This window comes from Natrix helvetica, assembly GCF_964273705.1.
Source record: "Natrix helvetica genome assembly, chromosome: 1".
In the NCBI taxonomy this organism is placed as follows: domain Eukaryota; kingdom Metazoa; phylum Chordata; class Lepidosauria; order Squamata; family Natricidae; genus Natrix; species Natrix helvetica.
The window spans coordinates 342,979,773-343,122,221 of NC_138548.1; the positions used below are offsets into that span (position 1 = coordinate 342,979,773).

The 142,449-nt window shown below is 44.6% G+C and overlaps 6 protein-coding genes across 8 annotated transcripts; 1 reads left to right on the forward strand and 5 right to left on the reverse strand.

The window, feature by feature from the left end:
- Window positions 1-11,666: 11,666 nt before the first annotated feature.
- On the reverse strand, window positions 11,667-20,343 carry RPS5 (ribosomal protein S5). Of its 2 annotated transcripts, none has more exons than XM_081939877.1 (6): window positions 20,206-20,343; window positions 18,688-18,793; window positions 18,346-18,555; window positions 13,142-13,270; window positions 12,961-13,059; window positions 11,667-11,788 (listed from the first exon to the last, which is right to left on the reverse strand). In XM_081939877.1, the coding sequence occupies exons 2-6, from the start codon at window positions 18,790-18,792 to the stop codon at window positions 11,720-11,722; spliced, it is 612 nt and encodes a 203-aa protein (XP_081796003.1). In that variant the 5' UTR covers window position 18,793; window positions 20,206-20,343; the 3' UTR covers window positions 11,667-11,719. The 2 variants fall into 2 exon arrangements, with proteins under 2 accessions (XP_081796003.1, XP_081796004.1); XM_081939878.1 differs by having other exon boundaries at window positions 20,187-20,211.
- Window positions 20,344-23,663: 3,320 nt separating this feature from the next.
- TEKTL1 (tektin like 1) lies at window positions 23,664-39,962 on the reverse strand. Its single transcript, XM_081947767.1, has 8 exons — window positions 39,830-39,962; window positions 35,480-36,047; window positions 33,403-33,507; window positions 31,504-31,702; window positions 29,382-29,548; window positions 25,595-25,690; window positions 25,225-25,338; window positions 23,664-24,205 (listed from the first exon to the last, which is right to left on the reverse strand). The coding sequence occupies exons 2-8, from the start codon at window positions 36,032-36,034 to the stop codon at window positions 24,005-24,007; spliced, it is 1,437 nt and encodes a 478-aa protein (XP_081803893.1). The 5' UTR covers window positions 36,035-36,047; window positions 39,830-39,962; the 3' UTR covers window positions 23,664-24,004.
- LOC309389389 (1-acyl-sn-glycerol-3-phosphate acyltransferase alpha-like) lies at window positions 39,445-53,356 on the reverse strand. The gene is made up of 6 exons (XM_081947684.1): window positions 53,110-53,356; window positions 49,792-49,925; window positions 48,015-48,190; window positions 46,021-46,116; window positions 41,818-41,890; window positions 39,445-40,626 (listed from the first exon to the last, which is right to left on the reverse strand). The coding sequence occupies exons 1-6, from the start codon at window positions 53,292-53,294 to the stop codon at window positions 40,430-40,432; spliced, it is 861 nt and encodes a 286-aa protein (XP_081803810.1). The 5' UTR covers window positions 53,295-53,356; the 3' UTR covers window positions 39,445-40,429.
- A 479-nt stretch (window positions 53,357-53,835) lies between these two features.
- LOC309400557 (uncharacterized protein) lies at window positions 53,836-70,565 on the reverse strand. Its single transcript, XM_081969127.1, has 7 exons — window positions 69,957-70,565; window positions 66,290-66,363; window positions 65,178-65,252; window positions 62,491-62,718; window positions 58,669-60,919; window positions 57,949-58,106; window positions 53,836-56,383 (listed from the first exon to the last, which is right to left on the reverse strand). Exons 2-5 carry the CDS (start codon window positions 66,321-66,323, stop codon window positions 59,058-59,060), a joined length of 2,199 nt encoding a protein of 732 aa, XP_081825253.1. The 5' UTR covers window positions 66,324-66,363; window positions 69,957-70,565; the 3' UTR covers window positions 53,836-56,383; window positions 57,949-58,106; window positions 58,669-59,057.
- A 32,117-nt stretch (window positions 70,566-102,682) lies between these two features.
- SH3BP5L (SH3 binding domain protein 5 like) lies at window positions 102,683-127,509 on the reverse strand. 2 transcript variants are annotated; one of them, XM_081947633.1, is made up of 7 exons: window positions 127,399-127,509; window positions 116,686-117,335; window positions 115,247-115,309; window positions 112,841-112,969; window positions 110,178-110,339; window positions 108,994-109,167; window positions 102,683-104,455 (listed from the first exon to the last, which is right to left on the reverse strand). In XM_081947633.1, the coding sequence occupies exons 2-7, from the start codon at window positions 116,884-116,886 to the stop codon at window positions 104,054-104,056; spliced, it is 1,131 nt and encodes a 376-aa protein (XP_081803759.1). In that variant the 5' UTR covers window positions 116,887-117,335; window positions 127,399-127,509; the 3' UTR covers window positions 102,683-104,053. The 2 variants fall into 2 exon arrangements, with proteins under 2 accessions (XP_081803759.1, XP_081803760.1); XM_081947634.1 differs by lacking the exon at window positions 127,399-127,509 and adding an exon at window positions 127,265-127,383.
- Window positions 127,510-136,367: 8,858 nt separating this feature from the next.
- On the forward strand, window positions 136,368-142,162 carry LOC309383400 (uncharacterized protein). Its single transcript, XM_081935896.1, has 3 exons — window positions 136,368-136,387; window positions 138,923-139,981; window positions 141,143-142,162. Exon 2 carries the CDS (start codon window positions 138,963-138,965, stop codon window positions 139,935-139,937), a length of 975 nt encoding a protein of 324 aa, XP_081792022.1. The 5' UTR covers window positions 136,368-136,387; window positions 138,923-138,962; the 3' UTR covers window positions 139,938-139,981; window positions 141,143-142,162.
- The last annotated feature ends 287 nt before the right edge of the window (window positions 142,163-142,449 follow it).

Consider the following 142,449-nt stretch of genomic DNA (forward strand, 5'->3'; position numbering starts at 1 on the left):
CTTGAGATCTTGAGCCTGTCTTCTAAATTGTTGACTATTCCCCCGTTTGGTGTTGTCTGCAAATTTGATGAGTTCCACTTCTATCCCCTCCTCCAAATAATGTATGGAAGATCTAGAAGAGATAGAACCTTGGGATACCCCAGTGCATGCTTCCCTCTATGTTGGTACAGCTCCATTAAGGACTATACGTTGAATGCAGTTGGTCGGCCAGTTATGAATCCATCCGGTGGTGATGCTTTCTGTCCCAACATTTTTCTATCTTACCAAGAGGTAGGCTGTATAAGATGCACCTTTCCCCACCTCTAAAAAAAGAGCTTGGAAATGTTGGTGCATCTTATACACCAAATAAAGCCATTTTTGGCCTCCCGAAGCCCCACCCCCACATCCAATTTTTCCAAAAAACTGAGGCGTTTTTGCCTTCCCCCAGCCCCCAGCAGCACTCTGCAGGCTTCAGCAGGGCTGGGAGAAGGTAAAAATCCCTCTGTTTCTGCACAAACGGGCGAAAAATGGGCCTTTTTTACAAAAACGCCTCTGTTTTGGGGAAAAACGGCCTGTTGTTTGCCCGCTTTTTGCAAAAATTGGGGTGTTTTTGCCTTCCCGCAGCCCTGTTAAAGCCTGCAGAATCCTTCTGGGCGCCAGGGAGGACAAAAACATTTTTTTCTTATTTACTTCTTCCAAATCTAGGTGCGTCTTATACACCGATGCGTCTTGTAGTCCAAAAATACAGTTCTTTGTCCAGAGCAGTGTTTCTCAACCTTGGCAACTTGAAGATGTCCGGACTTCAACTCCCAGAATTCCCCAGCCAGCTGGCTGGGGAATTCTGGGAGTTGAAGTCCGGACATCTTCAAGTTGCCAAGGTTGAGAAACACTGGTTTAGAGCAAGGGTGTCAAGGACAAGGGTGTCAAACCCTAAATGTGGTAGAATCCGGCCCATCCTGGAAAATGTGAGGGGCCGACCCGTGTCACTTCGGCCTGGTCTACCCAATGCAAAGAGGAAACATCGGGCCAGCGTGGCTTCGGCCTGGTGGCTTCAGCCCAGTCTACCCAGTGGGAAGAGGAAACATGCCAGCAGTTTGGGAAGTGATGTCAAGCTGGCCACGCCCACAAAGTCAGCCATGCCCAGTGAGTGGTGTCAAGCTGGCCATGCCCACCCAATCTGCCACACCCATCCAATCGGCCACGGCCGCCCGCCCGCCCGCCCCGAGGTCAATCACAACCCTGATGTGGCCCTTAATGAAATTGAGTTTGACACCCCTGTTCTAGAGCTTAACGTGGGAGTCATTCTGCATTGTCTTTATTCCCAAATTATTTTTAGTACACAATAGGCCTCATACACTTGCTTAGAAAACAAAGAAATAAAAAAGAGGGTTAGGTGAAAAGCTCATTGCTGTTTGGAACTATGCCCATTTGCCCAGACAAGAAACAAAAGCAAAGAGATAATATTCTTACGGTTTAGGTTTTATCCCACCTTCCTTCCAAGTGTTCAAAGAAGCTGGATAAACGTCCCTCGTTTGATTTTATGGGAGAATGCAAGGCAGGCCAGGATGGCAGAGAGCATTCTGGGAAATCGTGACTTTGCTAATGGTTATATTCCCCATGGAAGCTGTCGGAGAGTGACAGCCCGTTCTCAATATTCCAGGTATGCCCCCACTAAGCCTCCCAAGTTGGGAACCCCTCCAGGTGAGTGACTCTAAGAATGGCCACACACAAGGGTTGGCACAATGAGAGCCAGGCAGAAAATTACTCCAATTCTGAAGGACATTTGGATCAACAGGAAGCTACAGGGGCCTAGAGGTAAACCAACTTCCATATGATATGCAGTCATAACTTGTGCTGGAACCAAGCAAATAGCAAAACCAGAATGACCTGCAGAGCAAGGTATTGGCAGGATCCCCTGCAGCAAAGAGACTGCCGTCATAAGGACAAATATTTTTCAGACAGAGGCATCCGTCAGTTACAAGGAGGATCGCCTTACAGATTATGATACATCCTATCTCTTTAAAAGAGCGTGGGCTGACATGTATTATGATAATATAACTTATGTAAAAGCGTGCAAGTGTAGATGTACCCTACAGAAAACCATTCTCCTGGTGCATTTTAGCAAGAAAATGTGCTTGCTGGAGATCATACCGATTTTTAAGCCCTTGCAATTTAACATTGAGTACCCCCGTAAAGCTAATTAGTGGCTAACTTTCACTAAGGTAGGTCAGTGGTGGGTTTCAAAAATTTTTAGAACCTCTTCTATAGGTGTGCCTGCTTTGTGGGAGTGGCTTGCCAGCCATGTGACCGAGTGGGAGTGGCTTGCCAGCCATGTGACTGGGTGGGCATGGCCAACTTGTAAAATGTGGTGAAACTCACTTAACAACGCTCTTGCTGAGCAACCAAAATGCTGGCTCAGAAACTCTGGCATTTGAAGCACGCAAGTCTTAAAGCTGTCAAGTTACAAGACCCTTGCACCCCTAACCCTTTAGAAAGAAAAACCTCAGGGGTGTTCAAACTTGACAGCTTTAAGACTTGTGGATTTCAACTCTCAGAATTCCTCCTCCAGTCATGTTGGCTCAGAAACTCTAGCATTTGAAGCACGCAAGTCTTAAAGCAGTCAAGTTACAAGACCCTTGAACCCCTAACCCTTTAGAAAAAAAAACCTCAGGGGTGTTCAAACTTGACAGCTTTAAGACTTGTGGACTTCAACTCTCAGAATTCCTCCTCCAGTCATGTTGGCTCAGAAAATCTGGCATTTGAAGCACGTAAGTCTTAAAGCAGTCAAGTTACAAGACCCTTGAACCCCTAACCCTTTAGGAAAAAACCCCCAGGGGTGTTCAAACTTGACAGCATTAAGACTTTTAGATAGGACTCTTAGAGGCGGGTGGGGCAATTGGTGAGCCAGCCAATCAGTGAGCGGTGGGCACGGCAAATGTGGTGCGGACGGGCGGGGGGGAGGGAGCTGGAACCGGTTCTAAAGGGCACAGTAGATTTGTGGAACCTCTTCTAAAGAAGATGTTAGAACTGGCAGGAACCCACCCCTGAGGTAGGTATTCTAAAGTGCTGCTCTTCTCTTGTCTCCCCTCCCCTTCCCCTTGGAGAGGGCAGGAACAGATTTTAGAGATAAAAACTTTTGTTTGGAAGCAATTTGAAGTCCATAATTTCTGTGTATATGCATGACTGAAGATTGAAATGTCTTTGATTTGTACACACAATGAACGTAGAGTATCTGAGTATACAATCTCTAGTAACACTGGATTTGGGGCGGGGGGGGGATGTCCACGGACTCAATGACTTGCAAGCAAGGATGGCAATCCAAGCTTATCCTTGCAAGTGCCAAATTTTACAACTTCTCCCCAATTGAAGTTAAATCATCTCTTTCCCTGATACCGCAGATCAATGGATAACAATCGAAGGCTTTGGAGAGAGAGTTAGTTTCCTGGTCTGAATGTACAGAGATTACAATCCTATTTTGAAAATGAACTTCCTGTCTGTCCTGTGTAAATTGTTCTCCAGGTCATGACGTGATGGAGCTGCCCTGCTGGAACTAAGCATATCCAGATCAGGGTGGAAAACTCTGGCAGTTCCTTGACGCTCAAAGAATACAAGCCTATAAACACTGCAACATCAGATGCATTTTGCAAAAGAACGTTGTCCATTGACACTCTTCACTGCATTAATTCACGGTTTGACTCTTATACAGTGTGACAGAAACTTCCAAAAACAGCCCTTCTCTAAAAACATCCATTTCAGTACTGTTACAACCAGGGGTGGGCTGGGTTTGGGACAGTGGTGGGTTACAGATGGTACGCCCCGATATGAGCGTACCGGAGTCTGCCTGCAGCACCGGATACCGTTCTGGTACGGTGCTCCGGAGGGCCCACCCACCCACCCACCCGCGCTCCTTACCTGTCTTTTAAAGCCTTCAGCTTCCGCGCATGCTCATGGCGCATACAGCACCTGTGTGACACTCCACCGAGCAGCTGGAGCGTTGCGGAGGCCTGCGGAGGCATCGCTGGAAGGTAAGATACATGCGCGCGCTACATGAGATGTGGCGAGATCCGGAACCCACCATTGGTTCAAGAGAACCCGTAGCTAACGTTATGGCCAGTTCGGAGAACCTCCAAATCCCACCCCTGGCTGGCCCCTCCCACACCTCCCCTCCCAGGAGTCTCTACGCTGCCTGTTTTGGGTGGGAGGTAAGTGCAGGGTCCGCACAGATGCTCAGGGAGTGGGGGAAAGGAGCCTCCCGGAGCCTGGGGGGAGGAGGTTTTTCACCCTCCCAGAGGCTCAAGGAAAGCCTCCGGAGCCTGGGGAAGGCGAAAACAGGACCCCTGCCGTGGTGCAGGAGGCTGACTAGGCTACACCCACCATGGCTACGCCCACCCAGCAACTGGGCAGAGAACCCACTGCTGACATTTTTGAAGCCCACCCCTGATTACAACACAGCTGTGACTGGGGCTAAACTGGTGGAAGGGTGTCTTCTCCCTCATGCCCAAATTGTCCACAGAGACTCTGATTCCAAACTGGTCATTAAGGATTTGATTTTTGACCCTGTCAAAACAAATGACATCCAACCACCCATCTCAGATATAATATGGGCCATTTTGGATACTGCTGATCACTTGCCCCTGTTTTTACCAGGTAAAATAGTTATCCAGGAATTGTGATCAAGTAGGTGTCAGGGCCTGGATAACTCGAGATTGTATAATAAATTACTTGCGGCAGATACTTTGGGGACCAGAGAAATGCCCATGAATATGACCACAATTGAGCCCAAAATTTATGTCGCCAAGCCAGACAGTTAAGTGAGTGACAGTTAAGTGAGCTGCCAAAAAAGCCAACACAGTTCTAGGCTGCATCAACAGAGGGATAGAATCAAGATCACATGAAGTGTTCATACCACTTTATAATGCCTTGGTAAGGCCACACTTGGAATACTGCATTCAGTTCTGGTCGCCACGATGTAAAAAAGATGTGGAGACTCTAGAAAGAGTGCAGAGAAGAGCAACAAAGATGATTAGGGGACTGGAGGCTAAAACATATGAAGAACGGTTGCAGGAACTGGGTATATCTAGTTTAATGAAAAGAAGGACTAGGGGAGACATGATAGCAGTCTTCCAATATCTCAGGGGTTGCCACAAAGAAGTACTCAAGCTATTCTCCAAAGCACCTGAGGGTAGAACAAGAAGCAATAGGTGGAAACTAATCAAGGAGAGAAGCAACTTAGAACTGAGGAGGAATTTCCTGACAGTTAGAACAATTAATCAGTGGAACAGCTTGCCTCCAGAAGTTGTGAATGCCCCAAGACTGGAAGTCTTTAAGAAGATGTTGGATAGCTATTTGTCTGAAATGGTATAGGGTTTCCTGCCTAGGCAGGGGGTTGGACTAGAAGACCTCCAAGGTCCCTTCCAACTCTACTATTGTATTGTATTGTATTGTATTGTATTGTATTGAGTTTTGCCCCATTTTATGACTGTTCTTGCCACAGCTATTAAATAAATCGCTGCAATTGTTAAGTTAGTAACATAATTGTAAAGTAAATCTGGCTTCCCCATTGACTTTGCTTGTCCGAAGGTCACAAAAGAGGATCACCGGATCCTGGAACACAGCAACGGTCGTAAGTATGAACCAGTTGCCAAGCATCTAAATTTTGATCACATGACCATGGGGATGTGATAACAGTCATAAGTGAAAAATGGTCATAAGTCACTTTTTTCAATGTTGTAACTTCAAATGGTCACCAAACAAAATAATTACATGCAATGAGCTAAGCAGGATTTCAGTTGTGGCTCAAAAGTTCTCTGAGTTGAAAGTCATTTTATAGTTGTACTTATCTGATATATACAAAATGTGTTCCCTGCTTATATAAAACGTATACGTAACAAACTTGGCAGATACTCAGCAACAATATTCTTTGGCTTGAATGTTTATGGTTCTCTACATCTCCCATTAACATTTTCTTCCAGGAAATGTAGATATCATCCCCATGCGTTCTTTCAAAATGTTTCACCTCTGAAAAGATGAAAAAGCACCACTCAACGATTCGATCTTCACAAATACAAATCCAGAAAAAATAACTTCAAAAGAAAACTGACTGTTGGCATATTTTCATTGGTGCAATCTGTGATGCTTTGGGGGTGGGGGTGTTGGCTCAAGTTCCAGATAAGTCTTGGTCTTGTTGACGCAGGCCCAAAATACAGGTAGTTTACGATTTATTTTCATAATTTGAGCCGGGCAATTATGGTCATAAATCACGATGTCCATCAAATGGGTCACCATGAAACTGCCCCAATTTTATGACCTTTCTTGCTGTGATCACTAAGCGAAGCCATTCTTCCCTACAGACCAGTTTTTGCCAAAAAGAAAAAGTGAACGCAGGCTTCTAGCAAAAATGGCATAAATTGTAATGTAAATTGACCGTGCCGGGCGGGGGGGGGGGGGGCGCAGCCATTGGAACTTTGGAACTGGGTTTTAAGAAACTTTTGGGGAAGTCCATTGTAACAGTCACTAAGTTGTAAGTTGTAAGTTGTAAGTCAAGAACTACCTATAGAGAGGCATAAATTTCTCTCTCTCTCTAAACCAGGGATGTCAGACTCAAGGCCTGGGGTGCTTAGATTTGGCCTGCAAGGCTACCCTGCAAACAGTGAAGGAACAGCCCGTGGTGCCTCTGCCAGTGAAAACGGAGCTCGGGAGGGCTGCAGGCGGCCCTCCTGAACTCCATTTTCACTGGCAGAGGGTTGCAGAAGGCCGTTGCAGCGGAAAACAAAGCTCGGGAGCCCAATTTGGCTGGCAGAGCGCTAGGGCCAGCACAGGCCCCGGCATGAGTGATATCGAGCTGGCCACACCCACCCCGGTCATGCCCACCTCAGTCAAACACAACCCTGATGTGGCCCTCAATGAAATTGACTTTGACACCCCTGCTCTAAATGATTTAAAACATGCTGCTTATGTCTTAACATGTGTTTAAAATTGTTTAGGGCAGCGCTGTCAAACTGGAGGCCCATGGGCTGGATGCGTCACATGCAGGCCACGCCCACCCCACCTCCACCAAGGGAAAAAACATCGTGATATGTCACTTGATGACAACGTTGACGCTGTGAGTTTGACACACACAGTTTGGGGATTTCTCTCTTTTTGGGGACATAGGGAGACCGATATTTTTAAAAATGTATGAAGTCTGCTACCTTTCAGAAGATGGTTTGCAGGAATGATCTCACGAGTTTTCTTTAATGGCCTTTGCTAAGTTCTTATTAAGCAGAATGCTTTTAATTTAGCATCTGTAAATTTTATATATGAAAAGAAACTTGAAAGGATTTTTCCATCCAAAGTTGTTCAGTGGCTACATGCTAAACCTAATTACCGTACTTTAAAAATGTTGCAACTTCTGCAAATGAGGGATTAGCGTTCAATTGTGGTCAGAGAAAAAGCAACTCCTTCCTGCAACTCAGCTTTCATATAAAACGTAATTTGGACCACAGCCTTCAAGTTTTATCATCTCCTGTTGCACAATGCCAGGGAGAACAATCATAGCTTTTGTATTTAATTTTATTTTCTCCTATGAAATACAAGGGACGAACTTAGCTCAAGATCAAAACACTACCAGGTACATGGTACATTGAACACTTCATCTTCTTGCTTCTGCATGAGCCCTGTTCATCTACGGAAAGAATAAATCCTGAAGTTGCAGGCATCCCAAGTAGGAAAGCTACTTGGCTCTTGACACTGGAGAGCCCATTTGTGGTTTAACAACTCAGGGGCTGCACTAGAAACCAGCAGACAGAGAATTAAGCATGAACACTGCATGGATGACTTTGGGCCAGTCCTTCTCTCTCAGCTAAAGGGTTCCTGTTGTGGGGAAAATAGGAAGCTATACCTTGGCTCATACAAAATAAAGCCAGGATATAAATCTAATAATAAATAAAGCCATCAGCTTGTGGATATGTTGCATCCCATCCTAAGATGATTTCATATCACAATTTTAAAAAATTTGATTCAGAAGTAGATTGGGTAGGAGGAATTCTATAGTTAGTACCCCATGCAACGTGTTTGTAAATGACCAGTCTGAGCCCAAGAGAGGGGTCAAATGTGTCATCAATCTCGAATCTCTTCACACTCATGAGAGATCTAAGTCCAATTCACCTTCAGTTCTACTGATTTTTATCTAATGCCAATTTGCTTTGACCATTAATAGTTCAGATTCTTGTAATGTCAGCATGCATTAAACCTATTTATCTGAACCACCTTAGCTCCTGATTTCCTGTGTTTGAGAGTGTATGAAACAATGACAATGAATAGAAGAATGTTTAGATGGATTAAAGGCCCATGGTCTGTTTTCCGAACAAGTAACAAGGGGTCTGTACAAAGGCTGACTAAAACACCTTTTCTTACTCTTAGTAGCAATCAATGATAGTAGTAGTCTTTTAATACTATTCAAGTAGGCAGCGTGCCAACATTTTTAGTCAGGTTTCAAGCTTCAAAAGACCTCTTTACAGTGGAGTCTGCTGACCTCTTCAGTGCAATAAATGTGTTGCACTTTTATTGAAATCTGTTTGGCTAAAAGTAAGAAAGTATATTTGCATAATCACAAGAGTAAATGTGATTGGGAAAGATAAAAAAGGTTAGCATATTAGAGAAGGAGTTGGACTGTTGAATAGGATAGTAGACGCTGCATCTAGTCTACTTCAACTACAGAAGCTCCTGGGTGATTTTGAGCCACTCTGAAGACCCACCTGTTCCGACTAGCAGGCCTGGCATAATTCAACTGTCCCTCCTGGCAAATGTATTATATCTGGTTATTTTAGGGTTTTTTAATTTACTGTATTTGTTTTTAGGGGTTTGAATTTATTTTATATCTGCTTTGTACAGTTCTTTTAACTACATTTTAACCTCCTCCATGTCAATTGTCAACTGTACATATTTAATTTAATTTTATTGTATCCTGTTATATTTTGTATGAACTGTACACCGCCCCGAGTCCCTTGCGGGAGAGGGGGCGGTCTAGAAGCATTAAATATTATTATTATTATTATTATTATTATTATTATTATTATTATTATTATTATTATTATTATTATTATTATTATTATTATTATTATTATTATTATTATTATTACTCTCTCTCAAGCCTAAGAGGGTTGTTTTGGGGAGGAAAAATAGATGAAGGGATACCATTTACACCACCTTGAATTCCTAAACAAAAAATGGGATACAAATCTAAATTTTAAGGAAGATCTTAAAAGATGATCGATAGACTATAGCTGTGATGGCAAACCTATGGCATGTGTGCCACAGGTGGGACACAGATCTATATTTGCTGGCACACCAGCCATCAGCTATGGTGTGCAGCCACGCACTGGCCAGTTGATTTTCGGCCTTCTGAAAGGCTGGTGGAGGTCATTTTCACCCTCCCCAGGCTTCAGGAAAAACTCCGGAGGCTGGGGAGGGTGATAAACAAGCCAACCAGAAGTTTGGAAACAATCTGTTTCCGGCTTCTGGAGGGTCTCCGGAGGCCTGGGGGAGGACGTTTTTGCCCTCCCCAGGCTTCAGGAAAGCCTCCGAAGCCTGGGGGAGGAATCATGCGTGTGGGGGGGAAGGGTGTCGCATGTGCACTTGCAGGTGGGCGGGTAGGACTGAATTGGTGTGGGCACGCAAGCAAATTTTGGCACGCCATAAGAAAAAGGTTGCCATCACTGGACTATAGGAAAAGCAGCCCCTATATCAGAGGGGTCAACCTGGCCGACCATGGGTCCGATGCATCACACACAGGCCATGCCCAGCCCAGCTTGGTGAAGGGAAAAGTGACACCACAAGTTTGACACCCCTACTCTCTACATCAATGGTAGGGTGCTTTTAGAACTGCTTCTAGTTCACTGCTCTATTGGCTTGTCACATTGAACTGCTCCAGTCCACATTCTGGATTATTTGTCCAAATCACAGTTCATCTTCCAAAAGGAAGCCCCAGATAGGAGTTCCTGTGGGCATCAGAGTGAGCTGACATATTCCGGCTTTTGCTGACTATCAAGACAGCTCTTGTGAAGGGAATCATGGCTAGATCCAAGCTGGTGTAATTTCTCTGGAACAAAGATCAATGAGATCATCCAGTGATTCCAGGCAGTCATTCCTCGTGAATAGAAACTTCCATTTTGTACGATCAGCTTATGGGGTGGTTGAGAGTCAGGATTACATCAAGCTCATATTCACATTAAGTTTGAACAACTTTTATATCTTAATCACTTGTTTGGACTCTTTGTGGAGAGATTAAGACCCTTTGGACCAGTAAGGTTTTAGTGGATTCAGGTGAGTTTCTACCTCTTTTAGAAGATGGTATAAAAAAACATGTTGGATTGTTGGACAATGGATGGCCCAAGTGGGAAAAGGGGAAATTAACTATGCTGTTTTTCATGTGAAAACCTCAGCTAGCTTCGCTTCTTCTGTGCCTGTATGGATCTATGGCAGGGGTGTCAAACTCACATTGTCATGCCATGTATCACAATTCCCCCCCCCCCTTCACTAAACGGAAGGTAGGCGTGGCCAATGCATGATGCATCGGGCCCACAGGCTGCAAGTTTGACACCCCTGATCTATGATATCAGTAAAGTTATACTCTTGGTAAAGTTATACTCTTGCTGTATATGCCAACGGGATGGTTGATAACCTTTTGGGAGTATGCAGCAAAAGTATACTCCATATACATAGTATATGGATTTTGGAAAATTAACAACAGATTAAGTGGCCAAAGGAATTTGGAATTATAAATTTTGAATTATAGAAGGTATTTTAACATGGAAAAATGGAGAATGCTTTGGTATTTTTAAAAGAACTTCAAGAGTGGACAGTAAGCCACAGTGTAGAAATCCTTATTGACAACTTTTGAATACTTCTCAGCCAAATTTTTGAGAAAATGGATTAAATGATTTGATAAAATTGTATATTTAAATGAAGTTGTTAAACAAAATGAGCTGCAATGGATGTTTATGAAATTAAATGGAATGGACATTTAAATGTAATGCAAATGGATCTAATGTTTCTTATTCCCCAATGGAGGTGTACAGATATTAAAAAGGAAACTGGTTGGATTATTTTTTTTCTTCTGGGTATACAAAAGAGCCTTGCTGAGATTTGGAAAGATGTTTTTAGTGATGACAAACAAAAGGATAAATTTTACTTATTGATACAAAAGGAATCTCTTAAGAGTTCTGAAGAATTTTCACTTTGATACACACATAATCAGCAAACTACCTCTCGGCTTTTTTTTTTTAGGGGATTAAAGAATAATTTTAAAAACTCGGGGGAAGTCTATAGCATTGGCTTGTTCGACCAGGGTTAAAAGAAGAAAATAGTTGTATCTGGTTGTCCTTACTGAACTTTTGCTGACAAAGATTGATTGATGTAGCATATGGACTTCTTTTAAATTTAAGAGGTGAGCTAATCAGAGATGGTGCTAAGCTACTAAAATTGTTTTTACCTGATGGCATGAAGGGGATCCCTTCATGCCATCAGAACTGTATTTTTGTAGTTTATATATTGACTTTTATTCATTTATATCTCTTAACAAAATTATTTGAAAAGAAAAAAAAAGAATCTCCAGATAACATGTCTATTATAATCCGACCAGGCCACTCCCTTAAATCAAAGAAAAAATCCCATCTGCTTCAACAAGTGAACTGCAACACAAAGAAGTGTAACAGTATGAAAATGAGGATTTATTTGTTTTGGTTTCCAGGAACAACTCTTTTTAACGGTTGGACTTGGCCACACGTTCCAGCTCATCCTTCTTCTTGATGGCATAGGAGTTGGAGGAACCCTAGGAACAAGTACAGTTACAGTTTAAGTAACCACACATCCCATCTGACATTATCACTGAAAACATCTATGTAAGTCGCTCCTTCTCTCCCATCCTCCAAACAACTCAAGATAAATGGGAGGTATAGCAGCAGAGCGGTTTTTCATGTACATACATGGCTGAAAAAGCCAGTCAGCTATCACGCCAGAAACTTTTTTGGTACAATTAACTGATTACATGCCAGACTGTCATCAGTTATGTTAACATAGTAGCCATTCAAGAGATACTTGCCTTAACAATGTGGCTTTGTTCCCACCTTTGGGGGGTCACAAGGTTCAGAGGATCTGTGAGATGGAGGCTACCATATCACTTGCTATTGGCCTCGGTGTCATAAATTTTTGGTTACTAATTTGTGTTTAATTTTGCTACTAGTATTAGTTTATTTCTATTGAATTTTTAATTCAGCCCAAATCATTTTATAAGACGGATAACTATATATACACCAAAGAAACCGAGCAACAAAATAAATAGAATTGTATTGACTTGTATTCTTTGTTTACTGCTAATTCTTGCAGGCTACTTGCAATGATAGCTATTTTTGCCAAATGAACAATGAGGACTAGAATAAAGGCAGGAAATAATTGCTCTGCACTTTAAAAGCTAATATTTAATCCAACAAAGATAACTTTAGGAGCATCATTGTATACAACAACACAGGCAATCACAAAAACACTGGTGTCTTCTTAAATAGCTTTAAAGGTCACTAATAATTTTGGTGTTTTTGTTTGAAATGCCACTTAAGATTGTTATTCTTGTTATTTAAATCTCATAACACTTGAGGATACTATAAAAAGATTCCAGGAAATTATTTCATCTAAAGGGTCATTTTGCCACCTCTATATTATTGAATGTATTATTAATATATTATATATTATTAATAATATTAATAATAATAATACTCAGGTCAAACCCCAAGTACACAAAATGTGCACTGCTGCTGTGAGATACAACTTAGCACCACTGCACTTGGGCTCCTGCTGGGTTTTTCAGAAGACTTTGTTGAAATGTCTCAGATGGGCTAATGTAAATACTCTTTTAAGATTTATATATTTGATTCCCAGGTCTGTGGTCTCTTAAACCAAAGAGCCATCTTCTCCACAGCTCAGCTCAGCTCTCGATTCTTCCGTTCTTACCTTTGCTGCATTTATCAGCTCATCTGCTAGGCACTCAGCTATGGTCTTTATGTTTCGGAAGGCAGCTTCCCGTGCCCCGGTGCAAAGTAACCAAATAGCCTATATGAAGACATAGGAGATATATTCACAAAATAGCCGGCCGAGACTACATCGATCTACCCCTTTTGATAAATACCCCTACCTGATTGACACGACGCAGTGGTGACACATCAACAGCCTGCCTCCTCACTGTGCCAGCACGACCAATACGGGTAGAGTCTTCACGAGGGCCACTGTTGATGATGGCATTCACCAGAACTTGGAGGGGATTCTGGAACAAAGATCAAGCAAGGCTTAAGGTTTAAACTACATCCAAGCCAAGTCTGGGAAAGGATTAAAGAGCCAACATTACTCAAAAAATAGCCCAAAATGTTAAATATTTTACAGCCGGTTTCCACTAGAGCACATTGCATATAATGATTAACACTTAAGTAATCTGCATGTTTAAATTTTAATCTTTACCTTTTAATTGTTTTAATTGAAATGAGATTTTAACAAAAAGTAAACAAAATTCAAAGATATAATCTTGACTGTAACTAATTTTATTCTATTATTGAAATTTCTCTAAAACTCCAAGGGCAAAAAAAAGTGAGGTGACAGACAATATTTATGTATGGGGAATTCCCGAATTGTATCTTTAGTTTTACATGTAGTCCTCAACTTATGATCATAATTGAGCTGAAAATTTGTTGCTAAGTGAAACATTTAATAAGCTAGTTTTGCCCCATTTTACGACCTTTCTTGCAACAGTTGTTAAGTGAATCATGGAATTGTTAAGTTAGTAACCTGGTTGTCACCAACTTCAGCTCTATTCTCCAATATTATGGTTTCCTCCTTGTATTAAGGGACACACAAGTGTAACCTTTAGTTTCCAGAACGCAGGGATACTTAAAAAAACAGCCTGAGTTGCAAATATTATTTCACCAATATAATAACAGTAATACTAGAATGATTTTTTGTCTGTATAGTTTCTAGAATCTCCCTCAATTGAGTATGAATAAATATTTATCCTAAAACTAACCAAGTAGAAATAACTATGCCATCCAACTGTCTCTGCCCACTCACAGTCTTCAACCCAGAAAAACTGGGCACTGGTTATAAAATAGTTCTGTAACAATCACTTTGCAGCAACTGCTCTGAAGAAAGCAAAGGGAATAGTTTACTTGGACTTCAGTAAGGCATTTGATAAGGTAGACCATAACCTACTACTAGATAAAGTAAAAGAATGTGGGTTAGACAGCATCACCACCAGATGGATTCATAACTGGCCAACCAACTGCACTCAACGTGTAGTCCTCAATGGAACTGCATCTACATGGAGGGAGGTATGCAGTGGAGTACCCCAAGACTCTGTTTTAGGCCCAGTACTCTTCAACATCTTCATCAATGATTTGGATGAGGGAATAAATGGGAAACTCATCAAATTTGCAGATGACGCCAAGCTGGCAGGAATAGCCAACACTCCAGAAGATGGGCTTAAGATACAGAAGGATCTTGACAAACTTGAACATTGGGCATTATCTAATAAAATGAAATTCAGTGGTAAAGAGTAAGGTTCTACATTTAAGCAAGAAAAACAAAATGCACAGGTACAGTATAGGTGGTACCGTGCTCAATAGTAGTAACTGTGAGAAGGATCTTGGAGTCCTAGTGGACAACCATTTAAATATGAGCCAGCAGTGTGCAGCAGCTGCCAAAAAAGCCAACAGAGTTCTAGGCTGCATAAACAGAGGGATAGAATCAAGATCACGTGAAGTGTTAATACTACTTTATAATGCCTTGGTAAGGCCACACTTGGAATATTGCATTCAGTTTTGGTCGCCACGATATAGAAAAGATGTGGAGACTCTAGAAAGAGTGCAGAGAAGAGCAACAAGGATGATTAGGGGACTGGAGGCTAAAACATATGAAGAACGGTTGCAGGAACTGGGTATGTCTAGTTTAATGAAAAGAAGGACTAGGGGAGACATGATAGCAGTGTTCCAATATCTCAGGGGTTGCCACAAAGAAGAGGGAGTCAAACTATTCTCCAAGGCACCTGAGGGCAGAACAAGAAGCAATGGGTGGAAACTAATTGAGAGAAGCAACTTAGAACTGAGGAGAAATTTCCTGACAGTTAGAACAATTAATCAGTGGAACAGTTTGCCTCCAGAAGTTGTGAATGCCCCAACACTGGAAGTCTTTAAGAAGACGTTGGATAGCCATTTGTATACCAAAGGGTATAAGGTTTCCTGCCTAGGCAGGGGGTTGGACTAGAAGACCTCCAAGGTCCCTTCCAACTCTGCTATTGTATTGTATTGTAATCAAATTGACTTTCCTACAACACACCCTATAAGGACCCAGAGATGGCTTAGTTGGATTACAATTTGTGAACAGCATCATGGAGATGGAACTATTGCCAAAATAAGTCTATAAATACCTGGTAGCTTTCCTAAAGCCCATTTCTTTAGACCCGAACAAGTGCAAAAAGAGCCTTTTATTTCTGACATTGTTCAATGACTGGAGATCAATAATGTTTTTTGTAATAAGGCTTTTTTAATCTCCTCAGAAAGGCTATGCAATTAATTTTGAAACATTCAAAATCTTGGTTTAAAACACTTCTAAAGTCAAAATACTGATAGTAATCTAGCATATTATAGATATTGCCTTTGATTAACTGCTCTGCACAAGATAGTTTGATAAAATAATTGCAGAGTAAGTGGTTTCAATTTCTCTGCAGCAAAAATAGCAATGGTGAACTAGTTCTCTATTATTATTATTATAAATTATTATAATTATTATAATTATTATAATTATTATTATTATTATTATTATTATTATTATTATATTATTGTTGTTGTTGTTGTTATTAAAGACTGATCAATATTATTACATAGGGTTGAGATTTAATGATGTGTGCCTGAAATGATTCCCTATATGTAACTGCTTTGCTTTTATTGTTTCCTTCTCCCTGTCTTGGAGGTTTCCACTTTTAAATTTTCTGTAGATGTTTAAACATATAAAAAGAGAAAGTCAAAACTTAACATGTGAATACCAATTTTGTTTTGTGAGTTTTTAGTTCATCCCTCCCAGGAGCTTTAACAGTGGAGATCTCTCCGCAAATTTGATCTTTTGGCCTTCAAAAAGTGTTAAGATTTGGTTCTGCCAATTAGCACAGGGGCTGAAGCGTTAGGCAATCCTGGGGATGGTCGCTGTTTTGAAGGTGTTGTTTCCAGTTTTTTAAACTTTTTAATACTGTAATCCTATCATTTAATTCTGTTCTTAACTTTTAACTTTATTCTTTCTTATGCTTTTTTATTTTGTGATGTTTTTATTGTAAGCTGCCGTGAATCCCTTAGATAAAATAGGCAGCATTGAAATGTGATAACTAAAATGTTCAAAAGCTAAGTATTCATAACCGCCTTTCTAAATGCTAGCCCAATCAAGATACTGGGGGAACTTCAGAAACCTCCAATTATCAGTGGCCACCAAATCAGAGGAGCACTAAGCAAGCAATATCCTTTGATGCTGATCTGTGTCTAACTTTTTAGAAATGCTTTTATTTACTTTATGGCATAACAGAAGTCTGAGGATGCTTGCCACCAAATATTCACGAGGCTCAACCAGCAAACGCTTGCCTTGACCTTCTCTTCTATTTCTCATGAGGCAGTTTCCCAGCACCAACTTTTTGCAGGGCTTAACAACAAAGCCACTGTCAGCCCTATGAGGCAGACTAGACCAAGGAATAAACTCCACAGAAGACAAAAGACTACTTTTACTGGTAGTAATCTTTTAATTACCTGATATAAGTGACCTGTCGTAGTTGTGACAATGATGAAAAAATAACTTTGGGACTGACACATTTACAATAATTGCAAGTTTGTAAAGCGAAGGAAAGCTGAAATAAGATCATAAGCAGACATGTTTTACTTAGCAACTGTTTTGCTTAGCAACAGTTGCCAGTCCCACTGCAGTTACTAAGCAAGGACCACCTACATGTATATTGATAACATAATCTCCAAGTATGACTGTGTTTCCCCTTCTTTTTTATACCTGTATGAATTAAGGACATCTCAGATATTTCCATACTTTTTCCAGATGCCCTAAACTTAAATCTATTTTCTTATTCTCATCTCTTTGGAGTAGATCTTCCCAGTCTCTCTTTTATGGTCATCCTCTTTGGTCTTTACAGCAATGGACTGCATTATATTAAGGTAGCCGCCATTTTATTTGTCTGCATCTTGTAATGTTAATGTTCGTTTGTCTACAATTTGTGGGAAGTGAAGTCAGTCAACAATTTGACTTACTTACTCCCATGTAACCCAATACTCAGCACATATGAATTATTCATTTGGTATTTTTCTCTGAGTGAAATGATTGAAGCAATGAATATCATACTAGGTTTTTTAAAAAAATAAGAAAAGGATTTTGGGTGAAACAGATTAAGATTAGACACCTTTTCCAACAGCAATACATTCTAAGTATGGAGTTTCTTAGCATTATACAAGGACCTCTAGCCTGGGCAACTACTCTTTACACCAGGCAGGTAGGAACTACAACTTACATATTTAATAGTAAACATTTCCTATAGGATTTAAGAGCAAACATCACCTGAACTCTAAAACAAACCTGCTATGTCAACAGAGCACTAAATATTGTGAGAAAAGCAATGTTTAATAGCTTATTAACAAAGCAGGATTTGTTTAAAATTCAAATGATGTATTTGTATTGAGGTCAAATCTATTTCTATTTAAAGATGTAGCACAAGTAGATATTAAATTATGTGTTGCTCAGGAACGAAGCAGTCCTTGAAAATTCTGTGGGTATATTGATTTTTACAATTTACTTCTCTTAAATCAGGATTGTTTAACCTATTTTGGGCTGAAGATCAACCTGTTCTTTGAATGATATGTCAATGAGGAGATAGTTTAACATCTAGTTAGGGACAAATGCAAAACTAGTCATTTCCCCCCTTTGGCTACATTAAACATTTAATTTAGTGACAACTTTCAGAAAGGCGTCGATATTTGCAAGCAATTGGGCACCCTACTATTCAAGACTGATAAACTGTTTACTGCATCTCTGTTCCATAAATTAAAAATTCAAGTGGAATGTTACTCTTTAATGGGAAATACTAATGGGCTTCAAAAGTAGACCTAAGAAAATGAGCAAACACCAATAGCTGTCCATCAAATGTACTATACCAGGCCTGTAATTCCAAATACATGGCTTATGCCTCATTCATACTATAGCTATTTATTTCTAATAAGTATAACTTCATCTCTCCTTCTCTTGGGCCCTTCAAGTAATTCATTTCAGAGTTATCCTGCTCCATGCCTTAACATAGTCTTTCCTCCCCATGCTTACCTCTCCTGTGAGCAGATGGATGATCTCAAAAGCATGCTTAATGATGCGCACAGTCATGAGCTTCTTGCCATTGTTGCGCCCATGCATCATCATGGAGTTGGTGAGGCGCTCCACAATTGGGCACTGGGCCTTACGGAAGCGCTTAGCAGCATAGCGCCCAGCACTGTGGGGCAAATACTTAGCATATTTTTCCTTCACAGCAATGTAATCCTACAAAAATGCAAGTAAAGAGTCACGCATTAGGATAAATATCAGAATAAAATTCTTCTTCCAGCCAGAAGACAAAACCACTCTGCAGTTTTTGTCTTCCAAAATTCCATCTGTCAACTTCTCTTTTCATACCTGCAGGGAGATATCGCTGATTTGAACATCATCTGTGCTCCACTTTCCAAACAGCTTGATATCAGGGGTCTCTGCCACAGCAGGGGCTGTCTCCCAGTCAGTCATTCTAGAGACAAAATAAAAAGCAATTAGGTCCTGAATCGGCCTCCTTCAATAGCTTGCTCCTTGCTCCCAATATTGACTTTCTGGATAGACACTGTCAGAAAAAGCTCTATTCATGCTATGCAAATTAGTTCTCATAATATGGAAGTATTCAGTTGTGAAGAAACTGAATTGCACAGCTCTAATTCATAACCAATACTAAGGATGTAGACTAGCCATCAGAAAGAATCCAAATGGCCTGTAATTCCCATGTACCTGGAAAAACATGGTGCATTACATGCTCATTCATTTAACAGGGTTAGGGGCCAGACTGCAAGTCCCATTACACCCATATTTCAAGTTGTAAGCTATATTTGCAAATATATTATTATTGCACTCCCTCCTTCCAAATTCAGGCTTATCAGATAAACTAAATCTTGATAATAATGTGGCGGGTTATCACCCAAAGAGCATATATTTTATAAATTTTGGAGGCTGTTGTTGACTCTGTAAAACATAAATTAGCTGGAGGGACAAGTGAGCAGAAATGTGAAAAAGCTGGGGGCGGGGGGATGTAAAATGGCCTACTGTACATGTATATGATGGCATGCATAAGCACACCAGTGTGCCTATTGTCCCTGTCCTAATATTCTCTTGTATTCGTATTCATTTCACGTATTCATAATCATGTCTACACTTATATCTGTTATCTAATTCATACTTGATGAAATAAATATGTAAAAATAAATTAAGGGACAGGAGGTTGGGTCATAAAATAGCAATACAACCATAAGTAAAAAGAAGAGCAGTGTAGAATCACACAAGCTGATAAAAAAACAGTGGGGGAAAAACACCTCATCAGGTACAACCTGCTTCGCTCTGAAAAGTCTCTTTCTCTCTCTCTCAAAACGGCTGTACTTGGAGCATCTTAACTTAAAAAGCAGATCTTTTCAGGAAAGTTCATTTCAGAAATTAGGAGGCGCCAAAAATTAAACCCCCCCCCAAAAGAGGTTTACTGGTCAAGTAAAGATGTGAAGCCTCTCCTATTGTACTCTATACTGGATCAGGACTACAACTCTTATTTCAGTCAGCATGACCACGTTGGAGCCACGAAGTCCCAGCATATTGGAAGAGTTACACAGAGGGCTGACCGGCCTACAAAAGCCGCCTCAGAATAATTGCTGTTGCTTTATTATGGTACATTTTATTTTATTGAATAAATTAAATATTATGCCGCCGTGTCTTTCTCCGCTTTGCCGGATCACGTGCTCTGAAGGGATCCCCGGCCTCATTTCTCAACGGATTCTGTCCACACTCCACCCGAAGGCCTTTCCCTCAGAGCCTCTCCTTACTCCCAGCCCTCGGACCAAAGAGGATCCCGCCGCCGCTCCCACAGACTCGCGGAGGTAAAAGCTCACTTAGAGACGCTCCCCTCACCTCCCCGTGTGCCGCTCGCTGGCTCAGGCGGAAAAGGGCCACGCACGGGGTTTCTCGGAGACTTATCCACGGGCTACCGGCTTCCGGCGCATTTGCGCATGCGCCCATCCTCACTCCGGGGCGCCGTTAGGGTCGGAAGAAGTCGTCGCATGATTTGGATGTTCTTTAGCGCATGCGGAGTTGGGCCTTTCCAATTCCCAGTAGTTGCCGAGATAGAGAGGGGTTTGCGAGCGAAAGTGGACTTGATAACTTTATCAAAAACAGTGATGTTATTATTGAGGCGGTTTGCTTTTCGCCTTTCCCCGGTATCAGTTTTATTTATCTGTAATTGAACTGCTAGTTAGATCGTTCCAAACGTGCTTTTTTAGGAGGCAACTGGACTTTCTTGTTTTCTTTTGAGGACGTTTCGCTTCTCATCCAAGGAGCTTCTTCAGCTCTGAAAAAGGTGCCAGATTCAGCCAGAGCTGAAAAAGCTTATTTAGTAATGGGTGATAATGAAAAGCATGTATAAATAATATGAAATAATGGAAATGAAATGTAATATTGAGGAGTAATAAGATTGTGTATATACTGGAATGTATGATATCCAGAAAACACACCATTCATGCATTGATATGTATAAAGATGATAACAAATTGATTTGATAAAAAGAAGCACCGCCTAGATGAAACAAGAGACAGTGCACAAGACATGAAGGGGGGAGGAGCCATGGCTCAGCCAACAGACAGGGGAGAAGAGACAGCAATGAGACTTAGGTCACAGAAATGATTTAAAAACACATTGCAATTGTTAATACAATGAAATGGTTAGAAGTGATATAAAGTATGGTTGAAGATGTTAAAGAATTTGAAGTTAAACTGCTAATATGTATGTAATAATGATATTTTGATATATATATAAAATAAGAGAGAGATGTAAGACTCCGGGGAAGTACCACCTTCCGTATGATGTAGCTATCAAAATTTTTCTCCACATTTATGTATCCTTTTCCCCAAAATACTTGAAAAAACCAATAAAACTTAAAAAAAAAAGAAGCAGCTTATTGGATGAGAAGCGAAACGTCTTCAAAGAAAAACCAGAAAGTTCAGTTGCCTCTTGAAAAAAAAAGCACCTTTGGGGCAACCATGTCCTGGATGACTGAGAAGCTCCATAGACTTGCTTTTTAGGTCGGCTACCCAATCTGGGTTACAAAACCAGCAGGTGAAATCAAGAGAAACAGAATACTAAAGGTGGGTTGCATCTTGCCCGGATTTTTGAACCCGGATCGGGGGACCCTAATGTCCCCATGACTTCTTTATAAATATTGGCAAGAGATATCTTGAATATGAAAACCTCTTTTTGTGCAGGTGCATTCAGATCAGCTTCCTTTGCTTTGTTTACTCAAATTAGTGGAGCATAATCTGTTTATTTAAGTGAAGGTAAGCTGCCTTTTACTTTCCACTTATATTTATTTATTCATTAATTCATTCAAACTGTATGACCGTCTATCTCATTACGTGATTCTAGGCAATGAACAAATAACAAGTTACCACCACATTGCAAAAATTAAGCTACGTACAGCAGATAAATAAACTTGTTATAATCCATGGGTGTTGTCACAGCCAGGAGACGGGACACTTGTCACATTGGGGCCTCATGCCTGGATACATAACCGAGCCTTTTTAGGACTTTATGAAAGGCCAGCAAGTCTTGGGAATCCTGATCTCCGGAGGGAGGGTGTCCCATAGACCAAGTGCTATAGCAGAAAGGACACATTTCCTGGGCCCTGTCATTTCCTGAGTGATGGGACCCAGGCAGCCCATCCTGCCAGACTAGATTGGTTGAGAACTAACAACCCAACCAGATAAACCAGTTCCCCAGATAACCTGGTCCGAAGCCATACACTTTAAATATGGAAACAAGCACATTGAATTGTACCCGGAAGCACACTGACAACCACTACAACACACAGAGTAGTGGCATGGCATGTGCCAAGTAATCAACACCATTTACTATTGGTGCAACTGCATTCCATATGCTCTTCAAGGGCAGTCCCATGTAGAGTGCATTGCAGTAATCCAGATGAGAGGTCACAAAGGACATGAGTGACAGAAGAGTTGGAGGACTTCTCTAGAGAAAATAATTGAATGTTTCTGCTCTTTTAAACACTTTTGTGAGTGAAACTCCCTTCAACTGACACTTGTACAAATAACATCTGCTTTAGCTCCTTCACAAAAAATAATGCTGAAGAACTATTTGATATGTCTCAATATCTTAAGCTTTAAAGGCTTAAAGTTGTGTACAGATTGTCCCCAGAGTCCACACAGTTCTCCCAATGAACCCTGGCAACACTAAATCATCACCATATAATTTATTTCAGTAACTTAAACTATTGCAATATGCAGATGCATTACAGAAACAAGTGTAGCTATTGGAATTACGTAAAAATCCCCATATACAGAGATATGACATAATTTCACATCAGTATTTCACTCCTCTGAAGGTTTAAGGGAAGATAGCTTCCATATATTCTTTCCTGCAACCACTGAGGCCAGAATCTAGATAGTTCCTAAAAACTAAGGCATTGTATGCAATCCAAATTGCACTTTACGAGTTCAATTTCGGATGGGAGGTTTGAATCCCATAGAATAACATTTATCTATCTACTACTGAGAATTCTCAATGAGGTCCCAAACTAGCTGTGTAGTGCCTGCCTTCTGGCAGTTCTGACCCGGCCTTCACAAGTAGTGATAAGACATTTACTCGTGAGTAAAACAAACCCCTTTTTATAAAAGGGCAGAAACAGTCTTTTATTCACATGGATAAACAAAAAATCAAGCGTATTTAGTCCCAACAAACCTGGTTTAGCTAAGAAATCTGAATTGCTTGCTGTATACTAAAAATGAATGGTCGTCTGTGACAACTGGCCACTCCCAAGCCCCTGCTATTTATTTCCCAGCTAGGGAGGGGCTGGCTATTGTCTGCGTCTGCCTTTCCCTGAGAGCCGGCTTATTGCTTTTCTTTGCTCTCCTCTCTTTTCCTCTCTGCACTTACACACATCTGGGATGGGCTCCATCTGTTCCTCCCCCTCACTCAGCTCAGGCTGCCTCTCCATCTGGGGGAGAACGGAAGGCCGGGGCTCTGCCTCTGTCTCCGATGTTGTTTTCTTATCAGATCCTTCCAAAGGTACCGAAGCTGGCCCAGGTTCACCCTCCACCACCTCCTCTCTGACTCTGTTGCTAGCTTTGCTGGCAGCTGATGGACCACAACAACAGTCAGTATAAAGGTATCTCTCTGGTGCTATGTGTATATTAAAAACAGGTCCAGTGCAGCTGGTCCAGAGAGATCCTGCTGAAAAAAACTAACGTGCTATTATGTGGATACCGGGCTTCAATAGGGTATGCTATCTAGCTCCTACAACAATGGCAGGAAATAATTCAATCAAAGGTCACTATTACTGTTTTCTCCTATTGTAAACCTTATTACTAAATCCAAATTTTGTATTTTCTCACAACTGTCCTGTGCGGCAGATAAAACAGAGGCTGAATAGCCCAAAGGCTCCCAGTGAGCTTCCGTAGCTAATGGTGGATTTGAACCCGAGTCTTCCCACTAACGTAACCTCTATTACCTTAATATCTACACCACATTCTACATTAAGCAGCCATATTCCCTTCTATTTTAGGAATCTAAGAGTATTTTGAATTTGGTATTCCATTCTATTATCACTGCCCATCAAATATTTTTCCCTTCTTAACTAGAAAGAAGTTGACTACTATAAGTGTCCAGGTTTTATTTTAGTGCTCTTTAATTGCCAGCCTTCCTAGGTATAGACCAATTCAAAAATCTCATTCATGCTGGTGCGTGGATGCATACGGCGCTGCCGCAGCCGTTTAATACTACCATCGACTTCATAGCCTGTCTGCTTGTTGTGAATGCATTCGTGCAAGTACTTCTGAGTGGCTTTTAGGTGTTGGATATCCATGGCGGTATCTTCCATGCTGCTCTCTAACTTTGTAGTGGACTGGATAAAAAAAGCAACAGCAGAGAAGAAAAAGTAAGCAAGGATTTGCAAGCCCGAGAGAGCATATTTGCAAATCACTTTTGTATCCACAGAGCAGAGGTGGGTTCCTACCGGTTCAGACCGGTTCAGCTGGGTAGGTAGTAGCTCAGCCTGCCACACCCCCAAACCAGTTCTCTTGGTGCCGCCATCTTATTTTTTGCTTCTGCACATGTGCAGAAGCATTTTTTTAATTACTGTGCATGCACGCATAGCGTGCATGAAGTGCCCCTGAGCGAACCGGCAGTAGCAGCAGCCAGAACCCACCCCTACCACAGAGTTAACTTGCATCATAATGAGGTGTACAATTAATTCAACAGAAGAGAATATTGTACCTCAGGGTTGAATTGTGAAGTCCTTGGTGCTCTCTGAGTTGTTTTCTTGCGGACATTTCATTACCTGACTAGGTAACATCATCAGTGTCAGGGGGAGCGGGGTTTGCTTTCTGTTTATATACAAGTGATTTGCTCTGTCAGTCTTGGTGGGAATGTTCTTTAATTCTTGTTAATTCCTTGATAAAGCTGTTGTTTACTCTTTGATTGTTTGGCAGTTCCTCGTTTGGGATATTGTTTGCTGCTTGACTGTTGGTTTGGTGTTAATCCTGGTGTTAATCTCTGATTATCTGGGTGTTGACTGCTGTTGAGGTGTTTTAATCAAGAGACTAACAAAAAAACTTCCATCAACAGTGATGGGGCAAACCACACTCTCTTCTAGCACTGATGATGTTACCTAGTTGGATAATGAAATGTCTGCAAGAAAGCCACCAAGAAGAGAGCACCAAGAAGCCCATGGATAATCCAGTTTATCATTTTACAGCATAAACACTGCAAGTCCACTGACCAAAGTAGAACAATTAAGCACACCTGCTAAAAATGGCTTTACTGCTGTTTTAAGAAACTTCCTGTATTTTCTGCCCAGGCCAAAATTCATGGTCTGGAAGACTGCATTATACATCCTGCATAAAGACTGTACTATAATCTTACCTGCTGAAGGATTGTAGCTTCAGGCAATTGTGTTCCCACATGTCTCTGATACGTCTGCACTATTGGCCGTGTCAGCTTTTCCCTTGTCTCCAGATACTTCATACTCTCAGGACCCTGTAGATATAAATTCAAAGCAAGGGTGATTCTAATGGATAGAAAAACAACTCCAGCTAACCCAGTTATGTAACTATTTTAAGTAAATATTGTGTTTCATAATTTTCAATGATTTTTTTTTATTTTTGATTGGGAGTTACCCAGAATTGGTTGAAAGATGGACAGCTACATAAATGTTTTAAATAAATAATCAGAGTTGGAGTAAGCTAAGGGAGAGAATTACAGCATAGATGGCTCCCAGCCCATCATATCTCACCAGTGTCAATCCACGAGTGAGACGCATCTCATGCTGGAAACGTTGGCAGCGGTGCAGAGTACTACGTGTTCCTCCTAGGGTTATATCTAATTTTTCCTGGGAGAGAGAGAGAGAGGGAGGGAGAGAGAATAAAGGAATAATTGAATGAGGCTGATCAGACATGCTAAATTTCCAAACATAATTTTAAAACTTTAAGCACCGTATCCTAGGATCAAAAAGGGACGCTGTGGCTCAGTGACTAAGACCCCGAGCTTGTCGATCAGAAAGGTCGACGGTTCGAATCCCTAGTGCTGCATAACGGAGTGAGCTCCCGTTACTTGTCCCAGCTTCTGCCAACCTAGCAGTTCGAAAGCACATAAAAAAATGCAAATAGAAAAATAGGAACCACCCTTGGTGGGAAGGTAACAGGGTTCCGTGCGCCTTTGGCATTTAGTTATGCCGGCCACATGACCACGGAGACATCTTCGGACAGCACTGGCTCTTCAGCTTTGAAACGGAGATGAGCACCGCCCCCTAGAGTTGGGAACGACTAGCACATATGTGCGGGGGGAATCTTTACCTTTACCTTATCATGAGAATCCTTAGTATGCATCAGTTGTCTAGATTCAAAGCTTGAGAAGAACAGGACAGGATTAAAAGCTCTGTTTTAAGTACAGGTAGTCCTCGGCTTAACAAACACTCTTGAACCCAAAATTTCCGTTGCTAACTGAGACATTTTTAAAGCGGGTTTTGCCCCATTTTACTAACTTTCTTGCCACCGTGGTTAGGTGGATCACTGCGGTCATTAAGTTAGGGACACGGTTGTTAAGTGAATCTGGCTTCCCCATTGATTTTGCTTGTCAGAAGGTCATAAAAGGGGATCACATAACCCCGGGGTACTGCAACCGTCATACATATGAGTCAGTTGTGAAGCATTGAAATTTTGATCACATGATCATGGGGATGCTGCAATGGTCTTTAAGTGTGAAAAATGGCCATAAATCACTTTTTCCAGTGCCGTAACTGAACAGTTGCTAAATGAACTGTGGTAAGTCAAGGACTACCTGTGTAGATCAGTGTTTTTCAAACTTGGCAGTATATGGACTGGGGAATATTGGTAGTAGAAGTCCACTAATTTCCATTAAAAACTGATAGGAAAGAGAGATTCTACTCCCAATTAATATAACACTAAGGTCTAAATCTGGATATACATATACATATACATATATATGTATTTGTGTTACAACCCCTGGTATGCCCAAATATGGGAGGGAGCTCACTACTCCCCTTTCTGTCCTTCGGCTTATTACAGAAGACCATCCAGGCAGAAAGCCATATTTTTATTTTTAATGTTGCCTTTTTATATTTGTGTTGTATTTGTGCTGATAAATAAATAAAGGGAGACTAGTATAGATCTATTTCAAGTTATTTAGCTCTCATCAGCTAGCCATACCCTTACTGGGATTCGAACCAGGGCTGTATTACATATTAGGCAGTTGTATTCGTCACTAAGCCACAGGCTCTCTTCCGCTGATAAGGAGGAGAGCCTGTGGCTTAGTGGCTAATACAACTGCCTAATATGTAATACAGCCCTGGTTCGAATCCCAGTAAGGGTATGGCTAGCTGATGAGAGCTAAATAGCTTGAAATAGATCTATACTAGTCTCCCTTTATTTATTTATCAGCACAAATACATCCATACACACACACACACACACACACACACACACACACACACACGTATTTTCTGCACTCACTTAACATGCCTCAGCAAATATGGCTGAATAAGATCCAGTTCATAATAAGGCAGGACATAAAGCGAGATTTTGACGTAAGAGTGAACATGAAACGGGGTCAGATTAGAGGATTTCTTGGGGGGCCCATCTATCTCGTTAAAAACAGAAAGTTTGAACACAAAAAGTTTGAAATGTCAAACCACGACACCTGTTGTAAGTAGGCCAAGTCAGTTGGAGGTCTTGCTTGTGAGTCAGGCATATAGCTTAATCACAAAAAAACAGAATGAAACTAGTGTTTCTTGCATGCTTTTCTGCCTAGCAATAAGGAACTTAACCAATTGAAATGCTTTAACATATTTCCGTGTTTTCGATGCTTTGCACATACTATAAGAACGCATGTTTGGATTAGAACGCTGTTCAGATGTTAGAAATTGCTATCTCTATCTGAACTATTTGGCCAAATAAAGCTTTTTCTTGATCTCGCAGTCCGAATCTCCTGATTTTCTGCAACAATAAAGCATGAAAAACAATAGCTGGGTCCTCACAACAACTTTGTTGCATGACACCTAGAGTTGCTTTGGGTGAGATGGGCAGCCATGTAAATTACGTAAATAAACAACAAATAAATGAACTAAACCAATGACTAAAAAGGTAAAGCTGATTTATCTTTTCTGTCTGATGCAGAAATGTTTTTTCAACCTTCCAGTCTAGTCTTCAGTCCTAGAAATTCTAAAGGGGCCCTTCTAAATATTGACTACGGCCGTGATGGCAAACCTATGGCATGTGTGCCCAAAGTGGCACATGAAGCCATGTTGCCTGGTATGCGACGCCTTGCCTATTTGCCTTCTGGGTTTCTGGCATGCATGCGCATGCGACAATCAGCTGTCCTTCGTGCATACCACAGTGCTGAAAACTGGCGTATGCATATGCGTGAAGGACAGCTGATTGTCGGGTGAGCGTGTGCGCCAGGACCCGGAAGTTTGGCTTTTCTAGAGCAAGATCCCTTCGAGTGCGAGGCAGTGTCAAAAACTGGTGTGAATGCACGCCGGCCAGTTGATTGTCAGGCACCCATACCAGGGGTGGGTTCCTGCCAGTTCTAACCTCTTCTATAGAAGAGGTTCCACAAATCTACAGTGCCGTTTAGAACCAGTTCCAGCTCCCTCCCCCCGCCCGTCCACACATCATCAAGATGAAGAGCGAGAGGAGGAATTCTGGGAATTGTAGTCCACAAGTCTTAAAGCTATCAAGTTTGAACACCCCTGGGGTTTTTTTTTCTAAAGGGTTAGGGGGGCAAGGGTCTTGTAACTTGACAGCTTTAAGACTTGCACACTTCAATGCCAGAGTTCCTGAGCCAACATGACTGGAGGAGGAATTCTGGGAGTTAAAGTCCACAAGTCTTAAAGCTGTCAAGTTTGAACACCCCTGGGGTTTTTTCTAAAGGGTTAGGGGTGCAAGGGTCTTGTAACTTGACAGCTTTAAGACTTGCGTGCTTCAAATGGCAAAGTTTCTGAGCCAACATTTTGGTTGCTAAGCAAGAGCGTTGTTAAGGGAGTTTCACCACATTTTACAAGTTGGCCACGCCACCCAGTCACATGGCCGGCAAGCCACTCCCACCCAGTCACATGGCCAGCAAGCCACTCCCACGGTCACATGGCCGGCAAGCCACTCCTACCCAGTTACATGGCCAGCAAGCCACTCCCACCCTGTCACATGGCCGGCAAGCCACTCCCACAAAGCAGGCCACACCTACAGAAGAGGTTCTAAAAAAATTTGAAACCCACCACTGGCGGCGCATGCGCACTAGAACCCAGACATTGGCTTTTCCAGAGTGTGGCCCCGACGAGCTAATGGCATGCTGCTGCTAAGAAACTGAATAGGGTATTACAAAAGCAGTGTATGTTTAGTCTGACTTGTATTAGACCACTTCCATTTTGTAATCATTTAGTTTTATTAAAAATTTGTATTTGCTGTCTCAGAATTTACTTGCTTTTTGAGCAGATCAGTGGATTGAGTGATTGATTGTCTGTCTGACTAATTTCACCTATGTTACATCAAACCTATCAAGGCATTTACCTTATGACCGAGGGTCTCCTCCATCTTGCCTTGCAATCGGTTCTTAATGGCATCGTGTACAGTATTACGGGTGTTCTGTGCCTCACTGATAGTTTTTTGTAACTGAAGCATCACTTCCTTGGTGAGAGTAGTAAGACGGCGGGCATCTTCTAGAGCTCCTGCACACTCTGGAGAACAGCAGTAATGAAACAAAGAGGAAATAAAAGAGTTCTTTTCAAATCTGCTTTGCTTGTTGAATGCAATTTACAATTCGAGCCAGCTTTCATTCTTTTTCTTTGTCAATGTAATAGGCAAGGATAGATCATTCATAAAAACAATTCTACTCTTGTTTAATTGAAGTTTCTCCTATGTTGCTTGTGCGGTTTACCTCTAAATCATAGAATTGTACTAAAAGAACAGACTGATTATTATACTATTCAGGAATCATTTTATCGATGGTTAGAGAATGAATATAAGAATTAGCAGTAAAAGGAATCATGTAAAATGCAATAAATGTACCAATAGTTAATATAATGAATAGAGTTAAATAAATCATGAAGAGGATTGTTATTGTATTAGACATTTAAGGTATTGGTATTAAAGCTAGGCATAGATTAAATATGATTGTAAATCTTAATTGTTCGGATAAAATATTTATACCCAGACGACACACTGTTTAATGGAAGATGGATTGTTTATATTAAAATAAAATAAAAAGAATTGGACTAAAAGTTGTGTGCTGGGCTAAGTCTCTGGATTGACATCATTGTCATTTGCAAGTTCCTAAATCTACCTGCAATTCTTTCTGAGGAAAGAATTCTAGAATCTTGAATCTTGAATATACCAACAACTCTTGGGGCAGCTACATTAACCCAATTAAAAATGAGTTCATCCCCAATATAATACAGTACATCTATTTGGAAATTTGGTTTGAGAAGAGTATATCATCTCTGTACTTCTTTTTTTTTTTAATCTTTGCCTCTCACTTTGCCCTTCTTTCTTTTTTGTGAATTTGAGGAGATGGAAATAACAATAAGGGTTAAAAAGTGGAAAGGAGAGACAGCATTAACGAGGTTTCTCCTTATAGGATGATCCACTTATGAAAATATATGCTCCAGCTTGCTGCCTGATCTGTGAAGGAAAGCACTTAATCTGAGAGCATACTAGGCTGACTCTGAGGGACGTTTGTCTTTTCAGTGTCAGGATAGACACCAAGCTGCTTAAGTGCAGAGCATGATTGGAGAAAAAAGACTTACCCCCAACTTTCCTTAATTGGTTTTAGTGCCAAAAATTGAGGGCTAGAGCACAGAATCTAGAGACTTGAAATAAATCCTGTAGCCCTTCTTTATTAATTAGCTCATTAATCTTTCTAATTTCCTTGAAGTGCTGAATTTCTTTTTCTCAGGCTGTCAGCTTAGCAAACCTTTCCTGTGTGCTAATTGTTTTTGACTTTGAATCTCTCTACACAGATTGCCACAGCCCCTTTGCTTTGTATGAGATGCTGTAGCAACCGCACAACATTTGTGGATTCTGATGAATTATTACGGAGGTTGTAAGAGGTGTACATTAGTTGTCTGTGGAACTTCTAAGAAATTCTACCGTGTTTCCCCAAAAATAAGACAAGGTCTTATTTTCTTTTGACACCCCCCCCCCAAATAAGTGCTTGGGCTTATTTTTGGGGAGGTCTTATTATTTTTGAGGTGCAGGAGGTGGCAAGTGTGGTCACCTCATGGCTGCTGCTGTGTTGCAATATTTGGGAGGAGGGCTTATTTTCGGGGGAGGACTTATTTTAGCTCATGCACTCAAAAGCCCGATTGGGCTTATTATCCGGGGAGGTCTAATTTTCAAGGAAACAGGGTAGAAAAAAGCAATCAAAGAGCCTATAACTTTCCCCACTATATGAAGGAATAGGCAGACAAATGTGTCTGCAATATGTATCCAAATAGACTGTGGAAGCCTTTTCTTCTGCAAGTAACAAATTCTCTGCCACTGATATGATAAGAAATGATAAGTATTTGCTAATATGTGAAATGCATTTAGCCTGTTTCTTCCTTTGTGTTATTACTTGATAGCCAGTAAGCCATATCAAACTATGTCTCTAAGAATTTATTTCTGTACATCCCCCAAAAGTTATAATAATTACCTGATGTGAATGGTCCCACGGGGTTTGGCATTGGGGTTTGATTTCGCTCCACCCAGGGGGATGAGGGCCGGTCCAGGCCAAGCCAGGAATCACGCCCAGCCCCTAAGAGAACCATGCGCAGAGGCTGGGGCATCAGGTCAAGCACACGACCACGTTCACCACACAGGGTGTTGAGGGTTTCCCTACATGTACCTAGTTGCTGCAAGAAATTGGATGCTGATAATGAAGAAACCAAAGATGAAACCACCACTTTTATTCAGCCTGCTAGGCTTATATCTAGGCTTAGATATAAACCTAGCACAGTTCTCTTCCACTTGGCTGTAGCCCCCAAAGTTAAGAAGCTCTATCTCTGGCTTAGCTGACACCAGCAATGATTTGGCTTCTCTCCTCAGCAAACTGCCTTCTGCAATGGCAGTTTCACTTTTCCAACAGAGCTCCTTAGCCATTAAAGGTAAAGATCCCCTCACACATATGTGCTAGTCATTCCCAACTCTAGGGGGCAGTGCTCATCTCCGTTTCAAAGCCGAAGAGCCAGTGCTATCCGAAGACGTCTCCGTGGTCATGTGGCCGGCATGACTAAACGCCGAAGGCCCACGGAACTCTGTTACCTTCCCACCCAAAGGTGGTCCCTTTTTTTCTACTTGCATTTTTTACGTTCTTTCAAACTGCTAGGTTGGCAGAAGCTGGGACAAATAATGGGAGATTCGAACCGCTGAACTGCCGACTTTTCTGATCGACAAGCTCAGCGTCTTAGCCACTGAGCCACCAGGTACCTTAGCCGTTATTAGATGGCAAACAGAGGATTTTTAAAATCCACCATTTTTACAACTGACCAGGAAGATGGCACGATCATATTAATCCAATTGTCAGTACCATTGCGTTAGTAATAGTTACAGGTAGCCCTCGACGTACGACCACAACTGAGCCCAATGTTTATGCTGCTAAGTGAGATAGTTGTTAAGTGAGTTTTGCCCCATTTTATGACCTTTCTCACCACAGTTGTTAAGTGAATCCCTGCAATTGTTAAGTTAGTAACACTGTGATTGTGAATCTGGCTTCCCCATTGGCTTTGCTTGTCAGGAATTCACGAATGGTACCTGACCCCAGGACACTGCTACCGTCATAAATATGTGTCAGTTACCAAGCATCTGAATTTGAAGCATGATTGAATATAGGGATGCTGCAACGATCGTAAAGGTGAAAAACAGTCATAAGTCACTTTTTCCAATGCCATTACAGCAATAGCACTTAGATTTATACAGGGCTCCACAGTGCTTTACAGCCCCCTCTAAGCAGTTTATAGAGTCAGCCTATTGCCCCCAACAATCTGGTTTCAGAAGGATGGAAGTCTGAGTCAATCTTGAGCCATGGAGAATTAAGTGACCAAACTGCCTGCAGTCAGCAAAAGTAGCCTGCAGTACTGTATTCTAGCCACTGCACCACCATGGCTCTTGTCACTTTGTAACTGTCACTTTGAATGGTCACTAAACAAACTGTTGTAAATTGAGGACTACCTGTACTTCAGCAGGCTCCTATATGATAAGCCAAGGATAAGAGGGCCTGAAAATCTTAAAAAGTTAAATTGCATTTAGCTTCAGTCCTTACAGATAGCTGATCCCGCTGAGTTGCCAGCTGTGATTCTCAGTTCCATACAAATTAATAGATCAGAATTTCATCTTTCATGATCTGTTTTTCAATCTCTGGGGTGCAGAAAATTGCAGATTTTGAAAAAGTAATTTCGTTAGTTCTTTCCCATGAAATACACACATCTTGGACAAATCTAAAGCTTCCCTATATTTTCTGCTTTGATTATTTCATCTGTCAATAACCACTTAATATCCACCGGTATGGATCGTGGGATCCTGCCTTCCTTTTTTTTCCGTCTGTTTAATTCCTTACCTTAAGATGATCTCCTGACCAGGCCATCATGTCCTGCAGTTTGATTTTCAGTTTCGTAAATTCTTCCTTTTCCCATTTCATGAGTGCATCTACTTTATCAGATATCTACATGCCAGAAAGGAGATATTTATTTGCTTCTTCGCTTGCTTGTCAAGTTTATATAGCTACCCATCTCACAAATGGTGATGATATGCAATAAAATCAATACTTAAAACAGTCTTAAATGACCACTAAAAACGATTAGATGTAAATATAAATAAGATTGTCGGAGAATGCATCAGAATCTGGCACATCAAATAACCGATATAAAAAATGGTGTAGCCATTGAACATAACCCTCCAGGACAAGAATTGTTGATATAATAAATTAAATTGTGTGTGTCAGGATACACAAATAGAAGAATAGGGGAAAAAATCTTCCTAAAATAAAATCACACAAAATGGGCAACTCATTGTGATTATTATTCCAATTTTCTTTGTTCTTTTTCTTTTCACTATATCCGTATGTATGTATGTATGTATGTATGTATGTATATAATATTTCTACTATGTTTTATTTATGGAAGTAGATATCTATGATAATGGAGAAAGCTGGAAAGGCATACAATTATAAAGTGTCTTATGAAAGGTTTTTACAAGATTATCATCAAATAACAGAATGTTTATTCAGTTAAATATTAGTTTCAAGATTGATAAAAGAAAGCACATTTTGATTCAGTCATTCACATTGCCACATGATCTCAAGATAACGCTCACAAATTCAGAACAAATTATAAAAAATAATTAAAGAAATCCATGGAAATTAACTCTTGTCACAGTAATAGTGTAGGTGATTAAATAGAACATCTGTGTTAAATATAACAAATATTGGAAACACATAGGAAATCATTAGTTATCAGAACAAGTTTGTTCATGATTAGATGTGCCATGCCAAGAACACAATATTTTTGCACCTACGCTCTTTAAAAAAACAACAAAATAATTTCCTTGTACTAATACTGAGTGCTTGAGTGCTTACTGTCCTCCTAGTTGATACTGATACAGTTCATTTTTCTGAGCTATTAATAGTTTAATCATGGTTTGCCCAACCAATAAGCTGGGTTCATACAATGCATTAGGCCACAACTCCAGTTTACAATTTAAAATAGCTGAATTGATTCTGAACTAAGGTAGAATCAAGCATGGCAACTGGGTCAGCCAATGGGAACTATTTGGTGACTGAGAGCCATGCCAGACCACTCGGAGCCTGGGCATGACTTGCCTATGTAGCTCTGAGTCTGTGCAAGAGAACTAATCTAGTCTGCTCTCTGAATTGAAACTGAATCTAGTCTGTCTGCAATGCTGAACTCTAAACTGAAAACTGATCTCTCCTTTCTACCACGTTGGAAGAATCTGCTGTTGGTATTGTACATTTATTCATGTACTATAATGTATATAAAGAAGGGTGTGCTTTCTGGATTTGATTTTTTCAACAAACTCTGACAAACATCATTACTAATACTGATCACCTTATAAAAGAAGATCAGAGTTTGAAAAACTGGTATTTGTAACGTATTCAGAAAAACGAACTATGAGTGAGTCTCTGGTACTCACTCGCATGTAATGTATGGCTGTGAGAATAAGACCATAAGGAAGACTGAGAGTAAAAGAACTGATGCTTTCAAATTGAGGTGTTGGAGAAAAGTCTTGAGAGTTCCTTGTACACCAGGTCCAAGGTTCCTTGGACACCAGATCAAATCAATCAATCCTGAAGGAAATCAATCATGACTATTCTCTGGAAGGACAGATACTGAAGCTGAAGCTTTGGCCACCAAATGAGACAAAAGGACTCACTTAAAAAGATGTTGGGAAAGACTGAAGGCAAAAGGAGAAGGGAACAGGAGAAGATGAGATAGGTAACTAGTGTCATCAATGCAATAAACATGAATTTGGGCAAACTCCAGGAGACAGTGGAGGACAGGGTGACCTGGTGTATTGTGGTCCATGGGCTTACAAAGAGTTGGATACGGCTTAGTGACTGAACAACTACAACAACAAATCAAGGAAGGAGACGGATTTGACAGGAATGCAGGTCTCACCTTTTCTGTTTCTGCCCGGTGCTCTCGGATAGCTTTGCTCTGCTTATTGGTCATGAGGCCCTGGCGGATTTTATCCAACATGGCATTCAGTTGCTGCCGCATACGCATTATTCCCTTGAACTGCTCATTGATTTCAATAAGAGCCTGGTGCAGGCGACTTACTACCAGGCGTGTCTCCCTGAAGTACTGAGCCACATATTCATTGTTCTTTGTGTTGCTATAGTCCCGGGTGCAAGGCAAGGTTAACTTTCCAACCCAAGGGGGAGGCTTCATTTTGCATTTCCACAGAGTCACCCCTGGCCCTTCCGGGGGTTTTCTCTTCACCTCTCCAGAATCTGAGACATCTATCATGAATTTCCAGGAGTCAATCTTCAGTTTGCGCTCGTATGGGGTTTCCTCAGCCTGGCCGGGGACTTTGGCAGGACGCCACAGTTCGAGGGCATCCTTGCCACATCGCTTTGTCAATGTAGAGGCTTCTTGTACTGTTGTACGTGTGTCCTTGTGCCACTTCTCAGCACCCACCTGACCTATCAGCAGGTGAGCAGGAGGTCCCATGACTGCAACTGGGCTGTCAGGGAAGAGAAGTAAATGTTACATTTTAGCAGGGAAGGATTCCCCACCAAACGGATGAAGTGGGCAGATGAGCAGTGGTGATTTTTTTTTTAACTTTTTTACGTTCTGTGGGCATGGCTTGATAGGCGTGGCAGGGGAAGGACACTGCAAAATCTCCATTCCCACCCCACTCTGGGGCAGGCCAGAGGTGGTACAGTGTTTTCCAGAGTATAAGGCACATCTTTTTCCCTCAAAAAAGAGGGTGAAAATCTGGGTGTGTCTTATACACTGAATACAGCATTTTTGGCCTCCTAAAACCCCGCCCCCTTTGCAAAAATGGCCATATATAGCCTTTAGGAGGCTTCCAGAATGCTCCTGGGGGCTGGGGAGGGCAAACAATGCCCCGTTTTTGCCCCCTCAGTCCCCAGGAGCACTCTACAAGTCTCCTAAAGGCTATGCATGCCCTTTTTTTGACAAAAATGCTCCCATTTTCATGAAGATGGGGCCATGCAAAATGGGCCATTTTTTGCTCCTTTCCCCCACCCCAGCTCCCAGGAGCAGTCTACAAACCTAAAGGCTATGCATGGCCCCATGAAAAATGGGCCATTTTGGGGAGGTGTGCAGAGTGCAAAAACTTTTTTTTTAATTTGCCACTTCAAAATCTTGGTGCGTCTTATACTCCAGTGCGTCTTATACTCCGAAAAATACGGTATTTGCTGGTTCTCTGAACTACTCAAAATTTCCGCTACCGGTTCTCCAGAACCTCTCAGAACCTGCTGAATTTCACCCCTGCAGATGAGGCATTCAAATTGTTAGGTCATAGAAGGGAATTGCAATCAGTGGTATAATGATCTGAAATGGGAAAGAAGGAAACCAAACTTTGGCATGTTGACCTTTTCACCTGATTAAAATATCTTAGGATAAGTCATGAAGCCAGGCCCTCAACACAAAGCTCCCAATAGAAGACAATCTATGTAGTGCACTGATGATATTACCTAGTCAGGTCATGAAATGTCTGCAAGCAGACAACCAAACTCATTCTAAAAATTGGAATATCCTCAAGCCCATCTCTATTTTAATATTTGCAGATGTTTCCTTGATTTGCAGTTGTGGCTTTGGCAATGTGGGAATAGTGACATTTCAGAGAAGTTACTTTTTTGGTATCGGAATCTGAGCTAGGAAAACTTATTTGGAGGGCCCTGAAAATGAGTGGATGGGAATAGAACAATCAACTTTTCAGATATTAAAGTCCACTTTTTAATATGTTACAGTCAGCAAGGGAATGATTCAAATTCTAATCTTCACAGGGTAGCCAGTAGCCTAGGTTTTTCAAATTCTTCCTATAATTTGCTCTGTTTCATATGCTGTTCTTTCTTCAACGCTCACTGCTATCAGCCTGATTGTTCTTAAACATTTCATCACTTGTCTGATTCTCCACTCCCTCCTCGGTTTCTAGAACTGCTATAATCTCTTACATTTTGAAGAATGTATTGCTTCCTTAGCCACTGCTGCTTCTTTTTTTAAGCTATTGCAGATATAATTTTTGCTTCTTGCTTAAAGCTACAGTTCTGCTACATTTACAAAATTCTTCATAACTAGGTTGGTTGGATTGAAATATACGTACATTCAGCAGTAAGCCTGCTATAGATATGCATACTCTGACAGGATGACCTGAACGTACTTTATTTTTCTGCTTGATCAATGAGCTAGCAAATAAGGAGAGCAAATTAAGAGTTGGCTGGAGGGAGACTCCAATAAACCCTAAGCAGTGTGGAGAACAAAAGAAGCTTCTCAGCGATTTCCAAGGTGGATGTAATCTTTGTCCTCTTGCTCAAAGACTACACTTGTTGGAACTGAAAGCTTGTGTCCTTATTGGAGAAAGTAAAGGGGGGGCTTAGTTTCTATGCTGCAATATGTCAATGTTGCAGAACATTAAAGTGTCTTCAATAGAACAGGTGGTGTTTCTTAGGAGGAGCAAAAGAATGAGTCCCACGGAAAGGCAAACAAGGGAAGCACACAACCCTGAGGACCAGTGGTGGGATTCAAATTTTTTTTACTACTGGTTCTGAAGGCGTGGCTTGGTGGGCGTGGCTTGGTGGCCATGGCAGGGGAGGGTCACTACAAAATCCCCATTCCGTCCCCACCCCACTAACCTGCTTTCCAGCTCCGTTCTCCTGTGCAGGGCAACAAAAGAAGACCCAGCGGATCAGCTGGGACTCAGGAGGCAGCAAATAGATGGGGGCAGGGCCAGCCAGAGGTGGTATTTACCAGTTCTCCTAACTACTCAAAATTTCCGCTACCGGTTCTCTAGAACCGGTCAGAATCGGCTGAATTCCACCTCTGCTGAGGAGTCAGAAAATCAGGTGGCATTAAGGCCCAACTGAGCTCAGCAACTGGCACCAAGCTCTTGCTGCAATAGATCATTCTTTACCCCCTGAGCAAATTTGGCCAACCCCAGCCTGGGTCTATCGCCACAGCCAACTTGAGGACAACTCACTGCGGGACAAGAGTTACACTAATATTGAAGAAATGGTAGAATGGAATCATTAAAGAAAGGAGGAACAAGGAGGGACAAAATGAAATGTGAATGACAAAATGTGAATTGTTGAATTGTCGCGTGGCGAGTTGATCATAGCAAGTTGGCAGCGGTGAGTTGGCTGCAGCATGTTGGCCCCTTCCGCCCAGCCTTCCATCAATAGTTGGAAGATACCGAGGCCTCCATGGGAGGATTGGAGATTAATAGAATAATGACAACAGAATAGCAGCATTGGAAGAGATCTTGGAGGTCTTCTAGTCCAACTCCCTGCTCAAGCAGGAGACCCTATATACCATTTCAGACAAAAGGTTGTCCACTCTCTTCTATAAACCTCCAGCATTGGAACACCAACAGATTAGCAGAAAGCTGCAACACCAAGCTATTAGGGGGTACCATTGACAATCTAGAACAGAAAAGAAGTTGTGTTGTGTACAAAGGGAGCATAAACTGAGCATGGAATTCCATTGAGAGGGTTTGAATAAGAATAAAAGGAAAGGGAAATGAAAATGTGAGTTTATTATAAACTCTCTGGACAAGCAAAACATATGGAGGAAGCCTTGAGTGTCCGTGGAAGAGGCCAGAACCTAGAAACAATATTTCTCTTATACTCCACACTTTAACCTTTAGAATATGCTCCCTACCCCACAGCAAAGATCTGGGTAGATCCCATTTTGGTTCCCTTTCAGAAAATGATGGAAACAACCTTTTTAGACAAGTCTTTGGATATGATTATCGAAACACAGGGTACCCTTTGTTTCTTATCTGATTAAATTTTACTGATTTTTTTTTGCAGCACCCATATTTTTCATGAATTGATTTGTAAACTGGCTAGAGATATATAATTATTGCAGTATGTCAATATTCAAAGTAAATACATAATATATGACATTTATTTTAGACTACCTAGGCAAAGAAGAATAGCTAGTGTTGTCGCAGGATCTGGTCTTCTACTGGGAAAGCCACAATAAGACACGGTTAATTGACCAAGCTCCCCCAGATTTTCTTTCCCACCAACATACACTGTACTATCCCTGGAAAACTCTGATGCATTACCCTGTAGCCCCACCATCTCTGGCTGCATTCACACAATTCACTGGGTTAACAAAATACAATGGCTATGCTGACAAAATTGGCCATTCCCTAAAGCAGTCAACCCCATGATGATTTAATGCAATGTCCCGGTTTATGGAACACAACCCATGGCATGGCCAACGCGAGTCAAGGAAGCGTCCGATGAAATGCTCCTCCTGCGCCATATTTACCTGTGTGCAAAAGAAGCGGAGATCTCTGAGGCCACGTTAAGGAGACAGGCCTCCGCTCCAGCCTTTGGGAGGATTTGTGAGGCACGTATCCGGCTTCACAATCACATTGTGAATTCTTCCTCCCAACGGGCTGTCTCTGGCTCGGGCCGAGCTGTCCCTTTTGCATCGGAGATGCTGGTTGCTGTGGCAACAGGCACTTGCCTCACAATGCCTGCCGCCTTCTTCCCCAGTTCTGGCCCCAGTTCTAGCTCTAGAAGCAACGTAGCCGAGAAACCTGTTTTGGGAAGCACAGCCGGCCTACTCCGGTTTGCGCTGCATGGAGCTCTCTTTGATTTTAGTTTTCTATCCTTTAAAGTGTTTTGGGAAAGGGAAGCAGGACTCAAAGAACCCAAACGAAAGAGGAGAACCACTTTTACGGGCTCCCCAACGATCTCTCAGCTTTCTCCCAAAGGAAATTGCTCTCTTCTCACAAGAAGTCCAAGTCATCGGTTGAGACGCTCAAGACGGCCACCCATAAATGGGTAGATTCACAAAAAGCCCAAGAAGAAGTAATGAAATTGAAATGGGGTGGGGGGGGATTGAATTAGTTCCTTAGTTGAATTAGTAATTCCTTAGTGCCTTGGGGGCTGGGCTGGTGTCTTCCTTGACCACCACGCTTGCTTGTTTCTCAGGCTCTCCTGAGATCTCATGGAAGTTGGACAGGATGGTCCCCCACATACGGTCTGTTAAGTCTGGGATATGACCCGGGCTCAATCCTTCGGTCTTCACTGGAGGAAGAATGCGGATGGTGATGTCCCCTTGGGGAGAGAGAAAACAAAGACATTTATTGTGGCATGGCTCATAACTATCCAAATGCATTTGATCTCCATCATGTCTTGTCCAGATGACCAGAGTTAAGCTTCCCGGGGTCCCAGCTGGTTTCTGGAAGGCCTGACCTTCCCTAACTTGCACAGGGCGGAAACACAAGCTGACTTCCGTATTGAGAAACAGAAAACAAGAGCTATGGTATCTCACCTCTTGACTTTGTGGCTAATGCATCTTAACTTAGTACAGGTAGTCCTTGACTTACAACCGCAATGCAGCCTGCCCATTATGGCTGTAAGTCAAAACAGTTATGAAGTGAATCATCATGTGACTGGACACTTTTTTTGCAAGGCAATAAAGCAAATGCTATGGTTGTTAAGCGAACACCGCAATCCTTAAGGGAAAACTACAGTTGTTAAGCGAACCCATTGTTTACTGTGCGGCATTTTTACTAAAAACTGGAAATAAACACCGATTTTCACCCTGGCCATCGGAACTCGCAACTGGGACATAAAAATACCTTTTAGGGGAGGTCCATTGTAATTATGAACCATCGCTAAACAACCAGTCATAACTCAAGGACTACCTGTCTTTAGAAGTATAGCTTGCATAAATTATAGATCTTCTCTGCCATTCAGAAGTTCTCATAGTAGATTCAGAGAGATGCTGGCTTTTAACCAAAAGAGGGCAACCAGTGATATTGCATCATGTGCCCCAGTCTATTTGGGTGCCCTTTAGAACACCATGATTATACTGGTAAAATGTGGCAACAGATTAATTGCAGCTCCATTTTTTTGCTTTTTAAAAGAAATCCTCTAATAAAGGTCCCAGAGGTACTTTTCAAAAGGCAACTGGACATTCTTGGGGTTTTTTATTTGAAAATGTTTTGCTTCTCATCCTGGAAGCTTCTCCTGTTCAATAAACAGGAAAAGAAAATCACCCCCTGACTGCAAGGCTGAACATTTTGGCCCTGTCCCTTCCAGTAGGATTAAATCAAGTGGTGTCTCCAGTCCAAAACCATTATCTGCCTCTTAGTGCTGTGTGATGAAGGGCTGACCTATTTTTATCCTGGTCACTTGCATTTGTAGGCCTCCCCCTGAGAGCTGACATGTTGCTACCTCTCGGGGGTGGGAGGGACCCAGACAAGCATTGACTTAGCTATTATTCCCAGTGCAACAGAATACCAGAGTTGAATTTGTTAGTCTTCATGTCGAAAAATGGTTTGTAGGAGGACATCACCACAGGAATGATTGGCACCTACAAGGAAAGAAAAACAATCACTGTCCAGAAGAGGAACATTGTGACCATTGCATTGCAAAAGTGGAATCATGATGCTAACCTCTCTGCCAGGGTCTCAGCAGAGTAACACATACAGATGGTGGCTGTGTTGGACATAAAATCAAGAGGAACTTCAATCCTACCATCACAGCCACCATCTTGGTTTGTTTGACCAGAGGTGGTATTCAGCCAGTTCTGACCGGTTCTGCCGAACCGGTAGTGGAAATTTTGTGTAGTTCAGAGAACTGGCAAATGCCACCTCCGACTGGCCCCGCCCTGATCTATTTGCTGCCTCCTGAGTCCCAGCTGATCAGAGTTCCAGGTGATCGGCTGGGTCTTCTTCTGTTGCCCTGCACAGGAGAAACGGAGCGGGAAAGCAGGTTAGTGGGGTGGTGAGGGAATGGAGATTTTATAGTATCCTTCCCCTGGACTGGTGAGTATCCTTCCCCTGGAGTGGTGAGGGAATGGAGATTTTATTGTATCCTTCCCCTGGAGTGGTGAGGGAATGGAGATTTTATTGTATCCTTCTCCTGGAGTGGGGAGGAAATGGAGATTTTATTGTATCCTTCCCCTGGAGTGGTGAGGGAATGGAGATTTTATTTATTTATTTATTTATTTATTCAATTTATAAGTCGCTCCCTCTCCACGAAGGGACTCGGGGCGGCGTACAATTAAATATATAAACATATGGTATGGAGGAGGTATATACATAAAACATTTTTACAATTTCATAAATAAATAGCTATAAAGTTAAAACAGTACAATAAAATTAACAATTAAAATACTCAAAATTTACCATTTAAAATTGCCAGGGGGGATTCGAGAATATAGTTCTTATTTAAGCCAGGCCAGCTAGTTGGAACAGGTGGGTCTTGAGCAGTGGTGGGTTTCAAAAATTTTTGGAACCTACTCTGTGGGTGTGGCCTCCTTTGTGGGAGTGGCTTGCCGGCCATGTGACCTGGTGGGAGTGGCTTGCCAGCCATGTGACCAGGTGGGCATGGCTAACTTGGAAAACGTGGTGAAACTCACTTAACGAAGCCCTTGCATAGCAACCAAAATTTTGGGCTCAATTGTGGTCATAAGTTCTTTTTCTTTCTTTCATCTCTCCCACTTTCTTTTTTTCTTTTTCTTTCTCTCTCTCTCTCTGGCTCTTTGTCTCTCTCTCCCTCCCTCCCTCTCTGTCTCCCTCTGTCATTTTCTCTGGGTGTCTATCTGTCTGTCTCTCTCTCTGTATCTCTGTCTCTCTCTCCTCCTTCCCCCATCTCTGTCACTCTGTGTGTGTGTGTGTGTCTGTCTGTCTGTCTGTCTCTCACTCACTCTGTGTGTGTGTGTCTGTCTGTCTGTCTGTGTCTCTCCCTCTGTCTCTCTCCCCTCCCTTCCTCTCTCTCTGTCACTCTGTGTATGTGGGTGTATCTGTCTCTCACTCATTCACTTAATCACTCACACTGTGTGTGTCTCTGTCTGTCTATCTTTCTCTCCCTCCCTCCCCCTCTCTGTCTCTCTCTGTCTGTGTGTATGTGTGTGTCTGTCTGTCAGTCTCTCTCTGATTCCCTCCCTCACTCCCTCTCTCTGTTCCTCTCTCTGTCTGCCTGTCTGTCTCACTCTCACACACACAGACACACTGTGGTCACCTTGTTGAGTGTTCCAATCACATTTGAAACACTCAACAACTGGCCTGCATTTATGGTGTTTTGCAGCATTCTGCAGTCATAGGACCAAAACAGACAGACAGACAGAGAGAGGAACAGAGAGAGGGAGTGAGGGAGGGAATCAGAGAGAGACTGACAGAGTCTGACAGAATCAGAGAGGTACTTTTAACTACCTGGCAGCGGCGTTTTTCCTTGGGGGGCTCCTCAGAACATCCCAAGACTTCGGAGGGAAGCTTACAGCCCGGAGCAGGAGCAAAGCCCCTTTTCCAACTGGCCTTTCCTTGCTTGGAGGGCTTCGGAGGGAAGCTTCTGCAGAAGCCCGAGCGAGTGACAACAAGTTCCCACCGTTACGAAGTCTCGGAGGTTGTAATTTTCTGAGCTGTGCGCGCGCGCCTGTTTTCCAAGGCGTGGAGCAGCAGCGAGGCTCTGCGTGGTGAGCGATGATTCCGGAGGCCATCAACGGTCCCCCCTCGCGTTCCTTGTCTTCCCGGATGGCATCTGGAGTCATTGCCGGCCACGCAGAGCCTCGCTGCTGCTCCACACCGTGGAAAACAGGCGCGCGCGCACAGCTCAGAAAATTACAGCCTCCGAGACTTCGTAACAGTGGGAACTTGTTGTCACTCGCTCGGGCTTCTGCAGAAGCTTCCCTCCGAAGCCTTCCGAGGGAGGAAGGGCCAGTTGGGAAAGGGGCTTTGCTCCTGCTCCGGGCTGTAATTGCGCCTATGTTTTCCACGGAGTGGGGCCACGGCCAGAAGACAAGGAACATGAGGTAGCGCAACGGTGGCGGTGGGGAGTCAGCCCCGATGCAAAAAACGCCAAGGGGGCGGGGCATGAAATTACTTCCGGGTTCATTCTCCAACCGGATCGCGCGATCCAGTGCGATCCGGTAGAAACCCACCACTGGTCTTGAGTTTCTTACAGAAGGAGCGGAGATCGGTAGTTGTCCTAATGTCGGGGGGGGAGGTCATTCCAGAGGGCTGGGCCCATCACAGAGAAGGCCCTACTCCTGGGCGCTGCCCTCTGGCACTGCTTAGTGGACGGCACCTGGAGGAGTCCCTCTCTGTGAGAGCGAATTGGTCGCAGGGATGTATGGGGCAGGATGCGATCCCGCAGGTAACTAGGTCCTGTGCCATGGAGCGCTTTAAAGATGGTAATCAACACCTTGAAACGCACCCGGTAGACTACAGGGAGCCAGTGCAGCTCGCGCAGGAGAGGTGTTACATGGAAGTACCTCGTACTCCCCATAATTGCCCGCGCGGCCGCGTTCTGGACCAGCTGCAATCCCCAGGTGCATCTCAAGGGGAGCCCCATGTAGAGAGCATTGCAGTAGTCCAGACGGGACGTCACCAGCGCATGAGTGACTGTGCGAAGGGCATCCCGGTCCAATAGGGGGCGCAATTGGTGCACTAGGCGGACCTGGTGGAACGCCCCCCTTGCCACGGCTGCCACATGGTGATCCATAGACAGCCGGGCATCTAGGAGGACGCCCAAATTGCGCGCCCGCTCCACGGGGGCCAGTTGCTCGCCCCCAATGGCCAGCGATGGAGTCCACTGGTTGAACCGGTGGGCCGGTAGCCACAGCCACTCCGTCTTGGAGGGGTTGAGTCTGAGTCTGTTGTCTCCCATCCAGACCCGTACGGCTTCCAAACACCGGGACATCATTTCGACGGCCTCGTTGGGGTGGTTCGGGGTGGAGATGTACAGCTGCGTATCGTCAGCGTACAGATGGTATCCCACCCCAAAACCACGGATGATCTCACCCAGCGGCTTCATATATGTGTTGAACAGGAGGGGCGAGAGGACCGACCCCTGCGGCACCCCACAAGTGAGCGGCCTCAGGGTCGACCTCTGATTTTATAGTATCCTTCCCCTGGAGTGGTGAGGGAATGGGGATTTTATAGTATTCTTCCCCTGGAGTGGTGAGTATCCTTCCCCTGGAGTGGTGAGGGAATGGAGATTTTATAGGTTGATAGAAGGTGGAACAACTAACTGGCGCTCACTCCATTACATGGAGCTAGAGATTTGAACCACTGAACTTCCAAAATTCTGATCGACAAGCTCAGCGTCTTAGCCAGTGAGCCACTGCGTCCCATCACGTTTTTAATAGCTACCTATTGAACTGAAAGAAAATAATTCAGTCTAGCTTTGGGCTGGCATTTTGGGAAAGGAAGATAAAACGGCTCCCCCCAGTCTTGAATTCATCGTAGTTAGTAAGGAAATATTCTTTTAAATATGAGATAATTTTGTTTTTTACTCTGCTGCTTTGGGTGGTAGCTGAGTTGTCAATAATAGTTATTACTGTGCTCCAATAATGATTATGATTATACAATGCTTAGCTTGCCATGGTTCTGGTTCCTACAACTGAATGACTCACAGAAATAGCACTGCTTTCCCATTTGCATTTCTGTCCGAGTTAAGTGAAGAAATACGGTAAGAAGTGTAGAAATGTCACATTCTTACCTGGGCCTTCACTGCGAGATGGACGGCCTCTCTTTGCAAGGGTTCCAATGTGGATTCACCTGTTCTGTGGCCTTCAGAAAATACCCATACTCTCAGCTAATTAGACAGGAAAGAACAAGTTTAATCACGAACACATTAGGCCTTTCTTCTTCAGCCAATTAATACAGTATTGACAAGGGAGTATCTTTGATTCGTGTAACACACTATTTCTCTCCACTCCATCAGTTCTAATAGCCCTTTCTAAAAAGCTAAGCTCTGTATTCCTGTCATGTGGTCCTATTCAAACAGGCCCAGGAAATCAATACGGATAGCCCTCAATCAAAGACCGCAATCAAAAGCAGAATTTCCATTGCTAAGCAAGATAGTTGAGTGAATTGCCATGGATTTTACGGCCTTTTTTTTTGTCACAGTTGTTAAGTGAATCATTGCTGTTGTTAATTGAATCATGCTGTCATTAACAAATCCTGCTCTCCCGTTTGACTTTGCTTGTCAGAAGTCAGCTGGGGAGATTGCAAATAATGATCACATGACCCCAGGATGCTGCAACATGGTCAATAAATGCCAGTTACCAATTAATTTTGAGCACGTGACTGTGGGGATGCTACAAAGGTCATAAGTGCAAGGACTGGTCATAAATCGCTTTTTCAGTGCTGTGGTAATTGCAAACAGTCACTTAATAAATTGTTGTAAGTCCAGATTTGTCTGTAACATTACTGGGTTGAAACATGTTTTTTAGGACCTGTGGTAATTCAGTCTATTCTATTTTTGCCTGTTTCTATTTTAGAGGAACGAGGCTTCTCATCTTGATCTGGAAACTAACCGTTTTTATTTAATAAAAAATATTTCTTGCTGGATATGCAGAATTTATTTTAATAAATACATTGGTATTAGTTCACTTAATTTCTTATTTTTATATCCCATCTGTATTATTTTTTTTACAAATAACTCAAGGTGGGGAATATATCCAACACACACCTACCTCCTCCTGTTTTCCCCACAACAACCCTGTGAGGTAGGTTGGGCTGAGAGAGGGTGACTGGCCCAAAAGTCACCCAAATGGCTTTCATGACTAAGACAGAACCTGAACTCATGGTTTTCTGATTTTTAGCCTTGGTGCCTTAACCACTACACCAAACTGACACTTAAATAATACAATACAATAGTAGAGTTGGAAGGGACCTTGGAGGTCTTCTAGTCCAACCCCCTGCCTAGGCAGGAAACCCTATACCGTTTCAGACAACTTTCTTAAATAGAGCCCTTCCAAGATTGAAGAGATGGGGTGGGGAATACTGTCAAGATCATATTCTCAACTGGCCCCACTACCATAAATTCTGCATGTTTGAAATGACATAAGGACCTACAAATTTACTATATAACTAATCCACAGGGATAAGCCAGAACCAAGGAACAAGCTAGCAATTAGCACAGAGAAACACACAGGTATTGGAAAAAAGCAATAGGATTAACATTCATGCTTCTCTATGTTATTCTTTTTACTTTGTCCTATTCTTATCTTCCATCAACATATATTTTGTGCTGATAGAAGAGTGGATGTTTTCACTTAACTGCATTTAGGATGTTAGTTTTACTGCATCGTTATGCAAAAGTGCCTTATTCCATAAGTAAACGTTCCATAAAATTGAATGTTTATTACCCACAAGAGTCTAGTTTCATCCAGTAATTGTGATTCCTACATACATGGCACAGCCAGTAGTATCCAAATAGCACCTAACACAATGTTTCTCTGTGCTAATTCATATTCAGCGAATATCACACAATATGTAATGCATTGTGTAATATCCGTTGCGCATCTTCTTGGGGAAGGTTATCTTTGGGCTGTTAGAAGAACCAATAGTTTCCCCAGGTATCAGGACTCCTGCCTTGGGTAGAGAGTTGGATTAGATAGAAGGCCTCCAAGGTCCCTTCAAACTCTATGATTCCATGAATACAGAAAGCAATGTAGTGGTTATGTATTGCTGTCCTCTCCTACTCACATGGTCCCGGAGCATGGTGTCTCCAGTTGCTGACATTATCTCAACAGCTTCTGCTTCCTTTTTATGGTCAACGAAAATGAAACCACACAGCCACAGGACAACACCAACAGTAAGCATATACAGGACTTCTTTCTTTATGAAAAGGGTACATTGCTTGGGCAAGATTTGAAAAATCCCTGGAGTTTTTTTGCAGAAGAAGAAAAGAATCAGAAGAAGGTCAGATCTAAGGTCAATTGTTGGTTCTTGCCACCACCCCCAGCCAGAGGTGAAATTAACTTTTTTTTACTACTTGGTTTTGTGGGCGTGGTTTGGTCCCCACCCCAGGGGAAGGATACTGTAAAATCTCCATTCCACCCCACTCTGGGGCCAGCCAATGGTTTTATTTGCCAGTTCTCCAAACTACTCAAAATTTCCACTACCAGTTCTCCATAACCTGCTGAATTTCACCCCAGCCCCCAGTCCCCCATTGTGGAATGTAGTTAGGGCGGGATTAGCCTAAACTGGAGTGAACAGACCGAGATTAACATGCCTGTTGGTGTGATTTGAATTTCAAAAGATTGATACTAGGCTACAGGAACATTTCTGGGAAATTTTTCCCAAATGTGGAAGATAACAGAGTGAGGAAAGCTCGTTTCAGGTTCCTTTAAGGAAAAGTGGAATTTCCTGCTGTGACGTGGAAGGAAAGCAACTGGGACAAACACAATCTTGTTTCTCAGCACCCTGTTGATTATTTTGTGTTTAGGAAACCATACATGGATTATGGTATGATTATCTACGGCAGTGGTTCTCAATTCTGTCAACTCTTAAGATGTGTGGACTTCAACTCCCAGGATTCTGTGAGTTGAAGTCCACGTATCTTAGAGTTGTGAAGATTGAGAAACACTGGTCTCCGACGCAGAAAATATCTGGTGCTAAGAACTGCAGCAGAGCAGAAGCTCTTAGAAGCTATCCTCCTTCCCCTGACAGAGCCCATCTATCTTTCTCCACAGAATATATAGATCCTTCTGCTTTGTTGTTTACAGATATGGAAAGCTGATTCTTGGGAGGTGCATCAGTTTGTTCTCTAGCTGTTCATCCTTCTTGATCTGGAAAAGGATTAGGAGAGGATAGCCTCCTGCTGTTCCCTCCTGTTTTCATGTGAAGCATGAAAACCCCAGAGACTGCAAAGAACAGGGCGCAAGGAAAGATACTCGTCATGAAATATTAATTGTCCTTTGGAAGAATTCTGAAACCATTTTATTTTCTACCAGAGATGACGAAAAATGGTCAGTTGCACAAATGAATAAAATATATTTCAGACAAATTAGAGTCCTATTTTCTTCCCAAATGCTTCACATTGTCTGTCTTTAAACATGGTAACTAATAATGTTTCAAATATGTTGTGTATTCACCCATTGTTCAAGGAGAAATGCAGCTAGACTCATCACTACCATTTACCATCCTGTGCTGTTGCTACTATTTTTGTTTTTCTGCTTTTAATTTAGTTAAGTTGCATGCCACATTTCTACTCTGGCTAGCACACAGTGTGCCTAAACAATGCAAGCAAAATATGAAGTGTAAAAAAAAATACAATATGAAAGGATCAATACAATTAAATGATGAAATGGACACATTTTTTTGCAGATCCACCTTTTTGTGCCTGAGAATATTCTTTGCGGGATCACCTTTCCTCAAGTTAATCTTACATGGATAAAGATGGAGATGAGTTATTCCTATTTCAAGACATATTTTCAGGGCCCTCCCAACGCAGTATGCACCAAAAGATCAACAAACTCACCAAGCAAGTCCATGGAGCACTGCAGATTAGAGATGACGACATAAGGCCCTTTCAGATTTAAGTTTGTGGCTCCCTGCACTTTAATCTTAATGCCATAAAGGAATTTCAAGGGTAGCATGGTGAAACGCAGAACTCTGAAACAAAGAATGAGAACAGATTTAATTTCAGAAACATGTTGAGGAAAAGAAGGTGAGGAAGTTGCTAGAGCTAATCATGTTTTGCCCTTTCTCAACATCACCTTCCTAACAATCCTATGAAGGAAGCTAGGCTAAGGACCAGTGAGATCATCCAGATGACTTTTATACTGCACAGCCAGAATGTCCTATTTGCCCAATTTGGTCCTTATTGTCTGACACTATTTTGCTGTCTCTTCCTCTTACATTTTTATGCTATAGGACAGTGTTTCTCAACCTTGGCTGCTTGAAGATGTGAGGACTTCCATTCCGAGAATTCCCCAGCCATCTATGCTAGAAAATGTGATCAATTCCAGGTTTCATTCTAACATATTTCTTCCTGGTGAGCAGTTCTTCTGTGAGGCTCATGTCCGAGGAATTAACTCAAATGTTCAATTGTACTTCTCATCCTGGGTTGCTCTTGTTGGCAGGCTGAACTATCAGGGGACTTCAGATTGTAAACTGAGGGCCACCATTTGCCCTAGAACAGGGTTTCCTATAGTTGCCAAATTGAAGGTGAATGGACTTCAACTCCCAGAATTATCATCAGTCACTATGCTGGTTGTGGAATTCTGGGAATTGAGGATACATGTAGATTATCAAGATTGGGAAACCCTAGAATTTCAGAGTTGCTTCATATGACCCAGAAACATCAACAATCTCTACAAATGGTTTTTCTGCTTAACCACCTGATTCAGATTGCTAGTCCTTGTACATAGTACTCAAGGAGTTCTGCTTTTTTTCCTTGTTCTCTTAATGTGACCTAATAGTAAACCTATTGAATTAGAGCTCTCATTTATGAAAACTCACTGGATGACCTCAAACAATTTCACTCAACTGCAGCCTAATCTAACCTAGGATTATGTCTTTGGACATAAGATGAAGTGGGACCTACAAGGGCATTATTTTGAGTTTCTGGAGGAAAGGCAGGCTGGAAATAAAGTAAATAAAACAAGCAAATAAGTAACTCTACTCTTCTCCCTATAATTCTGCTTTTCTGCTTCCGTTGTCCTGACTGTATTTGAGCAACTCTCCCTGTTGCTCTGTTTAACACTGGATAATCACTGAAAGTCTACCCTAGAGGAGTTCAAATCACCAGGACCAGATGGATTACACCCTAAGGTTCTGAAGGAACTGGCTGATGAGATGTCAGAACCATTGAACTACCATATTTTCAGCCTATAAGACACACCTAGATTTAGAGGAGGAAAACAAGAAAAAAAATAGTTTTTGGCCTCCGCGCGTCCCATTTTTGCTCTCCCCGGCCCCAAGAAGCACTTTGCAGGTTAAAAAGAGGCCTATTTTTGGTCTCCCAAACCCTCCACGTGCCCCGTTTTCACCAGAAATGGGCCTGTTTTTGCCAAAAATGAGTCTGATTTTGGCTTGCAGAGTGATTCTGGGGGCCGGGGAGGGTGAAAATGGGATGTGCGGAGGGTTCGGGAGGTCAAAAAAGCACCCACTTTTTACCCACTTTTTGGCGGAAACGAGAGATGGGGAGCACTGCGGTGTACTTCTGGGGGCTAGGAAGGGCGAAAATGGGATGCATGGAGAGTTCGGGAGCCCAAAAATGGGCCCATATTCGGTCTATAAGATGCACAGACATTTCCACCCACTTGGGGGGGGGGTGCGTCTTATAGTCCGACAAATATGGTATATCTTTCAAAAATCCTGGAGCACTGGGGAACTGCCAGAGGACTGAAAAAGAGCTGATGTGGTTCCCGTCTTCAAAAAAGGGGGAAAAACAGATCCAGGAAACTACAGACCTATTAGCCTGACCTCAATACCAGGGAAGATTCTGGAAAAGGTAATCAAGCAACAAATCAGAAAAAAAATCTGCTAAAAAAAAAAAAGCAATGAATCAGAGAACACTTAGAAGCAAACAAAATAATAATCAAAAGCCAACATGGGTTTGTCAAAAACAGATCATGCCAGACTAATCTTATTGCATTCTTTGACAAAGTGATAAAATTAGTGGACCAGAGGAATGCTGTCAATATAATTTATTTAGACTTCAGTAAGGCATTAGATAAAGTAGAAAAATGTGGGTTAAACAGCATCACCACCAGATGGATTCATAACTGGCTGACCAACCGCACTCAACGTGTAGTACTCAATGGAACTGTATCTTCATGGAGGGAAGTACTCTTCAACATCTTCATCAATGACTTGGACAAGGAATAGATGGGGAACTCATCAAATTTGCAGATGACATCAAGCTAGCAGGAATAGCCAACGCTCCAGAAGATAGGCTTAAGATACAGAAGGATTCTGACAGACTAGAACATTGGGTGCTATCTAACAAAATGCAATTCAATGGTGAAAAAAGCAAAGTTCTACATTTAGGCAAGAAAAACAAAATGTGCAGGTACAGTATATGTGGTACCTTGCTCAACAGTAGTAACTGTGAGAGGGATCTTGGAGTCCTAGTGGACAACCATTTAAATATGAGCCAGCAGTGTGCAGCAGCTGCCAAAAAAGCCAACACAGTTCTAGGCTACATAAATAGAGGGATAGAATCAAGAGCACATGAAGTGTTAATACTAGTTTATAATGCCTTGGTAAGGCCACACTTGGAATACTGCATTCAGTTTTGGTTGCCACAATGTAGAAAAGATGTGGAGACTCTAGAAAGTGTGCAGAGAAGAGCAACAAAGATGATTAGGGGGACTGGAGACTAAAATATATGAACAACGGTTGCAGGAACTGGGTATGTCTAGTTTAATAGAAAGGACTAGGGGAGACATGATAGCATTGTTCCAATATCTCAGGGGTTGCCACAAAGAAGAGGGAGTCAACCTATTCTCCAAAGCACCTGAGGGTAGAAAAAGAAGCAAAGGGTGGAAATTAATCAAGGAGAGAAGCAACTTAGAACTAAGGAGAAATTTTCTGACAGTGAGGACAATTAATCAGTGGAGCAACTTGCCTCCAGAAGTTGTGAATGCCCCAACACTGGACATTTTAAAGAAAAGATTGGATAACCATTTGTCTGAAGTGGTGTAGGGTATCCTGCCTAACCAGGGAGTTGGACTACAAGACCTCCAAGGTCCCTTCCAACTCTGTTACTCTATTCTATTCCATTCTATTCTAATTGAAAGTGCTTGTATGTATGTGTGCATGTCTAATGCAATAATGCTGTGTGACTTACCTCATATTTGCCACATTCCTTCCACGGAGAGATAGGACCGGAAGCAGAAAAAAGGACCACACAAGTATCCAGCCTTTTAAAAAGAAAATCCTGAAGTAGTACCTGAAGATGTTGCTAAAATGATAAAGGAGCAGCACAGCTAAGAAGAAGAGGAAGACGTTGACTAGGAATAGCGACTGAGCCATGCTCTTTCCTAGGGCAGAACACTACAGGCACACCAACATCACACCTAGTTTACAGTGCTTTGATGGTGTTTAGGGCGTAGGGTGGCCGGGTGTGCAATTCAGCATACATTAAAAAGAACCTGTTCAAGCAAGTACATCACAACAAGGGAGAGGTTTCATTGGTCTTAACAAACATGTGGGGCTAGGCGTGGGAGCCAGGAATGTGCAGAGGTGTATACAGTATTTTTAAGCTTACATTTTGGGACAGAGATAAAGGAAGCATCTCAGTTGAGGTCAACTGATGAACGCTATCGGGTTCAAAAATACCCTACATCAGGGGTGTCCAAACTTGGCAACTTTAAGACTTGTGGACTTCAACTCCCAGCATGGCTGGCTGGGGAATTCTGGGAGTTGAAGTCCACAAGTCTTAAAGTTGCCAAGTTTGGACACCCCTGCCCTACATTATCAACAGATGAGAAAGAAAAATAATCATTCAGGCCTGTTCTTGAACTATCCACATCATACATAGTAGATATATGATTAGCAAATGAAGGCTGGGGTGGGGGGAAGTATCACCAGTTAAAGGTCTATGCAACACACTTATACAAATGTGTACATGAAGCTATACACGTGTCGACATTTGGTTTATTGCGAGTCATTGTGTATGTAAGCCAATCCTCCTTATAACAATTACCGAGGGATAAACAACCTGCTTTTCATAACGCTTTGCTATCTGATGAGCAAAAAGGAAGGGCAGATTCAGCCCAGAACTGATCGTGACTTCACAGCCATAAAATTCCTTGCCTTGTGAGATACAAGTAATTTTTTTCTACAGATGTGTTGACCCAAATCTAAGGCTTTTCCATTTAGATGCAAACTTTCTCTGTGTGATCTGACCTGGGGCTCTTAATCTTCATATGCTAATTGAGAGTTTCTCAGAGGCATGTAGTTGACAACAATATACAACCAGTCACTTAGTAATGTTCACTTATAACCTACGGGAAAAAGGGAGCTTACAACCTGGATTCTAAGTTCAGACAGTTCGGGGTTCCCCCGTGATCACAACTGTGTTTTATGAATCTGTTTTACACAGCATCCTGCAGTCAAGTAATTGTTTTACAACAGTTTTCTGCTCATAGTGATTTACTATGATTTACTTTTTCTGCTCATTGCATTTACAACCAGTGTTCATTTGCTGAACTGCTGCAAAAAATGTCGTAAAATCGGGTTGGTCACACGACTGATCCAATTTACGACCATTATGACTGCAGGCAGGCTCCATTACGGTTGTACCTCAAGGACTCTCGGTAGTAGAGACTGGACAGAAGGCAGAGGGGTGAGAAAATCAAAGCTTTCTAACATCAAGCTTGACAAGTCCCACCTCCACTGAGAACAAAACTTGCTATGTATTTGCATCACACTTTTCTACCAGTTTTATTGAGAAAGTGGTGTAGTTAACTTGCTTGAGGAATGCAGTGGCATAAATTTGGCTCCATACTGTAGCGATGTCTTCTTTCACATTCCACAACGTGTTCTTTCTTCATTTACTCCAAAATCAGCAAAAGGACGTTGGCACCCTGCATGCCGTTTTAGCAGGAAATACCAGTTAAGGATTGGTAAGTTTCATATTGTAGAAGGAGGACCATACAAGTCCATGGCAGCCAAAAATCGGAAGTATTTCAGTAGCAACGTTTCAGATGAAATGATGTGATGAAAAAGGTAAAGGTTCTGATGTATTGTCTATGGAGAGTCTCCATTATCCAGGCCAAAGGTGCCTTTTCAAGAGGCAAATGGACTTTGTTTTTCTTTGATGACATTCTGCTTTATTTGCACTATTCAGGTGGCCCTGAGGACACAAGATATATCTCAGGTGACCTCAATGAATCTCTAAAAAGATGCAAATGACCAGCTATCTGCAAGGAATATACTGTAAATCCTTCCATTCCCCGCTATTCAGTCAGAGCTGAGAAGCTTCTTGATATGAGAAGTGAAATGTCCTCAAAGAAAAACAAGAAAGTCCAGTTGTGTCTTGAAAAAGCCCCTTTGGGACGTTCTGGTGTATTAGTTGTTTCTCTGATCCTTCTGTCAGTTATTAAATATGGCAAGTCTTAAAATTCTTAAGGAGGCCGATTTTAAAAAAGCTAAATGTTCATGGATTTAAATATGAATGAGTATTACGTAGAAATTAACAGGAAGGAATGCACAATTCATGTTATCATCTTGCTTTATGATCCTACCAAACCTTAAAGTGAGGAAGGGATGTTCTCTCCCTTTATTTATTAATCCAGACATTAAGTATTTTTTTGCTTCCTGGAAATCGCTTCAAAAAATTCTTCCTCTTTTTGCTTTTTTAAATCTTCACATTTTAAAGCTGCTGTAAAAATGCTTCATCGTGATCATGATTTCACTACATTCAAAAAAGGCGATTTTTCAAATTGTGAGCAGCAATTTGTAACTCTTCGTTTAGGGATCGTTCAAAGTTACGACACTCAAAAAAGCGATTTACAACAGATCCCCTCATAACTGTCACAGCTACCTCAGGATCATGGGATCAAAATTTGGCCACTTGACAACCAACCTGTATTTACAATGGTTGCAGCATCCTGGGGTCCTGTGGTTATCATTCTGACCTTCCCAACTGGCTTTCAACAAACCAAGTCAGTGAGGAAAGCCAGATTTGTTTAATGGCCACATGATTCACTTAAGAACTATGGCAAAAGAACTGATAAAATTAGACGTGACTCTCTTAACAACCACCTTGCTTAGCAACCAACATTCTGGTCTCAGTTGTAACTCGAGGACTACCTGTATGTGCCTGTGTTGTGTGTGCGTCTATGTATAGAGAGAGTATTTAAACTGTTGGCTTCTGATGATGATGACAACTATGAGTCAGAAAACGTGGCAGCTTTTCCCATCACAGAAGTGAAGACAAGGCACATGAGATGGTTTGCTGAACATACACTAGAGGGCGCTGGACCTCAGTCTCTAGCTTGGACAGCTGCCAGCCCCAAGTTGTCCCATTTTTCTCAGTCTTGCAGAACCAGACGTTGCGTTCTCTGTCCTCCGAGAGCATCTCCCTCTGGTTTCCCTGTTACGAAATGCACCATAATCTTCAGCACCAAAATGAAAATTGGGAGAGGACAAAACAAGAAGGTCAGAAGTGGGAGGACGTCAAAGAAGAAAGATATTGCTACAATATGGGACACCCAGGTGAGGATGCATCTGCCTTAGAAACTGTAGGAAGTTGGCACCCACCCCTCTCCTAGAAGAATGAAATATTCTAGGAAATACTAAAAAGGCAGAATATTATACCTCCCTGGATGAGAACAGGAGAAACATGCTCTTGGAAATCAGCCCCCACCTTTGTTAATAGCCCCAGAAAGACTGGGCCATCTTATCTATAACACAAAAGACCTTCAGCCCAAGGGTGATAGGATTAGCCCTGATCCAAACCAGGACAAAGCCATTAAGCCATAATAGGAATTGCCCAAAGCCCCATCATTACATCATCACCCAGCAAGATTCAACCAAGCCTGGGACTCAAGACAACCTACGAAGTTACCCCTGCCTCGCCCCATGGGAGTCCGACAACCAATCAGAATACATTTCTTTCACAGGAATAGGACATTCAAATTCAAAGCCTCTCTCTCTCTCTCTCTCTCTCTCTCTCTCTCTCTCTTTCTCTCTCTCTCTCTCTTGCACACTCACCCATGTGCTCACTTTGCCCAGGACCTCAAGCCATGTGAGGTCCTGTCCATCATTAAACCATCTTTCCAAATAGCCTCCATATTTCCAGTGTTTTTCTCCCCACTTGGAACTGAACCCGGAAGGACATTCCTTCCAACAAAACTTAAAGACAGGTTTGGATCTGTTGAACTGGGCAGCATTTCTCTCCCAAGGGCTTCTGAGGCTTAGTTTGGTGAGACGCTTAGAATTCACTCAAACAGGGAATTGCTGAACTACAACCAGAGGCTTCCCTGACTGTAGCACTGCCCATGCTCGTAGAAGCTGTTGGGACGTGTAATTTAGCATCCTCTGGCAAGCAATGCGTTTCCAAACTTTGCTCTTCAGGATTCCCAAATTTTTGCACAGAATTGAAGATTTGGCCTGAGTGGTATGCACCACGGGATGAGGAGGTAGGGACATGGGTATCCATGCAGGTCAAAAAAGTCAAGATGATGGCTACCACCACTCAACTGAAGCCGTTCCTTTTTTAGCGGTGTTGCAATGCACATACGCAATAGCACTAGATTTATATACCGCTTCACAGTACTTTCCAGTATTCTCTGGGTGACTTATAATGTCAGCATATTGCCCACAACAATTCTGGGTCCTCATTTAACTGACCTCAGAAGGATGGAAGGCTGAGTCAACCTTGAGCCGGTCAGGATTGAACTCCTGACAGTGGGCAGAGTTTGCTTGAAATACTGCATTCTAATCCCTCACCAACACAGCTCATAGAAATGGGTGGAGCTTCCATCCTGTGGTCATGTCCACCATCGTAATTTTTTGGACCCTCCCTGCAGACACCACCTGTGGGTGGAAGAATTGACGACATCAGAATGTAGTGAAATATATTATCAAATTCAGATTCTTCCCCCCCAACACACTCACACATACATGCACACAGCAGGGCACAAGCTCATATGTCCCATTAAAAAAAAAACCTCCTTACCCAGTTTTTCCCCAGAGGCTTTCCAATTGAACGGAGATTGCGGTATCAAGCAGCCTCAAGAACGCGATTCCTTGCCACGGATTCCGCAAAGGGACAGTAGGGTGCACTCTATTGCGATTCCTTCCTTCTTGTCTTGCCAGGTGTGTAGACAAGGTTGGCTAGAAAGACAGGAAGGAACATTGGGGTATGGATAGCTCAGATGACCAAGCTGGCATCATCGGGCACAGAGGTGGCATTCTATTGGTTTGGACCGGTTCGCCCAAACCAGTAGCGGAAATCGCGGGCGCCCACCTGCCTCGGCTCTATGGCATCCCACTTAGGCCATCTTTTCACGAAAAGCTCCTGCGCGGAACAGAGGTGGGTTCCTACCAGTTTGGCCGAGTAGGTAGTAACCCTAACCCTAACCACGCCCCCAAACTAGTTCTATTAGTGGCACCATAGGCAGCACAATCCTGTTTTTTGCTTCTGCGCATACACAGAAGCAATTTTTAAGTAATGCGCATGTATGCATAGCGCACATCAAGCACATGCACAGCACGTCCCTGAACAAACCAGCAGTAGCAGCAGCTGGAACCCACCCCTGGTGCGGAAGGCTGTGTGCACGCACGGAGGTGGCAGGTGCGAGCATGCTCACATTTGTGAACTGCTAGGGAAGGTAAGTGAATGCCACCCCTGATCAGGCAGCTGCTAATATCCCCCTCCCCACACAACAAGGCTTACCAGTGTCCTTGCTACTGCAGCTGCCAACTTCCTCTTTCTCTCCCAGCCAAGCTGGTCCCCAGGGTGGCTCTAGCCCTGGTGGGAAGACGGAGAGTTTGATACTGTCTCACGACGATGCAGAAGGCAGGAAGAAGGAAAGGGCCAAGCCCCTTGGTTGTACAGCCCTGGCGCAACCTGCTTCAACGATGCACGCCCACCGTTTCTGCCTGCTTCTCCTTTCCAGCTTCCCCACGGATGGCCAGTGAAAACAGAGCAGGGGAACAGTGAAGCTCAGTGAAGAGAGAAGGAGAAGGAAGAAGCAAAACCAGAACGGATTTGGGAGGGCAGCTAGAAGGAAGAGAAGGAGGACATTGAGCAGGAATAAAGAGAAGAGGCTGGAGGGGGAAGAACTAGTTGATGAGAGAAGCCTGAGCTGTGTCTGGAGCAGGGGGCACGTAGGCTGGATGGGAAAAACCCTGGGATGGGAAGGGGAGAGTCCAAGGCAGCTCCAAACCAGGGAGGGGAAGAGGGGAAGGCGAGGAAGGGAAGGCAGGTAAGGGAGGAAGAGGGCTGGGAGAGGAAAAGGAGGCGGAGAAGACGGAGCTGGGCAGAGGAATGCTTGGCTTGTGGGAGTTGGGAGCAAGCAATGGGGAAGGGACTTGAGCAGCTGAGTCCTTCTGGCTGCCGTGGGTGCGCCGGTGACGGTTCAGGTGAGAGCTGCGGCTGAAGCATTTGCTGCAGATGCTGCATTTGTAGGGCTTCTCCCCTGTGTGGGTGCGCTGGTGGATGGTCAGCTCCGAGCGCTGGACGAAGGCCTTGCCACACTCCCCACAGGCATAGGGCTTCTCCCCCAGATGGGTGCGCTGGTGAGTCAGCAAGTTGGAACTGACACTGAAGCACTTGCCACAGGTGTCGCAGCGGTACGGCTTCTCTCCGGTGTGCATGCGCTGGTGTATGGTCAGATCTGACTTCTGGATGAAGCCCTTGCCGCACTCCCCACAGGAGAAAGGCTTCTCCCCGGTGTGGATGCGCTGGTGCTTCATCAGCGCCGAGCGCTGGGCAAAGGCCTTCCCACAACCCTCACACTTGTACGGCTTCTCGACCGCAAGCCCCGGGGGCTGAGCGGGAAGCTTGCTCAGGCTTTTCCCACAGTCCAAGCAATGGCCACCGCGAGTGAGACGTCCTTTGCTGCCGTACAGCTGGTATTTCAGGGTCTGCTTGGCCCCGCTGCTAAGGAGGAACCCTTTCACATGTTCTGGGCAGCAGTGGGCAGCTGCAGCCACCGCAAGGGCTTGGTGGACTCTCTGGTGGCGGTCGAGATGGGAACTCACGGAAAAGCCCCGGCCGCACTGGGCGCAAGTATACGGGCGTTCCCCGGTGTGCACCCGCTGGTGGCGCTCCAGGTCAGAACGCTGGATGAACCTCTTGCCACAGTCGGCACACGGGAAGGGGCGCTCCCCTGTGTGAATGCGCTGGTGCTGCGCCAGGTTGGAGCTGCGGCTGAACCGCTTGCCACAGGTGCTGCAGGGGTACGGGCGCTCCCCCGAATGGGTCTTACAATGCTTAGCGAGAGCAGAGCGTTGTCCAAAACATTTCCCACAGTCGGGACAGTAATGGGTAGCGGGGACCAGAGAGGCGGCTGAAGGCTGCTCCTGAGGGTTGTCCTGGTGGGTGCGTCTGTGCCTGTCGAGGTGGGAGCTGACAGAGAAGCATTTCCCACAGTCCTGGCAGATGTATGGCCGCTCTCCTGTGTGCACCCGTTGATGACGCTCTAGATCCGATTTCTGGGTGAAAGCCTTGCCACAGGCGGCGCAGGGGAAGGGACGCTCCCCTGTGTGGACACGCTGGTGCTGCACCAGGTTGGAGCTGCGGTTGAATCTCTTGCCACAAGCCACACACAGGTAGGGCTTCTCCCCCGTGTGGATCTTCTGATGCTTATGCAGGATGGAGTGTTGCCGGAAGCAACGTCCACACTCGGTGCATTGGTGTGGTCTCTCTGGGGTGGGCATACTGTGGCCCCGAACACTCATGCTTTTCTTCCCACACTCCCCACACACAGCCGACTTTTCCAGGAACCTTTGGCTGCTGGAATTCTTCCCTTCCTGCTCATCCACCGCAAAGTCTTGAGGAGGTTGTTGGTCCTTTAGGCTCTGCGGGCACCAATGGCTGGTGGTGCAAGCCTCATCTGGGCTGATAGAGCTCCTTGAGGGTGGTGCCCGCTTCTCCGCATGGTCTTGTTCTGGCTGCAGCTCTTCTTCATTCTCCCCAACAGCTGGAAGAGAAATAGGAAGATAAATTCAGAAAATAATGGAATGTGCCGAAATGAGTAAATTGACATTTGAAATCCGAGAACAAGAAGATAAACAATTTTATAAGATAAGGGATTTATTTTATCAATGGTTAGATAAAAAAAATATGGAAATGAAATATACTAGAGAACCTTCCAATACAAGGATAATGGAATGATACAGAATATAATATAAAGATGTACTACCGTTGGATGGATTTAGGAGGATGTAATGAAATGCCATAATATAAATTAATTCAAAATTCAGACTATCTCGCATAAAATGAAGTAATAATACATATAGTCAAATAAATGATTAACAATGATAATAACCTATACATATATACTAGATTGATGAGATTTTATATAAATTGTAAGTGAGGACTATGGAAAGGATGCACAAAAGTTTTTGTAACCAACCGACACACTGTATGTAACTGGAAGATGGTTTTATGTTTTGTTTGTGTTTGTTTGTCTAAAAAATAAATAAAAATTAGTAAAAAAAAAGGAAGATAAGAAGCAGCAGGACCAATTCCAAATCAGAGGGGATATTCAGCAGGTTCTGACCAGTTATAGAGAACCGGTAGTGGAGATTTTGAGTAGCTCAGAGAACCGGTAAATGCCACCTCTGACTGGCCCCGCCCCCATCTATTCTCTGCCTCCAGAGTCCCAGCTGATTGGGAGGGAATGGGGATTTTGCAGTATCCTTCCTCTGGAGTGGGGAGGGAATGGGGATTTTGCAGTATCCTTCCCGAGTGGGGAGGGAATGGGGATTTTGCAGTATCCTTCCTCTGGAGTGGGGAGGGAATGGGGATTTTGCAGTATCCTTCCCCTCGAGTGGGGAGGGAATGGGGATTTTGCAGTATCCTTCCCCTCGAGTGGGGAGGGAATGGGGATTTTGCAGTATCCTTCCCCTCGAGTGGGGAGGGAATGGGGATTTTGCAGTATCCTTCCCCTCGAGTGGGGAGGGAATGGGGATTTTGCAGTATCCTTCCCCTCGAGTGGGGAGGGAATGGGGATTTTGCAGTATCCTTCCTCTGGAGTGGGGAGGGAATGGGGATTTTGCAGTATCCTTCCTCTGGAGTGGGGAGGGAATGGGGATTTTGCAGTATCCTTCCCCTCGAGTGGGGAGGGAATGGGGATTTTGCAGTATCCTTCCCCTCGAGTGGGGAGGGAATGGGGATTTTGCAGTATCCTTCCCCTCGAGTGGGGAGGGAATGGGGATTCAAGGCTTTGGGAATAGCCCTCCTACCAGCTCCATCATTCACAGATACAAAAAAGGGTTGCAAAAATCCAGATCGCCACTAGGCACAAGCAAAGATAATTTTTTGGGTCTCTTCGCTACCATCTAGGGCCTTTTTGCTACCAGATAGTGGGTGGGGCCAGCCGGTCCTTGCAACAACCGGTTCGGCGAACCAGATGCAAAATTAGCATGCAGTTCACCTGAACCGGTCTGAACCGGCTGAATCCCACTCCTGATGCTTTTCTTGTTATTTTGCAGTGTCGTCCCCTTCATTCTCAGCATTCCCACAGTTCCTGCATGGAGACCATCTCACCTTCAACTTTGTGGTTCTTAGGTGCCTTCTTCCTTGCTTTCCGCTTCCCTTCCTGGCTCTGCTCTTTCACCAGTTCCCGCAGCATCTTCTCCACTTGGCTCCTGCCCGCCGTCTGCAGGATGAAGCCCAGCTGGCAACGGAGGTCAGCATTGAGTCCGCTTTCGCTTGGGCCGACTGCTTGGCTCTGCAACTGGGCCTGCGGTGCTTGGCTCCGTTCAGACTCCATGACTGCACCACAGAGACACAATGCAAACAGAGAGTTCCCGCATAGCTTTGACAACCAACCCAGCTAGTGCTAGGAAAGAGTGCTGAATTGCTCTAATGACTTAATGTCTTGCTTCGGGTACAAATCACCCAGAAAAATCTTTTCAGAGCATGGTTATTTTTAAATTATTCTGGATTTATGGTTTGGATGGAGAGCCTGTTTCATGTAGTGGTGAGGCGTGAGGCTCGAAACTGGGAGACTGTGAGTTCTAGTCCCACCTAAAGCACAAAGTTAAGCGGGTGACTTCAGCCAGTCACTTTCTCTCAGCTGTAGCAAACCACTTCTGAAAAACCTTGCCAAGAAAACTGCAGGGACTTGTCCAGAATCTGCAAGAATTGGACATGATTGAAGAGAAGGAAAGAAAAATGCTTTGGGTGTAAAGTTGTCTATAGAGACACAGCTACAAAGCCTAGGCAAACCTTATTTCCAAATGGCAGCCAAATACAAGAGCAACAGGACACTGGGGGGAAGTCGGCCACATTCCTATCGAATGAGCCCAATCTCTCCCACTTGATATTTTCCAAATCTGTTAGGATAATAACTCCAATTATTCCCATCAGAGCATCTAAGTTGTGCTGGGTAAGAATTATGGAAGTCATAAGTCAGTATGCCTGAAAGGCCTTGAGTTCAGATAAATCGTGCTGACATAACTGCTGTTGCAATCCACTGATGTTGCTGTCATACCAGTAGTGGGATTCAAAAAATTTTACTGGTTCTGTGGGCGTATCATGTCTTGGGGGGCGTGGCTTGATGGACATGACAGGGAAAAGATACTGTAAAATCTCCCATTCTCTCCCAACTCCAGGGGAAGGTTTTTGCAAAATCTCCATTCGCTCCCGATCAGCTGGGACTCGGGAGGCAGAGAATAGATGGGGGCGGGGCCAGCCAGAGGTGGTATTTACCAGTTCTCTGAACTACTCAAAATTTCTGCTCCAGAACTGGTCAGAACCTGCTGAATACCATCTCTGGGTCATACTATTTGTGTTGCCACAGTGCCTTTCCTTCCACTTTAGATGCAATGTCCGTGTGGCGGACGAGAGTAAAAGTAAAATATAAAAAAGAAGCCACATCAGAAAAATATTACAAAGAAAATCAGATGCAATAAAAGCCTCAGTGGCACAGTGGTTAGAGTGCAGTACTGCAGGCTACCTCTGCTGACTGCAAGCTGCCTGCAATTTGGCAGTTCAAATCTCACCAGGCTCAAGGTTAGCTCAGCCTTCCATCCTTCCAAGGTGGGTAAAATGAGGACCCAGATTGTTGGGGGAACAATAGGCTGACTCTGTAAAACCACTTAGAGAGGGCTATAAAGCACTGTAAAGTGGTATATAAATCTATCGACTGCTATTGCAGGATCCTCGTAACAATGTAGGCAGATGTTTTGTAAGGTTGAAAATTCTTTGTAGCATTACAAAAAATACGACTGGAAAAAAAGTTCCTTTTTCAAAGATAAACTCCAGAAATGGCTTTCACCTGGGATGGTAACGTCAAGATAAAATGCAGCCTGCTCCAACTGTTTTTGGTATGTCCTGGATAAATGCATTCAATTTATATCCCTGCTTTATTATTATTTTTTATAAATAACTCAAGGCAGCAAATATATCTAATATGTTTTCCTCCCTTTATTTTCCCCACAACAATAACCCTGTGAGGAGAGCAGTGGCGTAGCGTGGGTTGTCAGCACCCGGGGCAAGTAATTTGCGCCCCCTAACCCGAGGGTGGCCCGACTGCAGCTGCCCCTTGGTCCGCATCAGTCAAGTGAGGCTCTCCATGCTGGCCTCCTGCCTTCCTCCCGAGGAGGAGCTCGACAGGGCAGCGGGAAAAGGCTCAACTGAAGGGAAGCAGGTGCCGCGGGGGTGGGAGGCGCACCGGGGGCTTCGGGAAGGCGCCGGCTCCCTGGGGCGCTCCAGGCGGAGCGGGAGGACGCGGTGGTGTTGCAACCGTGGGCAGACGGAGCGCAGCGCCGCTCTCCTTCGGCTCCCGTGGGGGCGGCGCGGCGGGTCTTGGCGGCTCCGCTGGGAGGTAGGCGGTGCGCAGGAGGGGCCTGGGCGGGCCGGGGCCGGGGAGCTTAGTTTGCGGGCCAAGCCGGGTGCGGAAAGAGGCGGCCACAGTCCGGCAAAGGGCGGCGCGGGGCGAGTCAGGGCGCCCCCCCAGATGTTGCGCCCGGTGCAGCCGGCACCCCCTGCACCCCCCACGCTACGCCACTGGAGGAGAGTTGGTCTGAGAGAGTGATAGGCCCAAAGTCACCAACTAGCTTTCATGTCTAAGGCAGGCCTAGAACTCACAGTCTCCTGATTTCTAGCTTAGTGCCTTAACCGCTACACCAAACTAGCTCTCTAGTTATAGGGGAAAGGAATTCAGGTTTCAGGGAATTTGAGCACTTATTCAGAGACAGGGAGACTCTTCCTCCTCCCTGCAGACCTACCAGGCCCAAGTCCTCTTCTTCTGTGGGATTCAGCAAAGGCAGTTATCCGAGGCCAACTAATTGCAATTTCCTCTGCTGCAGGAGGGAGAAATAAAGGTTGCAGGTCAGAAGATATAAAAGCACAGCACTTGTTGCATTGATATCAAGGGACTCAAGCAAGCAAACATGAGACATTCCATTTGATACCTACAATAATAAATCCGTGAGACTGGTTGGAAAGAAATAGGGACTAGCTAACGGATACCCAATGATACCCATGGGAATTTTGAACCCGGTCCAATGCCCTAATAATATTCTGCATTGATTCCACAACCACATACTACTTCAGATTTAAGTGAGTCCAAAGATTTTACATGCAAGCACTCATGAGATCAAGTCTCAGCAGTTCCTAATTAAAGGAGTAGATAGCAGGGAGAACTTTATTCTAAGATACTCCAGAGTTGTGGCAATCAGAGCAAATATTAGGGTTTAGATCAGAGATAGATACCGTCAGCCTCAAGCAAGGGGGTATCACATAAGTTGAGAGGTAACTACCAGATAGACTTTTGTGGGTTTTGAGCCGTGGTGGCGCAGTGGTTAGAATGCAGTATTGCAGGGTAATTCTGCCGACTGCCAGCAGTTCGATTCTCCCTGGCTCAAGGTTGACTGAGCTTTCCAACTTTCCAAGGTGGGTAAAATGAGGATCCAGATTGTTGGGGGAAATATGCTGACTCTGTAAACCGCTTAGAGAGTGCTGTAAAAGCACTGTGAAGCGGTATATAAGTCTAAGTGCTATTGCTATTTTGTGTCACCCCCATGGGACAGCCCAGCAATGTATCTGGCTGTCAGGGTTCCTTTTGGCAGCCCCCAGAGTCTCTTCTATGCTGATATAAACAGATCACAATTTAATAAAAAATCAAGGAAGTGCTCCCCACCAATAAACCAACTCTTGCTCAATCAACCTACCTGCCCCCTACACCCCAAAATGTTAAGCGTGGCTTATCTGCTTCCTTTAGATAAGGACCATTTTCAACGTTCAACTTTTGGATGGAAATTGCGGCCACGGATTAAGACTAGGAGCAGAGTCAGGAGAGATGACACAGCAACATCCTGGTGGAGGAGAAGCTACTCACCCAGTGAGATCACATTCTCATAGTCTTCCTGCATGACGTTGAGTGATCAGGTGCTTCTGTGAATATCGTCAGCCCTGAAATGACAACATCCTGTACGCTGAGCCAAGTGGCAGGACAGAGAGAGAAGCCTGTTGTGTGAACCACGACTGCGTTACGCAACTGAAGATTAGGAACTTCAAGGTTTGGACTACAGGGGTCACAAGGAGCAGGAAGTTGCTCCTGGACAATGGGGAGCCTGAGTACAAATGGACTTTCTCTTCCACATGGAAATAAGAGCAAAAATGAAGCCCTGGGGGGCATTATTAGAAAATTGGTAAATCTAACAGACAGATTTTAACAGATCAACAGAGGTGGAAGGTGCCTTATAGGTCATCTAGTCCAACCCACAGCTCAGGCAGGAGACCTTACACCATTTCTGACAAATAGCAGTCCAATCTCATCTTGAAAGCCTCCAGTGATGAAGCTCCCACAACGTCCGAAGGCAACTTCTGTTCCATTGGTTGATGGTTCTCACATCTAGTCTTACTCTTGCAGACTGCAATTCGTAACGGAGTTCCCGATGCTGAAGGAGGCCATATTTTGCTGAACCTGTTTCCCAAATCAAACACAGCAACTATGTTTACAGGTAGTCTTCAACGTGATCACAATTGAGACCAGAATTTCCGTTGCTAAGCAAGGTGGTTGTTAAGCGAGTCTCACCTGATTTTTATGAGCTTTTTGCCACAATTGTTAAGTGCGGTCATTAATAATACAGCTTCTCCCTTTGACTTTGCTTGTCAAAAGCTGACTGGCAAGGTCACAAGCCATAATCACACGACTCAGGATGCTGCAACTATTGTAAATTAATGCCGGTTGCCAAGTCCCTGAATTTTGATCACGTCACTGTGAGGACGCGGCAATACTCATAAGTGTGAAAAAAAAGGTTATAAGTCACTTTTTTTCAGTGACATTGTAACTTTGAATGGTCACTAAATGAATGGTTGCAAGTCAAGGACTACCCGTGCACAACACACTGAAGTGCAGCTGGACAAAACCTTTTATGATTGTGTTCACACATCTCCCAATTATGGTTCATAAACTCACGCTGTTGCCTAGGTTCACACAGGGCCCGAACCATGAAGTCCCCAGCCACAGTTTAGCTTTGCATGTGGACCCTATCCAGCTTATGGCTTAGCACAGGGGTGTCCAAACTTGGCAACTTTAAGACTTGTGGACTTCAACTCCCAGAATTCCCCTGGCTGGTTGCCAAGTTTGGACACCCCTGGCTTAGCATGTCGAGTTAATTCAGCTGTACATGGCATGTAATTGGTTGGTCCTCCTTCTTCTTTCCTTAATTGATTTTATGTGAGTGGCCTATTACTGTAATTGTAGAAACAATGATTAGTTACGGTAGCTTTTTCCAAGCGGGCCCAATTCAGCACTTCACTATCAATGGAGACCGAGTGGAGCAAGTGGCCAGTTTTAAGTTTCTGGGTGTTATCATAAAAGAGGACCTGACCTGGGCCACTCACATTGCAGCACTGCTCAAAAGGGCCCAGCAGAGATTATACTACCTGAGACTTCTCAGGAAACAGCAACTGAATGAAATACTGCTGGTGACCTTCTACTGCTGCACCCTAGAGAGTATTTTAACTTACTGCACCTGTCTATGGTTTGCCAATTGCACAGGGGCAGATAGGACAGCACTCCAGAGGGTTAATATCATCGCCCAGAGGATCATTGGTTGCCCTCTCCCCTCTTTGGAAGAGCTTTATAGCTCCCGCTGCCTTAAGAAAGTTCAAAACATTCTTAAAGATCCATCTCATCCTGGGCACCCTTTTTTTTTGAACTATTACCATCTGGTAGACGGTACAGGACAATAAAAACAAGGACAAATAGGCTGAAAAACAGCTTCTATCCCAGAGCAGTAACTATATTGAATTCTACGGTATAGTGCAATACTGATGTAATATCAGGGGTTTTCAATTCACTTGTATAGCATGTGAAGCATATATGTTTATGTTTTTATTTTTATACTTATCGTGTACACTGAAGATGACATTTAATTTCATCGCACGGGGTGCAATGACAATAAAGTAAACTAAACAAAACACTAGATTCTCCTTTACCCATGGGTTGTTTTAGTTCGTTTTAATCTTTTGTCATTTTAATCCGCTTTCGTATTCATTATTGTTTTTATAGCTCTTGTATTATACTGTAAGCCGCTGAGAATCTCCTCGAAGATGCGAGATGGGCGGCATACACATTTAATAAATAAAACCTTGAGCTGAGCTTGGTACATATATATTATTTGGTTATCTGTTTTTTTTTCGGTGTAGAGAATACATTCAACTACCAACAAATGGGTTGGCACAACCTATTAATCCACCCCCAAAACTGATCATGGTTAAAATTAGCCAAGCTGAACAGGTACCAATGCGGATGGTAGGTTTTTGATTGACCAGATTTAAGCTTGCTGTGCAAACCCATTGCAGGCTCAACTCCTCTGAAAGGCACCCAGTAGGGCTGTGATGGCACGTGCCGGAAGTGGCACACAAAACCATCTCTCCGGGCACGTCAGCCATTGTCTGTTGTTCTTCTGGGTTCTGGCGCACGCATGTGCATTGGCCAACTGGTCTTTGTGTGTGCGCGGGAGCTCCAGAAACCGAAACCAGATGGCCAGTGCGCAGGAGAGTACCAGAAACTGGAAACTCAGCTTCCCGGCACATACATGCATGCCAGGGAGCTGCTCTTCCGATTTTGGGTGCTCCTGCACACACACACCGGGGAGCTGCTCTTCCGGTTTCCAGCGCTCCCATGCATACGCACACACTCCCCTTTTGGCACTCGGTTGCCGAAAAGGTTCGCCAACACTGCACTAGGGAAAGGCTGATTGGCAGAGTAACTGGAGGAAGACGAGTAAGCTATAGTAGTGCATTATGCTTCTACCAGTCAATGGACTATTGTTGTAGGTCCTAAAAAAGCTACCCATAGAAGAGAAAAAGAGAAATCCCAGGGACTGTGAAGGCCAACCTTTGCGCCTTCACAGGAACTGGGTATGTTTAGCTTAAGAGAAAGAAGGACTAGGGGAGACATGATAGCAGTATCTCAGGGGCTGCCACAAAGAAGAGGGAGTCAAACTATTCTCCAAGGCACCCGAGGGTAGGACAAGAAGCAATGGGTGGAAACTAATCAAGGAGAGAAGCAACTTAGAACTGAGGAGAAATTTCCTGACAGTTAGAACAATTAATCAGTGGAACAGCTTGCCTCCAGAAGTTGTGAATGCCCCAACACTGGAAGTCTTTAAGAAGATGTTGGATAGCCATCTGTCTGAAACGGTATATGGTTTCCTGCCTAGTTGGACTAGAAGACCTCCAAGGTCCCTTCCAACTCTACTATTGTATTGTATTATTGTATTGTCTTAAGGGACCTGGAAAGGGCTTGAAGCTGTGGTGAAATTCAACAAAATTGCTACCGGTTCTGTGGGTTGGTGGGCGTGGCAGGGGAAAGGATAGTGCAAAATCCCCATTCCCTCCCCACTCTGGGGCCAGCCAGAGGTGGCATTTACCCGTTCTCCGAATTACTCAAAATTTCCGCTACCGGTTCTCCAGAACCTGTCAGAACCTGCTGGATTTTACCCCTGGCTTGAAGGCCAAGTGTTTCTTCCCACAGTATATAATAAACTTACAGAATTCACACCCACGAGAAGTGGCTAAGGTAGAATGGGAGATGGAAAGTTGTCAATGGCTCGCTGTCAGGAGGGCGGCGTAGAGCTTCCATATCCAAAAGCAAGCTACCTCTGAAATCAGTTGCAGAGGACATCCAGCAGGAGAAAAAGGGCTGTTCTGATGACCTGCCGTTCTGGCATTTCCAGGAGGGGCATGGCTGGCCGCTGGAGGAACCAAAGATGAAGAGATAAGCGATCGGATCTTGCCTAGGATACTCTCGTTTCAAATGAACTTCCAACCCTGAATTCAACGGGACTCGCTCCCAAGGAAGTCAAGCGGCTTCCAGCTTTGCCTCCGTCCTCTGGCTGCTCTTTTCGGCGCTTCCTCTTCTCCCACCGGAGAGAACCTGGTGTCCCCCGCCCCCCCCCCTTCTGATGATCCAGGTTTCTCCTTCGAAGTCCCGGAGTTTCTAGCTGTTTGTGAGCGCCGTGTCGTTGTTGCGATTTGCGATTTGCAGCCGCCTCTTAAGCCCCCCGCTGCCTCCTCGCTTACGGGGGTGGGGGGAGACCTCGATGGCCCACGACGGCGGAGCAGCTCCGGCTATTCTCTTTTGGGGAGGTGGGATGCCCTGATCACTCGGGTTTCAGCCGCCACCTCCCGACCCAGGAAGCTCAACCCCGGATACAGCCGGCGAAAGGAAAGAGGGGAGTGTGGAAGACCGCAGCCCCCAAAAGCCTGGAAATCGGCGGAGCCGGAGCCCTCTGCTGGCTCCCTCGATATCCACGCGCTATCCCGGAGGGGGGGTGGAACACCAGTCACGCGCGTCTGGTTTGTCCTATGTACACTCCGGGCATCAGCGTTCACACGCTCCCCCCCCCCCCATTACCTGCTGACTGGAAACGCCCATGTTTAACCCTGGAGGAACGATGGAAAAGGGCAGATATAGTGAAGATGACCTAAAATTCCAACAATAAAGTATCTTCAAATAATGGAAAGATGTGCCATTAGAAGGAGAAGGCAGAGTTTCAGTTGCTCCAGAAGGCAGATCCAAAGACAAAGGGTAAAAAATTGGAGCAAAATATCAGGAGAAACGCCTCTCGCTGTTATCGTAGTGGCATTAAATCCTGCTCTACTGGCATAGAGCAGAAGGCTAAATTAGAGGCCCAGAATGCAATAATCCTTTGCACGTTAATAATGGTACGATTAGGACTGTCTATTAGGAGTCCAAAATCCTTCTCACAGTTACTGCCATTGAGCCAGGTACCACCTATACCAGGGGTGTCAAACCTGTGTCGTCACAGCGGCGTCATGTGACATATCACTTTCTTCCCCTTCACTAAAGGGGGGGGGAGCGAGCACGTGACACATCCAGCAGTTTGAAACCCCTGACCTATACTATACTTGTGCATTTGATTTTTCTTGCCTAAATATAGAACCTTACTTTTTTCACCATTGAATTTCATTTTGTTAGATAACACCCAATGTCCTTCTGTATCTTAAGACTGTCTTCTGGAGTGTTGGCTATTCCTGCCAGTTTCAGGAGAGACCCTCCCTAGTATTCCAGAGATTAAAAAGAGAGAAGGCGAGAAAGCTTTCAGTCTTCCAAGATTCTGTCAAATGTCAACTTACAATGAAGATAGTTCTGGTGCTGCTTGTGCTGATTACCTTGAGGAACTGAAGCCAACACAGTTCTAGGCTACATAAACAGAGGGATAGAATCAAGATCACGTGAAGTGTTAATACCACTTTATAATGCCTTGGTAAGGCCACACTTGGAATACTACATCCAGTTTTGGTCACCACGATGTAGAAAAGATGTGGAAACTCTAGAAAGAGTGCAGAGAAGAGCAACAAAGATGATTAGGGGACTGGAGACTAAAACATATGAAGAACGGTTGCAGGAACTAGGTATGTCTAGTTTAATAGAAAGAAGGACTAGGGGAGACATGATAGCATTGTTCCAATATCTCAGGGGTTGCCACAAAGAAGAGGGAGTCAAACTATTCTCCAAGGCACCTGAGGGCAGAACAAGAAGCAATGAAGGAGAGAAGCAACTTAGAACTGAGGAGAAATTTCCTGACAGTTAGAACAATTGATCAGTGGAACAGAAGTTGCCTCCAGAAGTTGTGAATGCCCCAACACTGGAAGTCTTTAAGATGATGTTGGATAGCCATTTGTCTGGAACGGTATAGGGTTTCCTGCCTAGGCAGGGGGTTAGACTAGAAGACCTCCAAGGTCCCTTCCAACTCTACTATTGTATTGTATTATCCTATCAGAACAGCAATAATGTCAAGGCATATAAATATTTGTGTATTTTCTACCTTGCAACTGTTGTGTTTCCCTTCCCCAATCAACATTTCTGCATTCAGTGAAGAAGTGAAGCAGACACTGAAGTGTCTGCAGACATTCTGGGCAGACAGGTCTGCTGGTTTGAAAGAGGAGTCAAAGAGGCCATCTATGTTAAAATTGAACAGCCCTCCCTCCACAGAGGGGGAGGGATAGGAGACAATCTATCTCCTGTTTACAATGCAGTCCTTTAAGCAGTCGCAGGAAGGTTCCACACCTGTTTACTCTGACTCAGGTGACTCTGAGAATACAGATTAATCTCCAAGTGGCCTCAATGATTCTCAGAGACCTAGCAATTGATCCTCAAAGTGGCCAGATGACTGCAAAGAATATAAATCCTTCTATTCCCCACCAGCTAGAACTGAAGGGGCTTCTTGGATGAGAAGTGAAATGCTTTCAAAGGGGAAAAAAAACCCAAGAAAGTCCAGTTGCCTTTTGGAAAAAGCTCCTTAGGGACAACCATGATCTGGATGATTATGAATCTCCACAGCTGTTCAACAGATGTTTTATGGCTCTCCTGGTATATAGATTCCCCGAAGGGGGATCTTAGCAGGTCATCCCATCCTTGGAAAATGATTATCTTCTTGTATTTCATATAATTGAATAACCACTTTGTCAATGGGAAGATAAACAAGAACCATTTTTGTCTATGAATGTCTTCATCTCTGTGTGTGGCTCATCACTAGTAGGATAAAAAGTACCGTATTTTTCGGACTGTAAGATGCGAGTATAAGACGCACCATGATTTTGAAGAGGTGAATTTTTTTAAAAAAAGTTTTCGTACTCTGCAGGGCCCCCAAGCACCCTGCAGGCCTCATTTTTTGCCCAAAAAAGGGGGGGCATGCACAGCTTTAGGAGGCTTGTAGAGTGTTCCTGGAGGCTGGGGGGAGGGGCAAAAATGAGCAAAAAATGATCCGTTTTTTGCAAAACAAAAAAAAGGGCATGCAGAGGCTTTGGGAGGCTTGTAGAGTGCTCCTGTGGGCTGGTGGGGAGGGAAATGGCCTGTTTTTTTGCTCTTTTTTGGCCCTCCCCAGCCCTCAGGAGCACTCTACAAGCCTCCCAAACTCTCTCCATGTCCATTTTTGCAAAGGCGGCAGGGTTTTGGTAAGCCAAAAATGCTGCATTCAGTGTATAAGATGCATCCAGATTTTCACCCTCTTTTTTGAGTGAAAAAGGTGCGTCCTATACTGTACGGTAAATTTAATACAAAGTAAGGATATTTTAAACGGTTTATCAGAGCTTTATAACTATGATGATGGGACTGGATTGGCATAGTAAAAGTTATAGCTTAGCCTGCTATATGAACCTCACCACTCTGGTTTGTAAATGGTTATTAAATATTGTAGGCACCCAGCTTACTCTGGCTTATTCCACAAACCATAATTGAAGAAGCTGGAATTTAGTGCAATATGCAAACCCAGTTAGGAAAAGTGATCTACCAGCCAGGGCCTTAGCTACAAACAAGGCAGTGCGTGCGTTTCCAAAGAATGAATGAAACAAGGCTTGTTGTAAGCATAAAAACAAGATTTGTTTACTGAAACATTTTTATTACCCTAGTCTATTTAATTCACAACAACACACAGATTCCTGCTCATTTCAAACATGGCTGTATTGGAGATTATCCATTTTATGGACAATAAACCATCAATTCCTTGCTCAACAGCCTCAGAGTAATGGATTCACTGATCACAGCCTGCAGTTGGCACACAATTTCTACACATGAGCTACACCTTATGTAAAGGCAATGGTTCTAATTTCTAGCACCTTTGGGAATTCACTCATCCTAGAATATAGTGGACATCCATTTAGATCCCAGGCAAGGCAGTCAAAAGAACTATACAACTTTCCTAGATCCATTCCAACCACAAATTGTCATCAGATATTGCTACTCCCCACTTCACTGTGGAAGAAAACCAAACTACTTGGTTAATTTTTACAGTAGCCGATTGAGGAGAACTGTCTGTTTGCTAGGCAACCTCAATGCTTCCTCCTACAATTACCTTAATACTAAAATAGTACCAGGAATGGATGGGGAATAAAATATAGGATTGGATCTTTCAAATCAAAATGGAATTGTGCACACCCAGCAAGATGGAGTGAAACAGGGCACCAGATAGTCTTTGTTCAAAGCAGTCAAGTATACAGAGGTGACCTTCCCTTGGAGACACATCTAAAGTTACATATGTTTTATCACATTCAAATTCCCTCTATGCCCCTTAAAATAAAGAGATGTCCAGTTTGAACAGGATCTCGGGTTTTTTAAATTAATCTTTTTAGCCCGATCTTCCCTAAAGCAGGACCCTGAAAGTGGCTTGAAGTACAAATTCCATTGGTTTGCATGATGCATTGAATCTGGAGAATACTAGCTCAGGGAAGACTGTTCTTTTAACTATGATTTGCAGTGACTGGCCAGCATCTGTTCCCCAGGTGTTTTCTGGTGACTGATCTCTGATCATTAAACCTCGATGAAAGGACAGGAGGAACCAATCAGCTTAACCTATCCTGACTGGTCCGAGTTACGTTTCCTCATTTGGGCACAGGAGCATTCCCTGACTTACAGTGCAGTCTTAACAAATCCATAAATAAAACTAAGGACTTGATTGGTTTTTCCATTGCATTCACAGAAAATTTGCACTCTAGAAAACATGATCAACTTGGCATACCAATAGCACTTATAAACTGCTTCACAGTGCTTTACAGCCCTCTCAAAGCGGTTTACAGAGGAAGCCTATTGCCCCCAACAATCTGGGTCCTCATTTTACTGATCTCAGAAGGATGGAAGGCTCAGTCAACCTTGAGCCTGGTGAGAATCGAACTGCTGACAGCCGGCAGAATTAGCCTGCAATACTGCATTCCAACCACTACACCACCACAGCTCTACCATGGCATGTCCAGATATTGCTGCAGGGCAGCAGGGCAGATGAGAAGGAAAGTGGGGATCAGTGGGGAAGGAAAAGGAGTGAGAAGAGAGACTCCCTAAGAGGGGGAATGAACACGGGACATGCATAATCTGGAAGTGCAACAAATGCAAACAAGGAACTATTTCTGGCAAAGACAGCATAAGAAAACAGCTTTTGCCTTCAGGGAATGTAGTCACCCTCCTTCTTTAAGCTGAGCAACATCAGATCAAAACTGTTCCAATTCAAATAGACCTGCTTATGCTCGTCGTGTTCATTTGGTTGCCATTTCCAGATCTGAGGGACGTAATAGTTAAGCATCAGCCAGGCGTTATCAACAGTCCTGATGGGAAATTGCAGTGGTTGTTCCAGAGGGCCTAGGGACCGTGACCCTACAAATTATCCACATCCATTGGGCAATGGCTCCTTTGACCCTAACACTATCCCTTCTATGTCTTCTCTACCTAATCTATTCACCCATGATGACCTCCCTTCCTGTTTAAGATCCATTGGCAAAGGAATACATAAATCCCTCCAGGGTATGGGCAGGTTTGATCGCTAACAGATTCATCGATACTAATAACTGGACTTAGGAAGACACTGAAGGACAACTGCTAGTGATAATTAAAAATGCAGTGAAAGATGGGCCTGCAATTTGGTTCACTATAATAAGGTACCATATTTTTCAGAGTATAAGATGCGCCAAGATTTTGAAGAGGTTAATTTAAAAAAAAGTGCTTGCACTCTGCAGACTTCCCCAAAACAGCCCGTTTTTCGCAAAAACGGGGCCGTTTTTTGTCAAAAAAAGAGCATGCATAGCCTTTAGGAGGCTTATAGAGTGCTCCTGGGGGCTGGGGGGGCAGAAATGAGCAAAAAACAGCCCATATTCTGCTAATTTCTGCTCTTCCCAGTCCCCAGCAGCACTCTGGAAGCCTCCTAAAGGCTATGCACGGCCATTTTGGTGAAGGGGGCGGAGCTTCGGGAGGCCAAAAATGCTGTATTCAGTGTATAAAACGCACACAGATTTTCACCCTTTTTTTGGAGGGAAAACGTGCGTCTTATACTCTGAAAAATACGCTAACTTTGTTTTGTTTTCAACTTTCCGTATTTTAACTCATTTTTTGGAACATTGGCTCAGAAGGAAGCTGGGCTCATTCTGTCCAATGGGAAACCTGTAATACAGATAGTCCACAACTTACATTGGCTTGTTTAATGACCATTCGAAGTTACAACGGCACTGAAAAAGTGACTTATGGCCATTTGTCGCCCTTACAACCCAATGGTTGCAATGTGATCAAAATTCAGAAATTGGCAACTGGTTCATATTTATGACTGTTGCCGTGTCCTGGGGTCATCTGATCCCTTTTTGCGAACTTCTGACAAGCAAAGTCAATGGGGAAGCCAGATTCACTTAACAACGGTGTTACTAACTTGACAACTGCAGTGATTCGCTTAGGAAGAGTGGCAAGAAAGGTGGTAAAATGGGGCAAAGCTCACTTAACAAATGCCTTACTTGTCATAGAAAGTTTGGGCTCAATTGTGGTTGTAAGTCAAGGATTACCTGTATACTATGCTGGGCTGCAGATGAATGAAATCATATTGAACATGCCCTCATGGGGACTAGTAGAATCTCTGCATTCAGAAGTTAATGTAGCACGGAAGAATTCAACCCAATTTTTAAATGGGTCTAAAATTCTGCATGTACATGCTTTGTATTATGGAAATGTATTCAAAGATGAAATCCCTTATAGTATAGTCCAAAAAAAATCTCTGGTTTTGTGCTGATGGTGTAACCTGGATGTAAATATCATATACCGTATTTTTCAGAGTAGAAGACGCACCAAGATTTTGAAGAAGCAAATTAAAAAAAAAGTTTTTGAACTCTGCAGACCTCCCAAAAACAGTCCGTTGTTTGCAAAAATGGGCCCATTTTTTGTCAAAAAAAGGGCATGCATAGCCTTCAGGAGGCTTATAGAGTGCGCCTGGGGGCTGGGAGAGGGAACGAGCAAAAAACAGCAATTTTTTTGCTCATTTTTCCCTCTTCCCAGCCCCCAGGAGCACTCTGGAAACCTCCTAAAGGCTATGCATGGCCATTTTTGCAAAGGGGGCAGGGTTTCGGGAGGCCAAAAATGCTGTATTCAGTGTATAAGACACACCCAGATTTTCACCCTCTTTTTTGAGGGAAAAAGCGGCATCTTATACTCCGAAAAATACGGTATATAAATATAACCTCATGAATAGTTGGGGCTGTCATGAAGCAAAGCAAAATCAGCAACGTGTGAAGGTTCATAATTTGTACTTTGGAGTTGGGTTACCAGGAACTGATCAGCAATGGCTTTGGGCCCATAGATGCAGCAGGAGGAGGTAGCAGAAATGGTTGCAACAGGTAGAAGGGTATATAACAGCGATGGGGAACCTTTTTCTTACGGCGTGCCAAAATTGCGCACGCCTGCGCTATTGTGCGCACGTGCTCACTCAATCTCCCCGTCCACCTGCTCATGCGTACACGACCCCCACCCACACATGCGCGCGCAACCCCTCTTCCGGTTCCATTCCCAAACTTCTGGTTGGGTCATTGGGGCCATTTTTCACCCTTCCTAGCCTTCGGAGGCTTTCCTGAAGCCTGGGGAGGGTGAAAACAGCCTCCCTTCGTTCTCCGGAAGGCGAAAAATCAGCTGGTGTTCCAGAGCTGACGCCTGGCGTGCCACCAAATATGGCTCCACTAGGTTCGGCATCGCGGGTATATAACTTTAAAAAACTAAATCCATTCAGATAAATGAAATCCCTGAAGTTGGAAGACGAGCCTATTTCTGTCTGGTGTGATTTTTCTTTTCACTAAACTGATGGCACCACAAATCTGGTGTTAAAGAAGCACAATATGGGTAGTCCTCAACTTACGACTCGTTGCTCAGCAACCGTTCAAAGTTATAACAGACCCCAAAAAGGGGACTTGCAACCCAGGTCTGAAGCTCCAATGGTCATCACACGATTGCATTTTACAACAGTTTTGCCGAAAACCGGCACTTTCAGTTATTGCCAAAACCTTGCCATAAACGAACAATGGGTTAACTTAACCACGGCGTTTGCTTAACCACCATAATACTCTCTCAACAGCCACCGCAAAAAGAGATTGTAAAATTGGGATGGTGGGGTGAACAGCCTCTTTTAATACTGCTATGATCACAATGGGCTGGGTTTCATTACGGCCGTAACTCGAGGACTTCTTGTATGTTCTGTTCTTAACATATGTTGTTGTTTGTCTAAGTTACGTTAGTATTTAGGCTTTGAACACAACAGCCATTAGCAGCAGCTGTACTTCAATGTACAGGTAGTCCTCGACTTACAACAGTTCATTTAGTGACCGTTCAAAGTTACAACGGCACTGGATAAAAGTGACTTACGACTATTTTTCATGTTTATGACCATTGCAGCATCCCCATGGTGATCAAAATTCAGACACTTGGCAACTGGCTGATATTTATGACGATTGCAATGTCCCGGAGACATTTGATCTGCTTTTGCAACCTTCTGATGGGGTATCTAGATTCACTTAACAACCGTGTTACTAATTTAACAAATGCAATGATTCACTTAACAATTGTGGCGAAAAAAAGGCATAAAATGGGGCAAACTCACTTAAGAAATGTTTCACATAGCAACATACATTTTGGGCTCAATTGTGGTCGTAACTCGAGGACTACCTGTATATAAGACCTGGTAAGGTTTTACCTAATTTCCTTTTGAAATACCGATGCTCCCAGAAGTAAACCTTCCTCTAACAGGGGCAAATTTCAGGATAAATAAATACCTATTGCAAATTCAATCCCAACTGAGAATGATGGATGGATTACATGCCATGGAGTTAGCTGAATACTGCAGTTTTTCCAGTAAATCCCAGATGCTCAAACAACATACAGTAGTATGTAAATTGGAGGGATCTGCCGTTTCATGTCATCCATTTTTAAAATATGATTTCCTTCAAATCTAGCACAGGGGCCTCCAACCTTTACGACTTGTGGACTTCAACTCCCAGAATTCCTCAGCCAGTGCTGACTGAGGAATTCTGGGAGTTGAAGTCCACAAGTCGTAAAGTTGCCAAGGTTGGAGGCCCCTGTGCTAGCATATTATAGCAAGGGAAGGGCGACAGGTGGAGTTAGGACTGCCTTTTAGTTCTTATCGCAGGGTTTCTGTATTCAAATGGTTGCAAAGATAAATAGGCTATATTTGCCCATTTCACACGGGTTTTTGTTAACTTAAAAATTCCCAATGCAACTAGTCAAAGAAACTGGCAATTTTGCCTCTGAGCAGTAACTTCTGCATAATATCATAGTTTAGTTGAAGGGAAAAATGACTTCGGTAGAGATTTTGCTGTGGTGCCGTCTGCCCCCTGGAATCACTCCCTGCTAGAGCATGAGGAAGGGTGGACCTGGGAAAATTGGGGGGAATTAATCCAGTGGTGCAATTCAGCCGGTTCTATCCGGTTCGGGCAAACCAGTAGCAGTGGCGGTGGGAGGCTCCATCCACCCGCCTGGATGTCATCATGTCCTGTTTATGATGCTCTGCGCATGCATGGAAGGTCCTCGCTCATACGCGCGCTCACATTTGCAAACCGGTAGTGAAGGTAAATTGTTTTCACCCCTGCATTAATCCCATACTTTTGTCATCCTCACAAATGGATTGGTCACAGCCAAGATCATGTTTCTGAAAGCTACGGGGAACAGCTGAGGTCCAGCATTGTAGAGGCTGCTCTTTGGAGACACGAAGAGCTACCCCTCTTTGGTTGTGGTGCGTCATTGCCCAGCTTGGAGACCTGAGACGATTGGCTGCAAGTTATTAGCGTGTTAGCCCTGTTATTAGCATGTTAGCCTTGTTATTAGCATGCTTTGCGCTAAACCACCCTGAGCTCCTTTTCATGGCAGATGGTTTTGTGCAGAAAAATCCACCCCAGAGAAGGGAATATCTGTAATTCAGAGTTGAACTGTGGAGTCCTGGTGCTCTCTCTGATTGGTTGTTGGCTTGCAGAGGTTTCCTTGGGTGTGATGGTGTTACCTAGTTGGGTAATGAAACGTCTGCAAGTCAACATCTAGGCTCAAAGAGCACCAAGGGCTCTTCAGGAAGAATCCTGCTAAGGACTTTTCTTGGAAGGAGACAACTTATTATAGGTTAGCCTTGACCAAATACTGTATCAGTTGGCTTAGGTCAGCCTCCTCCAACCTAATGCCCTCCAGATATGGCTAAATGGCCATGATGGCTGGGAATTGGAAGAGCTGCAGTCTTAACACCTTTATAGAGGGTTCCTGTTACTATTGTGAAATGTCAAACTAGAGTAGATCAGGGAGTAAAGAAGCTGGTTGCTCTGTGGGAGGAGGTACAGATTAACAGAATTGGAAGGGACCTTGTAAGGTCATCTAGTCCGACCCCCTGCCCACGCAGACCCTACACCATTTCTGACAGATGGCAGGACAGTCTCTTCTTGAAAGCTTCCAGTGACGAAGCCCCCACAACTTCCGAAGGCAAAACTGTTCCATTGGTTGATTGTGAAAAAGGTGACAAAGGCAGACTCCTGAAACCTTTATCTGGCTGTTCCCAAGAGAGTGCAGTTAGTCTGGTGAAATTCTTGTAAACCGGTGAATAAAGGCAATGAAGAAACTTCTCTGAACTGCTCATGTGACATTCTGGTTCTTTGCACCCAGCATTAATCTCGCCAGACTCCCTCCATTCTCTAGAGCAGAGGTCTCCAACGTTGGTAATTATAAGACTTGTGGACTTCAACTCCCAGAATTCCTCAGCCAGCAAAGCTGAGAGTTGAAGTCCACAAGTCTTAAAGTTGCTAAAGTTGGAGACCCCTGCTCTACAGAACAGCCAGATAAAGGCTGTAGGAACCCCTCTAAACTAGCCGGGCACTTTACTCCCCCTTCTATTCTAGTCAGATATTCCACCACGGTGGAATCTCCCACTTGAATGGTATAGCTATCAATTACTTCTTCTTTTATCCACATCTACTCTCATCTGTGCCCAAAACATACCGGATAATCCAAAGACCCACATATCATCACCCTCTGAATCAGTTAGGCAAATTAATTGTCAACATTGATGAACTGATTTCCTGCAAGCTGTGCAGGATTTCCCCGTGGTTTCATTCAAACCCCCCAAATTTGCCCAGCAGGAGTTAATGACTTTGGTTTCTTTCTTGACCATAGGATAGATTCCTTCACCTGCTGCAGGTGTGTGCTGAAAATTGTTTGCAAGGATCCATGGCAGGGGAGGGGTGGTATTCACTTATTTTCACTACCGGTTCGCAAATGTGTGTGTGTGTGCACAGCCTTCTGTGCATGCGCTTTTGGTGAAAAAAGGGCCTAAATGGGATGCCGTAGAGCCAGGGCAGGTGGGCAGGGCCACCCACGATTTCCGCTACCTGTTCGGGTGAACTGTTCTGAACTGGTAAAATACCACCTCTGATCCATGGCTCTGGGTGTCCTTGCAAAAGAATGCGGGGTCCCAAGATACAGGTCCTCCATGGAGGGTCCACCCTTCTCTTAGAGGGTTATGGCTGCCATTTGGACATGAAGGAGAGCAAACGCGGAACAGAGGAAACAATCATCAGTTCCTGCTATCAGGATGGGTGGTTTTGTTTTTAACGTTTCGATAAAAACCCTGAAAACTGTTTCCGCCTTGATATTAATTCTGCCTAGGGTCTAGAGCAGTGTTTCTCAACCTTGGCCTACCTGAAGATGCGCAGACTTCAACTCCCAGAATCTCCCAGCCAACTGGCTAGGGAATTCTGGGAGTTGAAGTCCGAGCATCTTCAGGTAGGCTAAGGTTGAGAAACACTTCTTCTAGAGGATCTAATTCTTCTGTTATGCCTCAGAAACATGTAGAACATCAAGCCCAAAGACCCATCGGAACAGGATCATTTACATGGGACTTTGGGTTGGGGAAGCTTAGCCTGGAGAACTACCTTGGCACTAGACAGTTGTAGACATCTCTCTAGCCCCCCCTTGTCTCCTTAGCACGGTTCAACCCCTTTGTATTGTGGGGAAGCCAACCCCAGTACTGTCTCTTCTGCCTGGCGGGCGTGACTTCTGAGATGCCGGTAAAGGCGTGAGGTCCCGCAGAAGTGCCGCTTGCACTGGGGGCAGGAATACAGCCTCTCCTCCACGTGCACGCACTGGTGTTTGAGCAAAGCGGAGGCATCGGCAAACAGCTCGCCACAATTCCCACACGGGTGGGCAGAGAGCTGAGTACCATCGGGGTTGTGGTGGTGGGCATGTTGGTGGCGCTGGAAATGCAAGGTGCTGTTGAAGCTCTTGCCGCAGTCAGGGCAGATGTGGGGCTGACCTCCGGCATGGGTGCGTTGGTGTCGATACAGGTGGGAGGTGCGCCCGAAGCACTTGCCGCAGTCCCCGCAGGAGTAGGGCCTCTCGCCGGTGTGGATGCGTCGATGTCGCTCCCAGTGGGAGCTCCACGTAAAACTGAGCCCACACTCCCCACAGTGGTACGGCTTATCGGTGGAGATGTGAAGCCGCCGGTGCTGAGCTAGCTGAGTGCGAGCGCTGAAGCTTTGCCCACACTCCCCACAACCAAAGGGCTTATCGGCAGTGCCATGAAGTCGGCGGTGGCGGGCCAGCTGGGACCGTCCCCCAAAACTCTGCCCACATTCTGAGCACTGGTGGCTCTGGTCCCCCCCAACCAAGTGCAGACGCTGGTGCTTCACCAATGCCAAGCCGTCGGCAAAGGCTTTACCGCAAAGGGTGCACTTGTAGGGCTTGCGGCCGCTATGGGTACGCTGGTGCTGGTCAAAGTGCAGTGTGGTGCTGAAGCTGCGCCCACAGTAGGTACAGATATAGGCACGGGTGACGTTGGCAGCTGTGTTGGTGCCGTGAGTGCGCTGGTGGCGGTAGAGGTGGGAACTGCGGCTGAAGCGCTTGCCACACTCATTGCAAGGATAGGGCTTCTCCCCGGTGTGGATGCGCAGGTGCCGGGCAAAATGTGAACTCCAGGAAAAGCTCTTGCCGCAGTCGCTGCACTGGAAGGGCAGCCGGCCGGTATGGAGCCGTTGGTGAGTCACCAGCTCTGTGTTGCGCCGGAAACACCGGCCACACTCGGCACACTGGTAGGGCAAGCCCCGGGTGGGCAGGAGGGCTGGGGAGGGAGTTCCTGGGGTAGTGTTGGCACTGGCATGTGCCCGCTGATGCCGATACAAGTTAGAGCTGACGTTGAAGCTTTTGCCGCAGTCTTCACAATGGAAGGGGCGCTCGCCCGTGTGCGTTCGCCGATGCTTGCTGTAGTGCGAGCTGCAGCTGAAGACCTTCCCGCAGTCCTCGCATTCATAGCCCTTCTGCAGAACCAGGATGGGAGCCCCCTCCCCTGCCAGGACCTTGCTGCTGGACGGCTGCACCACCCTCCAGCGCAGGCTCTTGCAGTTCCCAGAAACCACCCTGGCGTCCAGCTTGAGCAGCTCCGGTTGGTGTTGCTGTGGGACTTCTTCCTCTTCACTCTCTTCCTCTTCCTCACTGCCCATCCCCTCACCTGGTAGGAAGAAAAGACAAAGGGCCATCATCTTTCCAATATTCCCATAGTCCACACAGATAGTCCTCGATTTACTACTGTAACTGTGTCCTGCCATGGCAGTCATAACTCATAATGGTCATTAAAAGGGAGTCGCCGTGTGACCAGACCCTGTTTCATGACCTTTTTTTGTGGCGGTTGTTAAGCAAACCGGAAATAAATTCTGGCAAAAACATAAATTGCAGTCAGGTGACCACGGGGCGTTGCAAAAGGCAGTAAATGTGGGCCGGTTGTGGAGTGCACAAAATGGGGCCACGTGACTGCAGGGAAGGGGCTGAACACCGGTTCTTCAGTGCCATGTTGTAAGTAGCTTTTGGAGGGAATCCGTCATAACTTTGAACAGTTGCTAAGCAACCGGCCGTAAGTGGAGAACTACCTGTATCCTGAAGAGATGGCCAGAACTTGGAGTCTAGGGCCTGTTCTCTAAGGTTTGTTCAAATCAAAGCTTTCAGTTGCTAAGGGCGCTAAAACCTTTGGTGGCCTATTTCAAATTGTATTCTCTGCCAGCAAGCATTCGGCCGTTTTCTTTTCCTCCCCTTTCTGGCTTTGCTGTGAGACTTGGTGGTTACAAAAGGGTAAAGGAATCGGCAACAAGGAAATGTATGCATCATTACTTCTCAATCCCTATTCTTGTCCTGTACAGACCACAGCAAATAAGGCGCCTCCTTCGCCTAACACAACGCAGTAACCAAAGGGACCGCCGTATTTTTCATCCTCACCTCGGCCTCGGGAATGCCAAGTGAAAAACTGCAGGAATGGGCACAGCAAGTAATCTGACAGGTGATCAGGTTTATATTGATTGTAACCGAAGCCCCATTGGTCAGACATTGTTTCTGCAATGCAAGGTTTTGCTCCAGAGTCCTCCTTGTATGAGCCAGGGTGGCGCAGTGGTTAGAGTGCAGTACTGCTGTCTACTTCTGCCAGCTGACTGCAATTTGGCAGTTCAAATCTCGCCAAGCTCAAGGTTGACTCAGCCTCCCATCCTTCCAAGGTGGGTAAAATGAGGACCCAGGTTGTTGGGGACAATAGGTTGATTCTGTAAACCGCTTAGAGAGCGCTGTAAAGCACTGTAAAGTGGTATATAAGTCTAATTGCTATTGCTGTCCAACCTTCTGCCTCCTGTTGTGCTTAGCTCCAGTCAAGTGACATCCTAATATATATATTTTAGGAAATGCAGGATGAACTTAAATAAATTTGCAAGTCAAAACCCGTAACAAACTGGCATTTTTCTACTGTAGTTAGGGGTCAGAAGCTGTAATTTCCTCCCCCCCCCCAAATTCATCTACCTCATTAAAACACCCCATTATTACTGCCACATTTCACAGCTTGTCTCTCAGATCAAAGGCACCTCCACCAAATGTCTGAATCTCCAGTTTCTCAAGATTCCCATGTGGTTTAGTGGGGAAAGAGTAGTAGGACTACAAGAGGAGAGGGGTGGATTCTAGGCTAACCTTCAGACACAGAGGCTCCCAGTGAGACTCTTTCTAAGTCCATAAAAGTATTACTATAGGGAAAAACAGGATGAGATAGTATTATGTACCCTGCCTTCAACTCCTGTACAAAAGATGGGATGTAAATAAAACAAATAAGCAAGTGATAATATATTTCAGCAATATATTTGTGAGAGAGAGCTTATGTATGTGCCTTGTGTTGCAAAGCTTTGAAACATATTTTGCATCTCTCTCTCTCTCTCTCTCTCTCTCTCTCTCACTCACTCTCTTTCACCATCCCTCCTTTGGTTTTTGCAATCCAGATTTGATCATTTTCTAACCTTTTGAGGGGCCAGAGCAGGGGTGAAATTCAGCAAGTTCTGACAGATTCTGGAGAACCGGTAGTGGAAATTTGAGTAGTTTGGAGAACCGGCAAATACCACCTCTGGCTGGCCCCAGATTGGGGTGGAAATTGAGATTTTGAAATATCCTTCCCCTGCCACGCCCACCAAGCCACGCCCACAGAACCAGTAGTAAAAAAAATTGAATTTCCCCACTGGGCCAGAGAGTGCAGAAATTCTATTCTGTACTCTTGCCTAAATCTCGTTCCAGGCCACTGACTTGATCCATGTCAGACGGGAGCATAAATGGAGGTAAGGGTCATGGACCCATGGACCCACTGAAGTGTGAAGGAAAACATATTGAAGAGAAAAGCTGAGATCTGATACCTGGGTGCCCCCCAATCTCCTCACCTAAATTGGCTCTTCTTGGGTTCTCTCTACTACCAGTCTCCAGGATGCTGGATTCCTCTTCCTCTTTCACCAAGAAAATCTCACTGGGATTGGAGCTTGAAGATCCTGCTTGAAAAGGAAAGAAGAAAAATACATTAATTAACTTTGCTGGTTTGCTTGATTCCATCCTTCTTTTTGATTTGTTCTTCTCTTTAGCTGCAGCTTCTACATCAACCCAGGGACCACTTCCTTGTTCATCCAGAGAAAATGCATCATTCCCCTGACATAATGATGGGGCAAGTTTACCCAACATGCTTACCCATAAACCTACTAATTATGAGATGGCTTATACGTCCAATCCCAGTAATAGTTGCCCCATAGCCTTCTACATCTCGATAGCATTAGCGCTTAGACTTATATCCCACTTCACAGTGCATTACAGCCCTCTCTAAGCTGTTTAAAGAATCAGCCTATTTCCCCCAACAATCTGGGTCCTCATTTTACCTCAGAAGGAAGGAAGGCTGAGTCAACCTTGAGCCTGGTGGGATTGGAACTGCCAAATTGCAGGCAGCCAGCAGGCAGCAGGAGTAGCCTGCAGTACTGCACTCTAACCACTGTGCCACTGAGGCTTTCCAAACATGCAACCCATAACCCATTCCCACCAAAGATTATTTAAAGGTCTGGGCAATTTCATTTCCATCCCATTGCCAGGCCTAAATCCTGACTGAAAAGGGTCGAAATAATCTGCTTTATCCAGGATCCTTTGCAGCTGCTGAGTGACCTTCTTCTGTGCCGCCTTTCCCCCAAAAGGGAGAATTAAATACCAGACAAAAATTATCCAGTACAGATAGTCCTCGATTTACAATAGTTCATTAAGTGACCATTCAAAGTTACAACAGCACTGGAAAACGTGTCTTATGACCATTTTTCACACTTTACAACCTTTGTATCAGTCCCATGACCATGTGCTCAGATGCTTAGCAACTGGTACTTATGACTATGTTTCTGTGTCCCAAGGTCATCCGATCACCTTTTGCCAAGCAAAATCAATGGGGAAGCCAGGTTCACTTAACAACTGTGTTATTAACTTATCAATTGCAGTGATTCACTTAAACAACTGTGGCAAGAAAGGTCGTTTAAATGGGGCGAAACTCACTTCACAAATGTTTCACTTAGCAGCAGAAATTTCGGGCTCGGTTGTGGTTGTAAGTCGAGGACTACCTGTATAGTGGGATCCATCAGTGGTTTCTTGAGGTGTAGCTGAACCAGAATGAAGGACATGGAAGAACAAACCGCTCAGCCCAAGAAGAATTCACCACTGCTAAAGCACACACAACACTCCTAGCCAGCTTTAGTTAGAAGTGGTTTAGGTCAAAGTCATAAGGACCCTATCCACTTTCTCAGGTCAACAGGTTTCAGATAACAAGCTAAGGTGCTGTACCAAACATTCCCCCCCCCCCCGCCGCCCAAGGCTGGAGCCCAAATAAGAACAAATGTGAGAGTTTTTGGCTGACAGATGCTGAGCAAATTCTTTGGCACAGCCCTGTAAGGGGATCTCTGATTTTTTCCCCCTCTCCCTTACCCAATAGGCCACATGTCATCTGAAACAAGGCTAAGGAACAGCTATCTGTGGATGCAAATAAAAGTAGGCAAGTATTGTCGCTTTGCTGCTCTTTAAGAAAAAGCAGATGATAGCAATAGCACTTAGATTTATATACTGCTTCACAGGGCCGGATTTAGATGAAAAGAGGCCCTAGGCTATTCCACTTATGGGGCCCTTTCACCTCCCATTTTTAAGTTTGTAAATTACATGAGAGATAATAAAATACATCATTACTGTGATATATATCAATATATTAAATGAAACATGTTGTAATTGGTACTAACCTTTATAAAAAATGTGGCACGGATAATAAATAAAAATAAAAGGCCCCTCTTGATCTTGAGGCCCTAGGCTGAAGCCTAGTTAGCCTATAGGAAAATCCGGCCCTGACCGCTTCACAGGGCTTTACAGCCTTCTCTAAACAGTTTACAGAGTCAGCCTATTGCCCCCAACAATCTGGGTTCCCATTTTACCGACCTTGAAAAGATGAAAGGCTGAGTCAATCTTGAGCCGGTCAGGATCGAACTGCTGGCAGAATTAGCCTGCAATACTGCATTTTAACCACTGCGGCACCATGGGTCTTTGGTTATACATATTGGTTATACATATAGTAAGTAATTAAAATTATATTTACTCAGTGCCACTAGAGTTTCACAGGCCTCCTGGTGAGTTTCTTTGTAAGGCTTCTGCTTAGGATCTACAACTAGCCACTGATTCTCCATCATTCAGGCCCAAGTCACCTCCAGGCAATGAACCAGCTCCTAAAACAAGAAGAATGCTATTCACACCATTGACACATAACAATCTTTTCTTCTGGCAATGGCTAATAACAGGGGCAATGCAATAACTGAAACAGCAATAGCCCTCACTTGGAGGTCAGGACACAATGCCTTTAAAAATACAGTTACTAACTTTTTGTTTTCGTCTGGATTATCAGAACCAACTCACTTGGTTCTGTTGGAGTTATTTATGGAGGTAAGATCATGCTGGATCTTTTAATTCTGAATATGCTGAAAATAGAGCCTATCTTCAGTCTGTTCATAATCATCACTGATGTTGAACTAGATACTACATTCTACCTAGCGAGAGAGTAACCAGGCTGCTATGAGGTGTTTTTGCAGGTTATTTTGCTTGCATTCACACAGATGTGGAGCGCCATTTGGGCAGGGAATAAGGAAGTGAATCTGACAATGCCTTAGGGCAGGGGTATCAAACTCAAGGCCAGGGGCTGGATCTGGTCCATGGGATGCTTAGATCTGGCCTGTGGGACCGACCTGGAAACAGCGAACGACCGGCCCGCGGTGCCTCTGCCAGTAAAAATGGAGCTCAGGAGGGCTGCATTCAGCCCTCCCAGGCCCCATTTTCGGCTGCAACGATTTCCCGCAACCCTCTGTCAGTGAAAACAGAGCTCTGTTTTTGCTGGCAGAGGGATAGAAAACAGGGCCCAGGGGAGCACGTGCAACCCACCTGAGCTCCGTTTTTGCTGGCAGAGTGCTCAGGCCACCTCAGGCACCCCCAACGCGAGTGATATCAAGATGGTCACGCCCACCCTGGCCACACTCACCCCAGCGTCCCCAAGGTCAAACATAATCCTGATGCAGTCCTCAATGAAATCGAGTTTGACACCCCTGCCTTAGGGTTCTCTGAGACTTGAGTCCTGCCTCCTACGAATTGGACCTCTGCCCTGATTTCAGTGCCTGGATCAGATGCAAAGATTTGGGTTGCCGTTTCAACAGTATATCTGTGGAGCCTTTGGTGTCCTTTGAGTTTGGTTGTTTTCTTGCAAACGTTTCATTACCCAACTAGGTAACAACAGTGATAGCAATTGGTAAATCTATATACTACCAAAATTCTCATGTCTGTAACTTTTAACTGGGTGAAATAGTGCATCATAGGGCAACACTTTTTCAACCAAGGTACTTCAAATAAGCCAATTTACTGAATGCATCCAAAGTTGGCTTTTCCAGCAAGCCGGCCTGGCCTGTTAATTTTATCTAATTTTTTAAATGTCATTGTCCTATTAATTGGGTTTGTTTTTTTGGATATGTATCTAATTTCCTTTTAACTTTTGTGATATGTGTTTTTTAATGTTGTACGCCGCCCTGAGTCCTTTCGGAGAAGGACGGCATATAAATCCAATAAAACAAACGAACAAAATCCAGGACCTGTGTCTCCTAAGAGATTGAAATTTGGCAAATTTTATAAAAATATTTTATGGTATAAAAATCACCAGGAAGTGCCTTATGACGTCATATAAAATGTCATAAAACATTTCCTGTGATCAGCTCCTGATGTTTGACTGTACAGTGTAATTCAACATAGGCCGCTTTAAAAACAGATATATCTCTGAATATCTCCCTAATTTTTTTTTTTGGAACTTTTCAAGTATTTTAGAAGTTCTGCCATTGTTGGGAATATTGAGGCATCTTCTAAGGACGTATCTGAAACATTGGACCAACAAGTAAGGATTGTCTAGTTAATGATAGTTTGCTATACATTGCCACCCCAGAATGAATTGAGGATGCTGTGAAAATCATGACCAGGTTCCTACAAGCTGTAAATTTCTGAAAGAATTAAAACATACTCAAGTCCTTGCAAAAGGAAGTTGCTATTTTTAGTGATAAATCTTGGCTGTATCTTAGCTCGGGTTCAAGCTTCCAATGGTGTCATATTCCACTTTGAAGAACAGACCTGCAATATGAAAGTCTTCCTGGACTTGTAGTAGCCATTCCAAATGTTTTGGATAATAATGCCTTTAATTCCCAGTCAACCTGAAGGAGAGGAATAGCAGCCCAACACATCAAAGGAAGCAGCAGGCTTCCTTAATCCATCCTTTAGCTATGACTGGACCTTATGATGGTCCAGTCAGCCATCAAGTGATGACAATTGGACATAAATCATAGCCAATGAAAACTCCTTATCAACTCAGCAGACAACATACACAGTGATTTCATTCATTCTAATCAACCTTCAGGTAAACTGGCCCATGAGAAATCAAGAGGTCTAACATGCTTATGAACACAAACCTATCTATATCTTTCCCAGTTCTGAAAACCTGGCTACTTCTCTTTTACTTAAGGATTATCCTGATTTAAAGAAAGCCGTTTGCTAAGCCATAAAACAGCATACAAGGAAATGCCTAGGTCAGTGATGGTTAGCCAAAATCAGCGGGAGCCCAGGGGGGTCGCGCACGTGTGTGCCCACACCCATAATTCTATGCGCCCTCCCCCATGCACAACCCCCACCCGCTTTTGGCACGCGAAGGCATGGTGGACCCGTTTTTCGCCTTCCTCAGGCTCCAGAGGCTGGGGAGGGCGAAAATGGCCTTCCCCCCCCCGAGACCCTCCGGAGGCCAGAAATGGTCCGTTTTCCAACTACCGCTTTGCACGTTGGGCTGTTTTTCACCCTCCGGAGGGTGAAAAACGGCCCAATGCGCAAACCGGAAGTTCAGGAACGGACTTCTGGGATGCCTGTAGGGCCGTTTTTCTCCCTCCGGAGGCTTGAGGGAAGCCTCTTGAAGCCTCCCGAGGGCGAAAAATGGCCGAAAATGAAGACTGAAATCAGCTGGCCAGCACTCGCATGCACGCTGCAGCTGACAGGGCAAAGCCTTGCGTTCCCTAAGAAATGGCTCGCATGCCATAGGTTCCCCATCACGGGCCTAGGTAATGAATACCATAGCAAGAAGTCTATGGGGGAGGGGTTTATACTGGAGTGTCTTCAATAGTGATGGAGATTACCAGGGTCTGTCCCCTTCAAGAGTTTTTATTCTTTGCCTGATACAATGGAGTTAGAAATGACCAACTAGTGCCCAAATCTCTCTCTCCCTCTATTGATTCTCATACAATGGAATTTAAAAAGCAGAGCATCAGACAATTGAATCGTAGTTTGTGTCTGCACATGTATAATTATCTATATCAACCTTATATATTGAATCCCTTATTTCCAAAGGCCTAATCCAAGATTGCCATATTTTCTATTTTAAAAAAGACATTTGTCTCTGAATAATTTTGAAAATGCCAGGCAAGCAGTCACAGACAATTATGGAGGTTTGTTTTAATGAATGAATATGCACGAAAGAAAAAGAAAGATCAGTCCACATCAAGAATTGTTTCCTCCAGAAGCAGGTGGCTGGCTTCCAGATATTCTAAATCATGATTTGTTTGATCAATGTTTATTCAAAAAAACACATACAACATGCTTTGCCAAAATCAAACAAATCACATTTGATTAATCATAGTATGTGAATCAGATCTGAACATTAAAATAAAAAAATTAGAGGAACCACAAAGCAACCTTGGCTATCGTGGGTATGGCAAAAAAGGTAAAAGTCTCTTGGTTTAAGACAGAATACAGGTAGATTCTTTATCAGCTCACTGTATGGAACTTTATTAATAAGGGAAATGATGTTGTTGTTAGTTGAGAAGTTGTATCCGACCCATCGCAACCCCACAGACAACGTTCCTCCAGGCCTTCCTGTCCTCTACCTTCCTCTGGAGCCTACTGCTTCAGTGACTCCATCCAGCCACCTCATTCTCTGTCGTTCCATTCTTCTTTTGCCCTCAGTCGTTCCCAGCATTAGGCTCTTCTCCAGTGAGTCCTTCCTTCTCATTAGGTGGCCAAAGTATTTGAGTTTCATCTTCAGGATCTGGCCTTCTAAAGAGCAGTCAGGGTTGATCTCCTCTAGGACTGACGGGTTTGATCGCCTTGCAGTCCAAGGGACTCGCAGGAGGGAAATAAGGGAAATACCTGGCAGTAATTACCTACCTCTATTAAAAACTGGACTAAATCCTCCATCAGTTTAGTTCCCCTTGCTCTTAACGCATCCCTGGATCCTTCCCATCTCAGAAAGGATGGTGAAGGAGATCACTTCTTATTCCCATTTCATAAAGGAGAGAAGTTGAGGCAGAGAGAGAGAGAGAGATCAGGATCCAAAGCTATCCAGAGGAACTTTTGTAAAATACCAGGATTCTATCAACCTACATTCTTTCTCCCTTGCATCTTTAGTGCAAAATAGCAGACATTTCAGAGCAATTAAGACCTAAGGCTTGTTCTGCATCCTTAGGGGTTGGGTTTTTGTTTTTTTTTTTGCATTTTCCAAACACCTTTACAGATCCAGGTGTGAGTGAGACATGCAGAATTGCACAAAGGAACCTTGGCCCCGGCGAGCGGAGGGGCTTCTTCTAGGCATCTTGTTTCCCAGCTCTCCAAAGAGAAACTTTTGAAGGAGACCGAATTCCCCTCGGCGGGAGCTGGACCATTGTTCGGTTGGGGGCGGGGAGGAAGAAGGGACCTGAAGAGGGCTCCTACCGGAGTTTCCCTGGCTTCTTCTGTCCCGATCCTGGCTGATCCCACCGACCCCTTTCTTTGAAGCGCTGCTGATCGATCGCCCCCTCCCCCCCGCCCATTCCGGTGTGTGTGTATGGGGAGAATTGTGGAAGGGGAAGGGAGCGGGGAGAGGGCGAAGAGCGAAGGCTGCTCCGTGGGGAGAGGGTCGCTTCCCTCGCCTCTCCCCACGGGTCTCCTCTCCCCCTCCAGGCGTTCTTCCTACCTGCTCCTCTTCGGCTGCAGGTCCCTCGAGGATCTCGACTCCAGCCCTTCAAACAATGAGGAAATCTCTCGCCTCCCGGCCCCAGGTCTTCCCTCCGGGCCGTCTTGGCGCAGCTCCCGGCCTTTTGGGGATGCGGAGGGGGGGACCGGGAAGTCCCCCCGCTTGCCGCCTGCGAGAGAGAGAGAGGCAGCCCGAGGCCGTGGGCAGGGAGGAGGCAGCCCCGTCCCACCAGCGCGAGTCCGGCTCTTGGCTCGCTTTTCTTTATGGTCCTCCGCCTCCCCGCCTTCCTGCCTCCCCCTCCTCTCCCCTCAGCATCAAATCCAAGCACCACCATCGGCTGCTCCAGCCCCTTCCTGTGTCCTCGCAATAGCAAGCCGGTCTGAAACCTCTGGAAATCGTAGGTGCGCGCGTGTCTGCCCGCGTGGGGGTTGGGGGTGGGTGGAGGGGTGGGGTGTCTGAGAGTCGCCAATAACAATGCATCGAGCGGAGGGGGGACCCCTCGTTTTTTCAGGGGTTTCCCAGCCTCCTCCCGCCAGCCTCAGGTGCTCGAGAGTTGAAGGGGGACCGAGTGACCCGGTGCTGGGCGAGGCAGCCCTGTGGGCAAGGGTGAAATCCAGCAGCTTCTGACAGGTTCTGGAGAGCGGAAATTTTGAGTAGTTCAGAGAACCGGCAAATATCACCTTTGGCTGGCCCCAGAATGGGGTGGGAATAGGGATTTTGCAGTATCCTTCCCCTGGAGTGGGGTGGGAATGGAGATTTTGCAGTATCCTTCCCCTGGAGTGGGGTGGGAATGGGGATTTTGCAGTATCCTTCCCCCAGGAGTATGGTGGGAATGGAGATTTTGCAGTACCCTTCCCCTGGAGTGGGGTGGGAATGGGGATTTTGCAGTATCCTCCCCCCAGGAGTATGATGGGAATGGAGAGTTTGCAGTATCTTTCCCCTGGAGTGGGATGGGAATGGGGATTTTGCCGTATCCTTTCCCCAGGAGTATGGTGGGAATGGAGATTTTGCAGTATCCTTCCCCTGGAGTGGGGTGGGAATGGGGATTTTGCAGTATCCTCCCCCCAGGAGTATGATGGGAATGGAGAGTTTGCAGTATCCTTCCCCTGGAGTGGGGTGGGAATGGAGATTTTGCAGTATCCTTCCCTTGCCATGCGCACCAAGCCATGCCCACAGAACAAGTAGTAAAAATGTTTGAATTTCACCACTGCCTGGGGTGGGTTGGGTTTAGGCTTTCCTTCCCTAGGATGAGCAGGGGATCAACAGCAGAAGACACAACCTTGTGGTGCCCGACGTGTAAAAAGTCCAGCCATGCGCCAGGCCAGGAGAAAGGGAGAAGGCAACAGTCCTGACTGAGATAGATAGATTTATGAGAAGATATAGGAGTTAGGACTCCACCAATTTGGAGTTTGGGAAAATGAAGGGGAAACAAGCTGCCTTCCTTTCCAGTTCACCCACGGTATCCATTTTCAACCAAACTCAAAGCACTGACAGCAGAACTGCAAAATCAATCCATTATCATTGCTTGAGCTTCAAATCAGAACTCTGCCTATGCCTCAGACCTCTCCTGGGAGTCTGGTATCTGCTGCCAGTATGGGTGAGGTGGCCAACACGAGAGCCATTCTACTGTAGTGTAACCCACCTGGAAATTGGCACCGGTTGGGGCAGGCTGCCTGGGCTGCTGTCCTTTTGAATGTGAAACTAGCCCTGGTCCTGATGAGAAGCAGCTGTCCAAGGTCTGAGGCTTCCTTCAGCCTGGAAAAGTGTTTCCCTGCCCAACTATCTCAAGAGACCCATTATTCAAGAATATTACGGTAAGGTTTGAAACTAAAGACCTTCTTCTTGTAAAGTCCATGATCCTCCACTCAATTCTAGGTCCTTCTAATCACATGGTTACTTTGTTGATGAACGAATTTGGTCACGTGGGCTAGGAAACATGGGTCCGTATCCAACCCATTTGATCTACATTCAGGTCCTCTTTTTGGCTTAGTTCTCCCACCAATAAACTTTGTGAGCATTTTTAAACAATATCATTGTTACAAAACCTTATTTGCTCTTCACGCTAATTTTTGTTCAACTGGAACTTTCTGAATAAGCCACAGTTCTCTGGGTTCACACAAGCTATCTAGAAGACCTCCAAGGTCCCTTCCAACTCTACTATTGTATTGTATTATATATAAAAATTGCTGTGTGTGTCTGACTGCTCTTTAGAAGGCCAGATCCTGAAGATGAAATGCAAATACTTTGGTAATCCTAATGAGAAGGAAGGACTCACTGGAGAAGAGCCTAATGCTGGGAACGATTGAGGGCAAGAGAAGAAGGAGACGACAGAGAATGAGGTGGCTGGATGGAGTCACCAAAGCAATAGGCATTTATTTATTTTATTTATTTATTATTAGCGTTTATATACCGCCCCCTCTCCCGAAAGGGACTCGGGGCGGTGTACAGTCCGCATTAAAATGCAACAGATTAAAACATAGAAATAACTACAGAAATACATGTATATGAGGAGGATAAAATATGCCAAATTGTACTGCTAATAAATAAGTCAATACAAAAGTTTAAAATATCAGATTAAATTTAAAACACTATCCCTCTAAAAACCAGTAAGAATGTGTATGCCAGGAGGTAGACGTTATAAATTATGCCAAACCAGCCAGTCGGAACAGGTGTGCATGAGCTTAAATGGACTCCAGAGGATGGTAGAGGACAGGAGGGCCTGGAGGAACTTTGTCCATGGGGTCGCGATGGGCCGGACATGATTTCACAACTAACAACAACAAGCAGAGAAAGTGCAAGCACCACAGAAACAAAAGATGTTGGAGGACACCAGAAAAGGCTTTTTCAGGGGGTCTTGATAAAGGATGGATGCGATTGTCTCTGCCATGATCCTCTAGATAGAACAGAGTTCCCAACCATTCTGGCTTTGTGGCTCAGTGGGTGGGAGGGGATGGTTCCACATGAGTGGCAGGCAAATGCGCACATTTGCAAGAGCGGCAGTACACACGGATACACACTCGCCTGCTGCATGCACAATAGGGGATGCATACATGTGCCTGCCCACCCCCTCCATGGCCCAGTTGTGAATGGCTGCAGGCCAGGTAGTGGGCTATGGCCCAGGGATTGGGCTATGGCCCAGGGATTGGGGTACCCCTGCTCTAAAGTTGCTCCAACCTGACTTGTGAGCTTCAACTTTCAGAATGCTGACTGGGGAATTCTAGGAGTTGTGGTCCCCAAGTCTTCCCGTTGCAAAGCCCCTGCTCTAGAGCTCTTCAGAGCTATCTGGGGGAAGGTGGTAAAAATGTAAGAAGGACAATTGAACGTCTTCCCCCTTATAACGTGGGTTGTAATACACACAGGGGTCAGCTGCATTTTGACTTTTTCGATGCTCCCCTGCATGCCACTGCATCTAACTGCAGAGCAAGGAACAACAAAGAAACTAAGGGCATTATGGAGAAGAAGCTATCTCTCTCCTCTGATTGCTAAATCCATGTATTGTATGGCCTTTGTGACCTCCTGATCTGCAAAACAAGGCATCACCTGTGAATCTATGACTCAAGACAGTTCGAGCGCACAATCTAGCAGCCACAAAGCCAACAAGTGTTTGTGTTTCATGATGCAGCTTATTTCATCAGCCAAGAAAACAGAACTGAATAAAACCCAGTCTCTATATCTTGCAAATACAGGTAGTCTTATAACCACAATCGAGCCTCGGTGGCACAGTGGTTAGAGTGCAGTACTGCAGGCTACTTCTGCTGACTGCCAGCTGCCTGCAATTTGGCAGTTCAAATCTCACCAGGCTCAAAGTTGGCTCATCCTTCCATCCTTCCAAGGTGGGTAAAATGAGGACCCAGATTGTTGGGTGCAATAGGCTGACTCTGTAAACCGCTTAGAGAGGGCTGTAAAGAACTGTGAAGCGGTATATAAGTCTAAGTACTATTGCTATTGCTATCAAGCCCCAAATTTCTGTTGCTCAATGAGACAAATTTTAAGTGAATTTTGCCCCATTTTATTTACCCCTTTCTTGCAGGTTCTGACAGTTCTGGAGAGCCGGTAGCGGAAATTTTGAGTAGTTCGGAGAACCGGCAAGTATCACCTCTGGCTGGCCCCAGAGTGGGAAGGGAATGGGGATTTTGCAGTATCCTTCCCCTGCCACGCCCACCAAGCCACACCCACAGAACCGGCAGTAAAAAAAAATGAATTTCAGCACTGCTTTCTTGCCACAATTATTGCAGTTGTTAAGTTGGTAACATGGTTGTTGAGTGAATCAGTCTTTCTCATTGACATTGCTTGTCAGAAGGCTGCCAAAGGTGATCACGTGACTCTAGGATGCTGCAAATATGAGTCATAAATATGAGTTAGTTGCCAAGAGTCTGAATTTTGATCACGGGATCATGGGGATGCTGCAAAGATTGTTAAGTGTGAAAAATGGGCATAAGTCACTTTTTTTTTTCCATTGCCATTTTTCATTGTCATTGTGACATTGAACCATCACTAAGTGAACTGTTGTCAGTCGAGGACTACTTCTACAGCTCGTTATCCCCAGGTGGTCTACTATGTATACCCCTTAGTTAGTGTGTGCAACACACAACCGCCTTTACAACAGCCAAGCCAGCATGGAAACACTGAAGGGTGGTGTGGGGAGGAATCCAAAATATGGAAGGCAAACGAAAACAGCAATCCAGCCTTCAAGGTGTCAGGTTGAGCTGCAGAAAGCACATTAGGTTCCTTCCTCTACCAAAGACAATGCATCAGGAAGAAGGAAAGAAAAATAAAATGCACGGTGGGAGAAGGGAAAGGAAATTGGATACAGGCTTGGTGGTTGCTAGGCAATTAGCTGCTGTTCTTCTCAGTTCCTCTTTAAATGTTTGCAGATGAGGAACCAGACCCCAACAGTTGCTCTGGGAACAAGTTAGGGCAGCATCTCACTGATGCCACCGATGCTGGGGAGCCCTTCCCTTTAATTTGAATGGTGTGCCTAAAAACAGGCAGACCAGACCAGGATTACTCTGCCTTCCTGTGAAATAGTTGGGAGGAAAAGGCAACTGGTAGAAACAGATTAACAGAGTTGGAAGGGGCCTTGTAGGTCATCTACTCCAACCCCCCTTATCGCTCAAGCAGGAGACCCTACACCATTTCTGACAGATGGCAGTCCAGTCTCTTCTTGAAAGCTTCCACGGATGAAGCTCCCACAACTTCTGAAGGCAGTTGTTCCATTGAAACCACAATGCAGAATACAGAATAACAGAGTTGGAAGGGATCTTGGAGGTCTTCTAGTCCAACCCCCTGCCTAGGCAGGAAACGCTACACCACTTCAGACAAATGGTTATCCAGTCTCTTCTTTAAAACTTCCAGTGTTGGGGCATTCACAACTTCTGGAGGCATTTTCTGTTCCACTGATTAATTGTTCTCATTGTCAGGAAATTTCTCCTCAGTTCTAAGTTGCTTCTCTCCTTGATTAGTTTCCACCCATTGCTTCTTGTCCTGCCCTCAGGTGCTTTGGAGCAGTGGTCACCAACTGGTGGTCCATGGACCATTGGTGGTCCACAGAAAAATTATTTGCATTTTTTATATTGCACTAAATCAGGGGTCCTCAAACTACGGACCCTAGGCTGGATACGTGCAATTAACACTTGTGTTGTTGCAGAGTGTCTCCCCCTTCCGGGTCTTTTTGTGTGGGTCAGAGAGGGGCAGAAATTCCGAGGGGGTCTGCTTCAGCCTCCTGGTGTGGGGCTTTGGGCAAAGGCTGGAGGGAAGCCCCATTGGTGGCGAAGAGCCGGAGGGCCTCATGGGACTGCATCATGACCTGGAACTGGCTGACCATCTCAGCCCACTGAGCCTCCAGGCACCGGTACCTGGCCTTGCACTCCCGCAGGTCTTCCCTCTGCTTGGAAAGCCTATGCTCGTAGTCCTCAGTGAGGTGCTTCTGCTAAGCCTCCTTCTCGGTCAGATCCAAGTGGAAGCTGAAGAAATGAAGATGTGTTGTGATTGGCTGGCCATCTGACAGCTCAGTATAAAAGGGCTGTCAGATGGAATTCACCTCAGCTGCTGTTGTTAGCTGAGCAGCCAACTTGTTAGGCATGTTATGTTAGAGCTGAAATAAATCTGTTAGCCTTTAAAGCCGTCTTGCCTCACTCTGTCAACCACCGCTCTAATACAGGACACTTCTCACCCCCACTTTGGGACTGGCAAGAGCTTGAGTGGGTAGCATCTTGTCTTGGGATTTTACCAAAGGGCTGAATCCCTTTTGGGAAAATATCCCCTGGCGAGTTCACTCACAAAACCACATTTATTGTTATATGTTGGATGTTACCAAAGAATACTGTTATATTCTCTTGAGTGGTTTTGTTCAAAGGCAATATTCCTCTAGCACAGGGGTGTCAAGCTCAAGGCCCGGGGGCCAGATCTGGCCCATGGGATGCTTAGATCTGGCCTACAGGGCCACCCTGGAAACAGTGAAGGACTGGCCCGTGGTGCCTCTGCCAGCGAAAACGGAGCTTGCAAGGGCTGTGTGCGGCCCTCCAGGGCTCCGTTTTTGCTGGCAGAGGGTTACAGCAGGCCGTTGCAGCTGGAAATGGAGCTCGAGAGCCCGTCCTGGCTGGCAGAGCGCTCGAGCCACCAAAGGCGCCACAAACACGAGTGACATCTAGCTGGCCACACCCACTCTGCCCCCCCCAAGGTCAAACACAACCGTGACGCGGCCCTCAATGAAATCCAGTTTGACATCCCTGCTCTAGCAGGAAGACTGAGAAAACTCTATTCATTTTCACTTTGAGAATGCAGGCAGATGAATATTCATTCCACACCACTGCAAAGCGACAAAATAAACAAGGGAAAGATGGGTAAACAATATTATGTAAGTATGTGTTTCTCTGCTATGGAAATGAATTGTGCAATTTAGATTCTTGATTTAGATTTTCAGGACAGCCCAAATAGCAAAATATTTGTGTTTCTATTTGTTTTGAAAATATGGATGCAGTGGGTTTATATATCAGGCTAAGCCATGGTTTGTTTAAAAGTGGTGTATTGAGGTAACTGCATTTGGTTAGACTCGCATTTGGACTAATCCATATGGCGTAGTTTACAAGCCACAGTAGCTGAGTTCATCTAGCATTCTAAACCCCCAACTATGATTTTTAGCATAATTTGTGAACAAATTTGATATATTATTTCTCCCTAGAGGAAACTGTCTTTCTAAAGGAACAGTGGGAAAAAAACAGATGTGTAAATTAGGCATATAAATCATACCTAAATGAGGCATAAAAATCAGAACTACTTTATATTGGAGTAAAACTTTTGAATGTGCCAGAAATATAAGTGGTCTTGTTTAACAATCACTTACAATACAATACAATAGCAGAGTTGGAAGGGACCTTGGAGGTCTTCTAGTCCAACCCCCTGCCTAGGAAGGAAACCCTATGTTTCAGACAAATGGCTATCCAACATCTTCTTAAAGACTTCCCGTGTTGGGGCATTCACAACTTCTGGAGGCAAGCTGTTCCACTGATTAATTGTTCTGTCAGGAAATTTCTCCTCAGTTCTAAGTTGCTTCTCTCCTTGATTAGTTTCCACCCATTGCTTCTTGTTCTGCCCTCAGGTGCCTTGGAAAATAGTTTGGCTCCCTCTTCTTTGCGACTTGTTCAGCAAACATTTGAATTTATGGTGATGATGAATGAGAGGTAGTTATATTAGAATACAATAGAGCTGGAAGGGACCTTGGAGGTCTTCTAATCCAGCCCTGTTATGACTGGACTTTGAATTTGCAGCTATTGCAGCATCCCATGGTCACATGATTGTGGTTTATAAGTAAATGGGGAAGCCAGCAGGAAATCTCAACTCAGTCACATAAGGTCCTTGCTTAACAAAAAATGTAGTCCTCATTTAATAACAGCAGCCAGGATGCCAGAGCTGCTGTCACAAAGTATTGTAGTCACCCCATTTTTGACAACATTGCTTAATTACAGTTTCCAGGCCCGATTAGCATATCTAAATGAAGTCTACCCGTGAATTCATCACAATGAATTTGGTAATGCAGCAGATGTGAATAAGAGATATTAACAAGGAAGAATATTCTCCTATTTGGCTTAATGCAAGTGTAGTCTCAAAACCTATAAACATGGAGGCAGCTTACATGGAGCCCAAAACAGCTTTTAAAAAAACTACTGATCCTTAGGGATAATCCAAGAGAAAAGCTGGAATTGTGGACCAGTTTCTGGCTAGACTTATTGGTTCATTGTCGTGATTTTTAACTATGGTTTGATGAACAAGCTATGGAAGTGATAGTGGACCTTTTTGGCACCAAATGCCCAAACTGGAACAGGCGTGCATGTAGGCGCCGGGCAGCTGGTCTTCGGGTTTCCGGCACGTGCATGTGTACCGGCCAGCTGGTCTTCGCGCATGCCAGAACAACAGAAGACTAACTGTCCACCGTGTGCATGCCTGTTTTTTGGCTGTTTTTGAGGGCACTTTGGGGGCTGTTTTTTGGACCGTTTTCTGGTGCTCCAGCTCCCAGGGAGACCAGTTGGCTGGCGCGCATGTGCATGCTGGAAACCAGAAGAGCAGCTGGCCATGGCATGCGTGCCCACAGGGAGGGCACTGCGTGCCACCTCTGGCATGCGTGCCATAGGTTCGCCATCACAGAGCTGTAGTATCCTAATTTATACTATACACTGATCTACCAAGCATGATTTACAACCACAGTGATTGGCTGCATACATCAGCTAAGACAAAATTAAACGACTTTGTTTAGCAGGGTATTAAAACTCAAACTGGGTAAGTCGCAAGTTTAATATAGTATTTCATGATTCAGTATCGGAAGACAGCTTGTTACAGCTATGTTTTTTGGGGGGGGGGTGTTGTTATTTTCCTGTATGTGCTTTGCGTTATTATTTGTACCCCTGGAATTATTTTTATTACTTGATTAAACCACGATGAATTAAAACTCTGTTATATTTATCTCCCTCCCCCCCAACTCCAGATGATCTTGTTCATATTTCATCTTTCTTTTCTATTCCTGCTAATGCCTATTCAAAACATTCATGCCCTCTAAAATAAAGGCTGCGTTGGTGGGATTTCAGAAGTCCCGTCAAACGTTTCCTTTTTGGAGAAAGTTTCTTAGCTTCCAACAATTATAGCCTGTCATGACTGAATCAATATGGATTCTAATGAGTATGCTCTCAAATGGATGGTTTGCACTGGAAGAAATGATGATAATCCATGCACAGAAGAAATAAAATTGAAGTTCCGGTCATGAACAATTATGTAGCTTTGGTTTTCAGTGTCATCTAATCCTTCCTAAGAAACCCATTAAGATGCTTTCCCTTGAAAACTTGTGAATGTGGATAGACTGATGGATTGGACTTAAGGGACAAAGAATGCAAACATTACTAAGAGGCCAATCTGGATAGCATTAAACATAATAGATCCTAACAGATTAATGGGGGTTTCTAAAATGCTTCCTTGTTCAGTTGAAAGGAGTGACGTCTGCAATTCTCTATTTTCCTACATAAGGAGGTCTCTCCCTCTCCCCCGGAGCCTTTTTCAGTATCACAGCTGGGGGGGGGGGGCAGAGACACACACACATACACATTGTTCCTTAGCAAAATAGAAAGCAAGCAAGCCACTTGATAGGGCATAAATTTTACTTTAAATAAAATTACACAGCATAAGCCGGTCATACAAACTTCCACACACCCCCACGCACGCACGCACGCGCACACACACACACACAAACAAACATGAACAGAGTTGCTGTATGGCTGCCTCAAACCGGCAAGTTCTCATTACAGCCAAAAGTCCAGCAAATTTGTTTAGAGTGGCAGAAACTGCTCCCCACCTGCCTGTCCCCTTTCCCGCCCACCCAAAAGGCATGGAAAGAAGGGGGGGAGAGGGGGGGCAACTGCTGGAAAAACAGAAGGAAAAAAAAAACACCTAGTCCCCTCTTTTGCCACTTTTGCTAGTGCAAATGATTGGAAGAGTAGAAGAACAACACGCGCGGCAGGAATGATTGTGCAGAGGGGTATTGAGTAGGTGGGGGTGGAAGGAGCCTCCTGCCCCCACATCTCTTTTTCTCCTGGGAGTGTTGGACAGCACCAGCACGGTGCCAGTTTCTCCATTGGATTTTGCAATGAGGCAAGGTGGCGCATCTCTGCTTAGGAGGAGCTTAGAAAGAGGCGGATGGCTGCCATCTTGCTTGCCTGTGTGTGTGTGTGTGTGTGTGTGTGTGTCCTCTGTTGCAAAGGAGGGACAAATAGCATGCCTTGTCAGTTATGGGTGATAGTGAGAAGCCCTGTGGGGCACCAGAGTTCTTCTTTAAACAAGCCATTTATTGTCATCTATAGCCTTGCGGGAAAGCAGTGTGGGAAGTTCTCTCTCAAAGGCAGTGAGAGGCGCCTGGGGGTGGGTGGGAGCCTCTCTACACTAATAGCTCTACATCCCACCTATATTCCTCTTCGCCCCCTCCCCTCAAAGAAAGATTAAAAGGAGCAAAGCTGTTTCCCTCCCACACCTCTCTCTCTTTCTCTCTCTCTCCCTCCCTCTCCCTCCATCTCCCCCCCCCCCTCTCTCTGCTTCTAGACCAGCCTTCCAGCAGCTGAGCATAACTACATCACCAGGGATCCAACAAGCCAGGATAAAAGTGCAAAGTTGCAGATTACTTCCGGCATGCAATGCTCCCAGGGAAGAGGGGCATGCTTGGGGAGATGGCAGCTTGATAGATCAGATAGGGTGGGATTCAGAATGCTAAAATCGGGGGGTGGGGGGAACCTGGGACTGAGACATGAACCCCTGAAGTGGGGAGATTAAAAGGGCAGAAAATCTGGGATTTGCACCTATAGTGGAGGGGGAAAATCAACACTGCAGATGGATGAGGCCAAAAACCACTATGGAATCCATGCCTCCGCTTGCAACTTTTTCTAGTGCCTGGGAACCAGCACCTCCCCCCCAACCTTCTTCTGAAGGCCGGGACTTAAAGGGGCGGCGGGAGAAGGAGCAGGTCAGAGGCTGATGCTTCGGTGATGCTTAAAGGAGTGGGGCTGAGCCATCCGCCGCTGCTCCCTTTCCTCCAGCTCATCACTGTTGAGGCTGGAAGCATCAGACAGGCCCAGCAGGTGCTCAACCGAGTCAAACTTCTGCAAGTCGGAGGCGATGGTCTGGAAGCTGAGGACCGAGAGCGTGTCGGACGAGGTGACAGGCTCAGGAGGTAGCACCATCCCGCCGTACAGTATGGCCGGGCTGGCTTCAGCACCAACTGGGGAAGCGCGCCGTCCGACCAAGCGTTGGAGCCGCCGCGCGTGGATCTGCTCGCTGATCTGCTCCAGGTTGCGCAGGGCTACGGAATAACGCATCTTGGCCTGGGCGACCTGCTGCTCCAGGGATGTCACCCTGGCCTTGTGCTCCTAAAATGCAAGTGATACCAGGCAAGAAAATCTACCGTGAGGGTTAATATTGCATCCATCGTATTTCACCGAGGACAAGCTCTCTGCCTTAGCAACACTATCGCTGAGGAAGATCGGAGACTGATATAGACATCCATTGAAGTGCACTCTTCGGTCACCTTCCATACTGAGTGAGTACTGTATTTTTCAGAGTATAAGACACATTTTTTCCCCGCTAAAAGAGGGTGAAAATTTGGGTGCATCTTATACACCAACTATTAGCCTGGCCCAACCCTCCAGCCCCCACCCTTTGCCCTCTGCCTCCCAGCAATTTGCCTCCTTGCAGCAAACAGAGAACAGCCTGTTTCAGTTTCAGCACAGCCTGATTACCACAAGCAGCTGATTGTCAGTTGGATTGACCTCCCGACCACCAGCTGTTTCTGGCTGCAGGGATTGCCATTGCCTATTGCTGCCTCCGTGCGCCCCATTTTCGGCCTCCGCATCCCATTTTTGGCCTCCGTGCGTCCCATTTTCGGCCCATTCTGATCCCCGCTACCTGGAACGGGTAGAAAATAGGGTGCACAGAGGCCAGAAACAGGCGTGCAGAGGCTGAAAACGGGATGCGGAGGCCAAAAACGGGGCATGCAGAGGCGGCTAGGCTATGGCAATTCCTGTAGCCAGAAACAGCTGATCATCGGAGGCCCAACAATCAGTTGCTGTGCTAATCAGGCTGGGCTGAAACTGAAACTGAAATGGGCTGTTTGCTGCAAGGAGGCAGAGGCAGATTTATTTTTCTTATTTTTCTCCCCAAAAGCTAAATGTGTCATACTTTGGAGCATCTTATATTACGAAAAATACAGTAAGTACTTTTTTTTCAAAGTATAAGACACACCCAGGTTTTGAAGAGGCATTTTTTTAAAAAAAAAAATAGGTAGGTAGATAGAGGGATAACGCATCTTGGCCTGGGCGACCTGAGGGAGAAAAAGAGAGAGAAATACAGTAGGTAGGTAGTGAGAGAGAGAGAGTGGTTAGGTAGGTAGGTAGATAAAGGGATAGAGAGAGAGAGAAAAATAGAGAGAGAGAGAAATACGGTAGGTAGGTAGGGAGAGAGAGTGTAGATAGGTAGGTAGGTAGAGAGATAGAGAGAGAAATAGAGAGAGATAGAAAGAAATACAGTAGATAGGTAGGGAGAGAGAGAGAGAGAGAGAGTAGGTAGTTGGTAGGTAGAGGGATAGAGAGAGAAAAATAGAAATACTGTAGATAGGTAGGGGGGAAAGAGAGAGAGTAGGTAGATAGGTATATAGGTATATGGAGAGAGAGAGAGAGAAATACAGTAGGCAGGTAGGGAGAGAGAGAGAGAGGGTAGGTAGGTAGGTAGGTAGATGTTTCCAGGTGTATTTATCCATGTGCTGGAGAAGGAAATAGCTGACAACCAAAGCACCTAAAACTTTGTTTCTGCTGGGACAGCACTTGATCAATGTAATTCTCATCAACCACTCTAACTAAACAGCTTTCCGAAAGGGGAAAAAAAAGTTTTTGCACTCTGCAAACCTCCCCAAAACAGCCCGTTTTTCGCAAAAATGGGCCCTTTTTTTAAAAGGCATGAATAGCCTTGGGGAGGGCTTGCAGAGTGCTCTTGCGGAGGGTGGGGGCCCCAAAAACAAGCAATAAAACAGCCTGTCTTTTGTGAAAATGGGCTTTTGTCAAAAAAAATTGCACACATAGCCTTATGGAGGATTATAGAGTGCTGCTGGGGGCTGGGGGGAGGCAAAAACGGCCCATTTATTGCTCATTTCTTCCGTCCCAGCCGCTCTCTGAAAGCCTCCATAAGGGTATGCACGGCCATTTTGGTGAAGGGGCGGGGCTTCAGGAGGCAAAAAATGCTGTATTCGGTGTATAAGACGCACCCAGATTTTCAGCCTCTTTTTAGAGGAAAAAAGGTGCGTTTTATACTCCGAAAAATACGGTAGTTAAAACTTTGTGGTTTAAGTTTTCATTAGGTAGAAAAGATGGATGAGAAGAGACAAAATCCAAATTAAAAAGAGGATGGGAGTTTGCAGCCCAAAGGTTGTGCATTTAGACTTGTGTATAACCAGCTGAGAATAAGATCCACTATTCCAAGCTCAATTCCTTGTTTCCACCTAGAATTCCAAATCCTCTCCTGGAATCCCATTTGAAAAATCTGAATTCTAAGTTAGTACAGGTAGTCCTCGATTTACAACAGTTCACTTAGTGACCGTTCAAAGTTACAACAGCCCTGAAAAAAAGTAACTTTGTGACCATTTTTTCACACTTATGACTGTTGCAGCATCCCCGTGGTCACGTGATTCATATTCAGATGCTTGACAACCGTCTCACACTTATGACGGTCGCAGTGTCCTGGGGTCTGACAAGCAAATTCAACGAGGAAACCAGATTTACTTCACCACTGAGTTACTAATTGGTTTATTTAACAAACATGGCAAGAAAAGTCATAAAATGGGCCAAAACAAATTTCTCACGTGGCAACATAAATTGTGGGCTCAATTGTGGCCGTGTGGTGAGGACTACTTGAATGCCAGGTGTGTTTATGTCAATGTGTAGTCCTCGACCTATGACCACAATTGAGCCTAAAATTTATGTTGCTAAGTGAAACATTTGTTAGATGAGTTTTGCCCCATTTTACCACCTTTCTTTTTTTTTAATTGAAAAAGTTTTATACAAATTTTCCCCCTTTTTACCCCCCCCCGCCATATAATGTAAATCACATACAAATACTGTACCCCCTCCCCTCCCCCCATCTTAAAATAGATTTCTCTTTCAAATATTGTACCCCCTCACCGCCCAACAATTATAATATAAGTTTCTCTTAAAGTAACAATAGCCCATTAACCCCATCTTCTAAATTAATTAAACATATATAAATCATAATATAGGTTTCTCTTAAAGTAGCAATATCTCATTAATCCCATCTTCTAGATTAATTATGCATATATATTACCCCACCCTCCACCCTAACCCTCCCCCACCTCCCAATCAAACCCACCCCCCTGACTTCCGCTATACACCACTCTAACAATTCCAAGCATCCCATGTATTATTTACTCTGATCATCTGTCAATCTAAACATACTTACCTAAAGGCTACATAGTACTTCCTAGTCTGATATTTATTCTGTATGTAATCAATCCATTTTACCCATTCCTGTGTATAGTTCTCCTGCTTCTGACCTTTTAGGAAAGCTGAAATTTTTGCCATTTCGGCGAACCCCGCCACTTTCTGAATCCATTGATCGATTGTCGGTAAAAAATCTTTTTTCCAGTGTTGCGCAATCAACAACCTAGCTGCTGTAACCATATACAAAACCACCATTTTACCACCTTTCTTGTCACAGTTGCTAAGTGAATCTTGCATCCCTGTTGATTTTGCTTGCAGGTGGCAAAAGCTGATCTCAGGACACTGCAAGCATCATAAACAAGGAGTGGTTGCCAAGCATCCAAATTTTGATCACCCGACCAAGGGGATGCTGCAAATGCCGTTATGTGTGAAACACAGTGATAAGTCCCTTTTTTCCAGTGCCGTTGTAACTTTGAATGGTCTCTAAATGAGAAAGTTGCAAGTCAAGGACTACCTGTACTTCCAAGGAAACTACATGGGTGTCTTCATGTGGGCACCAAAAGTTGAACTTGACTCAGAAGGAGGCTTTATTTTATCCTCCAAGATAACCCAAATGCTTAACTTGAATTGGAAGAGTCATGATAGACAATGTTCTTGAACCTCCAATCTGTGCCTAAAGGTAAAGGTTCCCCTCACACATATGTGCTAGTCGTTCCCAACTCTAGGGGGCGGTGCTCATCTCCGTTTCAAAGCCAAAGAGCCAGCGCTGTCCAAAGACGTCTCTGTGGTCACGTGGCCGGCATGACTAAATGCCGAAGGTGCACAGAACGCTGTTACCTTCCCACCAAAGGTGGTCCCTATTTTTCTATTTGCATTTTTTACATGTTTTCGAACTGCTAGGTTGGCAGAAGCTGGGACAAGTAACGGGAGCTCACTCTATACTAGGGATTCAAACCGCTGACCTTTCTAATCAACAAGCTCAGCGTCTTAGCCACTGAGCCACCGCGTCCCTTCTGTGCCTAGCGTTTCATAATTTCATGTTCTAGGAGTGGAATACAGCTCTCACTAGGAAATGAGGAAGCTACCTCTCTAGCTTAGTCTCAGGACAGATGGGGAACAATTACAGGTAGTTCTTGAGTTATGACCACAACTGAGCCCAGTTTATGTTGAGACATTTGTTAAGTGAACCTTGTCCCATTTTATGATCTTCCTTGCCAAAGTTGTTAAGAAATGAATCACATGACCATGAGGCTGCTTGAAAAGTCAGAATTGTGGGAAACAGCTGTAAGTCACTTTTTTTAGGAGACATTGTAACTTTGAATGGTCACTAAATGAACTCTTGTAAGTCAAGGACTACCTGTATAGACTCGGCTTTGCAAAGATCAACATCTGCTCCCCCCCCTCCCACAATCTTTTTTTTACATAGGCAAGGGACTTAGGGCAGGGTCAAAGGTCAGCCTCACCTCCAGGATTTGGTTGAACTGAGCCTTCAGCTCAAAGTAGGGCTTGCTCTTCAGAATGACTCGCTTGAGGGATTTCTGGAGCGACTGCACCTTTGCCTCAGCCTGCTGGCAGAGCTGGGTGACCCGTTGGTGCTCCCGTTCGCTGCGCAGGCGCTCTTCCTCGGCCTCGTTCACCTGAAGGGCAGAGGAGTCACGAGTTACTGAACGGATACTGGAACCAGCCTTGCTGCCTGGAAGCCATCTTTTGCATTGGGCCTTCAGGCCTGCCACGTTTTCTGCTGTGGGAAAATGGGAGGGGGGGGGATTGTATGGAGTATGGGAGATATAGAGTCTAAATAACATCCCTTTCCCAGAGAGTCAAGGACGTCTTGCCCTGCACCTGGCCTGGTGTGAATGGGAAGCATCTCCAGTTGGGACGGTGCCTGATTGGACCATGCGATGGTCCTGTGGGTACTGGGCAGGAACTTGAACTTTCTTTTGGATGGGAGAAACCTGGAAGCTTTCAGATTCGGGTTTTCCCAGATGTGCCAATATGACATCTCTAATAAAATGGAACTTTGAGGAACTTCAAGCCTCTGTGGTCTTTTTTTTTCCATTGGGGGTGTTACTTGAAACCCTGACATTAACCCGAATCTCTTTTAAAACTCAACCAGCTCCCCCAAATTCCAAGGTGCTGTCCGGGGTCCTGAGCCCCAAGCGTGACATCCTCTACTCTCCAACTTTATGGTGACTGCTGCTTTCCAACACTACAGAACGGTGGTGGGGTCCGGGCGGTACGGCTCGGTACGGGCGTACCAGGAACAGCGGCCACCGTACCAGAACAGTGGCTCGTTTGGCCCACCCGCCCGCCTGCGTTCCTTACTGCTTTTTGATGCAAAAGTGCCAATTGTGCATGCGCGCATAGTGTGTGGCACGTGCGGGACCTCCACTGAGCAGCTGAGTGTCACTGGGTGGTGGCATGCAGATGCATGTGCAATGCGTGTGCCTGATGAGCACGCCCGGACCCGTCGCAGCGTACCAGTTGCAACGGGATCCGGAACCCACCACTGCTACAGAAGCTACACCTGTGGAGTGCTCCAGAGCAACATTTCCCTCTCTGGAACCCTCCTGATCATCCAGGACTCTTCTGGAGTCAATCAAGTTGGGAAGGTCAGTCCAATTCCATCCTAGAAGAAGGACTTCACCTTGGAGGTGGCATGGTTCAGCATCTCCTGCCAGGTGGGATCCAGCCTGTTCTTGTCAGCCATCACTCCCTGCTCAGCCACAAAGACCATTTCCCGGGCTGCGTTGTGCATGCTAACGGCTCGTTCGTACCTGAGGGCAGCCTTCTGAGTCTCTTGCTGGGCCTGCCAGAAAGCAGGAAAAATGGAATTAGAAATATTGGTTAAACAACTACTATTAAACCAGTCTGCATACAACTGAGAAAAGCAATCGGTCCCTTTGGGTCCCTCCCCTCTCCTCTTGAGGGAAATCTATCCTATTTTTTCTCATTTCTGTCAGATTTGATCTAGAACAGTGATGGCTAACCTTTGTGTCGTCACATGCTGAAAGCGCGTGTGCGCACGGCAATGCACGCGTGACACCCCCCCATGCTGCCCCCACCCATGTGACCCCTCCCATGCATGCATGCGTGAACTCCCCCCTTGCGTCCTGTTTTTGGCCTAGTAGGCCTCCCTGCAGCCTCCTGGGAGCAAAAACGGGTCGCGGAGGGGCCTCACTGCCCCCCCCACCCAGTTTTGGGCCTAGTAGGGCTCCCTGCAGCCTCCTGGGAGCAAAAACGGGTTGCGGAGGGGCCTCTCTGCCCCCCCACCCCGTTTTGGGCCTAGTAGGGCTCCCTGCAGCCTCCTGGGAGCAAAAACGGGTCGCGGAGGGGCCTCACTGCCCCCCCACCCCGTTTTGGGCCTAGTTGGGCTCCCTGCAGCCTCCTGGGAGCAAAATTGGGTTGCGGAGGGGCCTCACTGCCCCCCCACCCCGTTTTGGGCCTAGATGGGCTCCCTGCAGCCTCCAGGGAGCAAAAACGGGTCACGGAGGGGTCTCACTGCCCCCCCACCCCGTTTTGGGCCTAGTTGGGCTCCCTGCAGCCTCCTGGGAGCAAAACCAGGCCGCAGGGGCCACCCCCCCATGTGAGTGCGCCCCCACGCATGCATGCACCCTCGCACATGCATCTCCTGCATGTGCCCTGACCTACACATGCGCGTCAGAGACTTGAAAATCAGCTGACCGGCGGTAGGCAGGCACGCACACATGCGTGGTGGAGCTGAGCTGGGCCGACAGCTCATGTGCCCGCAGAGAGGGCTCTGTGTGCCACCTGTGGCATGTGTACCATATGTTTGCCATCACAGATCTAGAGTGTGAATCTTTATTAGGCATTTTAGATCTGTCTGAAACAAACGAGATCAATGAGGCATCTCTGTCATTTTGGGCTGCGCACCAAAAAGAGCATTGCACGCCAAAACAACTAGATACAAGGACAGTTTTTCCCCCATAACATCTCTCTGCTAAGCGACTAATTCCCACAATGCTGTTTTATGCCCTGGGATGTCAAACCCCCTAGTAGGGCTGTATTACTATTATTCTTCTCATCTTCCCTATTATCTATTTCCTTAGCTTCTTATGACTATAACTTTGTTGTTTGTTTCTTATGATTTATGTTGTTTTTATTTCGTGTCCTGTGATGACTTATATTAATTGCTTATTTAGTATCTTATGACTTATGTTGCATGTTATGATTTATGGTGATTGTATTTTATGATTACTTTTACGATTTATGACTTGTTGCTTGTATGTACCCTGAAAGCTTATGCACTAGAGACAAATTCCTTGTGTGTCCAATCACACTAGGAAAGGGGAAGGGAAGGGAAGAGAAGGGAGGGAAGGGAAGGGAAAAAGGAAAGGAAAGGAAACAAAAGGAAAGGAACTCCATTCCATTCTATTCTATACTATTTCAGACTGTAGGAAGGGGGTGGCATATTAGTTGGCTTTGATTTCTGAAGAAGAGCAGTCCTAAGTACTTAAAACCAAAGGATTGAGAAAAGAGGCCAAATTAAAAACCAGCCTCCCAAAATGGAGGGTTCAGTATGTATGTATGCCTATCATCTCACAACATTTTAAAAGCTGAATTGCTAAGTTTGAGTCAGCGCTTCCTGATATCATGGTAGCAAATACTGAAACACTGAAGCCAGCTTGTATTTTAACCGTGCTTTTCTAGAGTTGTCGTAGATGTCAAAACTTGTAGAAAAGCCCAAGAATGTAAGGCTGCGGTAGGCCAGCTCAAAGCTCAGAGCCTGTCAAAAAGAGTTTTCAGCTCAATCAGTTTGACAGGACTGATATCTGATCAGTGATCCTGTTTTTCCTTAGACTCATATCGGCCTTTGATCTTACCATACATGAAGAGAGAACGAAGTGATTGGAAAGAGATTTTGAAGAGTTTTGGAAAAGCAATGGCTCTCTCAACCAAACACAGTACTGCAGTCTAACCACTGAACCACCACAGCTTTTATTCACGAAAGGCCACGGCCATGGTCACTATTATTGTTCTTCCTGTTAACTAAGTTGTCTTTAATGTAAGATACAGATGACAGGTCAACAAGTTGCAAATAGATTTAGTAGTTTAAAATTTTTGGGAGGGCTTCTTTTGCAAGGGGTGGGAATTAATGTTGTAGTAATATATTAGCATTCAACTGGAGGGAAAAATACGTGTGTAATGTGGGGGTTTTTTTTTAATGCTTTGATTGTTTTCTGTTTTTCTTTTTTGCCTCCTTGGATTTTTTGTTTTGTTTTGTGTTTTAACTTTGTTTTTCATAAAATAAAAACATATAGGAAAAAAAAAAAGCCACGGCCTGCGTACCTCCCTGGCCAAGCGCCTGGCTTCATAATAAGGGCGTGCTTTCTCAATGCAGTTCCCCAGTTGGGAGCCCTGGGTATTCAGCTTCCTAGCAGATTCAGACAAGATCCGGCGGTACGTAGTGCGGGCCTCCTGTAAGACCAAAGGCATACACTGTGTCAGCATCTTTAATAAACATTCCCCTCCCCTACAATTCTTGCCACACTTATTACTCTTATTCAGACATTGCCTTTCTAGCCTGCCTTTGTCCTTAATGAGGTTCTTCTGTGTAAATTGGATGCTCGAGGGCAGCTCAGGCAAATACCACACGGTCAACATCTGGACCAGTGACAGAGGCCCTGATGGTGCCAATCTATCCCAGGTGTTAGAGGCATATTATCAGCAGTAGAAAAGTCTTAAAAAGTCATAGGACAAGAGCAACTGTCTCCTGCAAACTCCACTCCCCTTTCGCTCCTCTTTTATTTCCCCTGGGAGGGGACATTCAGCGTCCACCTGTGGCCTTACTCCCAAGTCGATCCCTGTTCTTTAGCTGTTCCCTTCATCTGGCAACTCTGCGCATGCGCATACTGGGAACAGGCTCCAGCTGTTCATCTGCCTCACTGATGTTTGAAGGCAGCTGATAACTGGCCTATGGCTCTGGCCCCCTCTCTGCCTCCGACACAGAGCCCTCATCAGAGCCTTCCCCAGACTCCACGACTGGCCCATGTTCCTCCCCAACCCTCCTCACTGTCCGAATCTGCTGCCAGCTCTGCTGGCCACTGGCGGGCCACAACACTGGGTTCAAACAAAAATCCTGTCCATCGCTAGCCTTAACAAGAAATAATCTGATATTACTGGCAGTTCTTGGGGAGATGACCTTCTCTATGTCATGTCAAGCAGGCTGACACAGCTTGCAAAGGATGCCACAGAATTGGCTCCACAGTTTAAACTAGGCCAAAGTATTAACTGATCTGACTTACTTGGGGTAAAAAAAAAAAACCCTTTAAATTTTTGACTTGGCAGAACTAATCAAACGACTTTTTAAAAAACAATCCTCCCAAACTGAGTGCCTCCTATATATATATATATTGTCACAGTTGATGGGAATTTTGGGAATAGTAATCCTAACATGCAGATGAATTCTGAGAGGAGCCTTTTCCATTTAGAAAAAAATAAAATCTTCTGATGTTGAAACTGCAGAGGCCACAATTTTAGGATTTGCATTCCGAATTAATATTGATACAACTATTTTAGCCCTTGTTTTTTTTATAAAAAAAAAACCCAAAACCCCCTTCAACAACTCTTCTTCCTTTGTGCTGTCTAAAATGTGCAATCTGCCACTGAATTTTAGAAAGGCAGTCGCGTGTGTGTGTGTGTGGTGTGTGTAAAACCAGTGTAAGCTTGGGTCAGTCCTGGGACAAGAGGGGATAGCCAATGCTGGGAAGACTCAAGAGTTGGTCAGCTTCAGCACTTCATCGCAGCCTGATTCAGCACGAGCAGCTGATTGCCCTCGCGATGACCACCAATCAACTGTTCCAGGCTGCGGGCATCGCCACAGAACTCCCCCCTCCCTGCACGTCACGTTTTTGGCCTCCACACGCCCTTTTTTGGCTTCTGTGCATTGCATTTCAGCCAGTTCCAGGCAGAGGGGATCACCGCCGATCTCCATTGCCTGGAACCGGCTGAAAATGCGACGCATGGAGGCTAAAAACGGGGCTGGCAGAGAGCAAGAACACGACATGTGGAGGCCGAAAATGCAATGCGCACAGGCGGCGATGTGCTGTGGCGATCCCTGCAGCCTGGAATGGGTCTAAAATGGGGCATGGAGAGGCTAAAAATGTAACAGAGTCCGAAAACGGCCGAAGGGTGGGGACAGGCAGGTGGGCGGGGCTTCGGCAACATTCTGTGTATAAAATGCAACGCAATTTTCACCCACTTTTTTTGGGGGGGGGAGAGTGCGTCTTATACTCCAAAAAGTACGTTAAGTTGCAGATCCTCCAAGAGACAAACTTGCTTGCAACTCAATGTAGAGTCCAAATGTGGAGTTTCGGTTTTACGCTAACCAGGTGAGACTTCCTTCCTCAACCTCACTAGTCTTCTGGTGACAGGGGATTGTCTTAATTGGCTGATCTCCTGGCCTGAAGCCCACTATGCTGTCTCTTCTCTGACACGGAGTATGAGTTCGAACTGCAATCTTCCTGGCTGGAAGATCCTCCCTTCTTTTCCCTCGCTTCCGTCAAAACTTCAAACGCTCACTAAGCGATCGATCATGAATCAAGGCATATCTGTATGCCAGGGTTCAACCCATTTCCACTTCCTTGCCTCAGTGAGGGTGCATTCCCCTGCCTACAATAGGAAGAAAAATCTTGAGCCCACAGCCCCCCTTCCCCTCCCTCGGTGTTTCAAGGAATGTTGATTCTGTTGCCGTACATCCAGCTGCAATTCCACTCGATTGATCTCTTCGTTGGCTTGATTGAGATGTTCCAGCTCTTCCTGTGGGCAGAAAATAAGAGAGCAAGGCTTAAGAGAAGGCACCGAACTAACCACAGCACACAACTGTCCTTTGATCTAGCATGGCCACCAGGTGGGAATTCTAGGACTTGTAATCCCAGCACATCCAGAGGGATGAAATTCGCGTTTCAACGTGGCCTAGTTCCTACTTGACTTCTGAACAGGTACGAACATACATGCATGGGCATGTATTCATTCAAGCATTCAGAACATTGGGGGGGGGGGGAATCCTTTATTGAATGCAGAATAAACAATGGAAAATTAAGAGCCCTGGTGAGAATGCAGCATTGCAGGCTAACTCTGCATACTGCCAGGAGTTCGATCCTGACCGGCACAAGGTTGACTCAGCCTTCCATCCTTCTGTGTTTGGGAAAAGGAGGATCCAGATTATTGGGTGCAATATGCTGAGGGCCGTAAAGCACTGTGGAGCGGTATATAAATCTAAGGTGCTATTGCTACACCTTGTTTTGTTTGCCAGATTTTAGTCTGTTAAACCAAAAAACATGGCTTTCAAAATAAAGTTAATTTTTCTATTTGTATGAAGGGGATTGAGAAGATTTAGGAATCTAAGGAGTATTGATGATGAGGGACAGTACAATTATTTTCACCCTTTTGGGGGAAAGGAAAAAGGAGAGCTCCCAGAGACAAACCTTTCTCATTTTCTTCCTAAATGCCTGCAAAATAATCCAAAAAAAGATCATGGCTCCTGTGGTCCTTCAGGAGGCAGGAAGACTAAGTTTCAGCTCCCCTTACACAGATGGAGCCAGTTTTTGAAGGCCATCAGTCACTAAATGGCAGCAAAGACTTTTCTGTCTCCCTTTACTGCCACCTAGTGGCTCCCTAGATTTTTGCAACCAGGTTTTAGGACCCAAATATCAGGTCTGCAGCCATTTTTTCTTTTGGATCTTTGGCTGGCCACACTTTCTATTATTCTGCTATGCATTTTCTATTGTGGGGAAATTGGAGGGAGGATGGTAAGGAGTTACATACTATGTAGCCATAACAAAATTCTTTCTAGAAAGCCAAGGCCATCCTTTGTCTCTGCACCTCTGCACCTGACCGGAATTGGATGGGTGGAACTGCCAGCATGGCAGTGGGAGATTGGACCATGTGATGGACTTGTGGGTGTGGGGGCAAGATCTTGAACTTTCAACTAGGTAAGGAAAACCAGGAAGCTTTCAGATTCGTGTTTTCCCAGATGTGCCAACATGGCTCTCTTAATAAATTGGAGCTTTGGGGAATCTTTTGCCTCAGACTCTGATTTACTTTTGGATGCTATTTGGAACCCTAACACCAAACTTCCTAAGTGTGTGGTCAGGGAGCAGGGCCACAAGAGAAGGAATTTAGCAAGCCCTCACCTGAATGCGAGGGTCAAGCTCTTCCTCCTCTTCCTCATTTTCTTTCTTCTTGGCATCGCCACTACCATCACACATGGCCTCTGGCCCAGGCACCCGCTGCTCCTCGCTGCCTTCTGAGGGGGTCTGTAGTTGCCCCGGAGGCGTTTGTCGCCCATCCCCCATGTTCATGCCCAGCACTAAGCGCTGGTCAGAGTCCTCCATGCCTGCCTTCCTGTGCCTCTCTGCGGGCTCTGCTCTCCCTCGGTGGGCAGGCTGCCCGAGTCACAAAAACCCAGGCACCATATGCAGGCCAGGCCTGCCCACTGGGAATTGGCATGGGGTTTCTGAGTTCATCCAGATGCCTTTGGCAGGCGCGGCAAAGGAGGAGAAGAGGCAAAAGTTACGGCATCAATCCGGGAAGCAGGAGGCGACTTCTGGTGATGTCAGCCGAGTTGGAATCCTTTCGAAAAGTAAACTGCTGCAATGCAAGATCTTTCCCCACAGAGAGAGAGAGGGGAGGGGGATACAGGCAGGGACGTTCCCAAAGGTTCTCCCTTGCAGAGGGGGTGGAGAAAGTTCCCTGTTAGGCGTATCCTCCACCCCCCCCTCCTCTACTCCATTCTCTTACGGTCCTCTCTTGATGGTAAGCTCCAGCAGCACAACCTAGTGAACTGAAACAGCCAAGTGGGAGGCAAGAGAAAAAAACAGAAAATGCATTTAAAAACTACAAATTTAGTTAAGGGGCAACAGACAACTACAGCTCTGTTTCAGGAGCTGCAAACTAAAGTTGTGTTCTTCGCCACGAAGACATATCCCAAGTCTTTTCTTGTTCTCTACCGTGCCTTTTAAGTTTTAGAAAGGCAACTGTGCAGCCTCTTGCAGGAAGCTGGGGCACTTTGGAGACCAAGAGCTTCACTGTGGGATAAGCGTTTATGAACAGCAGCGTTTTCATGAGACGCACACACAGCTTTTACAGCTTTTATGAGTGTGCTGTCTTCCTATCACAGTACACTCATACGGATTTTGCAACTCTTCAACCTGCACCAGACAATGTTTTGCATTCCACTTCTGTCTAGCTGTAATTCTCTCAATTCCTTCTCAATTCCTTCCCCGCCCTCAAAAGCTACGTATACAAATCTATGCATACATACATATATACACCCATGCTATTTCCTATAGGGGGGGTGTTTCTCAGCAACATTATGCACAATGCAGAACTAATCAGCCAAATAAATTAGGGCATGAGAGAAGACCAAAGGAACATGACTAAATTTAGTTTATACCAACACTACGGTACTCACGATGTCTCTCCGTCCTTGCAAACCACTTTAGCTCCACCCCATCCATACACCATTTCATATATTATTCTTATTTACTTAGGTATATTTATATTTTCATTTCCGGATGGTTCAAAGTTGCAATGGTGTTGAATGGTACAAAGTTTTGGCCATCACAGAACCCTTGCAGTCACATGATTGTGATCCTTGACAAACGGCTCACACTTACGATGGTTCTAACGCCCTGCAGTCACATGATCTCCATTTGCAACCTTCCCCGCGGGCTTCCCACAAGCAAAGTCAATGGGGAAGACAGCAGTAAATTGCTCTGATTAATCCCCACCCACCCCGCAGTCTTCCTGTGCTCCCACACAACCTGCACTAGGCTTCCCAAGCCCTCCTCCAATTCAAACTTGGCCTGTGTCGGTGACCCCCAGCCTCCCACACATTGCCTGGGACTCCCACTCTTTCCTGTTTAATGACCTGATCTGCACGTCTTGGGGCTATAAATGGGACTGCAATTGCCATTGCAATCTGAGGACCACCTGAATAAAATGTTGGTCTTAACTGAACGTTTCTTTTCAGGGGAAGAGAGGGAGTGGTCACGTGCGGGTATTCTCAAAGCCTGATTGGTCCAAAGACTGAGAGTAAACTTCTTAAATACTTCTGCCTCCTATTCCTGCCCAGTTTCCTCGAAGGCGAACAACAGAACTGGAACAAAAACACAACAACACAAACCCCGGGAATCACCCGGCCTCTCCTTGGCCCCAACAACCTAACCGGGGCGGGGCATGACCACTCCCTCTCTTCCTCTGAAAAGAAACGTTCAGGTAAGACCAAAGTTCTTTTTCCAGTGGAAGAGAGGGAGTGGTCACGTGCGGGACATACCCAAGCTCAGTCCCAAGGGAGGGAACAATATAACCACAGTTACGGCCCAAGGGGAGTATCCGCCACCACCCTCTGTACGACCCTCCGACCAAAGGAAGCAGCCGCCAAAGCGAACGAATCCAAATGATAATGACGGATGAACGGGGTTGGAGAAGCCCAAGTGGCGGCCCGGCAAATGTCTTCGAAGGGAGCTCTAGTGGCCCATGCCGCTGTGCTCGTGGCGCTCCGAGTAGAGTGGGCCATTATCCCCGATGGAATGGGGCACCCCGCCGCCGCATATGCCTCCCCGATGGTCTGCAGTAGCCAACGGCCAATGGTAGCCGAGGATACCCTAGCCCCCAAAGTCCTAGGTTGGAAGGAGATAAACAAAGCCTCCGATCTACGAACTTCTGCAGTCCATCGGAGGTAAATACGCAAAGCCCGATGAACATCTAAACGGTGCCAGAGCCATTCCCTATCATTAAACGGCCCCGGACAAAAGTCGGGCAGGACGACCTCCTGCGCTCGGTGAAAGGGAGTGTTCACTTTTGGGAGGAAGGTAGGGTCGAGTTGAAGAACCACCCTATCCTGATGAAAATGGCAAAAATCCTTCTTGGATAACAGAGCGCCCAGCTCCGAAATACGCCGAGCTGAGGTAATTGCCACCACAAAGACCACTTTAAGGGACAAGAATCTCAGATGAACTGACCAGAGAGGTTCGAACGGAGGCCCCGTCAAAGCCCTGAGGACCAGGGGCAAGTCCCATGTAGGAAACCTATGAATAGGGGGAGGCCGGAGATTAGCCGCCCCCTTAAGAAAGCGCTTGATCAGGGGAACGTGAGAAAGGGAGAAAGAGCCTATACCCCCAGTACCGAAGAAAGAGCTGCCACCTGACGACGCAAGGTGTTGTGCGCCAACCCATCGTCTAGTCCTTTCTGCAAGAAATCCAAGATGGTGGGGACACTGGCCCTAGCCGGGGAAATCTGACGCGGGGCGTACCACCTAACAAAAGCAGCTCAGGTTGAGTTGTAAACCCGGGTCGTCGACGGCCGCCTGGAGGCCTCGATGGTACTGATGACTTCAAAGGACAGGTTGGCTGCCCTTAGTAGCCTCTGTTCAAGAGCCAGGCAGTCAGATGGAGCCACTGGGGCTCTCGGTGAACCAGGACCCCCTGGCGCAAGACCACTTCCACCCGCAGAATCCTCCACGGGGGGACTACCGACAGCTGGACCAGGTCTGCAAACCAAGCCTCCTGGGCCAAAAGGGGGCCACTACTATGACCAGAGCCTTCTCCACTACCACCTTCCTGAGTGTCCCCGGGATGAGGGGAATGGGAGGAAAGGCGTAGAGTAGGCCCGCCGGCCACTTGCACCTGAGGGCATCCATGCCCTCCGCCGTCCGTGACTGAAAACGAGTGAAGAATCAGGGCAGTTGCGCATTCATGGGGAAAGCGAAGAGGTCTATCAGAGGGGTGCCAAACCTCCGACAGATCTCCCGGAAAACAGTCGGATGGAGCTGCCATTCGCCGTTGTCCAGGGTTGCTCGACTCAACCAGTCCGCCTGGTGATTGGAGAGTCCTGAGATGTGTTCCGACACCAAGGACAACAGGTGCCTCTCCACCCAGGCACCCAGTCTCAGAGCCTCTAGCCAGAGGGCCCGAGAGTGAGTCCCCCCATGACGATTGATGTGTGCCTTGGTGGCCACGTTGTCTGTCAGGAGAAGCACGTGCCGGCCCTCTACGGAGGTCCGGAAGCATTGGAGGGCGAGACGGGCAGCCTTCAGCTCCAGCCAATTTATATTGTGCCGGAGATCCGAAGTCGTCCATCTGCCCTGTGCCAAGCGAGAGCCCACCAGGGCCCCCAAACCGAACAGGCTCGCATCCATGGTAACTGTCACCCTGTCCGGCTCCCAGAAGGAGCAGCCCCGCTGAATATCCGGTGAGGTCCACCACGTGAGGGAGGCCGGTGAGGTCCACCACGTGAGGGAGGCCCAGGAGACGCAGGGTTCTGAGTGAGTTGCTCATCCGCCCCCTCTGGAACGGAATGAGCTCCCACTGAAGAGGGCGGAGGTGAAGCCGGGCCCACGGGACTATCCCTATGCAAGACACCATCTTGCCCAATAACTATGACAACGTGAAGCCTGAAACGAACCGATCTCTGTGTACCTTTCCTGCCATCTGTTATAGACTGATCCGCCGGTCCCGAGACAGACGGACCACCCCTGCCACGGAGTCTCCAGGTGAAGGATGCATGTAGTGGGGGAAACCTGGCTCTTGGACAAATTTATTGAGAACCCCAGAGCCTGGAGACTCCGAATGGTAAAGTGAAGATCCTTGACCGCCTGAGGAAGGGATCCCACCTGAACTAACACATCGTCCGGATAGCATTGGAGCTCACAAGGATGGATCGGAGGTGGGCCGCCAGTGCTGCAGCACCTTCGTGAACGCGCGGGGGACAGAAGCCAACCAGAACGGGAGAGCCCTGTACTGATAATGGCAGTCCCCATGTGAGAACCTCAGGTACCTGTGATGAGCTGGGAAAATTGGAATATGAAGGTAAGCCTCTGTCAGGTCTACCGAGGCCAGGAAGTCCCCTTTCCGAATGCCTTGCAGGATGGATTTGAGTGATGACATTTTGAATCGCCTGTACACCAGGAACCGGTTCAAGTGCTTGAGGTCCAGAATTGCTCTCCAGCCCCCCGAACTTTTCGGGACCACAAACAGGTTGGAGTAGTGGCCCAGACCCCGTTCCGGCCGGGGAACTATCTCCACCGCCTGAATGTCGAGGAGGTGTTTGATCACCTGATCCATCAGGCGGCGGCGCTCCGGGCTCCGAGACAGAGGGAACAACCTGAAAAGATTTGGGGGGATGGAGAGAAACTCTAACCTGAGACCCTGACGAACGGTGGATCTGACCCAAGTATCCAACGTGATCTTGTCCCATTGATCCGCATAGAGGGATAGGCAGCCTCCTATGGGACGACTCAGGTTCGAGTCATTTCCCTCTGCGGTACGGCCGACCGCCACCCCCTCGAAAGGGCCGCCGGGACTGATGGTGGAACCTATCCTGGTCCTGATAGGCCGGCCGAGAAAACTGCCTGTCGGATCTGAAAGAAGAGAAACGTTGCTGATTATCAGACTCAGGAGCCCTATAAGATTGCCTATGGTAAGGATGGGCCCGAGTCTCGGGCTTCTTGGCAATAGATGGAAGCACCTTCTTTTTATCCTTATTCTCCTATCAAAATGGGCTCGAGTGCCTCACCAAAGAGGTTAGCGCCCTTGAACAGGGCAGCTGCCAGGTTCCACTTGGCTTTGTTATCCATCTGCCAGTTACAAAGCCATATGAGACGGCAGGAAGTAACGGAAGTGGCTAAGGCACTGGACGCAAACTTAACCGTGTCCAGAGACACATCAGCGGAAAATTGGGATGCCGCAATAATCTTAGTCAGGTCCTGGTGTAACCGTTCATCCTGGATCGGGATACGATCGTGCAGTTGGCGAAGCCACATGACCGTAGCATGGTTGAAATACGATGCCGCCGCCGCGGATTTTATGGCCCAGGCCGTGGCATTGAAATTTGTACGCAAGGTAAGCTCTGCGCGCTTATCCTTGGGTTTCACTTATCTGCCGTGTCCCCGGACACTACAGGGGAGGAGGAGACCAGAGTAGCAACCGGGGTGTCAATAGGGGGCAATTGAATGGCCTGGGCAAAGGGCTGTTCCACGTTATAGAAGCGGCGGTCATTACTGCCGGGGTTAGAAAAGTTGGAGGGACGGGCCCATTGGTTGGTCAAGACCTCCATGAACAACGGCGGAGCCAGGATCTCCTCCTTGTTTGTGGCCGTGTTTGAAAACATGGCCATGTCTGGGTCCCTAGGTGGGGGCACCGTGGTATCCCCTGTCCCCACCTTGGTGGTTTTCCTCGCTTTGTTCAGAAGGACTTTGAACATAGCTGGAGGAAAGAGGCCCGAGGAAGAAGGAGGATCGGGAGGGACCGCCTCCTCGTCCTCCAAAAACCCCATATCCTGGAGATTTTCCTCCCCCAAGGCTGAGGCCTCACTAACCATGGATGGAGAGGACTATACTGGTGACGACCCGAACTGCCTTGATACCTCGAGGAGTGGGAGCTCCTATCCCGCTGGGCAATGCCGCGTGAGATGGCTGCAGAAATAAGTCTTTTGACACTTTCGGGAAGGTGTTCCAAATCCTCCATATCCCTATGTGGGGAGCCAGGGGTCTGAGGCGCCAATCTGCGTGAGCCACAGTGCCCCCTGGAGGTCCCTTCCAAGGGGTCCTCCTGGGCCCTCCTAGCCAATCCCGGGGAGATTGAAGGAGAAGGGGAGGGGGACCCCCTCCGCCCGTAATAACCACGGGACCTGTCCGGGGTAGCTGAAGGAGAAGAGGGACTGAAGCCCCGAGGAGAAGACTGCTCTGAAGGAGGCCTGATAGGAGACCTGGACCTGTTGGCAGGAGCTGGCCTTGCAGACCTGGCCTGCCTTTCAACCCTTGCGAAGGTCCTTTCCAGGGCCCTATGCCTCCTGGCCTCATCCCTTGTGGAGGATCTAGAGGGGCGCTGCGTTGCCACAGGTCTTACTGGGGGATCCCCGGGTCGAGACCCCTGTCCCAAGCCCTCTTCCCCCGTCACCGGGCCTTCAGCCTGGCCCTGGGGGATCTCTGCACCCTCCTCCATAGCCCCACTCACGTGTCCTGGAGCGTGGAAGAAGAAGGCACAGGCCTCTGTAGGCCCCACCGGAACCTGGGCCTGGACTGGCACGGGAGGATGATCAGCTGAAAAGGCCTCAGCCCAGGCCTCCACAGCTGCAAGCAGGCCGATGCAGGCCTCGCGCATGTGGCGCAGTCAAAATGGCCGCCGGCTTCGCGCAAAACCTAAAGGGGCCGAAATCGTTCCACGCGGCCTCTACTGCTAAGAAAAACGGCTGCACGGTGCACAGGGCCTTGCGGCTAACCAGCGCGCACTCCCCCCTCGCGCTCTGGTCTCGCTAGAATAAAAAGACAAGCCGAGTCGTGTGGCAGCCACCGAATCAAGCGGCGGCCGCTCCGGCGGCTCGAGAGAGCCTCGTGGTGCCGACGCTTTTGTCCTGCTCCGAAGAGCGACACCGCACCCGCAGCTGGAGTGGAGCTGTCACCCCCGCACACCCGGGGATAGGGCTAAGGCTCCGCGCCCACAGGGGGAAGTATAGATGCCCCACGGGGCCCTCCCCCACCGCCCGAGGCAGAAGGACTGTCCCTTGGGCCGCAGCTGCAATTTAAATTTTAAGGTAAATTTAAAATGCCCAATTTAGCCAAATTCGAGACCAGATTGAATAGAAAGGGAAAAGGAAAAGTCTAACCTACCACTACCTAGAAGCAAAAATTCTCAACAGTGCTTGGACCAAGAGACTGAGAGGAAACTGGGCAGCTATAGGAGGCAGAAATTTGAGAATACCCGCACGTGACCACTCCCTCTCTTCCACTGGAAAATTAATTATTTTACACCAAAGCCCAAATGACGCCTTTTGCAGTTTACACTTCTTGCCTCTTTTTCAGGATCTCAAAAACTCCCTTCCAAATGTTATTCACTGCCACCACTTGTCTACTTCCAATCAAAATTCCACCAACCACCTTCTAAGACTCTTGTACATTTGCATTCCCTCTTGTTATCTTTTCTTTTGTGTAGGGCAGTGGTGTCCAAACTTGGGAACTTTAAGACTTGTGGACTTCAACTCCCAGAATTCCCCAGCCAGCCATGTTGAAGTCCACAAGTCTTAAAGTTCCCAAGTTTGGACACCACTGGTGTAGGGGGAAAGTATTACTCCAATGATCAGGCATTGAAATGGTCTTCACATACCCCTGAACAAGTTACAGCCATCCCATTTGCAAACCATGTTTTAATACCTCTGCAGCCATATCATGTTTACAGATTTTATGCATGATTGACAGCTAAAAATTTGGACACTAATAGCGATACCATTTGTTTCAATTCAGCTCTTCAACATAACACTATTGTCCCATATACATCTCCAAAATACCCCTTCCAGCATACCCTCTCTTTAGTTTCATCGTGAATCCCTTTTATCATTTTAATTACGATTTAGGTGAAGCTCCTTCTTTAGTCTTCTTCACTCACCGCCAAAACATTTTTTTAAATTTCTAACAAGTTCACTCTGAATTTCTCTGCCTTTTAAAAATCTTAACCATTTTTTGTTTTTTAAAACATTCTTTGCAGTTATCTTCTCTCTTTACAGGTTACACAGTGTTTCCCCTTTCTGCATTTTTGCAGCAGTCAATCTCTTACAAGCATTATTTCTCAACTATAACCTCTTTTACTTCATCATTCCATTAAATGCCCTTTTCCATTAGCATAACTCCTGATACTTCTACAGTATTACATAATTCTTTTCACTCTGTTCCAAGAACTTTCCTATTTCCTTACGTCAACTTTCCATTTCTTTTGCTGAGTGATTATTATATCTTGTAATGCTTTTTTCATACATATTTTATATTTTCCTCTTCTTGTGGTCATTCTGGTTATAACATTTTCTTTCTTTCATCCTTCTCTGTCTACTTTTTTCACACATAATAAAAATTACCTGTCCCTTATTCAAAATTCCTTTCTTGCATTGTTCACCGATTCTCTCAGCTTTCCAACATAATCAAATCAATCATGCTTTAAGTTTACCTATTCATTGCCATGTGTCGATCTCAACAAACATGAGTAAATCACGTATTTGATATTTTTCCAAACGAGATATTCATCAATTACAATTCTCACTCATCCTTAGTGTCTAAATGACTCAATCGTTTTTCTCAATTCTCACTCATCCATTACTGTCACCTATTAAATAATTCCTTTCATTACATTCCTTCAGAATGTTGCATAATATTTCCTAAATTTGGAAAACTGGTTCCTTATTATCATTTATTGGAGCAGAATATCTAACTATCACTAATCTAAGGATTCTCTACTTTCAAATATCTTGATATCTTGACTACAAGTGACTTTATGGTTGGGTCCATACACTTTTCTTGGCAACAGTAGACATTTGCCTTCTTCTAGGACAAGGGTCCCCAACCTTGGCAACTTTATGACTTCTGGACTTCGACTCCCAGAATTCCACATGCGCTGGCTGAGGAATTCTGGGAGTTGAAACCCACAAGTTGTAAAGTTGCCAAGGTTGGACACCCCTGTTCTAGGATGTTTAGCTTCCCATCTAGCCTTCTATTCCCTGGAGGTCTCCCATCCGTATAACAAACCAAATTTGACCCTGCTTAATTTCTTAACCCAGACAAGATGACCCACAAAGATGACACCAATTCATATTATCGGACCTGTAGTTTTTAGCCAATTCGTTCATAGCAATATACTTCCCCCCACCCCACATTATTCACCACTTTCATTTAGAATGAATGACATCCTTCCTCTTAATTTCATCAACACACATATTTTTTCTTTCCTTCATTTCCTACTCTTTGCCTTTTACTTCACTTAGATTTCTGTTTAGATTGTCTGAATTTGTGTAGGGTTTCCTGCCTGAGCAGGGGGCTGAACTAGAAGACCTCCAAGGTCCCTTCCAACACTGCTATTCTATTCTATTCTGCTCACAATGTTCCTCCATATCCGACCTATGGTCTTCACCGGAGGGCTCAGAAAGATTGAAGTCGGACCCCCATCTCAGCTTTGGACAACTGAGGCTTTCATTTTAAACATTAAGAGTAACATAGAGGAGGAGCAGAGTTGGTTGCCACCCTCAGCTGTATCCCATGCCAACGTGCTGCATTACTTGCTAATGCTTAAAATAGTACTAACCCAAGCATGATCAAAGTTGGTTTTATCCCAAGCACGCACATGCTTTTCTACGCAAGCCAGGACCTCTAATTAATTAATGTTCATCCCACCTTTATTATTGTTATAAATAACTGGAGGCAGTGAACATACCTAATACTCCTTCCTCCTCCTATTTTCCCCCACAACAATAAACTGGTAAAGTGGGTTGGACTGAAACAAGAGTGAATGGCCCAAAGTCACCCAGGTAGACACTGCCTTGAAAAACAACATACTCCCCCCCCTCCCCAATAGTCCACCAATTTAGAAATACATGGATGGAGTGGCACACAAGCAGAGTATTCATGCAAGGCTATCTGCCTATCAATCTAAAACAACATTTAAAAAATTAATAAAGTGCTTTTTAATCTATAGAAACTTATCAGCCTGCCAAGACTCCCTGTTTTCTGTATAATGCCAGCTAGGAATTAAGGACATTTGGAGAGGACCGAAGTGGGAACAGCTGGCTTGTGCCACCCCAAATTCGCTAGGGTTTAAAGTGATGCAGCAGCACCGCCCTTTCTATTTGCACCCCTCTCTCTATGCGGATCCCTAACGGGGGTGGCCCAAGTTTACCCCGTGAGCTTTCCAATTAAAGCAAAGACTTAGATCCGAGGATCGCATCGAAAACTCTCACTTTTTCCCGGTCTGCGCTCTTTCTGCGTTGATTCCGGCAGCATTCCCAACCCGAAGCGGCCCCAACCAAACGTGCGCGGGGCGGGGAGGGGGGGGGGAGAGAAGAGGGGGGGAGGGGCAGGATGTTTTATTTACCTTCAAGCTTCAATTGCACCCGCTCCAACCACCGGCCTAAGCGGAAACGGAAGTGATGCGTCCCAGAGAAGCCAACCCTTCCATTTCCCGAATCTTTTAAACGTACAGTATGGCGGCTACCTGCGGTCTGGACGGCAGGTGAATGGATAGTACACCTTCGGCAATTTTCCCCTCCCCCCCTCCCAACAACCAGGAGAAAATGCAGGGATGTTCGGGTTAGAATATATGTGCTCCTCTTCCCTTCACAACAATTTGCTGGTTTGGGTTTCATCTTCGATTTTTCAATCCCCTAAAAAAAGAATTGATGGTTTGCAGAGGGAAACGCCATGTTGTGTTACGGAAAAGTCGAGCACGGTGCATAGATAAACGCTCAAAGATCTACTGCCGTTTTTGCCCGTTGGCCTTGGTGTCTTTGAATGAAGCTGCAGATGTTTCCCCCCCCCCTTTTTTTTTTCCCCCTGGGAGGCTACACTCCATGTAAGTCAAGGGTTAGATTGTCACTTGAATGTATAAAACAATATGTCCCGAAAATGCTTTTTCCAAAAGGCAACTGGACTTTTTTCTTTGAAAACCTTCCGCTTCTCATCCAAGAAGCTTCTTCAGTTCCCAACTGGATGTGCAAATAAAAGAACATGACAACAGGAGCTAAAATGCAAAAGATTTTTTTTTACAATAGGGCCTGAATTTAAAACAAAGAGAACCATGGAAAAAGGTTATTTATTTGTATTGCCTCCTATTTTGTTAGAAAACACATCTTTGGGGCTTGCAAATGATACAACGTCTGTAAGAAAAACTTAATACTGAATAAGGATTCCTCTCATTTTTGACTATATTGTATTTTAGGGCAAAGTACCAATAGTTTGAGAGGTTTTAAATGTTTTTGTAAGAAGGCAGCAGCAAGTCACTTTTATCACCTGGGCAATCTGCAGGATTTGAGTTCAACTAGAATTTATTTTATTTTATTTTTTAATTATCTTAACGCAATCCTTGATCTAAAAATATATTGTTTGCAAAGGAAAAATAACTTAGGAAAACAATGCATTATTAAAATGTAAGGTCTAAAGAGTTAATTATTCAGTCTTATAATCAACAGAGTAGCAAATGCTTGACTCATAAACTAATTTCTTTGAGCTATCTTTTGAAAACAGCACTACCAGAAGTATCTTTTCTGCCCAAAACATAGTAAGATCCTTCTCACTCACTGTTTATATTATTCTGTCCTGCACTGAATTCTAGGCAGTTTCAAAGTTTTTCTTATGCATTTTTCATTTAAAAACTGTTGGAAAAACGAATTCTGCAATTTTATCTAGATTGGTCTTAAAAATCACTTTGACTGTACTATGTACCAGTATTAATTTTTGGAAAACTATGCCATTAGAAAAGTTTCAAAAACTGAGTTTCGTTTTGTAAATTGTAATGAGTTCATGGAAGTGACAACTATTACTGTTTTTTTAACCCAATGTTCATGGCAACCAAAAATTTCTTTTGCACATAACAACATCTAATCAGATAAAGTATAATTACTGGTACATATTTTCCAATTAAGACTTTGGTTTCATCACCAATTTTCTACCTCCTTTCCAATTTTATATAATTGTGAAGATAAATTTGGCAGAATCTGAAAGCTTATGCAAATATTTTGTGTTACTTTTATTAATATGGAATGGAATAATCACATGCTATTTTTGTACCTGCAGTTTACATAGTAGAATATGCAATAAAATAAACAAAAAGTGAATGTCTTTGTTAGCCAAATTTGATTTAGTTTTGATTTATTCCAAGATTTTAAATATGGGCTTGTAAATACTGTACTGTATTGCTGTGCTTGTTTAAGTTTTAAAACTTGCTAAACAGGTTTTCCAGGAGCTAATGTTGACTAAATAATTTAACCTGCACAACTTTGTACCTGTTTGGGGAATAAGCTTCATATAACTTAGCAGGATTTATTTTTAAATAAACATGGCAGCAGATAATTTTGATCGATATGTTTAAAAATAGATCTTCATGCAGTTTTCTTAGAAGTACATGCAAACCCCTGTGTATATCAGCATGTGTGTCTTTGCTGTGATGATGACTAAAGCCTTCAATCTTTGGATAATAACCCCAATTTCTTTCTTATATCTACTCATCTACAATCTAGATCAGTGTTTCTCAACCTTGGCAACTCTAAGATGTGTGGGCTTCAACTCCCAGAATTAAATAAAGTTGTCAAGATTAGGAAGCCCTCATCTAGTTATACCTGATTTCAATGTGTTGTCCTGTAATGATTGTGCATTTTTAAAAAAAAGTATAGTAATAGATGCAATGTTAGAAAGAACAGGTTATTGTCCTACTCTCTGATTAACTGAATTAAGATGTACATTTGTGAGGAGAAACAGAGTAGCCCATTTACTTATTTATTTGCAAGTGTTTTAAGGTAACTTTATCAAAAATTAATTGATTAAAAATTAAAGGTCTACAAAAGCCCTATGTACGGTAGTTAGGTGTGTGTGTGTATTTGTTTTCATAGATTTTCACTGGTGTAGGTATGCTGGTTTGTTGTATTCGGGTCTTTTCCCGTGTAAGATTGAGATTGTCTTGGCAACGTTTCGGTGAGGTCTCACTCGCCATCTTCAGGCTGGTGTTTATATATAATAAAGAAGTTTTCACTAATTTTTGGAACAGTTGCTGATCTTATTTCTGGGGGGAATCGTTTCCATTGGAGGGAAGCTCCAGAAAATGACGCTGGCTATGGAGTACCTTTCTAACATACTTCACAGGGTACAGAGACTCTGAACATGCTTTCTCTTCTAGTATAACTTTGGATAGGCAGATCCTACTCAGAGCAAGTTGCCCCACAGATATCAGGTCCCAAACAAACTCTGCCTTTGGGCCTCAACATTGTTCACAAGTAGATAAGTCACATGGCTTGTGTTGTGATGCACGTTTCACTATTTGCCCATATATGGATGCCTATGCAATTGCTTTCTCGTGCTCTCTCTGTCCTTTTTACTATAACTTCAACTATTTCTTACTATCTCTCTTTGTCTGTGCTATGGAACCTGACATACTTATTTCTAATAATGTTTCCCTATGAATAATTATAACAGGTGTTCTATCAAATCAGATTTTTATGCACTTCCACAATGCTATTGATTGACTGAATACTTGGTGTTTGTTGAATTAAGGTCCACATCATCCTTGGCAGTGTAGTCATCATAATCTTACGTATTATTTGAGAGCAGGTATGATCCAAATAGAAGATTCTTGGAGAACAAAGAAGTTTTTCAGAACCTCGGACAGCGTTTCCCTGCCAAGAAAGTTTCTTGCCCTTCCTCTGAGCTATTGTTTTTTTTGTCAAGGAGAGCCTCAAAGGAAAAACATGTAATCAGTTGTTCTCTCTCTGGTGTATTGCCTGTGCTTGAGAGCATATACTGCATCTTGTACGACATTGAGGTTCTTGGAGAGAAGCTAGCTGAAAAGGTTTTTGCGTTCTGCAATCTGGTTTCACATATCACACTAAACTATGGTTCATTTGAATACTGTTTATTAGATCAACAATAAAGGTCAAGTTCACACACATTCAGCCATAAATAATGGCTTATCCATCATAATAGCTAATTTCACAAAAGGCTAATAGCAAAGCATTTGCAAAAAATCTTGCCAAGAAAACCGCAAGGACTAATCTAGACAGTCTCCAGGAGCCAAGATTGACTTGAGACACACAACCCACAAACATCTTCCATATTAGAGTCATGTCTACTGCCTGCTTCAGGAGATGGTGATGCAGTATCTAACTTATTTACAGACTGGAGAATTAGGGGTGGAATCAGCAGTGGCACAGTTGGTAATTTAATTTATTGGGGAGGTCTTGCATTACTTAACCACTATTTATTTATTTATTTATTTATTTATTTATTATTTATTTATTTATTTATTTATTTGACTTATCAGTTGCCCCCTCTCCGCAAAGGGACTCGGGGCGACGTACAATCAAAACAGATATATAGATGTGGCATGGAGGAGGTGACATCAGTGTTTAACAAATAAGATTCAAATAAAAAGCCACTAGGTTAAAATAAATTGCAATAAATTAAAACAGTTAAAATAGTTTAAAACCCCAAAATTTACATTTACCATAATTAAAAATTGCCAGGGAGGTTAGAAAGTTCTAGTTAAGCCAGGCCGGCTAGTTGGAACAGGTGGGTCTTGAGTTTCGTGCGGAAGGAGCGGAGATCGGTCGTTATCCTGATGTCTGGGGGGAGGTCATTCCAGAGGGCTGGGCCCATCACAGAGAAGGCCCTACTCCTGGGTGCCGCTAATAGAATAACTACTGGCAATACAGCTATATGATGAACAAGTGTTTAATAGGTTTTCCAAAAGGGCTCTACCAAATGACCCTTCCGAATTCAAGAGCCCAAGGCATCGTCTACAGTTTGCAACATCAGTGGGAAGAAATATGCCTTATCTTATAGGAATATGAGCCGTATATTCAAGAACTCTGGTAGCTTCTCCCTTGGGTTTTCTTTCCCTTTTCCTAGCACAATTGTTTTATTTAGATATTTAGATATTTCTTTATTTGAATTATAACAACCAGTTTGAGGGGGGCAGTTGTTATTTTCATTTGAGGTTATAAAAAAATAAAATTACTTTTAAGCCCGTGTATGCCTACTTAGGAGTCAAATATGCATATTGGGAAAAGCAAGTTCGGGTGAACAAATGCATTGTATTTTACAGATATTAACATTTTCGATTACTTGACAATGGAGGATATGGGGAAATCTTTTTTTTTTTTAATTCTGTCACTTTCCTTAACCTCTTACAATCTCTTTTCAAATGAAGGAAAGTTTGAAAACTTATTTTTAAAAAATATGCAGGTTAATCTATATGCTTTGGTTAAGGTTCAACTTAAATATGGATAAATCTGAGTGTGCTGATCAAATTCTTCTAAAATACTGAATTGGTGCAAGATCACCCAGCTGGCTTTGTGCCTCAGCTGGTACTAAAAGTAACAGATTCCTAGTTTCTATTGTGGTCCCTTAACTACTAAACCAAACTGGCATGTCATCTCTCTCTAGATGGGGAAAAATACAGACTTTAGTAATAGCAATAGAACTTAGACTTATATACTGCTTCACGGTGCTTTACAGTCCTCTCTAAGCGGTTTACAGAGTCGGCGTATTGTCCCCAACAATCTGGGTCCTCATTTTACCCACCTCGGAAGGATGGAAGGCTGAGTCAACCTTGAGCCTGGTGAGATTCGAACTGGCAAATTGCAGGCAGCTGGCAGGCAGCAGAAGTAGCCTGCAGTACTGCACTCTAACCACTGCGCCACCATGAGCTGTTAATAGTTTGGCTCCTATTTAGAATTATTTAACTTCCATAGGCCTGAGGATGTCTATGCACATAAAGCTGAAACTTCCTTCTGCATGAAAATAAATTGTAGGGGGAAAATCAATTTCCTCAATGGACTTTTAACTGAGTTCCAAGAGAGGAGCTAAAAATAGTCATGCAAATACAGGTAGTCCATGACTTACGATCACATTGGAGCCCAGCATTTCTGTTGTTAAGTGAGACATTTGTTAAGTGTGCTTTTCCCCATTTTACAACCTTTCTTGCCACACTTGTTAAGTGAATCACTACAGTTGTTAAGTTAGTAACCTGGTTGTTACATGAATCTAGCTTTCCCCATTGACTTTGCTTGTCAGAAGGTTGCAACAGATGATCTCATGACCTTGGCATGCAGCAACTGGTTATAAATATGAACCGGTTGCCAAGCATCTGAATTTTGAACACGATTATGGGGATGCTGCAAAGTTTCTAACTGAAAAACGGTCACGTCACTTTTTTCAGTGTTGCTGCAACTTTGGTCACTAAATGAACTGTCGTAAGTTGAGGACTACCTGTAGTTCCAAATTACTCTTAAAAAGACAACAACCAAGCAGTGTACTATCTTCACCCATTGAGCGGTTTTAAATACGTTTTCTTCTTATAGTTATTATATACACGTAGTATATATACTATAATATATATAATATAGTATTATAGTTATTATATATGCATACTTATATACATGTGCCTAGCACACCAGTGTGCCTAAGGTCCCTGTCCTGCTGTCCTCATTTATTTGTACCCATTTTCTGTGTTCCTATTCATGTTTATTCTTATTCCTGTTATCTTATACATGAGTGACTAAATAAATAAATAAATATAAAATAAACTTTGTCCTGCTGGCTATGTTGGCTAATAAATAGGAAGTGAGATGTCCAGCTTGTGTCCTGGCCCCTTCTTCGTGGGGTGCCACAGGGCTCAATGCTCCTTTTCTAACATCTACATGAAACCTTTGGGCAAGGTCATCCATCACTCTGGGTCAAGGTATCAGCAATATGCTGGTGATACTCAGTTTTCTATCTCTGAAATGAAGTGAGGGATATAGTGAGGGATCCTTTCACAGTGCCTGGAGGTTGTGGGTGATGGATGGAGAACAACTGAATGATGATAAGGCAGAATGGCTGTGACTGGGGCCCTTCTGTATCCAGGAATTTACCCTTTTTGCCCCTGAATGGGGTTGCACCATCCATATGGTGGAGAGAAACCAGGGGTGAAATTCAGCAGGTTCTGACAGGTTCTGGAGAACTGGTGGCAGAAATTTTGAGTAGTTTGGAGAACCAGCAAATACCATCTCTGGCTGACCCCGGAGTAGGGTGGGAATGGAGATTTTGTAATATCCTTCCCCATGAGTGGGGTGGGAATGGAGATTTTGCAATATCCTTCCCCTGGAGTGGGATGGTCAATGGAGATTTTGCAGTATCCTTCCCCTGGAGTGGGGAGGGAATGGAGATTTTGCAGTATCCTTCCCCTGGAGTGGGGAGGGAATGGAGATTTTGCAGTATCCTTCCCCTGGAGTGGGGAGGGAATGGAGATTTTGCAGTATCCTTCCCCTGGAGTGGGGTGGTCAATGGAGATTTTGCAGTATCCTTCCCCTGGAGTGGGGAGGGAATGGAAATTTTGTACTATCCTTCCCCTGGAGTGGGGTGGTCAATGGAGATTTTGTAGTATCCTTCCCCTGGAGTGGGGAGGGAATGGAGATTTTGTACTATCCTTCCCCTGGAGTGGGGTGGTCAATGGAGATTTTGCAGTATCCTTCCCCTGGAGTGGGGAGGGAATGGAAATTTTGTACTATCCTTCCCCTGGAGTGGGGTGGTCAATGGAGATTTTGGGGAGGGAATGGAGATTTTGCAGTATCCTTCCCCTGGAGTGGGGAGGTAATGGAGATTTTGTACTATCCTTCCCCTGGAGTGGGGTGGGAATGGAGATTTTGCAGTATCCTTCACCTGGAGTGGAGTGGGAATGGATATTATGCAGTATCTTTCCCCTGGAGGGGGGTGGGAATGGAGATTTTGCAGTATCATTCCCCTGGAGGGGTTGGGAATGGAGATTTTGCAGTGTCCTTCCCCTGGAGTGGGGAGGGAATGGAGATTTTGCAGTATCCTTCCCCTGGAGGGGGGTGGGAATGGAGATTTTGCAGTATCCTTCCCCTGGAGGGGTTGGGAATGGAGATTTTGCAGTGTCCTTCCCCTGCCATGTCCACCAAGCCACGCCCACAGAACCGGTAGTAAAAAAAATTGAATTTCGCCACTGAGAGAAACCATATATTTATCATGAGTATAATAATGCTTCTCTTTCAATTCCAACCTGTTTGGGCTGAAGCTTCATTTCTCCACTGCATGGGAAAAACCTACTGTGGAAAGTCTGCCTTTGACATCAAAAGATTCACCTAGGTGAAAACACTCATATATGAGTCTAGACTGGAGAAAAAGCTTCCACAAAACTACAAACAAGGAAGATACTTCACAAGTGCAGTGAATGTGGAGAAAGCTTCAGCCAGACTTCCTTGAGTGACAAGACATTTTTTGGGAGAACCAGTTTAGTGTAGTGGTTAAGGTGTTGGTCTAGAAATCAGGAGACAGGGAGTTCTAGTCCTGCCTTAGGCATGAAAAACTGGCTAGGTGACTTTGGGCCAGTCATTGTTTCTCAGCCCAACTCATCTCACAGAGTTTGATGTTGTAGGGAAAACAGAAGGAGGCAGGAATATTGGTATGTTTGCCACTTTGAGTTGCATGTGGGGGGGAAAAGGCAGGGTAAAAATCTAAAAACAAAAATCAGGAAGGAAAAAAATGCAGACAGTTGTAAAAAAAAAGTTCTGTGGTTGAACTGGAAGGTTAATCAGATCATCATTTCCCCATGCTGTCATTTGTCCCTTTTCACCCATTGTGGCTTATGCCTCATTATCTCCCATTAAAGAAGCATCAAAAGACATCAAAGCTTTCTTCCAATGCCAGGAAAAGGCACAACTGTTTAAAGAAGTTGCAGACACGCCTTTCCAGTCCTATCTCAATGTTCTGAAGTCCCTTTTGGCCTTCTAATCCCAAGCCCTATTAAGAGAACCAGCAACATTTTAGAGCTACTAATAAATTACTAGCCTTAGTAACCTGCAGCTCCTCCCTGTGGTGACTGATCTGCCCCTTTAGCATGTTTTCCCCTACTGGTTGTAAAGCACCAGCAATGAAATGATATAAAATGCTTCCTTCTGAGTAGAGGCACTTGCACCTCTTAGCAAACTCCATGGTGCTCACACCTAGACAATTTGCCAAATTAAATTGCATTCTCCATTCTAACTACCCTCCCACTATATTGCACTGCTTAAACTCTCCATAGAGGCCCAAGACTTTTAAAAAACACCAGATTATTCAGGATATTTCCTTTGGGACCTTACATTTCTGTGAGTTTTCTTTAAGAGTTTTCACTTTAAGTAATAGATCACCTAGAAAAGGTTTTTTTTTTAAAGAAACTCCCCACCACTATTGAGACTCCACCCAAGGTAGGACACCTATATAGCTGACCTCTCCCTAGGGTGGGGCCTGTTTCAGAGGAGCCTTGGTGGATACTTCAAGCAAAGAAGCAGCCATGCTGGATTAAAGTAGTTAAGGTGTTTTGTGAGGTGCCTGAGGTGGTAGATGACCGTTATGTGAAACTGGGAATTGGGCATGGTGACTTTTCTTTTAAGAGCTGGGTGGTGGGTCGGAGCTGAACCTTAAAAATTGTTTTGTCTGTTTTCCCCTGTAACCAGGTTTAATTAATGAGCATTTCTGAAGAATTGAGGTTTGCTCCAACTATCCCGTGTCTTCCTCTTCTTCAGGAAGGCGCTGTTTCTTGTCTTTTACTTCTCTTTTAAGGAGTGTTTTTCTGCGGACCTGGGAATGTGTTGGCCCTACAGTTTGTGTTTTTGTTATCCCACAGATAAACGGGATTGTAGTCTAGACATCTGGGGATTATCACACTACGAAGAAATGCTACTTTAAGAGGGCTTTGTTTTTTCAACCCAAAGCAGGTGCAATTTTGTCTTAATTATTGGTGGGCTCCAGAGGCCTCTGACTGCAGATTCTACACTGAGCTGGGTAAGGGAACAGGTATCTTGCCAGGAGTAAATAATGTCGGGAGTAGATAGTCTGGAATATTTTGACTTGAACCTAGAGTAGAAAATAAATTCAGTGAAAGAAGGCAGCTGGCCCTAGTTCTCTAATATATGTGAAGATTCTTCCTTTCCCTAGCAAAAAGTATTTCACATTATATGATTACCTATGTGCTTGCAATTCTGTGTAAAGTTCTAGTTTCTGTGTCATATATCTTAAAAACATATTACAGAACTGGAAAGAAGGCAAACCGAGCAACCAAAATGAAGATGGGACTAGGTTCCTCTGTTAAAAGTAGACTGCAGCCAGCAATTGAGGCTTTGAAGGTTGGAACAAACAAAGGGAAGAGACTTTGGATGGACAGGCAGTCATAGACACTTGATCATTCAGTCGATATTTAGATTATGTGAATTTTTACATGTAGGGTATGGACAATTTGCATGCAGAATTTCTCTCAGAATGTTAGAATGTGGGATCACTTACTGAAGCTGACAGCAGAAGACTCAAAACAGATAGTGGAAACTGTGGGATTTGTAGCTTTCAGATATGAGGGTGGCACTTTTAATTAGAATTAGCTTTTGCAGGTTTTTTTTTTTATGCAATCAGACTATCCAGAATGTTTTTCTCTCTTTTCAGTGCAGGTTGAAGGCAGTTTATAGAAAAGTGTGCCTATTCCAGTCACCTATAGGTAAAGTTTTTTATGTATTAGTGGGTAAAGTTAATTTTGCATTTTCATAAAATCAGAGAATTGTAGAATTGGAAGAGACGCCAAGGATTATCTCTAGACCAAAAACTCTGCAATATGCAGGAAGCCAATTCATCTTTAGAGATGGTTAGTAGCCAGTCTCTTCTTGAAAGCCTACAGGCATGCAAAACACCCCAAGAATTGTTCCATTCTTGTACAGATATTACCACAGAAAGTTTTTCCTTATATTTAAATTAAATCTATGGTTTTTTTCAACTAATAGCCCTTGTTTCTAGCCCCAGTTTCTGTGGCCATGGAAAATAGTTCTTAACCATTGTTCCTATAGCTTTCTTTTATGCATGTGAACATGGCTACCACATCTACTCTCCATGTTTATTTTTCAGATTGAACACTCTAGATTCTATCAAATGTCTTCAAGGTTCTGTGCCATCTTCATTTACTTCCTCTGAAACCATTTACGGTAACTTGTCAGCTTTCTGCCAATGTTTTTATTTTATTTTATGTATTTGTTTTGTCAAGCGTGCATAAGATTTTAAATATACTGTAAGTATATACAAGATTATGAATACATGAAATGGATACGAATAAATAGGGACATTAGGACAGGGACAGTAGGCACATCGGTGCGCTTATGCACGCCCCTTACAGACCCATTAGGAGTGGGGTGAGGTCAACAGTAGACAGTCTAAGGTTAAAGTTTGGGGAGTTTGGGGAAGAAACCACAGAGTTGGGTAGTGCATTCTAGGCATTGACTACTCTGTTACTGAAGTCGTATTTTCTGCAATCGAATTTGGTACGATTTACTTTAAGTTTGTATCTCTTGTGTGCTTGTATATTGTTATGGTCAAATCTGAAGTAGTCATTGACAGGCAGAACATTGTAGTAGATAATTTTATGTACTATGCTTAGGTCAGACCGAAGGCGGCATGGTTCTAAGTTGTCCAAGCCCAAAATTTCAAGTCTGGTGGCATAAGGTATTCTGTTGCGAGCAGAGGAGTGGAGGACTCTTCTCGTGAAATATCTCTGGACTCGCTCAATTGTGTTGATGTCTGATATGCAGTGCGGGTTCCAGACAGATGAGCTGTATTCAAGAATTGGTCTAGCAAATGTTTTGTACGCTCTGCTTAGTAGTACAGTGTTACCAGAGAAGAAGCTACACAGGGTTAGGTTAACAACTCTTAATGCCTTTTTGGCAATGTTGTTACAGTGGCCCAGGATTGTACACAATAGTCATACGTTTCTCACCATGCCATGTAGAGAGGAACAATGACATTACAAATCCTCAATCCAAGACATTTTAAGAACGTTCCTTTAAAAAAAACTATAGAAACTAACTCCAGATAGCTTTTTTTTTTTTTTGCTGTAGGTTGGTACCTGAATTGCCTCGTGTTGATTTTCAGCCCCACATGGAGGCCCCAAGCAACGAAGCAACAGAGCCAGGAAAGTATAATGCTGGGACTAAAGCTGGTGTCCTTCCCATGATCCAGCCAACTCCCAGCAACTACCAGTGCCTTGAATGTGGGAAATACTTTCGACGGAACCTGAACTTGTTGACTCACCAGAGAGTCCACACTGGCGAGAGACCTTACCAGTGCCCCAAGTGCGGAAGGAGCTTTGCTCAACAGTCGAGTCTGACCATTCATCTGAGGATCCATACGGGGGAGACTCCCTACCCCTGTCCTCAGTGCGGAAGGTGCTTCCGCCAGAGCTCAAACCTCCTGAAGCACAAGCAGCTCCACGAAGGGGTGAGGCCTCACTTGTGCTCGGATTGCGGTAAATGCTTTGCTCAGCGCTCCAACCTGCTCACCCACCAGCGGATTCACACGGGGGAGATGCCCTTCCTCTGCTCTGAATGTGGGCAAACGTTCCGGCAGCACCGCAGTCTCCTTAGCCACCAGAGGTGCCACAAGGGAAATCTGTCTAATGGATATAATTGCCCTGAGTGTGGGAAAAGCTTCATACAGAACTCAGACCTGGTCAAACATCTGAGAGTCCACACGGGGGAGATGCCCTACAATTGCCTCTACTGCGGGAAGACCTTTCGATACGTCTCAAATCTCAATAGGCACAAGCGAACCCACACGGGGGAAAAACCCCATGCTTGCCGCCAGTGTGGGGAATGTTTCAGCCATCTGTCCAGCCGGAATATGCACGAGAGAATTCACACGGGGGAAAAGCCATTTGGCTGTGCTGAGTGTGGGAAGACGTTCATTTCCAGTTCTAAGCTTGCTCAGCACCTGCGGTCCCATGCCAAGCAGGTATCCCACATCTGCAGTACGTGTGGGAAAAGCTTTTGCCGCTATCCAAGTCTCCTTCAACACCAGCAACTTCACAAAGCTTGGCGATCACACTTGAGACAAAAAGGGGGACAAAGGGACTAACCGGGTTTGCTAGACTGCGCTCTGCACACCAACTGTTCTATCAGGTAACTTTGTATCTTTTGTTGTTGTTAGTTGTGAAGTCATGTCCGATCCATTGTGACCCCATGGACAACATTCCTCCAGGCTTTCCTGTCTTCTACCATCCTTTGGAATCCATTTAAGCTCACGCCTACTGCTTCAGAGACTCCATCCAGCCACCTCATTCTCTGTCGTCCCCTTCTTCTTTTGCCCTCAATCTTTCCCAGCATTAGGCTCTTCTCCAGTGAGTCCTTCCTTCTCATTAGGTGGCCAAAGTACTTGAGTTTCATCTTCAAGATCTTGCCTTCTAAAGAGCAATCAGGGTTGATCTCCTCTAGGACTGACCGCTTTGATCGCCTTGCAATCCAAGGGACTCGCATTCCAAGGGACTTTATATCTTAACGTGAGGAAATTTTTCCCCCCTATCTTGAGAAATTGCAACTCAAGGAATATGATAAGGAATTTTAAAGAGAATGTCCTGCTCATTCAAATGAGTTCCTTGGATGAACAGGAATGGGATTTCTGAGATTTTTTTTTAAATTAAAAGAATCTAAGAAAAGGGTCAAGTTCACAACTTACAACTTCACAACTCACAAGTGATAGAGCCCAAAGCGGCATTCAGATAGGTACACCCCCACCATCTAGTTTTCTGCCTTAGAGAAATAACGGTTGGTCTAGTTCAGTGGTGGGATTCAATTTTTTTAACTACTGGTTCTGTGGGCGTGGCTTGGTGGGCGTGGCAGGGGAAAGATACTGCAAAATCCCCATTCTCTCCTGATCAGCTGAGACTCCGGAGGCAGAGAATAGATGGGGGCGGGGCCAGCCAGAGGTGGTATTTACCAGTTCTCCGAACTACTCAAAATTTCCGCTACCAGTTCTCCAGAAATGATCAGATCCTGGTCTAGTTGGTTAAGGCTCCATGCTAGAAAGCAAGAGACTTGAGTTCAAATCCCTTGGCCATGAAAGCCATCCGGATAACTTTGGGTCTGCCATATACTCTTAACCCAGCCCACCTCACAGAGTTGTTGTTGTGGGGAAAATAGGAGGAGGAAGGTGTGTTGAATATGTTTACCATCTTGAGTTGCTTGTAAAAATAATAAAGCGGGATATAAACAAATAGCTCAATAATTTTTTTAAAAAAATACGACAGCGATCTATAATTCCGCAACTTTCTATGTCTTTTTCAGCAGAGGAGCGAAACCCAGGTTTGAGGAGATATTTTGTGAAGATGTGCTGGATTCTGCAGGTTTTGTAGTCTGTTCCTCCCAACCACCATCACTTTTGATAACTCTGTAAAATGAATACGTGCCTCCAGACAGGAATTTGGTGAGAACATTTGCAAATGGATCTAATTTACAGCAAATTCCCACTTCAGACAGAAGCAGTTCCTCAACTTCTTGCCTGCAATGAGAAAGAAAGAAACAAGAAAGAAAGAAAGAAAGAAAGAAAGAAAGAAAGAAAGAAAGAAAGAAAGAGAAAGAAAGAAAGAAAGAAAGAAAGAAAGAAAGAAAGAAAGAAAGAGGGCTTCCCAAAAGCAAACAAATGTTGACTTGCGTTGACCTGCTGAAATTATCCTTCAATGTCCTTTTTAACCCTGAAAAATGTTTTTAAACTCTTTAAATATGGGGTGGCTTAGAATGATATGATCAGTTAGGATGACTTTAGATGAATGATGCCATACCATATCCTAGCATTGACATTCATAGCCAGAGAAAAATCTGTTTTCTGTAATTGCATGAATACATTGTGCCTGGTTATGCATATGTATAAATATATATATGTATATATTCACAGTAATCTTTTTGTCTTACAAAATGTATGTTTTTGAATGTTTTGTTTATTAGGTATAAAACTGAAAAGCCCCATCAAGATAGTGCATACTTGAATGTTCAGAAATACTCATTTTGTTATTCCCATGGCAAAAAGCACTAAGGAGGATCCAGACTGCTGCCATGCTCGATATAATTATTAAGGAAATGTTGAAATTGTGTGTCACAGTGACTAAAGCTGCTCTCAGAAGAGCTGGGGAGAAACATAGTGCAACTCCATGAAAGGAAGTTCTGGTTCTTTTAAGAACTTCTATAAAAAGTTGAACGTTTGCCAAACATATTTAATCTGTAGATTAGTATTATACTCTTGCCTTGCTTAAAAGGAGATCAATTGCTGCTTTTTTCTTAACTCTTTTCATTTTCCTGCAGAAATAAATGGAAAAATTAAAAGAGTATTTGTTTCTTGTTAAACCTACAGGAGAGAGTGTGTCTATCAAAACAAACAAAAAACCCACTATATTTTTGGCTAAGCAGTATAGAGACAAATTGTGCCATACAAATCATAATGATTTTTTGTATAACCGATAGCAATAGCACTTAGACTTTTATACCGCTTTACAGCCTCTCTAAGCAGTTTCCACAGTCAGCCTCTTGCCCCCAACAACCTGGGTCCTCATTTTACCCACCTCGGAAGGATGGAAGGCTGAGTCAACCTTGAGCCTGGT

Excerpts from the sequence above, each read along its gene's own strand:
- TEKTL1 (XM_081947767.1), bottom strand. The coding sequence starts at position 36,034 with ATGGGACCTCCTGCTCACCTGCTGATAGGTCAGGTGGGTGCTGAGAAG. Across the intron at positions 29,549-31,503 it reads CGTGGGACCATTCACATCAG|AGTGTGCAGGAGCTCTAGAA; the intron begins GTAATTATTATA and ends GCTGTTCTCCAG. Across the intron at positions 24,206-25,224 it reads AAGCTACAATCCTTCAGCAG|TCCACTACAAAGTTAGAGAG; the intron begins GTAAGATTATAG and ends TTTTTTATCCAG.
- RPS5 (XM_081939877.1), bottom strand. The coding sequence starts at position 18,792 with ATGACTGACTGGGAGACAGCCCCTGCTGTGGCAGAGACCCCTGATATC. Across the intron at positions 18,556-18,687 it reads TCAGCGATATCTCCCTGCAG|GATTACATTGCTGTGAAGGA; the intron begins GTATGAAAAGAG and ends GCATTTTTGTAG. Across the intron at positions 11,789-12,960 it reads AGCTGATAAATGCAGCAAAG|GGTTCCTCCAACTCCTATGC; the intron begins GTAAGAACGGAA and ends ACTTGTTCCTAG.
- LOC309400557 (XM_081969127.1), bottom strand. The coding sequence starts at position 66,323 with ATGCAGGAAGACTATGAGAATGTGATCTCACTGG. Across the intron at positions 65,253-66,289 it reads TGAGAATGTGATCTCACTGG|CAGAGGAAATTGCAATTAGT; the intron begins GTGAGTAGCTTC and ends TCCCTCCTGCAG. Across the intron at positions 60,920-62,490 it reads TAAGAACCACAAAGTTGAAG|CTGTTGGGGAGAATGAAGAA; the intron begins GTGAGATGGTCT and ends TTTCTCTTCCAG.
- LOC309383400 (XM_081935896.1), top strand. The coding sequence starts at position 138,963 with ATGGAGGCCCCAAGCAACGAAGCAACAGAGCCAGGAAAGTATAATGCT.
- LOC309389389 (XM_081947684.1), bottom strand. The coding sequence starts at position 53,294 with ATGGCTCAGTCGCTATTCCTAGTCAACGTCTTCCTCTTCTTCTTAGCT. Across the intron at positions 49,926-53,109 it reads AGGAATGTGGCAAATATGAG|AGTTCTGCGTTTCACCATGC; the intron begins GTAAGTCACACA and ends TCTTTGTTTCAG. Across the intron at positions 46,117-48,014 it reads ACACCATGCTCCGGGACCAT|CTGAGAGTATGGGTATTTTC; the intron begins GTGAGTAGGAGA and ends CTGTCTAATTAG.
- SH3BP5L (XM_081947633.1), bottom strand. The coding sequence starts at position 116,886 with ATGGAGGACTCTGACCAGCGCTTAGTGCTGGGCATGAACATGGGGGAT. Across the intron at positions 109,168-110,177 it reads TGAACCATGCCACCTCCAAG|GTGAACGAGGCCGAGGAAGA; the intron begins GTGAAGTCCTTC and ends TCTGCCCTTCAG. Across the intron at positions 104,456-108,993 it reads AGTTCAACCAAATCCTGGAG|GAGCACAAGGCCAGGGTGAC; the intron begins GTGAGGCTGACC and ends CTTGCATTTTAG.